A 104,037-nucleotide genomic window follows, 5' to 3' on the forward strand; every position below is an offset into this window, starting at 1 on the left:
CCGGATCCGGGTAACGGAACTAAATCCCTACCCATACCCGGATAAATTTAACGGATCCGGTCCTGGTCCGGGTCTAGACCCGGACCGTTGACAGCCCTAGAAATAGCATCTAATTCTAGCTAAATAGGGCTTTACTTGACTACTACTTCAAGTAACTAAATCCAATTAAGAAACTAGTTACTTCCCACACCAAATAAGAATCTTAACTAAAAGAAATTAAGCCAATTTCCTAACAAATCTCCACCTTGGCGAATATTTCTTTTAGCAAACACAGCAAACCAACCAAAAAAAAAAAACTCCATTTGCCTTTTCCCACCAAGTACCTTGATGCCTAACTACACACCCGAATCAAGACGGTCTTGTTTTCAACTGATTCAATCGGCAAATGAACGTGTGTAGCTAATCGAGTCCAACATCTAGTTGACTCGTGAGAGGGGTCTCAATTCACCATCTCCCATAGCAAGACTTTTTCTCTCACCACCATTTGTAATTTGAGAGCATTCCTGGATCCCCTTCCTCTCCCAATCCATTGAGGTATTCAAATGGTACAAATTACCATACTTCTTCCCCATCAACAAGACCGTCTCGTCATGTGTGATTTTCAAGACTCCACCTGCAGCGAAAAAATGGTAACCCTCGGAGTCTAATTGGTTCAAAGAAATTAGATTCCTTTGTAACTTTGGGACATAAGCCACACCACCCAAAGAACGAATCTCTCCATTCAACATTTTGATTTTTACCACTCCAACACCTTTGACTTGACAAGTAGATCCATCACCCAAGGACATAAAACCTACCTTCTTTCTTTGGAGAGTATCAAAATAGTATAATTTGGAGCAAACATGTGAAACACATCCAGAATCTAAAATCTAACCATCACGAGAAGAAGTATTATTACCTTTGGAGATTGTGAGAATATCTCCACCCGATGCATATCCAGCAACACCATCATAGTCATTCTCATCATTTTTCTTTTGATGAGGGCAATATCTTTTGATATGGCCAAACTCATGACAACCAAAGCATTGGATTTCACCCTTTTTCTTGGCCTTTGAACCACCTGCCTTAGATTCACCGCCAAATTATTTTCCTCTTTTATTCTCACTTCGAGCAAATAACGCAATTTCTTATGTCATATCCTGGTTTGCCTTCATTTGTTTTTCATGATCCAATAAAGAAGACTGCACATTCTCGAACTGTATAGTGTCCTTCCCATACAACAGGGTTGTCACGACACTTTCGTAAGAATCAGAGACTGAGGTAAGAAGTAAAAGGGCCTTATCTTCTTCCTCAATATCTACGCCAACCTTTTGGAGTTGATCCAAAATTCCGTTGAACGTATTCATGTGATCCATGAGCCTGCCACCCTCCACCATCTTTAGTGCATAAAGTTGCCGCTTTAGATGCAATTTATTGGATAAGCTTTTAGCCAGATAAAACTTTTCCAATTTTTTCCAGAGGTCTGCTACAGAATCTTTCTCATCTATCACATTATTTATGATGTTGTCCACCACATAGAGCCAAATCGTGCTCGCACACCTTGCGTCCAACTCCTCAAACTCATCATCCTTTATGCTCTCTAGCTTCTTGTTCTTTCCATTCAACGCTTTTGCCAAGTCTTGTTGAACTAGAACATCCTTCACTCTTCTTTGCCAAAGAGTGAACTTGTAGTTCCATTAAACGGTTGAATTGGAAACTGTATAGTTCCAAACCCCATGGTATACAACCACCCACTCAATTTCAAATAATTAACCAAAATCCCAACGGAGCTCTGATACCACTTGTTAGGGTATCAGGCCAATTATTTGAAAAAGAAAAGATCAACAATTTAATAGAAAATAATATCTAGCATGAACGATGAGTAACGCAGAAGAATTAATGTGATTCGGCTTAATCACCAAGCCTACGTCCACAGAGAGAAATACTTGTTCTTATTATGAGAGAAAAACACCACAAGATTACAACTTGATTCCCAAGCCCCAACTCTTGTATAACCCTCTCACCCACTAAGAACTCTCTCACTCCTTTCTTGTGTGTCTTTGTAGTATGCCAACCTACCTATTTATAGAGAACATTACTGCCAAAAAATTAAATAACAATTGGAAACTAATATTATTTCCTAAACTCATATAAAGTAGGAAATAGCATCTAATTCTAGCTAAATAGGGCTTTACTTGACTACTATTTCAAATAACTAAATCCAATTAGGAAACTAGTTACTTTCCACACCAAATAAGAATCTTAACTAAAAGAAATTAAGCCAATTTTCTAACACATTTGTATTGAGTTTCGTACATAATTAGAGCAATTCTATCATTTTTATATCTCCTTTTATTTTTTTTTGAATTTCAGGATTACATTTGCAAGTTTTTAATCTTCTTGCACAAACCAAAAAAAAAAGTTTTTGCTTTTCTTTTTAGTTTCAAAATTTTGCCATCCCATGATCATAAAGTAAGGAACTCTATTACTCTTTGTTGTGATTATATTAGTGTAATTTCAAATGCTATAATATTTAACTTCGCTCACACAAGAAAAAGATACATTCGCAAACCAATTATGATTAAATTGTCAAATCATCTAATGTATTTTTTTTTCATTTCAAAAGAGATAATATTCGTTACAATCTTCTTAAAAGTGTTTGTTTTCTCTTGTTTTATGCCTATTACTTAAAATCTGTTACCTTAATGAAGTTATGATCCCAATCCTTTATGGCAAGTATTTGCCATGGTCTTTTTTTTTTTAACAAACAATTATTTTTTAAATGTATAAATGAGAATTGGAATGATATAAATTTGAAACTCTACATTTACACTCTTTTCTTTTATACCACCAAACTCATTTCTCCTCCAATATTATCATAGTCTAAATTTTATTTTCACAATAATTTTGATTAAAAGATAAAACTATTCTTTTGGAGTCCATCTTGTATTTTGGCTTGAGAGGTGTAAGTTTGAACATTTAAATGCAAGAACGATCGTGAAAATGGAATTTGGACCATGACATTGGCTGCGGCCATCTTTTATTCTTACCCACATATGTACTAATCTTCATTTTGTTCTGGCCAAAAAAATAAAAAATAAAAAAACCTTTTGCTTTTGTATATGGGATAATTGCAGAAACCTCCCTTAAGGTTTCTAACACTAGCACTCATCTCCCCTAAATTTCTAAAATTGCACTAACCTCCCCAAGTTAATCTCGTTCTCCAATTTTTTTTTTGGCTTAAAATTTATTTACCTAGCCTATAGCTGCTTACAGACAAGATTCTAGTTTTTCAAAATTTCAAGACAAGATTTTCTTGATATTTATGGTGTGTTTAATAAAACTGAAGTTTGAAAATTAAAATCTAAAGTTTAAATTTATTAAATTATTGAATTGTTAAGTATTACATCTAATATATTTGAATATATATCACATTCAGTAATAAGTGAATAACTTATCACTTAGTTTTAAGAGCAAATTTTGCATGAGAAATTCAGTATCAATTAATTAATTAACATATTCAATTTTTTATTATCAAACGCATCTGAACACGTTAAGATCTGAATCCATTAAATTTAAATGTTGAATTACGTTATCAAACAAAACCTTAGGCTTATTATCAGTCACCGTACCATCATACCAAAAATCTTGTCATAATATATAATTTGCAGAGGGGGAACCCAAAAAAAAAGTGAGGATATTTGGCAAGTGCGTGTTGAGGCTCTCCTTTTTCTTTTCATTTCAAACCCAAAGCGTTTTCAACTCAAGCCAAGAAATTACTACGAGTCTATAACCCATTAATGGTTAAACAAAATCATGATCTTTACCTTTCCATCTACAAGGAAAAAGGGGCGAAGTAATGTGACTCAATCAGGGCATGGCCTAACGTGGTTGGACCCTTCAAAATACAAACTCTTCCTCACCAGCAGCTGCATTTCCATTTGGCAGTGCTCTATCCTTCATTGCTCATAAAGCTTCTGCTGTTGAATCACTTATGTTCAGTAGATACTGTAATCTGGATAACTTTTCTGGTGCTGGATCATTTTTCAGGTATATGACGTACATATCAGCCAATTCCTCTGGTACCTCCCATGTTAATGAGGTAGAAGGAACAGCCTTGTCACAAGCTAACAAGTCGTTCAGTGAGGATACCTAAAACAGTAGGAAGAAGCATTAAATCTAAGACATATCGAGTGCAAATACATTAGAAAACCAGTCAAAGAGATTCCAAGAATAAGCTTCCTTACCACCCAGCATGATTTCTCTGTCGAAGAAGTGCCACGACTTGAATAAGTGAATTTGACAATCTACTCTGTGCAAGATCGTGAACAACTCGTTTAGCTTTCTCCACATTGATGTTTAGATCTTTAGGGATTTCATACACTTCCTCTTCATCAAACTCTCCAGACTGGATGAGAAAATACTATTGACAGTTTTTTTGAAAAGATTCTTGTCGCGCTCCATTTTTCGCGATGAAAATAAGTATTTATAAAAGATGTGATTTTATCTTAAAATAAGCGAAAAAGAACCTCGAATGAAACTTTAAAGAATGCGACAGTTTGGGTCCAAAATTTAGTCTAAAAGGATTTTTAAGAAAAATTGGAGTCGTCACTTGGTATTGAGTTTGAGTGTACCAAGTTACCCAAAAATATTTTTGATAAAAATAAAATAAAATAAAACCCTTTTGGTCAACTGCAGGTCTTTGAAAAACAAGAGAAAATGAGTTCGAAAGTCACGGTTGAAGAAAATGAAGGCAAAGGTTTGATTAATTCGAACCTAAGACACCCTTTCAACCTAATCTAAGCTAGTTGCCTGGTTTAGTCAAAATTTCTCTAATCTAACTCTTAAATTTATCACGTTTGGATGTTTCCTATATGGATGCAAATCTAAATAAAATATCGAAAGGGACAAAATGCTCATTCAAGGGTTTAATTGATATAAATCGCATTAATTGCGAAGGCTAAAATAATTCCTTAAATGTGTCACGAATATGCAAATGATGAAATTAAAAAAAATAAATTATATACATAGGTATAAGTGATCAAAGAAAATGGAATGCAACATAATAGGTACGGGAGGCAAAAACTCGTGACATAATTTTCTTATATAAGAATCGATGGGGTATTTAAACTAAAGAGTTATAATAACCCATTTCTCATGTTCAAAGAATAATTTCCTAATATGAACAAGCAAATGAACTAATTTTTTTTTACAATTTCTTAAATGAGATACAATTCTAAATGATATGATTAACACATATGAAGGGTAGGGGGATAGAGAATAATATAATAAAAAATATCATGCAAATGACAAAAAATTCAAAAAATAAAAATATGCATGAAAATGTAATAAATATCACACAAAAGATGAATCTAATGTATGAACAATCTAAGAGTCTAGCGTTGGACTAGCCCATTTCTAAAAGTCCATACTAGCATTGGACTAGCAAATAAAAGGAGGGAAAAGCCACAACTAGCGTTAGACTAGTGTGGTGACGTCACGCATTAATAATACATAGTAAGACAAATAGGCATAAATTAAAACAAATAAATATATAAGAGCACGTAGCACATAACATAAACATAATATCTAAATACAAAAAATCTAAGAAAAACGGATAAAACACATAACACATAAGCCACATAAACACGCAATGACCTATCTATTTCAGGGGTATCTCCCTTTTGCAATGGTGACTAAATGGAAGTCAAATTGCCTATTTGTACTCAAAATGAGCAAAAGAATCATGACACCAATTCAATTGAAAATAATAATAATGATAAAAATACTAAATTCACATTAATATGTCAAATATAAAGAAACTTAAGAACATCTAAAAATTACAAGTTAAATATATTCAAAAGTAACATAATTAGCTATTAAAGAAAAGAAACAATCATAGTAAAAAGAGTCAAAATTCACAAGGGACTAAATTGCAAAATTAAAAAAACTTTTGAGGTAAAAACATAATTTTTCCAAAGTTTAGGGGTCAAAATTGAATGAAAGATAAAGTGCAGGGACCAAAGTAAAATTATTTTAAGGCCTAAGTGAAAGAAATTTAAATTTTTAGGGCCACAGTAAAACTACTCCAAAGATCAGGGGTTAAACTGCAAATTTTGATTTTTGATTTGGGCAAGAAAAAGGCTATCGGGCCTTTCTTGTATTTTTGTCGGGCCAAAGGCCATCTGACCCATCAAAAACACAGTGTTAAAAGATACGGGCCAACCCACTAAATTTACTAAGCTAAACCTGGTGAAAAGGGTTGGGTTTGAATCACAAGCCCAAATACAAGTCCAACACAAAAAAAAATTTCTTGGCCCAACCGAAAATAAAACATTAGCCCAACACTTTTTTTTTTCTTTTTTCTTCTTCTTTTTTTTCTTTCTTTTATGTTTTTTTTCTTCTCCTCTTCTTTCCCTCCACTTCCGTTTCTTCTGAAACTCCAACCACCGGCTGCCATGGCGGCCGCCGATGAATTTTTCGGTCGCCAAATTTTCTCAAAATATACCCCTCACTCGATTTTTCACGTAGATTCCATTTTTGAGCTTAGTTTTTACAAAACATGAACCAAAAGTGGCGAAATGGCCAAAACAAAACCCAATTTTTATTTTTTAAAAACTACTATAGTCACCACTAAAAATCATAAAATTCATACTACAACACTCATTGTGATTTTTACAACATAAATATGAACTGAAATCAATAGAAGCAACAACAAATATGACAAAATTAAATCAAAACAGTCCTAAAAATTTAAAAAAACTTTCAATACTTTTAAGACTCAAAACTCGAGAAAACTTGGATAACCGAATGTCCTTCAGGCCACACATTAGTTATAATCATCTATTTCACTACTTTAATTCTTTTTTTTTTTTCATTTCGGCATTTTATCAAACATTTAGCATGCATACACAAAAGTCATCTTTCTTTTCCTCAACCTAATCTTGGACTTGCCCAACAACACCACAACAATAAAACCAGCAAGAGAAAGGGACAAATCAGCAACTAAACATGCTTTAAATATAACTAAAAAAAGGAAAGAAAAAGAAAAGAAGAAAAAAAATTGGAAAAAGAAAGGAAAAAATACCTCAACTATAATTATGTTCCGTTGGCTAAAGTTTTTTTTTACCAAATTCCCAAACTCCAATTGTCCAACCGGTTGCTACCTCCCATTTTGTGTTTTGATTTTGTGGAAGAAAATGTGTAGAGGGAGCCGAGAGGTTCAAAAGAAGAAATGAATGGAGCTTTTGTCGTTGTGTGTGTTTGTCTAGTTGAGAGAAAACAGAGAGGCGAGAGTGACCTGGGAGGAGTATGTTGGTTTTTGTCTTCCTTATTGCGTCTGACTTCCAAGCAAAAAGAAGAGCAAGGCCGAGAGATGTATATTGGGAGCCAAAAAATGGAGTTTGTGTGTTAGTTTTGCCAAAATGATGATTTTCTCAGCTAATGAAAAGAAATGTGCATGGCAATTAAGTGTAAAATGGGTTAATAGTTGTTTTGGCAGGGAAAATGATGAAAATGTGTAAGTTTAGTTTGATTTTTGATTTTTGCTTTTGCTTTTGACTTTTCTCTTTTTTTTTCTTAAGATAAAACTACAAAAATGAGAAAAAAAACACATTAAAATACAAGACAATAAATAACTTATTAAATAAAAAAATTCAAAAAAATATTAAAATTTGACAAAAATTTGGCGTTTACAACTTGCCCCTCTTTGTCTAGAGTTTTGAAGAAACTGAAGACAAAGGCGTGGACACCAAATTACTTACCTATCTCTTTTAACTGCACCTGAGTTAAAATAACAAGCCAACATTTGGCTAAAATTATTGGACAAAAATGATACAATAACGTTGCAAAAGACGTGACCGAACTCGTGTAGAGTTGCCTACGTATCCCGCCATGAGAATCAGGTCAAACGTAGTTCGAATACAAGTGAGCCACAAGTGCATTGACCATCTGTGATCTTTGCAAAGTTGAAGAAGTCTGAGCTCTAAAAATCCTAAACATGAAATATAAAATGAATAAGAAAGCACAATTATTAATCAAAACAGTCAAAATAAGTAAATTGTCATAATTTAAGAAAAGATACACGGAGAGACGCGGTTACTCTCCAAGAAGGGGGATAAAAAAGTGCGCGACGAACGCTGAGATTCACCAACAGGAAATTAAATTTGATTGTCAATAAGGGAGGTAGAAGGGTGCGCGGTGGACGCTGAAACTCACCAACAGAAAATTAAATTTGATCTTTTGATCTGTCAAGAAGGGGGGTAGAAGGGTACGCGGTGGACGCTGAGACTCACCAATAGAAAATTAAATTATCAAGATGGAGGGGTGGACGCTGAAACTTACCAACAAAAAATTAAATTATCAAGAAGAGGGTAGAAGGGTGAACGGCGGACGCTGAGACTCACCAACAAGAAATTAAATTTGATCTTTTGATCTGTCAAGAAGGGAATAGAAGGGTGCACTGTAGACACTGAGACTCACCAACAGAAAATGAAATTATCAAGAAGGAGGATAGAAGGGTGCGCAGTGAACGTTAAGACTGACCAGCAAGAAATTAAATTTGATCTTTTTATCTGTCAAGAAGGGGGGGTAGAAGGGTGGCGGTAAACGTTGAGACTCACCAACAAAAAATTAAATTATCAAGAAGGGGGGTAGAAGTGTGCCTGGTGGACGTTGAGACTCACCAATAGAAAATTAAATTATCAAGAAGGGGGTAGCAGGGTGCGCGGTGGACGTTGAGACTCACCAATAAAAAATTAAATTTGATCTTTTGACTTGTCAAAAAGGGGGTAGAAAAGTACGCGGTGGACGCTGAGACTTACCCATAGAAAATTAAATTTGCATCTAGATTGTTCAATGGAGCTGAATCCAAACCCATATACCTATCAAGAGAATGAAAATATGATCGAAACCTAGATAATAGGTGGGATTAAACTCGAGCCCAAATAACTAGTGGAAGATATGGAAACACAATTGCTATCGAACTGAAAGATCATAATGCATGTTGCTTAAAAGGTAATAAACCAAGACAAACTTGGTGGACTTACAACTTTTCTTGATTTTCGAACTTTAAAAGAAAGAAAATAATGATTTTTCTATTCTTTCTTCAGAAATGTTCAGCGAAACCTGGAACTCAATCTTTCTACCATTTGTCCCAGTGTAAATCATGCTCAACTAAATCAGTATTGTGCCACATAATTTTTCCTGCAAAAAGGAAAAAAAAAGAAAGAAACAATTGTGATGAAAACACTGCAGCCACCATGTCATCCCTGTGCCTTGAGAACCATGTAAACATGAGTTTCAACATCAACAAATCACTCCTTTAGGTTCGGTCGATAACCCCTTCAGAATCTTTACAATTGTCAAATGTCAATTATCCATACTTTATTATCATAGGACCTTCAATTTCATGATTCCTTTGGGATAAATTATAGGGGATTGTCTTTTGAATGAGACCCAATAGATGAGCGATATAAACAATTGAATATGAATTATTTATTATGCAATAATGCTGATATGAAATAAACAATGATACCTAATAAATAAAATAGTAAATAGAATAGCAAAACAAAATTGTTGGATTTATGAACACGAGTCCAAGGGTCAAAAGTTGGACACATACTTAGAGGACAACCATTGATGAAGAAAAGTGCTTCATCTAACCCCTTTGACGTCATCCATTTTGAAATTCATTGTCGGCAAAAGAACAACAGTATGAAAGAGACCCAAATCAATATAGTCACCAGCTTTTAGACCTCAGCCTCTTGTTCTGCGTTCACGATCCTCTTGTATTCCAAAACCCTACCTTAGCGCCGTTTCGGGTTTTCACTAAGATTACCCCCACCCTTTTTCTTTTCTTCTTCCTTTTTTTTTTGTTTTTTTCATTTTTCATTTTGTTTTTCATTTTGTTTTTCTTTTTTTTTTTAGAAGATGCCCTTTCAAAGTTTCACCTTGAGACATAGACAAGATAATTTTAATCCCTACTGTATCAATCCAGTCATATTTTGGGAATTTGTGGCGTCAATGAGATAATTTTCTTTGACATATTTCAGAAAAGTTATATTTACATCATTTGCCAATTGATTAAGAAAAATTTTCCTCAAACTACTGCAAAACATGAAAGTCGGCAACTTTGGACTCTTGTAACTAGGATCGGATGAAATAGTGAAAGAAATAGTGAGGTTTGAAAGGGAATCATATGATGGGTTTGCAATCATTTGAGATAGCATTCTTTCGAAAAACTTGCTTTGGTCTAGGGTTGGAAAGAGATAAAATTAGCCGCTGTTTAATTCTAACCAATTTTCTCTAATTTTTCTTTTCTTTTCTCTTTTTCTCTTTTTTTTTTCTTTTTTTTAAACAAATTTGCCCCAGTATAGGATTAATCATCTTAAGGGACTACCAAGCGAAAAGGAGGTGGTTCTGAAAAGTCAAAAGAAAAAAATTAGGGATAGGATATCGAGATGGAAAAATGAGAAAGAGTCTGCCTTAAGTCCGTCCCTTGCAATAATTTTAAAGAAAAATTTTTATAATCAAATGAAAATTTTTTTACATATGTCTGCATTGATTGGTTGGAAAAAAACTTGATCGTCCATTTCCATAAAGATAAGCGCTCCTTGGGATAACACTTTCTTAACAATCAATGATTCTTGTCAATTGGGAGCAAACTTTCCATTAGCATCCTCTTGCATTGGAAGAATTTGTTTCAAGACCTTATCTCTGACTTCAAACAAACGAGGCTTAACTTTCTTGTTATAAGCACGAGCCATTCCTCGCTGATAACATTGTCCATGACAGACAGCATTCAACCTCTTTTCATCAATTAGATACAACTACTCATGACGTTCTCTGATCCATTCAACTTCTTCTATCTGAGATTCGATCAAAATGCGTAATGAAGGAATTTCAAATTCTGCAGGCAATACTGCTTCCATTCCATACATAAGAGAGTAAGGAGTTGCACCGGTAGAAGTCCTGATCGTAGTTCTGTACGCCATCAATTCATAAGGCAGTTTCTCATGCCAATCCCGCTGTACTTCAGTCATCTTACGAATGATCATTTTCAAATTCTTATTTGCAGTTTCAACGGCTCCATTCATCTGAGGCCTGTAAATGGCAGAATTTTGATGTCTAATCTTGAACTGTTCATATAATTCATCAACCATATCATTATTGAGGTTTTTGACATTATCAATGATCAATGTTTTCGGCATCCCAAAACGACAAATGATATTATTTCTCAAGAAATTTGACACTACTTTTTTAGTCACGTGCTTATAGAATGCGGCTACAACCCATTTGGTGAAATATTTAATCGCCACTAAAATTAATCGATACCCATTTGAAGCAGGAAGGTCAATAGTTCCGATCACATCCATTCCCCAGATTGAACATGGTCACGGAGCAGTCATACTGTGCAATTCTGTAGGAGGAGCACGTATAACATCACCATGCATTTGACACTTGACACACTTTCTAACAAAATCTACACAGTCATGCTCCATGGTAAGTCAAAAATACCCTATTCTCATGATCTTCTTAGCCAATAGATGCCCATTTCTGTGTGGCCCAAAAACCCCATTATGCAGTTCCTTCATCATATAATTGGCTTCCTCTTCATTGATACATCTCAGAAGGCCCAAATCAGATATTTTTTTGTATAGCACTTCTCCATTCAAGAAGAATCTTGATAACATTCTGCGTAAGAAATTTTTTACAACCAAATCAGCATCAGGAGGGTAGGATTCCGTTTTCATGAATTCCTTAATATCATTGTACTAGGGGCGAACATCAGAGTCCATTTCCATAACCAGAGAATACGCTGGCCTATCCTGAAGTTGAATGTGTATAGGTTCAATCACCAACCCATCTGGATGTTGGATCATCGAAGACAGAGTAGCTAAAGCATCGGCAAAGTCGTTACAAGTGTGGGGAATACGTCTAAGTTCTAAAATTCTGAATTTGCTGGCCAAACTAAACAAGTCACAATGATACATCATAAATTTTGAATCCTAAGTTACCCACTGCTTAAGCGTCTGGTGTACAAGTAAATCGAAATCACTAAATGCTATCAGGTCCTTGATATCCATGTCCAATATCATCTTCAATCCAAAAATACAAGCTTCACTCGGTCATGTTATTGGTACAAGGAAACAGTAATTTGACAGTAGCAGGATAGAGTTTCCCTTCAGACAACACTAAAACTGCTCCAATTCAAACTTCAAAAGAATTTGACGCACCGTCAAAAAATAACCTCCATTTAGGATACTGCTCACTCATGTTCTCAACTGTTCCAATGAACAGAATTTCTTCATCAGGAAAGTAGGTATGCAATGGCTGGTAATCATCATCTCTTGAATTTTCTGCCAAATAATCTGCTATGGCCTGTCCCTTGACTGCCACTTAGCTATACGTTCCGTGGACATCGACTTTTCCAATAAGTATTCTAGAGGATCATAATGAGAAATCAGGTAAATGGTATAACCGAGCAAATAATGTCTTAACTTCTGAACTGCCCATACTAAAGCACAATAACTTCTCTCAAGAAAAGAATAGTTGGGCTCATATACTGTAAATTTCTTACTCAGATAGTAGATGACTTATTCCTTTCTCTCAGATTCATCATGCTGTCCCAGAACGCATGCAACAGCCTCATCAAGAACAGACAAATACATAATCAGAGGTCTTCTTGATTGAGGTGGCACTAAAATCGGAGAATTTAACAAATAATTCTTGATCTTATCAAAAACTTGCTGACAGTTTTCATTCCAATTCATCGACGCATTCTTTTTCAATAATTTGAATAAAAGCTCACAGGTAAAGGTTAACTGTGCAATGAATCGGACAATGAAATTGATCTTTTCAAAAAAATTCTTCACATCTTTTTGAGTTTTGGAATGGGCATATCTCGAACTACTTTTATTTTCGTAGAATCTATCTTTATACTCTTTTTGCTGACAATAAAACCCAATAATTAGCCAGCTGGGGCTCCAAAAGCACATTTAGCAGGGTTCAACTTCAAATTATATCTTCTGAACCTTTCAAACAGATTCTTTAAATCAATCAAATGGTTCTCGACCTTCTTTGATTTAATTATGATGTCATACACATAAACCTCCATCTCTTTGTAGATCATGTCATGAAACAGGGTAGTCATGATCTTCTGATAAGTAACTCAGTATTCTTCAACCCGAAAAATATCATTCGATAACAAAAGATTCCCTATGAGGTGATAAAAGAAATTTTCTCTCTGTTTTCTTCTGCTATTAAGATTTGATGATATCCAACAAAATAATCACAAAAAGATTCAATTTCGTGTTCAACAGTATTGTCCAAAACAATATGAATATTTGGCAAAGAAAAATTATTTTTTGGATTGGCCTTATTCAGATCTTTGTAATCAACACATACTCGCACCTCCCCAAATTTCTTAAACACTGGCACAGAATTCGAAAGTCAGATGGGATAATGAGACACCACAATTATCTTGACATTGAGTTGTTTCACAATTTATTCCTTTATCTTATGGCTCATTTTCGATTTAAATTTTCGTGACTTCTGCTTTACAGGTGAAAAATTTGAATCAGTTGGCAACATGTGAACCACTATTTTCACAGAGACCCCTGGTATATCATCGTATGACCATGCAAACACATTTTGAAATAATTTTAAAAATTCAATCATTTCCTCCTTCTGTTTCTTATTCAAATGAATGCTGATTTTAACTTCTTTAACCTCGTTTTAGTGCCAATATTGATGATTTCTATTTCTTCTAAATTGGATTTGGGTTTCTCTTCATACTGTTTTAATTCGCTTGAAATGGACTCAAATTTTTCCTCAGCATCGCTCTCGTTTTGAATTTCAGATTACGTGATTTCAAATTCATGAGAGATATCGAGGTTGCAACCATCAAATTACAAAATGGTGACATCCAAAGGGTCAGAGGACTTTATTTGTGACCATCTGAAAATAGAATAGATCATACATAATAAATAAATAGAAAATATAGGAGAAGTCTTCTATTTCATTAAATTCAAAATGCATCGAGACTTCACAAAAAGATAAATATATAGACATGATTGCTATTTAAAGACATATCTAGCCTAAACCTTTATTTCCATTTCAGCAATTTTCTTGAACAAAACAAACTATATTAATTGAAATGAGAATAAAGGTTTAAAAAATGAAAATAATTTTTTTTAACAAAAGATCCAGACTACCATCCTATCTGGATATGATCTAGACAAAAGACAATTCCCTTAAATTTATCAAAATTTTTTTAAAGAGAGAAGATGATCAGCAGTCCAATTTTGGATAACTCCTTCGATAATTGAAAAAAATTATGAATTCTCTGATGGCTCCTCCCCACAAATAGCCTCGACAAATAATTGAGATAAGTCCACATCAACTTTTTCAACAAGAACCTTCTTCTGACAGAATCACTTCTGACGGGCGAGAAAAGGTGTGATATAGCGGTAGGACATTTAAGACAGTTTGTCTACCCTCCTTTTCAGCTTGTTTTCTAGTTTGCATTTCTCTTCTATCCTTTGCAGTTGAATGAAATTCCAGTCCAAATGTATCTTTTTGCATCGGGATCTCTATTGGCTTCAAAATTTCTTGCAATTCCCATTCTAGATCTTTTCTTAATTCATATCCGTCTCGAATCATCTTCCTAACTATCATAATACTGGCCTCTGGCAAATCTAATTTAGTCAGCGACTTATCTTTGGATATCCATCGCACAGAAACGATGTCAGCGACATGATGAGATGAGATTGGAGTCCTTTTTCTGCCTTCACCTTTGAATTTTGCATCAACAATCATGGTACAGTCATCCTTGGCAAACACAGTATGAGCTGATCATTCACAATAAATCTCAACATTTAATGCAGAGAAAATGGCACTGAATTGGAAGCATGTATCCAAGATCTTTCAAACAAAATATTGTAAACACTGGAGAAATTCATGACTTGACAAGTAACTTGAAATTGAGCAGAGTTTATCTCCAATACCAGATCTGTTTCACCCATAGATTCTCTTCTTGAACCATCGAATCCTCGAATCACAGTTACAGACGGGCGGAGTTTGATGTCAACAAATCCAAGTTTAGTGAGAGTGTTTCATGGACAGATATTCAACGCTGACCCATTATCCACTAAGACCCTCGGCAACAATTTTTCATTGCAACGGACTGATTATATAAGGCTCTGTTAAGCACAATCCCTTCTGTGGTCAGATCGTTATCAAAAAATGCGATATGATTAGCAGCAAGTACATTCCCCACACTATTAGAAAATTTATCCACCGAGATATCTTTAGGCACTTGAGCCTCATTCAAGATTTTGAGTAATGTTTCTCTATGTAATTCAGAGGTCAAGAGAAGATTCAGAAAAGAAATCTGAGCAGGCATCCCATCCAACTGTTCTACTATTTTATACTCACTTCTTTTCAACATCTTTAAAAAATCCATTACTTCATTTTCATATACAAGAGGCTTGGGCGTCGGTGATTTAACCTTGGCTCTAGACTGAACATTAATTTCGGAGTTTCCCACAATTCTCCCAGACATGGTAATAGTAGATACCTCTTCCTTTAAGCATTTTTTATCTCCAATCAACAGAATAGGTTCCTCATAGTTCCATGGCACCACTTGCAAGTTATTAATAGGCATTTGTTCTGAAAATTTGAGAATGACTGGCTCTGATATATCCCATTCAAAAGATGATAGATCCAAAATAAACGGAACTTTAGAATTGTCAACTTCGGAAGGCCCTCCTTCCACTATAAATGGCTCCTTTTTTTCACACACAAAAGATTTCAACTGTTCCTCAACATTATCATTAGTTGTGGACTCTTCAACAGACGACAGTTTTCTCATTTTCGCATGGTCAGCCTCCATTACCCCAAACACCTCAATTTCATCTACAATGTATTGATTGGGATCGATAAAATCTTCATGAGCGATGATAACCCCCATATTACTCCCATGCTCAGGTAAAGGATTATGACTGATATTCGGTCCATGTTCTCCCTTTCTTCTAAGAAGAATATCTCCAGAATCAATTATGTCATGAACCTTATATTTTAGAGTCCAACAATTACCAGTGGCATGACCTAGACTTCCAGAATGATAAGCACAGATTGCTTGAGAATCATAACCGGCAGGAGGACTTCTGGGATAGAGTTTGGGAGAAACGGTGCCAATTTTTCCAACTGCCTTTAGTTGCTCATACAATTGATCAATAGGTCGGTCCAAATTGGTGAAGGTTCGAAATTGCTTCTGAGTTTGAATTCCACTGGTTTGAAAAAGATTTTGAGAAGGGTTATTGTTTTGCAAGGTTGGTCTGGATTGGTAAACGGGATGAGAGTGATTTTGAATGATAGATTGTGGGGTTGGAGGTAATGGTGAGGTATTCAAGTGACTTGGTCAGAAATGATAAAATTGGATAGTAGTGTGGTAGACTGGTTGAGAGTTAGGGTAATGTGGGTAAGGAACAGAATAGGTGGGATGGTTTCAGATTCTGGATCTGAAAGACGGGCCTTGATCCCATATAAAAGCAGTTTCTCCTTTTTTCTTCTTGAATGGGGGTTTTTTCCCATTGTTGCTTTGATTCTGTAGAGCATCCAATTGTAACTTTAATGCCGATACATTAACAATCTTTCTGTTTTGACAAACTCATCGTATTCCTCCAACTTGTTAATAATAGCAGCAAACGAACTTCCAATCATGCGAAAGATCTCTTCAAAGTAGGATGGATCATAAGTCTTGATGAAAGTACGAACAATCTCCTCAGTCATAGGAGGCTCCACCTTAGCAGCTAACTTTCTCCATCGCTTTGCGTAGGTCTTGTGATCTTCCGACGGCTTTCTTTTCCTGCTCTCCAATGTTGTACGTATTGGTGCCAACTTACAGTTAAATTCATATTGCTTCACAAAAGCTGTTAAAAATCGACGCATAGGCAAACTTTCATCATCCACCGGCTTACCTAACTTGTTGGCAAACATCTTGAGATGCGTCTTAGAATTTTCAATTTCGTCATACTTGTTGAATTTAGGGATTTTAAATCCCAACGGTAGTTGAATATTTGGAAAAAGACATAATTCATTGTAGTCCAATCCATCATGCTTGCTCAATCCTTGATTTTTTTCATAAACTCATTGAATCGATCCAACCTTCTCAACAGGTCCTTGTCAATAGGTGCGGGTTGTTCTTCTATCGCTGCCTTCCATTGAGATGCAATATACAGTGCAAAAGACTCTGTAATATGGTGGTGGAGTCCCTGAGGGTTGGGGGGAATGTTCAAATTGGTTTGTGGATGAATTTGAAGGATTTAACTATTAGTTGGGTTCATCAATGTATAATTTGGATGCATATAGAAAAGATCTGAACTTAGTAGGGTAAAGTTATTTTCAAGAGGATTAACGAAAGGAGGAATGAAAGTTGTTTGGGTATTAGATGTGTGGGGTAGTTGATGGTCTTGTGCAGATGAGTGATTGTCGACAGATTCTTGGTCGTTCGGGACACCATCACCATTGTTGCTTGCAACCAACTGATCAATTACACGCCTTTGTGCGGCCATTTCAGCACTTTAACTCATTGAACTTGCCAAGTACTTCACTTAATTGAGCTCCCAATGCTGTGAAATCCGGTGACGTAACTATAGCAGATCTTTCCAAAGTTTCTGGCACTGAACTCATGTTACAGGCTGTCTCAAGGCTCTACTTCGGGACCTGGTGATGATGGGGTTTCTTTGAGTAGCTATTGTGAAAAATACCTGATAGTGGAGAAAAGAAACTGATTTAGGAATGAATTTTGTGTCAAATTGCTGTAATTTATTCAAGAAAAAGGAAAAAAAAATGAGTTAGTAGATATTTAAATAATTCGGATGCATGTCTTATGGGGAAGCACTTTTTATGTCAGGATCGACCTAACATGATGCAATACCTTCAGAGTAAAATCCTAATTTCAAACCTGCAAGTGAATGTAGAAATTAAAGTGGAAATCCTCATTAAATACTGACAAATTTAATCATTTTTTACAGCTTTATTGATGATTCGGCTGACCATTTTTACAAAATCCCATTTTTACAGCTTGTGTGTGTTTTTGTCTAGTTGAGAGAAAACAGAGAGTCGCGAGTGACCTGGGAGGAGTAAGTTGGTTCTCGTCTTCCTTGTTATGTCTTGACTTCCAAGCAAAAAGAAGAGCAAGGCCGAGAGATGTATATTGGGAGCCAAAAAATGGAGTTTGTGTGTTAGTTTAGCCAAAATGATGATTTTCTCAACTAATGAAAAGAAAGATGCATAGCAATTAAGTGCAAAATGGGTTAATAGTTATTTTGACAGAGAAAATGATGAAAATGTGTAAATTTAGTTTGATTTTTTATTTTTGCTTTTGATTTTGACTTTTTTCTTTTTTTTTTCTTAAGATAAAACTACAAAAATGAGAAAAAAAAAACACATTAAAATACAAGACAATAAATAACTCATTAAATAAAAAAAATTCAAGAAAACATTAAAATTTGACAAAAATTTGGCGTTTACAATTCTCCCTTAAGCTCTTGGAAATCATGGTATCCAATTCAAACACCAGCCTCTCTCAGTTCCCTAATTTCCTTTATGCTAAGCCTCCCCTGTGCAACAGCCGTTTCGAGAGCTGCTGCCATTTTAGTTGTTGTAATGCCCTTTATAATCTTTTGTGCATACTGAGGCGGCAGGCCAACATCCTTCTGCAACTCGTTGAGCTGCTCAATTCGGGCTTTTGTCAATTGTCCATCTGCTAAAATCACCTCTGCTTTTTGCCTAAAGGCCTGCTCCGCTAAGCTTCTATGTACTTCAACAATCTCCTTAGAAGTCAAGCCAAGTATGCCTCCCAGTTGGTTCAGCAATGCATATTCAGAATCACCCTTCTTTGTGGTGAATTGGGTACCCAGAGGGATATTCACTTTTCCAGTTATACAATAAAGCAGATATGTCTTATAAAGATCAGTTCTGTCCCTTTCTGGTAGGTCATCTTTAAGGTTTATCTCAGTCTGGCCTTTCTTTGCCAAACTTTCTTTACCAGGTCTTACTTTCCTAAGTGACTGCAACGACTCCCATTCCTCATCCTCGCCCTCATCAACCACTTTTTCTTCCTTTTCCACAGGGGGCTCTGCAGGTGGAGTATCAGATGACTCGCCTTTAATATCTGCCACTAATTCTGTCACAACCAAGCTGTTGAAAGCTATCATCTTTTTGAGCTCTTTTGCAGATTCCGTGCAGCTACCAGCTGCTCGTGCTCTTTGGATGTAACTAATAAAGATCTTACGGACCTGAACATACGCAGTGCAAATGGGAGGGCAATTATTACTGGTATTACCGTGATTGACACCAGAAGAACACGGGGCTTGTTCAATAAAACAAAAGGTTCTGAAGCAACAAGTAAAGTGAAATGTAGCCAGGATCTGATACTTACTGCCTTGCTAGCTATATTCATAGCAACCTCTCTAGTTAAGCGTAAACCAAATGCAGCCTTTCTCACAGCTTTCTTGATTTCAGCATCATATCCATCGACTCCAGCGGCAATTGCTTCCTTAACAACCTGGAAAAAGAATCAGGCCAGTATAACTGTAGACATTGCAACTATATAGAAAAAAATCTTCGATTCAAGACAATAGGGCCTATATCTGGAACATGAATACAATACACTAGAAGTTCTTAAAGCTACACATTCTGAAAATTTTAATACCATTTTGAGAAAGCCACAAGTAAGCATTTTGTTGGAAAACAAGCTGGCAGTGTTTCTCCCAATAAGCACACAAAGGGCATCACTACCTTAGTCATAACATGTTGGTACTTTATGACTCCATCATTCATCAGAAATCTCAGTGACTATCATCTCTAATCAAGGTTGTAAAGATTGAAAAACACTTTACCAGTTATGAACATCAATATGTATTTTAAACGCTTGCCAGATGCACACTATATCTTTTCTACCAATTTAGCAGCCAAGCCATGTACAATTAATGGAAGATCAGGTAGTTTAATCCCTGATGGAAATGGCCTTCCATCTGTTTTCCGTACTTCCAATCTGATCACAGAGAACGACACCAATGGAATTCAAACAGTGGTTACCTTCTCAAATAAGCTACCACAGATGTCTGCATGAGCTGCTTCAACTGTTTCCCTTGGAATGCAGAACATAATCTGTAACTTTTCCAACACTTTAACATCCTCGTCACTTAGTGCTCCATCAGCTACAACTTGCTGAAGCTTTTGCCGGTAGATTTCTGTAAATCAAAAACATGATCTTGACAAGTTGCTCAACTATTATATTAGGAAATATACATTTAAGAGAACTTTCTGCAAATTGTTAATTGCGACCTATACCATAGAGCATACAGTCACTAAAGTAAAAGCATGTCATGATAGAGTTTTAAAGGAAATAGTAGAATATTTATATTTAACCAGCCCGTGCAAGTTGCAAAGACAGGAGAGCTGCCACTTATTTGAACCACTATTACCTTCATGGATCTCAACAGCCTTCTCCGCATCAAACTGCAACTCTTCACAGAGGTTCTGAAGATAAGCTGCTTTACTATCAGCAGCAGCTAAATCACCACTAGATACAGCTTGAGCAAGTTGCCTGCGATACACTTTTGAGGTAACCTCCAGTTTAATGGATTCTGCTTCTCGCATACCTAAACCGAAAATATTCCTCAACTGGTTCAGTGCAGTGAGCTACAGTAGAAAAGAAAGTCAATGTCAATAGACACAAAAAAAAAAAAAAAACAATAACTTGTAATAGTGACAAACAACGTCCAGCAAAAGCTATCTTTCACTCTATCTTCCTTTCTTTTTTTCAATACTCTCCATTTGATGTTTCAACCCCAAGGGTTCTTGTCATTTCTGTGAAGATTTGACTTCCAAATGGAAGTATACCACTCAAATAAAGTACGTTTTGACTGATATTTTACATCTGACAATTGATGTGGCCACTGACTAAATAAAATCTTGTTTCCTGAGCACCAACAGTCTTACATCTCCAGAAATAAAGCCTTCCTTTGCACCCAATCTTTAAACTATTTATGTACACAAAATATCATTGAATGTGCTCTAGCTTTGGCCAGCATTTTTGCAACATCTTACACACAGTTATGAGCTTTAATGTGCAATCCACAATTTTGTCATACATGAGCTCTGATAGTCAGCAACAAGCTTGCCAATTACCAAATGTCATGAAAGAAATTCTGGATTGTCTCAGTTGTAAATTTAACAGGTCCCCATACGCGAACATACATTTTATACTCAAGAATCTTGAGCAGAAAAGTATTGCGCTACAAAGCAAAGGAAAGAAGATCAAAAAGAAAGAGGCAAGGATTGCAGGGGTCAGGTGGGAGACAAGCATGCAACTCATGTGTTTCATTAGCAGTCAAAAATTGTTCATGAAACAAACTCGTGCCAATGCAAGGCCACATGTGAGAAATCTGTTCCGGGCATGCATGATAATGATAGTCCTCACTCCATGAGGCAGGGCATAAAGCATCATTCCGTAAAACTCAGAACTCTTAACACTACCAAGAGTTATACAAACAAAAGAATGCAGGTATGAACCATTGCAGTTTGAGTATAACAATTTATAGGTTAATCTGCATATTTTGTCTCTGTACTTGCACACACACACACACACATATATACAGGTTGCATGTGTTTGCAAAGGAATGAGGTCACTTAAGCACCTTATCTTCTTCCATCCGACCGCTTGATAATGAGTCCCAGACATAGGCTCCGTATAGGAGCTTTAGGTCATCTATTTTTCTGTCAGAGTCATACTCCCCACCTAGGCAATAATGTCACATTAACTTCAGCTGAAAGTTTAAACAGTATACATTGAAAGAACCAAGGTCCAAAATTGCAATCGATTACAAAACAAAAATAACAACGAAAACAAGGAAAAAGAAGAAAGCCACATTATCATTTGCGCAGACAAGTGGAAAGCAGTTAGCATCCTCCTTACCTAACAAAGAAACTGGCCCAACTCCCCGAGCAAAACGGTTGGCTTCAGGATGGTTCTTCAGCGAAATAAGCAAGTTATTAAATTTCAGCACCTTATTCAGCTCTTCAACAATACGAGTTGCTTCCCTGCAGGTACCCAAATAGGTTTTCGTGAAAATGATTCTACAAGCTGACACAAGGAAAAGAAAAACAGTGAAAGATATCACCACTGATAACCATAGTTGGCCAAACCCACATTTTCTTACTGACTTGTTCCATAAAAGTTTGAAAACTCATCTTCACTAAAAACTAGGGATTCTTAAAATTGTGTTAAAAGGATGCCTATCAAGTCTAACTTTCTGCATAGATGCAAGTTTACCTCCTACAGACTATCTAGTTCTGACCATGCGCTTCTCATCCTTTCTATTACCAAGAATCAAGAAGGAAAAAAAATACATACGATGCTCTTGTCCTGGATTTTAATATGTTAAGAGCAGTTGATATATTCTCATCTACAAGCTTCCTTGTAAGCTCTTTAAACATATTCTCAGCAAGCTGCAAAAGAAGGGTAAGCGATGAGCCAAAAAAAGATATCAACATTCATGTGAAATACTACATGTCTTGTTTTTGTAACATGCCAGACAATTGCAGATAAGATCAAATATACAGATGGCAGTACCTCATCTGAAAGGCGATATGCAAGCTGTGCTTCTCGGAGGCGAACCAGCTGGTCAACATTAATATCTAACAAAAATTTCAACTCTTGTTAATACAGAAGAGCAGCAAGTGCAATTTGTCTAAATTACAGTATGGCAAGACAACTTGAAAAACCCAGCGGCTCATCCAATGACTCTAAAAACAAGCAGCAAAATGGAAATAACCAGACCCAAAAGCGGATAAGCAAAACTCTTAAGAAAGTAAAATTAGAGAATATATCTTGAAATAAGTCTGGATACTAGCAAACCGATCAGAGTTCAAAAAAGACCAGTCCATCATGAAAGCCAAGGACTTACAAATACAAAAGACGTGATCAAAACATTTGCATGTTTTCCAAGCCATTTCCATATGAATATGGAAGGAAATCAATCATTTTAGAATGAAACAAGAAAATACAAAGTAAATTAACCTTTTTGATCCTTCCAAGCTTAGATGGCAGCCTTTGATTTCATAAGGATCAAAAGCCAGACCTTGCATTTGAAGTTGAAACAGCTTCAATTATTAGAAATGCAAAGTTTAACACAAAATATTGCATTGAAGATTATGCTAAAGCATAAAATTTTGCTTTTCTGAGCTGATTATTCACTACAGTTTGTATAAACATGAAAATGAAAGGAATACACTAGTGAAGTTTACTGTATATTTCTGCTTGGGCAATGTTTGTTATACAAAGTGAAAAACATGTCGATTTGGGACATTCCCTGCCACAAATATATGTCAAATATTACAAAAGTAAAGGCACATCAAACAAGCAGGAGAAACTCAGCAGTTACCTTGACCAATTGATTTAACCTTGAAGCCATACAACCGCTGTGCATTGTCTCTAACAGCAAGTTCAACCTAATGAACAAGAACATTAAAGACATTAAAACATGGCAAATAAATTCAACCTTAGGCATGCCAGCTCTGTTCACAGTGCCTTCAGAAGACCAAATGATGCTTAATAGTAAAGCATATTACATGAGAAAAATAGCAAAGATCAAAACTTTGCAAGTTAACAGGAATAGAACTCCGCGGAAAAACATGAACAAACTAGATACCTGTGCATCAGTGACTTTGAAAACTCGTTTCCAAGGTAAAAGGAAAGAAGATGCCTCCCCAAACACAAGAGTTGAAACATATATCAACTTCTGAAATGCCTGCACTGGAAACACTGAGAACGGTCAAGTTCCAAACCTTGTTTTATAGACCTGACCACCTGCTAACTAACTGTCTTAGTAGATGTATCAAAGCAACAACATACCCGACGCTGCTCCAGATCAGCATCACGGTCTGCAGCTTCAAGCCTTTGTCTGAAAATTCGCCTACCAATCTGAGAAATTAACAGTTAAATTAGTTCCAAGCAAAAGGAAATATGACCTCTCCATTCAAACTTAGCAATGGAAAGATTCACATCCTTCATAATAAAATCAAAAGAACAATCATACTTACCTGCATGTGCATAGCTGCTGCATCTGGATCATCGATACCCAATGCATTCTTAAACTTGATGATTGTTTCAACTTCGTCACCTTTGAGATCTTCATTTCCCGGAGGAAGGATGGAAGATACATATCTGAAAAGTTTGAATTGCATAATGCAAATCCAAATATATACTTCCATTATTTTCATATCAAAGCGACAGGTTAAGATCAAAGAGAACCCGAAGAACATACAGACCATTACAATCACTAATAGTAGTAATACAGTTTTCTCTTTCCTAACAGAAATTAATCAAAACTGACAACAGGCAAGAATACTAATCATTAGGAGAAATGACTCGAAAAGATTAATTATCACAGCTACTTTTATAGAATGAATTTCTATACTCACCTGCAATATATATCACAAAGCTCTGTATTGAAGGCTTCATTTTGTTTGCTAATACCATATCTGAAAAGATGTACGAAATTAGAAATAAAACAAAGAACATACTATTGGGTGACTAACTAATACTAGTGACAGCACAATGTCAAAAACTGAAAAAGTGCAAAATATGCAACCAAGACAAGATAAAATTAACTAAAAAACGAAGATGAAAATAAAACACAGCTCATACATAGCACATCAGCACATGCTTTCTGCATTCCCTGAGCAAACATGACACCAGTTCGTTTCCGGCAAGGAAAGTGGATGCCAGACAGAAAGTCAAAGCGGCCTAATCTGGCCTATAAAATGCACAAGCAGCTAAGCTAATACACTCTAGCAGGGCAGCCAAAGTGCCAAACCAATGGGATAGAATACGGCTAAGCATAGCAAGGCGATGAGTACTTTCAAGCTGACCTAATTGCTGTATCTCGGCGAATTCTCTGATCTAAAATGACAGTGATTAGCAAAATGAAATCAAAAACCATTCTCAATTGCAAAACAAACTTGTGTTCTTCAGAAAAGCCTCCTTGGTTCAACTCAATCCTAACTAAAAGTAAGAAACTTTTAGAACAAATTCACCGTTCCCATTATCAGCTTTTGGTACCCCTGAAGTATTTCAATTCACAATATCTACCAGTGTACGAGTGTTCAATCACCAGATATTGTGAATTTATCATGATGTAGAACCTAAATAAACAAGTATTACTCCACAATACGAACAAAAGAAATATCAAAACTTGAGGCGACCCTTCCACAGACTGATACTTTGAATTTCTTTATACACAATTTTTGAAATAGAAATAGCTAAACCAAGGAAACAAGCAAACAAGACCATTCAAAACAAAATTTTGAACCGTCCCAACTTACCTATTTGCTATTGCTTCAATATCTTCCTTGTTCAAGACAGCAGGGTCATCAAAATCAGCCACATAATTATGCAAATTGACAGCAGCAACTTCAGGAACGCAAGAATTCAATGCGTAGGCCACTCCAGCACCAGCAGTGCCAAGAGCCACGGCCCCACCCATGGCCACGTTGCGGGACCCACCAAACTTGGACCCAAGTCCATATCCAGCAGCAATAGCACCAGCAAATATAAGGGCTGAGCTTGCAATTCTCACGGTCGGCGACATTGCATCCACCAGGGCTTGGAAGCCCGTGAGCTCTTTCTTTCCCCCAAATACATCCGGCTCAATGGCCTTGATGGGCTGGTCTGAAGATGATGACGCGGACAGTGAGTTGGGTATGCTGGCGGAGCGGATTGTGGATATACGGTAACGGCGGCGGCGACGGCTCTGGTGGTAAGCTAGTGTGGTGGAAAGGCGGAGCGGGTTTGGGGGAAGAAACGGGGAGAACAGTACTTTCGGTTGGGCAACGGATGGGCTAACTGTGAGGAAAATGGATGTGTCCATTTTTTGGTTAAAATAAAAATCCTCTTTCTGTCTCTTTTCCCTCTATTTCTCGGTGGTGGAGGGTGTACGCGATAAAATTTCAAGTCTACAGAAACAAGAAATATACACGACAAATATGTAATATATAAATTTAAGAAAAATATGTGAATACAATCTCTGGGATTTTCTCGAACTTGTGGAGAGTTTCCCTGGATTCTTCTCCTCGAACACCGATTCAAGGGTTTCGCAGCTTGTTCTTGGATCCGCCACCGATTCCTTCAAATCTTGATATGGAAGATTTGAAGGACTTGGAAATATTTGGAGGCTCAAGTCTTGATATATGGAAGACTTGAAGACCCAGACCTTCGTAGCTTGGAACTTCACCACTTGAGTGTATGAGATGCTTCCTGGTGTGTGTCTCTGTATGTGTGTGTCCCTGATTTGGTTGAGAGACCCCTATTTATAGCTGTGGCAAGAGGTAGAGGTTGAAAACCTGTGTATCACTATACTTGTCTTGCAAGACATGCAGTCATATTAGGACTGTGCTAGTCAAATATTATCCCTTCATTTTATATTTATTAACAAAGAGATAAGTAATTTCTCGATTGGCCAAACTCGTGGGAACACGTGACGTGGCGCCGTTTGACTGGCCAAGATATTGCAGTATATAAGAAATATACTTGGATTAAATAACTCTAAATATTATCCCTTTAATAAGAAATAAATATTTAGATATTTATCCAATAGACATGTGACATGATATGATTTGGTTGGTGGAGATATCCCTGCAATTTGAATTGATCTGCACACCTCGCCTTGACACGTGGCAAAATATAATTGGCCATTTAATAACCAATTTTTCCAAGTGTACATGCCATATGGCAATATCCGATTGAATAAAAATATTTTATAGACCAATGGTAATTTTTAGAATTTAATTAAAATTTCATTGTCTACAGAGGGTTTGGAAGAGAGAAAGGGAACTGAGTGTTGGAAGGCGGGGTTAGGCAAACTGGCGGCAGTGGGGTTTTATAGGGTTTAAAGATTGTTTTGTCCGAAAGCAGCCGGGAGAAGATAAGTGAGGGGTTGGAGTATGCCTAGCAATTGGGCGGGTTGGGCGGATTTTGAGTGGGTTACTATTGAATTTTCATTTAAATGGATTATCTCCAATCCGTCGAACTTTAGATTGGGTTAATTTTGGGTTGAATCATGTTGAATTCTCTCAAACACATGACCCAAAATATTAATTAATATATTTTAATACATAAACTTTTTCACATACATTTTAACATACAAAAATGATTTTTTTAACACATATAAACACATTTTCACATACATAAATGTATTTTCACACACATTCACTTCTTAAGTTCCTTGAAAACACATCATAAATAGAATAATATTTTATATTATTTGTATTGTGAATTTTAGATAATAAATTGTACATTTAAATAGATTAGCTAAAAAAATTGTCTACTTTATACTTTTTAATGCTACTAATTGATTGGAACTTATTAAATGACTGGAGACGTTACTGTATTTTGGTTTTTGGACTTGGTAATTAAGAGGAAAGAATAATTGTCTTGTCGATTCCAAACCTCTCATGAAGTTGAAGATTGGAGGTATTTGCTTGAAATGAAATCGTTGGACTAGCCATGCCCAAGTTGCCATAATTAATCAAAACAAAATAGAATCCGCAAGTCAACTATATTGATTCAAAGTTAATATCATGATCTATATACATATAATATATATTAGAAGGTATTTTTTTATTGATTTGATATAGTTAGATAATTCATCACCTGATTAATTAGAATCATCTAGGATCATACTTGATGCTATGGTCATATTAATCTTTTAGAATTACCACAGCTCTGATATAAAGTAGAAAATATTTATATGATTGTAAAACTGGTATTGGTCTCCAATAAATTGTTAAGGAAAATCCCAAACTTTTTAAGAAATAAATGAGAGGAGAATTCATGAACTATCCTGACATTTTTACCACATCGGGATCGCATTATTTTGAATTATTGAAAAATTAGGCTAATACAAAATAAGCTTTTGTTTGTAAATTTGAAGAATCCGAAATTATATAATCCTAACAGGTTAAAAAAGAAATTTGTACAATATTATACGTACACGAAATATTAACAAACAAAAGCAAGTAGCAACTTGAGAACAATAAAAAAAAGGGGGGGAGGAAAACAACATATTCTTAAAAGGCATAATAAATTATTATAAAAGTTGAGCAAGTTTAACTACTGTTATAAAAGTAAAATAAGCATGAGCTTTTATTTCAAGTTTCTTTTTTCTTTTAAACAAAAATAAAAAATTGATTAATATATATGAGAATTTTGAATACAAATTAATGAATGAATTATTAATACATGTCCAAATGCAAATAGTTGGACATATGTGTATTGAATTTTATATTTATTATTTTGAATTACTTTTAAACAAGTTAGATATTGGGTACTCAAATAAAAAATTCAACCCGCCCAACGAATAAATTGGATTGTTCTTATCCAACCTAACAAAACCCATAATCCAATTGACCCAACCCATCATTTAAAATTAATTGGCGGATTATTGGGTTTTGGACTTTTTTGCCAGCTCTAGTAACAGGACTGAATCTTTTGACTTTGTTTCAGCTCATCAATTTTTTATTATTATTATTTTTTTGCCTAAGGAACGTCGAAATTGTGAATTCATGCAAAAGCAACTTTTCTCCTCCACAACAGATTGTGGTTGTTGAATGCACTTCATTGTCTACAAGTAAGTCCTTAAACTCAATTTTATGAAATTTGCGAGATAAACATATCGCTTTAAACAAATAATAAAATCTGTTGTAATTTTCTTTCAGGAAAAAATCTAATAAAATCAAAAGTTTGTGAACTTCGAACTGTATGATTCCTAAGGGCAAATAAGGTTCTCTATTGAGGATTAATAGGAACACCTTTCGAAGGTTTCTAGGGTAGTCTGCCATGGCGGCCGCTTGGCCGCCGAACATTGGTACCGTGTCGGCAAAATCCTTTGCCGCAGTGGTAGGGAACCCATGCAGCGCGTTGACGAGCCCAGACTTAGGTGATTTGGGTGCATATCGCGGCGAGCCGGTGCTGCTCCTGTCCAGAAGCGAACTGTCGTTGCTGGCGGAGCCGCCGCCCATCCATGGAGGTGATTAGGAAGTTCTTTGTGACCCTTGGTCTGAAGGGGGAGTGCTCGGTGGGATTATTGGATGCGAACCACGTGCTGATTCAACCTTCAACAGAGGAGGACTACACACGGCTCTTTGTGCGGCGGACCTGGTTCATTCACAACGCTCCAATGACTGTTTCTAAATGGACGCTAGATTTCAAGTCCAACAAATACTCCTCTATAGCACCTGTATGGGTCTGCTTCCCGGGCCTTCTCTTACCACTCTTCACTATGAAGTACCTGATGAAACTGGGGTCGCTGTTGGGTCGCCCCTTGCAAGCAGATTTCGCGACTTCCTCCTTCAAGCGGCCGTCGGTGGCTCGGGTTTTGGTTGAAATAGATTTGGCGATGGAACCGGTCAAGCGTATATGGATTGGAGACGACACCTATGGGCACTAGCAGTAGGTCGACTACGAGAGCTGGCCTGCATTCTGTTCCTTTTGCCAGCGCGCCGGCCACGCGGAAGCGGAATGCTTTAGGAAGAACCCTGCGCTCAAACCAGCGAAGGGTGCCGGAACTCATGGGCTAAAACCCACTGCTACGAGCAACAAGGAGGGTACGACAGTAGCTATCGAGGAGACAAACGGCAGTGAGGAGTCGGACAAGATAACTATGGGAGATGCGGTGACTCCCACGGAGAGGCCTGGGGCTCCTACTCTGACTCCGGAGGTGCAGCAACCTGGGGGCAATGCCTTAGAGGAAGCTCTGGAAAGCGCGCAGGAAGAGGGCGAGTTGCGGGTTGAGCATACATCGGTAGGGACTGTCCCATCGCCTGGGGTGCAGCAGGTGATGGATGATGGATACTCTCCAGCAGCGCCCCCCTCGCCCCAACCCCAGCAGCCTGGGTTGTCTGTCGCTGCGTTAGTAGAGGAGACCATTGTTTCTATCGCAGGTGAAATCATTCATAAGTTGGATGATCAAGTGTTTCGGGAAATCGAAGAGATGCGTTCGGTAAAGCCCCAAGCTACGAACCAACTTGATGAGGGAGAATTCACTGATTCGGAGTCTGAGGATGGCCATTCACCAGCTAATGGAACATTCACAGAGGCTGCATCGAAAGAGAAGGCGATGGATACTAGCGACTCTTCGCAGCAACGTAAGCAAATTACGTCTAAAGTGGGAAACGATGCACTTGAGAAGGTAGACAAAAGTAATGATCCACATAATGTGGTATTAGTTGGAGACACACCCCTTGTGGGTACAAGTACAAGAACAGAAATGAAAAAGTCCCGGTTTGAAGATGTGCCACAGTTTAAAGATGTGTTCGAAAAGTTTCAATGGGAGAAATTACATGGTAAGATTCCTCTCGTTCATCTAAAACCTTTTCTTCATTCAAGTACAAAATGCAATGATAACAAAAATGAAGAGGGAAAGGATGATTCACAACGTGATAAAGACAAATATCACGACCAGAAACTAGTTTACGAGCAATTTACCCAAGTGATGTCAAAGAAAACGAGGAAGCAGCTCTCAAAAAAAGGCCAAATTTCCATGCTCGCTCACAATCCCACAAATGTGGGGCACCCTCATGTGGATGATTTCGTTCGATTGATCTGTTAATCATATATATATATATTTTTCATATGTTTGATCCATAATTGTCTTTCTTTTTTACTTCAACAGAGGTCAGGTTTGGCCCCCCTCTAATTCGCTGTATTTTTTTTTCGATATAAATAAATTAGGGGATGGCATCCCTACCCCAATTTGGGGCTTTGCCCAAAAAAAAGAAAAAAGAACTGTATGATTCCTTAGTAAAGGCTTTGTATACATGTATCGTCACATTGTTAAGTATTTCTTTATTTAAGGACTTTTCTTTTTGAGAAGTGAAATAAAATAACCTCATTAAAACGTAATGATCATATGTTTGCAGTGCATTCATCAAGTGGACAATAACTCTACAATTTTAGCATTTTGGTTCCTCGTTTTATAGCAACATTGCTGGTTCGATTGTTGTTATCCCCATCGTCCATCCGTTTGTTCTTCCCCCATTCCAAAATGATCATCAAAGGCAGAGGATTTAAGACTTAAATAAAGGATCCAAAAGTTGTTAATAATGTCTTTGCTGAATTGAATATCTGTTTCTTCATTCATCTTCTGGCTGAAGCCCACAAATGTACTCGCAAGTCTCGAGGGTTTTCGGCCCATAGCAGCTCAGCCGAAGATGGAGGGATTTGCTGAGGGGGCCCCACACCTTAACGGCTACGAATGGCCGGCCTAACCGCCTTTGAAAAATTTCATTCCCGTTTTACCATCAAAGCCCGTTCCAATTTACAAAATTTCGCCCATTTCTGGCGCGCCATCACAACCTCTTTAATCTTTTGTTTTCTTTCTTTTTTTTTTTTTTTTGTTTCTACATTTCTTTGCTACGACTCAATTGCATTGCATGAAGGCTTCCATGGAAACAACAGCAACGAAGCCAAACCTCGTGAGCAATATTCTGGTACGCCTGCTTTCCTTTGGCGTTCTGGTGCTCCTGGCGCGCTCCGCTTACATCATCACCGTCAAAGGCAGAGCTTGCGACTTCGCCGGTGACTTCTGTTTCTTCCCTGATACCCCAAAGCACACGACCCCTTCCTCTGCGGCGTCCGCCACCCGTCTCCGCAATTATTACTCCTCCGTCTTTCAAGATTTGATATCCGAAGGCTTCCTTTCCCCTGACTCCAAATCTCTCTGCATCGAAACCCTAACAGGTCAGGACGTTGTCGCATTGCAAGATATTGGAGTCATTAACTCCGTCGGAATTTCAAAGAAAGCATCTCCGCCGTTGGTTCGTTATGGTCCAGCTTTTCGTCAACCGTTCCCTGATAACACCTTTGATTTTGAGTTTTCCGGCGATTCCGTCCTGGACCGCACTGTTAAACCCGTCGAATTTGCTTCTGAAGTTTCAAGAACGCTCAAACCCGGGGGCTTCTTTGTCGTCCACACCTCGTCAAAAGATCAGTATAGTCTCAATTCCTTGCTTGAATTATTCAATTCTTGTAGATTAATTCGATCACGCGAAATTAACGCTGTAGATTCATCTTCCCCTTGGATTCGTGAAGTTGTCTTAAGGAAAGAGGATGGAGTAGTTGTTAATGGAAAGAAAGAACAATTCATTCGTGGATCATCTGTAAATAGGTGCAATGTGCCAGGGTATATACATGAATTAATCTCGAATGCTGAGCCCTTGCTTGTGGAAGAGCCGTTGAAACCTTGGCTAACATTGAAAAAGAATATGAAGAATGCAAAATATCTGTCCTCACTAGTCGATATTCGCTTCAAGAATAGGCATGTGTATGTAGACGTTGGAGCTAGGAACTATGGTTCAAGCATTGGCAGTTGGTTTAAGAAGCAGTATCCCAAGCAGAATAAGACGTTTGAAATCTACGCCATTGAGGCGGATAGGGCTTTTCATGAAGAGTACAGGTCAAAAAAAGGGGTGAAACTTTTGCCTTATGCAGCTTGGGTGAGGAATGAGACCCTGTTTTTTGAGATAAACCGGGAACCACGTAAGATGAACGTGGAGAGAGGAAGAGGGATGGGGAGGATTCAAGGTGTGCAATCCTCAAGTAATTTTCTAGGTGATTCTGATAAGATTCAGGGGTTTGATTTTGCTGGTTGGTTGAAGAGTACAGTATCAGAGAGGGACTATGTGGTGGTGAAAATGGATGTAGAAGGAACTGAATTTCATCTGATCCCTAGGTTATTTGAGACTGGAGCAATTTGTTTGATTGATGAGATGTTTCTTGAGTGCCATTATAGTAGATGGCAGAGGTGTTGCCCTGGAGTGAGGAGCTCTAAGTATCAGAAGACGTATTCTCAATGCCTGGACCTGTTTTATTCTCTGAGGAAGAGTGGAGTTCTGGTGCATCAATGGTGGTGACAGGCAGCGGCGCACCCTCCCCTCCGGCTGGCTACACCCCTCATATGTTCTTGTGTTTGTACATCCTTGCTACTGAAGAATTTTGTTTCTCTGCAGCTAGTCCACTAACCAGATAGCCTTGATATCAATTCTTTTATTTTACATTCATATCCATTCTTTCGAATGATTCTTTCCCTCAAATTGTTTCCTCGTCTAGTTGTTCTTCAGATGAAAGTTTTGAGTAGAGAATATTGTTCATTCTACTTGGACCTTGGTTTTGAGCTGAGAATATTTTCCTTTTAGCTCGACCTTGGTGTAACTGTGGATGAGGTATATAGATTCTAACAATGAAATACCGAGGCATTAATAGATGGGTAGCACAACATCTGATTGACTTATCTATAAAAGAACAATGACTGGACATGCTCTTCAGCGTGCAGCATCCTGATCAAGGTATCTCCAACGGAGAACAAGATGCTAATAATTCAATTGACCCATCATGAACGTTTATTATTGTGCATTGACATTCCGTATTGTCCTTTTTGCAGCTTTTAGATATTAATGGGAATTTCTTATAGCTTTTTATGAGTTCTTTGTTAATGAAGCTGAAATTTTAAGGAAAACATTAGGAAAGCAAGGTAGGTAGCGTGCTGCTGCTCAGTTCGACCTGGTGGATATGCTGTAAAAGTGAGACGATCAATTTAAAGAGCTGTAAATACTGAACTAGTAGCAAGTTTTCCATAGGTATTGCAGATTGCATCTTTTGAACATATTCCTTTCTGCAATCGCTTGAACTGGCAAGAGAGGATCTATTTCTTGTTGTTTAACGGCACATTTGGAGATGAAGGAAAAGTAGAAACAGCAAGGGAAGCTTATACCCCTGGGTACAAGGGTTTCTTGTTTAGGTGAGAACTTTCTGCTGTGAAGTTGCCGTGCAAGACTAATCACTTTACTCTCTTCTTAAATACTTGCCGGCCGGTTCAAGTAAACATGTTTATAACCATTTCATAAAACCCGGATCGGCCTGATAGTCAAACCGATCAACCTGGCAAACCGGTCATAGGATCGAGCTGGATTGCTAATTAAACTAGTTAAATAGACGATTCAACCAATGAATCGAAAAGAAAATATCGATTGAATTGCTAATTTAAAAATTTTATTATTTTTATAATTTAAAATAAAATTATAACTATTGTGCAATTTACATTAAATTGTTCAACTCAATGATTCGGTCACCTCTCCACATTAAACTCCGAATTTAATAACTATGATTCTCTCTAGCATCTACTCGTGTGATGGGAAAATTGCAAAGCGAACTTCATTCGGTATTGGAATCTAAACAACCACCGTAAGACAAAAAAAGAAGTGTCCCAAGTCTAAACTCAGAAGGAACTATGGAAATAAGAAAATTATTGCCTAATCAAGTTAAACGAGAAGGTTTCACAACTTGCGTTTGATCTCTACCATGATGTTACTGCATTAAAGTCTCGTTTACATTTGACCATACAGATACTAATCCTGACGAGAAATTAGCTTGAAGTCCCGTTTACATCAAAGGAAGGAATTACAAGTGCAAATTGCAAAGATAATTGTAGAAATTTTTCACAGTATATTAATCGGTGCATAGTTTCTCCATCGTGATAGAAATATCTCAGCGTGGTCTATGAGTTGTTATTAAATTTGTTTTTTTGGGAAAGAGAGTCTGGCTATATTCACCTAACAATAGGGAAAATAATGGCCATTGTAATTAGACGTTGTCAACATGATATGAGCAAATTACCTTTTCTAGGAAAAAGATTGTTTTGATTAAGAGAAGTAGTTGTTTGTATTCGAAAGGGCTGATATATATATATATATATATATATATATATATTTATTTATTTAGGGCCAAAAATCTCAATAGTTTTAATTGTCCGTTTCAGCTTTTGACCATCAAATAATTGTTTGAGGGTCAAAAAATTATTTCATCAATTAATTAGCCACCAAACTAATTAATCAACTCAATTGTGGTCATTTTGTCAATTATTGCTCTAAATCTACAAAATAATTGGAGCAAGTGTCAATATGCAAGGGTATATTTGTTTATCATGGTTTTTTTTTTTTTTTGTTAAAATATGATTTTGATTATTTAATAGATTAGGAGCAATGATCGATGAAATGGCGATGGGTATGCAATTACTTAACTTAGTGACTAATCTATGACAAAATTTTTTTTGATAATAAAAAATCGATACAAATAATAATTTAATAATCGCTAAAATTTTTTACCCTCTTAAAAAAAATCAAGAGGGACATCCAAATAACTTATGACAAAAGGTGAAATAGTTTGCCCTTATGAAAGTTGAAAAGTAAGTAGCACTAGTATTTTATTTAGCCTAGGAGCTGCCTGAGCTTCTGTCTCCTCACATGTTCATGTAATTCCAATTCTAGTGCTCGTCCATCCATCTCTGATCTCCCAAGTTCTCGCTCTAGCTGGCTCGGGGACAGGAAAAAAATGACGTATCTTTTTACCCAGATTTAACTTTTCAATCCCTTTTCTTTTCTCCTTTCGATGCTGCAAATTAGAGCTTCAACAATATTCCAGATACTCGCAACATTAGAATAATTATGATTGCAGACTCAAATGGTGGTGGTTCTGGAATCGATGATGACAATTTTGGAGGTTTCAAGACATCCTTCCTCTGCCATTTTGTGAATCAGATCAATTCCAGGGGTGTAATCCTGGGTGGTGATCCTCTTAGCTACTCAATTCCCTTGTTACTATTGCAGCTTTCCCTCATTTCCATCATCACTCGTGTTGTTCAGTTTCTTCTTAAGCCTTTTGGCCAACCCTTTATTGTTTCTCAGATTCTTGTAAGCCTCGTTCTATCCCTTCTCTGTCTTTGTTGCTTATTTTTCATTCACTTTTGTTTCTGCCGAATTTCATGCTATGAGATGGTACTAGTATTTTCCCCTGGTCAAAAAAGATATGTCGCTTTTGGTCAAACAGTCAGTTTCTTAAGAGCTTATTTTTACCATTTCTAGTATTCGAATTTCTATGCAGTACTTCTTGGTAAAAATTCAAACGGTATCATCTCAAAGTACTTCCCAGGACTAAAATGTTTTAGTGTTGAATTTTATGTACTAAGTAATCAAGTTCCTTAGACCAAGGGCACCATTTTTTATGCTACAGAAAGAGTAGATATGTTTTTCTGATACTAAGCATGAATCATACATATATAGCTGATATACTGTGGTTGGATTACTTATTTTGACCAGGGTGGTGTAATACTAGGTCCTTCAATTCTTGGGCAGAATGTTACATTCTTGGAGAGAGTGTTTCCAGCTAAAGGGAGAGTGGTTATTGATACATTATCAATTTTTGGTCTAATGCTCTTCATTTTCCTAATAGGAGTGAAAGTGGATCCAACCATGGTTCTAAGATCGGGTAAAAAAGCTATAGCAGTAGGAATTCTGGGATTCTTCATACCTTATGGACTGGCCAGTTTAGTTGCTTGTCTTCTTGATCAGTTTTTATCATTGGACACTGGAATAGCGAAGGCACTTCCTCATCTAGTAGTGATGCAATCAATGACAGCATTTCCTGTCATTACTTGCTTTCTTGACGAGCTCAACATCCTTAATTCAGAGATTGGAAGATTAGCTTCTTCTTCTTCAATTATCTGTGATGTTTGCCTCTGGTCCGTCATGTCTATACAGTTCGCTGTAAAGATATACAATACCAAACCCCTAAGAGTAACTATAGGGTTATTTCTATCAAGCATTTTTTTCTCTATCTTTATAGTGTTTGGAGTTCGTCCTGCAGCTAGTTGGGCTATTCGACGTACCCCAGAAGGAAAACCTATTAAGGAGATTTATGTTTTTATGGTCCTTGTAGTGCTGATGGCCTGTGGATTCGCAGGAGAAGTTATTGGCATTAATGCTCTTGTTGCATCTCTTGCTTTTGGCCTGGTGATACCGGATGGACCACCATTAGGAGCTGCTTTAGTGGAAAGACTTGATTGCTTTGTTTCTGCGTTGCTCATGCCTCTGTTTTTCACTATTTGTGGGTTACATATGGACATTTTCTGTGTTCAGAAGTTGAAAGATGTAGGTGTACTGCAGTTGATTGTTTTTGTCGCTTTCGTTGGCAAGATTATGGGGACTATGTTGCCCCTTCTATTCTGCAGAATGCCATTCCGGGATGCTCTTTCCTTTGCTCTCATCATGAACTCCAAAGGCATTGTTGAACTTGCCTTCTTAAACGATTTCCGCATATCTGCAGTAAGCCACAAAAGTTTATTCTTTCAGTTCTTGAACCAGCTCACTATATTATATTAGTTTGCACCTACTATGTTAATCAATTGGGAGGTCTCCTTTACTTCCTGTCCTTTTCCCTCAATGAAGCATTAGAAAGTTGGGCATATCTTGTTGCAAACAGAAACTTGGAATTTAATCTATAAACTAAGCTTAACAAGTGTAGCTTCTCAATGCAGGTTATTACTCGAGAATGCTATGCCATTTCAATCATCTCTGTGGTGGGCATAACTGGGGTAATAGCGCCTCTTGTGAAAGTCCTCTATGACCCTTCAAAAAGATATGTTGCTTACAAGAGGAGAACTTTACTCCATAGCAGAAATGATGAAGAACTCCGCATACTTGCTTGCGTGCATAGTCAAGAAAATGTTCCAGCAATCCTTGGTCTGCTTCAAGTCTCAAATCCCACAAAAGACAGTCCTATAAACTTGGTTGTCCTCCATCTGAATAAACTCATGGGCCGCGCTTCCTCCGTACTTGTTGCTCATCGGGAACGTGACAAACCCTTAAATCCCACCCAATCTGAACGGATCTTTAATGCATTTAAGAAATTTGAAGAGCAATATCAGGGCCTTGTATTGATGCAATGCTACAAAGCCATCTCACCTTATGCCACTATGCACGATGATGTTTGCTTACTTGCATTGGAGAAGAGAACCATTCTCATTATTATCCCATTCCATAAGCAGTGGATCCTTGGGCAAAGAGTTGAAACATCTTATGCATATAGGCATCTGAATAAGAATGTGCTGGAGAAAGCTCCTTGCTCTGTTGGCATACTCATCAACCGCGGAAACCAGAAGAAATCTCGATATGTAGCAACACAACCCTCCTTATTTCATGTGGCAGTGCTCTTTTTGGGAGGTGCAGATGATAGGGAGGCGCTGGCATATGCATGTCGAATGGCGGATAAGTCCAATGTAATGCTGACTGTAGTACGATTTAGGGGCTCAAATTCGACAGGCATAGTAGGAGGTACCGAAAGGAGCAAGATGCTTGATGCTGAAATTTTAGGTGGCATCAATCTTAAAATGCAGATCAAGAGGCAAATTTTGTCCCAAGAGTATGTGGCAACAAGTGGAGAGGATGTGCTGTCTATAACCAGAAGGGTGGGTAGTTCCTATGACCTGGTTATGGTCGGAAGGCGCCATGGGAACTCACCGATCATGTCTGAACTCAGAAAATGGAACCAATGTGGAGAGTTGGGGGCAATAGGAGAAATACTTGCTGCCCCAGATTTCAGGGGTGAAGCTTCTCTGCTGGTGGTGCAACAGCAGACCAAATTATGGGGTCTCAAGGATCCTGAGGAATCAACACATTTAAGAAGAATCAAGTTATAGGCCATGCCTCTGCTACCGCATTTGCAAGAGCAAGGACGATGCAGCATTAGAGATTGCGAATCTTTTATCTTTGGCTCGTGGGTTTTTGTCCTCCCAGAAAAGCCTTTCTGCCATGCCAGAGGAACATGCACTGTTGAACTGATGTAAAAAGAGTAGTTTTGGTAGAAAAGCAAAAAAGAGGGAAGGTCCTCACTTCCTTTTACCCTCCTCCTCTTGCCTTTCTAACGCCAAGTTGATCTGGGATGCTGTAAATTCAGCTAAAAAGCGAAAGCAAATGGATATGCAAGGGGCACCGGAGCAGCAAGAATCCCATATTTCACCTACAAGGCTACAACTGAAATGAGGAAATACTACTAGTCTATTACAAAAGCAAAACTTTTTGTATCACAGGTCCAAAAATGGACCAAAAAGCAACTTTATGCGTATCAATTATGTTCTGAACATTCCAAGAAATTGGTCTGCAATGTAAAACCCAACCTTAGTAAAAAGAATGGCTACTTGGATGAAAATTTTATGGATATCAAGCTTATTTAAATTACCATTTTACTGTCATCACAAACACGCTTTTTAATCACTTTTTTTTTTAATCTTTTAATCACCTTTTTAAAGCTTGCGGAATGGAGGCTCTTCCATGCTGGAGTCGAGTGCTACAAATTACTGAGAGGTACTAGTACTGCTGTACAATAGCCTTGAGCCAACAGAACAGTGATGGAAAAAAGAGGCCAAGAGGGAGGAAGATACTGGCGGGGTGCAGCACTTTTCGGAAAATTATCCATTTTGCATGGCTAACGCAATATATGTTGCCCATAAAATTTTAATTAAACATGTTAAGTTGTTGTTATTGTTGTTTTTGTTATTATAGTTGTGCTTAATATTTCATCTTAATTCCTGGTATTTGTGGTCAAACTATAACGTTCAATAGTAAACAATTTTCAGAAAGAATTAGTCTCGAAGTCCAAGCAAGTTTTCAACTGAAAAAAAAAATACTATATTATTGTGAATTTACATCTGAAATAATTATTTGATAATACAAAAAAGAAGAAGATATAAAAAGAGACTTACTACTGGGGATTACTAACAAACTTCCCCGTTCTTACGCTCCTCCAATATTTCCTTCATTTCCATCTTGCTCACCTTCCTCTCACTCTTTAACAAATTTCTTTCTTTCTTTTTCTCTCATTTTGATCCTCTTAATTCCTCGAATTCTCGTGTAGGAATTGTTCACTGGATTCATAGTTTAAAAAAAAAAAAAAATGGCACCAAGAATAGTGTCCTCCGTTTCAGGATCGGTCCCTGGAAGCTATCGTCAAGAACTGTTGGTTTGCCAGTTTACAGATATGATGAATTCTAAGGGGCTTGTGTGGTCTGGCGGTAATCCATTTTCGTTCACCTTACCGGTCCTTTTAGCCCAACTCTCTGTTGCATTCCTGCTTTCAAGAACAGTTTACATCCTCCTGGAACCATTTAAACAAAGTATGCTCAGTGCCCAACTTATTGTAAGCTCAAGCCTGATCTGTTCATTTCTGGCAGATGCACATTGTGTGTTTTAGCTTGATTCACGTAATTAGAATTAATGTTTCTTGACATGAAATTCTTTGCCCACCATGCGTTTGTTGGTCCAAGAGTTGAGTCTCATATATTGTCATTGTCAGCACTTGACAAATTTTTTGGCCACCCCAATAGGAGACACTCCTGAGCATTGATCCCGGTATAGGTGCTGTTGGGTGTTCCCAGATACAAAACAGGTGATGGAATATGAGCACACTGTTTTTTTTTTTTTTTTCAATGTACCTTGATATCTACCAGCCCATCCCATTTTATTTACCACACATGTGGTAACTCTGATAAAGATTACTACTAACATACTGCGTTGGCCTAAATGACTATCACCATTGGACAAAAAGTTTGACATGCATAGAATGGTCCTACGTAGATACATAGGAGGCAATTTACCCGATTAATTGTATTGTTCTGATCAATCTTTGTTTTCGATCAGTATTCGCATCTCTCTCTCTTTTTTTTTGAATGAATTTTGACTGTTTTGAATGAAATTCAGGTGCCAAGCTTTAATGTATATATATTTTTTGTTTGATTGAATGCCAACAGGCTGGAATTATACTGGGGCAGTCTTTTTTTGGACGGTCAAACCTCTCAAAGCAGCTTTTTCCTCCGGGTGGTAGATTACCTCTTGAGACTCTGGCAGATTTTGCGCTACTTTTTCATTTGTTTCTACTAGGAATACGCGTTGATCCGAGTATGGTGAAAAAGACAGGAAGAGATGCAGTAGCAATTGGGCTTACAGGTTTCGTATTGCCTTTCACATTAGGGATAATAGCGGCTTTTGTCGTTCCGCATATGATGGAGTTCGATGGATCAATTCAAGAGTCCATCTTGCGAATAGTAACCATCAATTCGCTGTCTTCTTTCCCGGTGATTACTAGCCTTCTTGCGGACCTCAACATTCTCAATTCAGATGTCGGAAGAACTGCAACCTTAGCATGTTCGGTCAACGAATGCTGCAACTATACTGTGTATGCGTTGCTTACCGTGATGAGCTCGATCATACGGCACAAACAATGGTATGCAATGTATTATGTTGCATGGGCCACGAGTCTTTTTGTGCTCTATCGATATATTGCTAGGCCATGGATGTTACATGTGGCTCGGCATATGCCGGATGGGCAACCATTGAAAGAGATCCAGTTCTTAAGTATCATGATAACAACCCTGATGTGTGGTTTTTTCACGGAGCTGATTGGTGTGCCTGCTGGGATTGGGGCTTTTATTTTCGGCATGGCGATACCCGACGGGCCACCTGTGGGATCATATTTGGTACAGAAGATTGACACAATCTGTACCGGCTTGTTACTTCCAGCAAAGTTTGCAGTTACTGGTTTGAATACGGACTTCTTCTCAATAGCAGCAAATAATTCAGCCCTCATTTACTCGGCAGTCATCATTCTGGGCTACTTGGGGAAGTTCACTGGTGTCCTACTTTCAGCTCTCTACTTTCAAACGCCCTTAAGGGATGCTGTGAGTCTTGCTTTGGTCATGTGTTGCAAAGGGATCATTGAGGTTGCCATATATATCATACTGAAGGAAGATCAGGTTTGCTTTCTCTTCACTGTTCACTGCACTTCTTTTCGGTTCCTTAGATGAAAGTTCTTTTCTAGTACCAAATGAAGAATGTCTGACCTGAATTATTGTCATCTTCAAAAAAAAAAAAAAAAATGATTGCTGTTGTTAGTATAAGAGTACTCCTGACTCAGTTAACTAATTTCAGCAACGAATGATACTTCTCCTACCGGTGACTGCAATGACAGGGAAAGTCGAAATTGCCCAATTAAGGAAACTAAAGGATCCCAAGCGTCGCTTGTCTCGCGGGGATTCATTGATGATCTTCTAATATTCCCTAATTAATCATCAATCCTGTCAACGTCTTACTCGCTTGAGATGTGGCGCGTCAATAGGTAGGGTAGGGTTTGGATTAGATAATTTTGATCCACATTTAAATTTAGTTAAACTCAAATTCAGATCTAAACTTTTATGAGTTTGAAAAAGTAAACTAGGTTCGGACCTTCATGTTTCTAGGTATCCAATGGGTATTGGTGGATTTTTTTGAACATACGGTAAAGAACTAAAGTAAAAATATTTTAAAATTATATAGAGTTCAAAAATAACATGTACCATCCAATTTTTATTTTCAAATAATAAAATTAACATTTAAGAAGTTGAATGTAATATTGTGAACTCAAAGAACAATTTTTATCAACTATTCCTAATTGTCATGAAGTTTTATTATATTCAATGCAATATCCATAGAATATTAGATTATTTTATAAATGTATTGTATATATGTGTGTGTAATTTTATACATGGATATGTATAGCAGTATAGGCTTTGGGGGATTGGGAATTTGGGTAGTTAAGTCCCTGGGAGGCTCCAAAAGATACCGGCTTTTAGAGTTCTCCTGGGATTAGGTTTATCTGTCAAATTTTCGTTTCTCGAAAAAAAAAATGTATAACAATATAGGGTATGGTTTAAATCTGAATTTGGATATGAGTCGTAGAAAATCAAACTCTACCCAAACGCATGATTCTCTTACAAAGCACGAGTCTAGACAGGGAATGAGTTCAAAAAATTAAACCCAAACCCTATCCAACTACAGTGAGTCAGTCTGAATGAGCTCTAGGTAAAATCCTACCGGTTGACCTATCTACTTAACGTGTTTAGAGTTTCCAGTATGCTGTCTCTCTAGACTTAGCTTATGGGTTGATCTGGTTGCTTATATTTTGGGACGGCATGTGCGCTACAGCCTAAGGTGCACAACTCGGAAGGCATATTTAATTAAAATTACAGTTATCATCTTGATTGTAGCTAACATTCCCAACATCACATAAGAGTTGCATTCTTTTCATCCACGAATGGTTATAACATATATTTTCCTTTTTGTGCAGATGATAGACCAGGAAGCATATGGACTTCTGTTGATTTCAATGATAGTTACAACAGGAATTGCTAGACCTTTGCTATCTTTCCTTTATGACCCATCAAGAAGGTACTCTTCATACCAGACAAACAGCGTTTTGTACTCAAATCCTAAAAATGATCTGCGGATACTCGTATGTGTCCACAGTCAAGACAACGTCCCAACGATAATAAGCCTTCTCGAATCCTCAAACCCATCGAGAAGCATGCCCATCTCCGTTTTCGTCCTAAACCTCATGGAGCTAAGTGGCAGGGCAGCAGCAGTTCTTGAGCGGAATGTGTACAGGGGCAGACTCACTTCCATGCGCAGTAGATCGGAACATATAGCTAAAGCCTTCAGCTATTTCGCGCAGAAAAATGAAGGTGTAATGAGTCTGCAGCATTTTACTTCCATTGCACCGTATGCAAGCATGCATATGGACATATGCACGATTGCCTCGGATGTAATGGCGAACATTTTGATCCTGCCTTTCCACCGGGTATGGGAAATTGATGGAACTATTGGGAGCAACTTACCTGCAATTAGGACAGTGAACCAGAACGTCATCACGAAAGCTCCTTGTTCAGTTGGCATCCTGGTCGATCGTGGCCACATAGCTGGGAATCTGAGCATCTTACCTGGGAATACCTTGTTTCGTATCACCGTGCTTTTCCTTGGTGGCGCAGATGATCGCGAGGCGCTTGCGTATGGTAGCCGTATGGTTGGACATCCGCAGATTGGGCTCACCTTGGTCTGGCTCAGATTGTGGGACCACAGGAAAGGCTTTGAGGAAGCACCGGTGAACAATGTTGAGAGCAGCATAGACAGTGACATGATTAGTCACTTCAGGGCTAATACCATTGGGTACGAAAGCGTGACGTACAAGGAAGAGATGGCAAAAGATGCCGTCGGAACAACAAGAGTACTCCGATCTCTGGAGGAAGCTTGTGATTTGTGCATAGTCGGCAGACAACATGCACCTGACTCTCCTCTCACGCTAGGGCTTACAGACTGGAGCGAATGCCCTGAACTCGGGGATATTGGAGATATGCTAGCCACTTCCGATTTCCAGTTTTCACTGCTGGTGGTCCGACAACGACCTCCCGCCGGGACTGGCTTTTCAAATCGGTACACCCTTCAGCCCCTTGCCAGTAGTCATGGTGTAGTTACTAATTGATTAGGGAGGTTCTTCTTTGGGATGGATAAGATATATAGTATTACGATTGTCTTGCTAGGAACCTGGAAATGGATGTACATGCAGAATTTTCGCTTAGTCTCGGGGATGAGAACAACAAGAAAAGATTCGCATATAAACATCACAACCCCCTGGTTACATGTATATACTTACAACTATTATTTTGTTCACCATCAAAGGGCTGGTTACTGCTGTTTCCTTTGCACCATTGTGGCCCCTAGTTCCTTAGAACAACAAACATCGAATCCTTGGGCATAAAGTCCAAGCCTATTTTAGTCTAGCCCAATTTCCTTCACCGGTTTATGGAGATCATGCTTGTCTTGGCTTAGCCCATAATTAAACCACGCGGGCGCCCACGCGTACACACAAAAGAAATAAATAAAAGGAAAGAGGTGGCCGTTGGTGTAAATATTTTGTGTCATTTTTTGAACTTTCAATTTTGCTCTTAAAAAAATTAATTTTTATCCTAACCACATAATCACATTTGTTAATATAATTTTCCATAACTCTCTTAAATATTGTAACTACCAAATTAACTATAACTGTATTAAAGAAAAAATTACTAATAAATTGAAATTTTTTTATGAAAAATTTCTATAAAATTTATTTTTATAAAAATAAAATTAGTATATTTATAAAAAATAATTATTATTGCTAAAATACACACGCATTGGGTGTGCCCTAAATACTAGTATATGTAAAGCGAGAATGAGGAGTTTGGTGTAAATAAGTTATATCATATAATGTATCACCTAATCTACTCTTATTCCTAAAGATAATTATATCATTTCAACTATTCACCCCTTACAAGTTACAATCACTTTTACATCCAATTGAATTAATTACCACTTCTCTAATAAAAAAACTACAACTTCACTAGAATACTAAAATAGTTCACCTCTTTTAAACTATTACTTTCTCACAAAAAATAATTTCAATATTTTTTAATAATTACACACACATTGGGTGTCTCCAAGTACTAGTGTATATAAAAGCAAAACCAACTCAATTGATGGGCTCAGGTAACTGCGAGTGATTCGACTCCGAGCTCCCTTCTTTTTCTCTTCCCTTCCGTATGTAAGATTTAGAAATTCATCTCCGAGATCTTCCCTTTCTTTCCTTCCCCTCCATATAAGATTTAAAGCCTCTCTTAAATCCTAATAATATATACGTATATATATATATATGATGGAGTGTTTGAATATAATTTTCTTACAATTCTCCAACAAATGACAAGAACTTGATAGTTTTGTTCTTCAAAACCTAGCATCAGCCAAAGATCCTACAAATACAAATCTGAATGACAATATTCAGGATGATACTGCGTTCTTAAACCAATTATCCAAGAAGACAACTAATAAAAGGTTATTTGATCCAAGTTCGGTTACTAATTAGTAATAATTATGTGTGTCTGTGTGTGTATATATAGACATATATATATATATGTATGTATGTATCTTATTATTCTCTTCAGAGTAAAGCCTAATTAGAATTTGCTTTCTATATCTATTTCCCTCCAAACAACTCCGAGTCCTATACTTTCTTGAAGGCCAAAGCCATATCACTAATACATCAATTCTATTTATTCGACAAGGAATCCAATATATTTTCTCCATGTAATGTAGCTAGTGAAGTTTTTTTCTACTATTGAAAAAAGAAGTGATGCATCAACTTAAAACATAATGTCATAAATCCCACTTAAAACGTAAAGCCTTTTTCCAATGTTGAATGATCATTTTGACATAATTTTGGCAGGGTCCGTAGTTTCAATTTCTTCGGCTGTAGAGTTGGTAGCTTTACCATCTGATTACAAGTTGATTGTTGATGCTAATTCTTCGACCTTACAAAAATATCTTCCTGTTCTTTCATCACGAATAGTTAATTGAATGCTTGCACTAGTAGTTTTTGTCAGACAACTATTGGTACAAAAAAAAAAAAGTGCACACACAACGGAAGTAGTTTTAACACATATAAAAATATGTAGGAAGAGGAGTAGAACAAACACACAATAAATACTCAATAATTTATTTAACTTAAAACTCAACAATAACAAATATCAAGTGATAGCCTTTTGTTCACGACAACTCACAAATCTCAACTAAGAAATTTTCTCTCAAAACCTATTTTTCAAGATTCAACTCAATTCTTTAAATAGTAATCTACTTGATTGGTAATATTTATAGACTCTAAAACTTTTTAAAATAAATACAATTGTAAATCAAAACTTACTTGAAAATTGACTTGAGATTTCCTAATATAATATGGAAACTAAACAAACAAGACACCAAAATGAATTAGGAAACTAAATACTAAAATATTTTTGTTTAATTTCCTTCATTGTCTCCCTTAAATCAAACTCTTCATTGTAGTCACCTCCAGTGCCATCTCGAGTTTGAATTTTCAATGAATAATTCAGTCGCTATATAAACAACGTAAAACACCAACTTGTAATGAATTTTTAATTTCATCTTCACGCGCGGTAGTGGACGATATTTGTACTTCTCAAATATTTTTGTTGCTTGACCACTCTTATCAAAATAGTCGAATATATTTGCCCATTCTTCTTCGCATACTACATAATTTAATTTATCCACATTACTAAGAAAATTTTCAAAAATCAGAAAATCATAATTTTTATCACCGAGGTTTTCAACATCACCATATTTTTTCTTTGATTTTTTAACACTAATAGTTGGATTAACTTTAACAGTATCACAACCTTCAACTAATTCATCTACTTCATAATTGATATCAATCAATTCTATTACTTGTTTTTTCTTTTAAAAAAAAATCATCAATTTCGACAAAAGTAACAATTTTTACATTGTTTCGATTTTTAATCACCTCTTAACTTTGACCAATGGTTTCACTTTCTTTCTCAACCACTTGTGAAATTTCTTCTTGAGTCACAAATTTTTCATCTTCAAGTGCATCCACAATTTCTGCAATTTCTTCTTTCTTTGGCTCATCAAAAACTTCTTTTTATTCTTCCTCGTCACAAATTTCTTCTCTACCTTGACTACAATAAGAATTCATTAAAATTTTTCAAGCCTTTTTTGACGTCTTTGCATGTATGAATTTATTTGCTACATGCTACTAAACTTAGGCACTGAGATAGTGGAATGCCTTGCAATCCAATTGTCTATTTTTCTCTAACTCTTTAATCGTGTGCATTCCGTGAACCCCTTCTCAACAATATCCCAAATTTCAATAATTCGAAAAAATCTTTTCATCATCCAAATCCAAATTTTAAAATCGTTTTTACCATCAAAGATAAAAACACCCCAACGTAGTAAATAATAAAAATCCATACTTTAATTTTACGAACAACACCCAAACCCCAATTTTGCAAACAAGCCCGAAGATCAAAACTTAGAGTTTCGATACCACTTGTTGGCACAAAAAAAATGCGCACACATAGTAAAAGCAGTTTTAACACATATAAAAATATGTGGGAAAAGGAGGAAAACAAACATACAAGAAATATTCAATAATTTATTTAACTCAAAACCCAACAATAACAAATATTAAGTCGTAACCTTTCGCTCATGACAACTCACAAATCTTAACTATAAGATTTTCTCTCAAATCTATTTTTCAAAATCCAACTCAACTTTTTGAATAATAATCTACTAGACTGATAGTATTTATAGACTCTAAAACTTCATAAAACAAATATAATTGTAAATCAAAACTTACTTAAAAACTGACTTGAGATTTCCTAATCTAATATAGAAACTAAACAAAGAAGACACAAAAAAGAATTAGGAAACTAAATACTAAAATAGCTTGCTTTAATTTTCTTCAACAACTATCATTTGCAAAATCCCTTCTTATTAATTTGTTCTAAATGATTGGTCCCGTAAAGTTTAAAATATCTCGTTTAGTCCCATTTATTCCTATTTTCATACAGTAAAGTACTAATTTTGCTAGTTGAGAAAACGGCGTGTTGCGAGAGGGACAAGATGGAATCCATGTGAGCTCTGTAGGATAGGAAATATGTTAAAGGGGAAATGCCAGCTTGCCCCATCATTTGTTTTTGTGTGTTGCGTGCATAGGTCGGTCTTTGAGTACTCTGGATCCAAGCCATAAAACCAGCCTCTTAATGCTACTATTAAACTAATAGTTTGAGCCCTTGTCGCCCTACCCCGGCCCCGGCCATTAGCTTCGTTTGTTTTATTATGGCTTATCAAACCTTTACTTATCCGTACTATACATATGGTTGCAAGTGAACAGGCAATTACAGCAGCGTAATATAAAAGATTATACAAGAAATATATGCCATTTAGGACAATTTTTTTTTTTTTTTTTTACGAACAGAAGAGATCTAGAGAGTGATAGTGTGATGCCAGGGTTGTTTTGCGAACTTTTTATATAAGCAAATAAATGGTTGTGGAAAAACTTTTACTATTTACTGATCCTGCAGGTTAATAAATAATGCACCAATTCATTTACTAGAGTTCATCAGCTTTTTTGTTTTTTTCGTGGATGAGTATGTTGCAAAATAAGTTCATGACTAACTTTCTTGGGCGAATAAAAGTCAAATGATTTCATAATTAAACAACTCTTCAACTCTCATGTTTTGAATGCAAGAACCATCTGTAGTGCTGTTAAGTTGCTTCAGTATTTACCACTGTAAAAAAAAATAAATAAATAAAGAGGTTCTAATCGAGGACAGTAACCATTTGATCCAGTGCATCCATATGATTGGACAAATAAAACCACGAAACTATTCACTAGATTGAGCAAGTTCTGGCCTAAATTACTAAATCCAACAGCTCAGATTCCTGAAAATGATCACTTAGAAGCCACATGCATTTGAAGGGGAAAGAACGTAGGTATGCTCATCATTTATGCAGCAGTCATGACGCTGGTTTAGAGAACTAAAACGTTAGCTAGCTGGCTGGCTTGTTGCATGAGAATTATAATAGAATATACTACTAATTGCAGCCCGGAGGCAGGAGCATTATATATTTTTCTTGTTCTTTTTGGGTAATCATAAACAATGGAGGAGCAGCACAGGTTAGCACAGCTGGTTATCACAGTGTGACTGCCATCGCATCGCATTTTCTTGCTTGTTAGATTGGTGAATTCTGCTTCCACGATTGCCCTATATAATACATATGCGTCTTGTAGAAAATTATTAGTAGTAACTAATTTCTGGAATAAAAATTGTTAATTAGCAGAATTCCAAGTCAAAACTCGAGCCTACACCCAAAACTAACAACCAACCCAATCATTAACATAAATGTTTTTTGCAAATAGAGATGACAACTAATATTGATACCCATAACTAAACTATTTGTGCGATTTTTGTGGTCAGAGAGAAACAACACTTTCTTCGTTATGAATGGATGTAGCAACCATATATATTTACCGTGTTCAAGACTAAACAATGAAATTAACTGTTGCTTAACCGATGAAAGGAGTACTGCTCAAACTGACTCGAAGAAAATAATAAAAGGAGATTAATTACGAGATCAATCTATACGTACGGTCGAGATTTTATTAACTATTCATTGATTATTGTTTCGAGGACACAGATCGCAAAACCATGCCGGTAATTATCCTCAATTAAGAACTTTACAAGAAGGTCATCAATTACAACTTGATCAGCTGACTGTAAAACAAAAAGGAATTTCTTTGTAAGGTCGACCAAATCTTGTAGTAGTATCCCTTGTGGCAAACAGACGACTATGCCATAAAAGTTTCCGGTTCTGCTATATTACATGCAGACGGGAATAGACTACTCCTTTCTTCTTTCCATAAAGAAAAAGAAAAAGAAAAAGAAAATTATGCACAAAATCAATCACTCCATCTAAAGGGAGGAAAAAGAGATGGGTTGAACCCAATTGGAGGGAAAAAAAAAAAAAGGACTTTAGTCCTCAGAAATGCTCTCGAGATGGGGCCTCCAGACTCCAACTCTACCTCTCCGGCGATCTCGGCGGGAGGACTTTTTATCGGACGAGACTTCCGTTAAATGTTGATGGCAATCCGCCGCAGTCATAGTGGCGGCGCTCTTGCTCTTCTTGGAAGGCTTCTTAGGCAAACTGCGGATTTTGTTTTTCTCTGGCAGCGAGGACGAGCGTATCAAGAAATATATGCTGCCTCTTTTGAGCTCTGACTCCGGTGAGAGGATTAGAATCCGGCGAACCATGCCTTGAGAGCAAGGTTTACTCAAGACATGATTCGGGTGATTCTTTAAGACTTCTCCGGCCGTCAGAGGGCCTGTTAATTCTTCTACGTACCCATTCAAGTGTACTATACGGATCAGGTCTAAGGCTCCACACGGAAGAACGCATGCCAAACAGCACCTTAGACTGTTTCCCATGTTCTTCAATCCAACCTCCCTTTCTTTCCCTTCTTTCTTCTTCTGCCTATGATGAATCTATGGTGTTTTCAATGGGATTTGAAATGGGGAAGACTTGGTTATATATACAGGAACAAGCTAGTCCGTACCATTTTGAAACAAATGCATTATACTAGTAATGTACTGTCATGCTTCGATCAAAATGACACAAAGACCCCGGGATTATTTTCAACTCTTTGTTTAACTACTATTAATATACCCTTCCTTGTGACTAGGTTTTGACTTAATTAATCCGAGTGCAGGAGTATCTTGTACAGTTGGACGTACTACTGGCTGGTATAATTAAAGCTTGGGCTTGGTAGCTTGGTGCCTTGTGCATGCCTTATGGAATGTTAAGCATTTCTTTTTCTTTTGAATGTTAATTTTTTCATTGTTTTCCACATTTCATTTAGAAAATATGCTATATTTTTTAGAATAGCATAGGAAAATTGAAACATGAGCATATTATCTTAGAAATTTTTGACGCGTGTCCAATAAATAGATACTCGTTAACATATCTAAATTATACTCAACTTACAATCTAAATACACACACATCGATATTCGATATTTATTATCTGCACTCCAATTATATGCTTTCTTAATTAACTATACTAATTTGAAACTTGAACACTTGAAGTAATTGCTCATTTGCTCTTATTTGGTGCTTGGGTTGCACCCAATTACTGCAAAAATAACTGTTGCTTCTTATATATATATATATATATATATATATGGATTTTTCTTTCTGGTGCTCTTAGAGCACTCTTTAATATACCTAATATTCACCTAATTTACAATATATATATATTAACAATTATTATCCTCTTTTACATTTATATGCCTTTCCTATTTAATCTTGTCTATCCACATTCTTATATTTATTTACTTTTCATAATTAATCTTATATTTTCAAAAATATAACACCTGAAATATATTTTAACGAAGGTCCATTGTATATACACACACATACATACATGTATATGTATGTATGCGGGTCCCGCAACATGTAGCATAAGGAGCGATCGAGAATACAGGCAAGACAGTAGCTATAGAGACGAAGCGAAGCTAATTAAATAATAGTTTAGACCCGTATTAGGAGATTAGGTACGGACCTCAAGTTCAGCCATTACCACCATCCATAATTAATGAAATGTCCACCGCCTAACGAAACTATCATCTATTCTCTCTTCTCTATGAAAGTATCATCTATCCTCTTTTCTCTAAACTCATCTCAGGGCTAGGCTGATTATAATGTATTGGACAGCTCATGCGTCATTTAGATTTCAAGTTTAGACTTTAGATGGCACCTACTTCTTCATATCTATAATAGTCATTTCCTTTTTCATTTTTTTGACAACACCATATAATCCACCATCAAATAGTAGAACTTCTTGACTTTCTTTAAGCTTCTCCTTTCTTGTAGGGATCATGAATTTCTAATTGCAAAACATGGCAATATTATTATTAAAATGCAATAGTACAATTCATTCAAGCTTTTTATAGGTCTGTGACAGAAGACAAGCAAACCTCGGGTGAGAAATAAGTTTCCAAAATCTTGATTGCTAAATTCCAAAGAGTCCAGCTGTCTTGATCTCGGGGTAAACGAGTATTAATAGATTGAGTGTTTCTTATGCTTAATTAACATTTTTTTTGCCGTGAAGCATTCCAAGGGGGATCGTGCCTAGATGCATGCGACGTACACTAGTAGTAATTATTGGTAAAATATTAATCTCTTCGTCCATCCATCCACTTTGATAGCACTTTTTCACGCAATTTAAGAAAAATTAGTTAATTTTGTTGAAAAATAAATCTAGTCACCTGTTTCTCTAAAATCTCTTTAGAGATAATATGAGGTGTATGACTAATCATTATCTATTTACATTAATTACAAAAGCAATACTATGAAAAGTTGTATCATTCAACGTATGAATGAAAGCAATTATTAAAGAAGATAGGTTATACTTACTGATAATAGAGTATATTAAATAACGATAATTTAGAAAAATTAAAAGTTAACTACACTCTTCAATTGAAAATTAAATTATAAATTGGGACGAATGAAAAGAAACATAAAATTATCAAAATGGAACAGAAGGATTACCATAGTTTAGAAATCATATGGTATTTTCTCCTATCCAATGACCACGAGAATCGCTATATATGCACGAAGAAGAAGATCATGCAACTAACTACTACTAATTAAGGATTCTTTGTTGGTCAGTGTCAGCAAACAAGTTCTTCAATTTACTTCTGCATAGTTTAGCGTTGTCTCTTTCATTTATGTCGTTGACTTTCTTATTAGTGTTTTCATTTCATTTCATTTTATTTTATCAAAATTTATGTTCGTTTACCCAAAACGTGAAATGGCAAAGTGTCTTGTGAGCCAAATTGCAGGCTTCGCTTCTGAGCTAAAAAAGGGTTAAACTCAGCCCGATCAAAAGGTCTAAACAGGCTAAAGTACGTATTACATCATCATGACTCCGCATAGATGAAACTTTTAAAAACAAAAAGAAAGTAAAACAAAAGACTTCTTCTTTACCCTTTTTTCTCCTTCTACACTCTATTCTAATATACTATGATTCTTTCCACTCGCAAGTAATTCCCAAGTGTTAAATATTTAGTAAAACAAGTGACTATGCATTTTCAAGGCAAAATCGACTATTGCTTACTTACTTTATAAGCACTTTTAAGCATTTGCTGACCGGGGTATAAGAATAGTTAATATCGTGTAAGAAATTTTTTTTTTTTCCAAACGGTAACATGGTGTAAGAAATTGATTGGGCAAAATACTAAAAGGTGGCTAAATAAACTACACTCATATATACATATATACATACATACATATACAAATATACGTAAATCGCATGCACTCATATATGTATGCATGTATGTGTATATATATATATATGTAAACCGCATGCACTTATCATAAATTTTTGTTTCCTTAAATTCCATTAACTGATCCCATTAATGATGAGTCTACTTTATAGCCATCTTTGCATATCTTGTTAATCTGCTCGTGTGGTTGAATGATTACAATCAATGAATGTCTAATAACTACAAGAAGACAAAAAGATGGAGGAAGCAAATGAAGCTTCGTTGCACGTATATTATATATAGGCTTTGTACTTCGAGCATTCAAAGACCTAAAAGGGTATTTGCCAAATTTAGGTCCCAATTAACTTAACTAAAATTGACACCATTAAAGTTAAACACTTAAGTTCTGTCCTAGGAACTCAACTCACGAGGTCGATCTGTTGCACGCACGTAAAAGATTCTTCATGTAAGATTGAAACTAAATAAACCATACACCAAATGATTGCAAAATATTCATTTATTTACCATCAGCTAACATGTTATGTTGCCAACCAACTTCCTTTGGTGGAGTTGGCCACTATATGTATTATAGGGTGGGAGGTAAATGGTTCAAATTTTGCCTTCCTTTAAAAGTTGTCACTTAATGTGATTTCGTTTAAGATTCATATGGGTGCTCTGCACTCGTATGATCCGATGGTGGTTCAATCTCCGTGACCCTGATGATCACCCTATAGTATAGATTATAGTAGGAGTAGGAGTAAGAGTAGACGTACTGCATTTCCCCTCCAACTCGAAAATCAACTTCACCAGTTCCATGATTAGACTTTTGTCGTCATCTTAGCGTTTATTTTGTCGTTAATGTTGGCACGATTATGAGGTTTGTGGTATTAAAACTCAATACGTCCAAAAGGCACTGGTTCAGTGAACGTGCCGGATCCAAATCGTTCATGTCCTTGATATTTGTACTAGTACTACGACTACGAATGTACATGCTATACTATCATGCTTAATTAGTATCCAGTACTTCACAGTTATTAAATCAGCATAAAATATGAATCAAAGTTATGAACTCGGTTTGATTTCCGAGCATAAAATTGGCTCTGTCGGATTTCAAGATGATGAATCAGTGAATTTATATAGCGAATGACAAAAGAAGTACTAGCACAAAAACGTAAATTAATGAAACCCACCTATTTTCATTCTCTTTTTGCAAATTCAGTGAACTCCTCAGCGAAAATCTTAATGGTTTCATACAGATTTGTATCTATAGTACTAAATGATATAACACGGTTGGTCGTGGTGGTGGAGGCCGAAAGGGGTCCAGCAATCGTCTTGACCCTTACCAAACAAAATTCCTATTGTTCTTGGAATTCCATATCCATCACACGTACTTATTGATATACCCCCAATAATTTCGTAGATGGGGCCGGTATAGTGGCAATTTCCAAACACCGTCCACGAACATCAATGTCTTATGGTATGGTCACCTTCCCAATTTTGCTTGGTTGCAGATGAATGAAACTTCAAATTCCTACCTCGACTTCCTTACTTTATTTTACATATGTGTCATGTATTCAATCGTAATAATACATATATTGTCAGCCAGCATATATAAGATTTATGCTTAAAGAAAATTGTTCAAATTTCTTCGTCACAAAGAATTAGGGTAAGCAAACATTCCACAAAAGGATCTCAGCCATGAAAAAATCGTTGGTAGGTGAGATTTGTAAATCTTGTAGTCAATGGTATTGCATGGTGGTAACCAAAAACATATATTTGTATAGGTTGAAGTTAGAACATGTATTTGTTTGAAACCCCCCCCCCCCCCCCACAGCCCAAAAAAAAAAAAAAAACCCAATACTGAACATGGTGCTTCATGTTTCTGGACATCAAAAAATAATTACTTCATGAAAAGAAATAATATAACCCAAGGTGTATCAGATTAATATTACATTCATCCATATACAGATACGATCGTATCTCTGAAAAATATGTCAAAAGATTTGAATCAAACTGCAGTAATTGTTAATGCTAGAATGAAAAATAGATGTGGTAGTATTATACAGCTTGTCTCACCAGGCAGTCACCATCAACCAAATCAATAATGCCTTTTTATGATGGACAGAACCAGAAGGTAACAGAAGACGCCAACTGGCTTGAAAAGAGCCTCTAGATGGAAATTTTCTTCCGCCTGCTCCTGTGATCCAGTGCACCATCATTGGGCTTTCTCGGGGAAATTGACATTACTATCGCCCAGCTCTAAAGAATTAAAAGCCACGTTTTCTACGGACAATTTCTTTGCTCATAGTACGTTGCTAGCTTTGGACTTCAGTGAGAGTGGGATATATGGGCTAGTCTGGTCTCCAAGGTCCAGACTTGCACCATGCCTGAAGTGTATTTGGACCTCTTAACATGGCCCGCAGGCCACGACAATCAACTAAACCTTAATCATGGGTTGTTTACTTTTTATTAGCCCTGTTTAACATGAATAGTAATACATATGTGCTTAAACTTTTATGTCGGTTTAGAGCAATTGTTCCCTGACCAATGAAAGAGTTTCACGTGAAGATAAGTTCCATGTGAACATATAAGGGTTCACTTGATTTCATTTAACATGTTAGATGAGGCATTTATATGTCTACATGAATTTTTTTTTATTGATTCTGAATTAACTACTAGGCATATTGCTCCTGACTGACATAAAATTTAGCATTCGTATTTTGATATAAAAAAATAAAAAATAAAAGCATTGCTAAATTTACTTCAAAAATAGCCTCTTTCTCCCGCAATAGCTTTTATTAAGAAAGAGAAAAAGATTGAGAGGCTCCTTCATCAATGTGTATCCTAGTATCTAATGCACTTAAAAGGGGGAGAGTTTTCGCATAAATATATATACTTCTTGTTGTATATGATCCTTTACTTCTCATTCTTATGTGTTCTGATGAAAAACGCATCAGAATACAATAAAACATCATTCAATGTGACTGCTTCCAAATTATCAAGAGTATTAACACATCCAAATTTATTCTTCTGAGACGAAACTCACATAAATTGAATGAAGATGTGTGTAGTGTAGTCTTACTTACTGAACTAGTAGAGACATATAATTCTCTCTCTCTTTTTCTCATCAAAGAACGTAAATCCCCATCTAAATGTCTCATTTAATCTGCCATCTTAATAGTCTCATGCAAGTTACTACTACACCGAGTTCAATTGAACTCTCATCTTGATTCCCCCCACGCAACTTATATATACGTGCATTCGTTCCATAAGTGGCTAAACCCGCGAAGAAAACAAGCTCACTCAAATATGGCACCATCCCCCCGCGTACTCTTCACAATATTGGTGCATCTTTGCACTGTTGCTAGCTGCCTCTGCCATAACCAGCCAAGATTCACCGCCATATACGCTTTCGGTGATTCTTTTGCGGATACGGGCAATAACAATTTCCTTGTCACGCTACTAAAAGCCAACCATGCCCCGTATGGACAATGCTTTCCCGGTCGAGTAGCAACAGGAAGGTTTTCTGATGGAAAACTCATTCCAGATATTTTGGCTTCAGCACTTGGGATCAAAGAGTTCGTTCCACCTTTTCTGGATCCAAGTTTGTCGCCTCAAGAACTCCGGACAGGCGTCTCCTTTGCCTCGGCGGGGTCCGGGTACGATGAGCTGACAACCGTCTTGACTAACGTAATCCCTGTTCCGAAACAGGCCGAACACTTCGAGCATTACATAGGGAGGCTGAACCAGGCTGTAGGAGAAGTTGCTGCTAGAAATATAGTTAGAGGCTCCCTGTTGGTGCTCCTGGCGGGAACCTCTGACTTTCTAATAAACTTTTATGACACCCCTACCAGACAGATTCATTACAACCTCACTGGATATCAAGATTTTCTGCAGCACAAAATTCAACAATTTATCAGGGTCAGTCAATATAGTACATCTCTCTATTACTCGTCAATTAATCATATGGCCACCTCTACCGCTCTACGCCTAAAGTTTAATGAGCTTTTTTTTTTCGGAAAAAACATGAAAGATGAAAAATGTTAAGAGGAGCGAAAGGAGGAGTATACAAGAATCTTGAATGCTGTGATAGATTTTGATGCTTTATTTTGTGAATATTGCAGACGCTATACGATCAGGGGGTTCGAAAATTTTTGATAGCCGGGCTGCCTCCAGTTGGTTGTTTCCCAATACAAATAACAACAAAATTGAAGTTTCAGTTGTCGTGCGCGGACGACGAGAACGGGGATGCCCAGTCTTATAATCAGAAGCTCATTTCCCTCTTAGCTAAAATCGAACCAACTCTACCAGGGGCTAAGCTTGTCTATGCCGACATATTCTCGCCGTTAATTGACTCGATCATCTACCCTGCAAAATATGGTACTAACTCAAACCCATTATATTTGACAGAAAAAAGAAAAGAAAAGAAAGAAAATCATTCCAAACCAAAATGGAGCTCAAAATTGAACTCAAACTTTTCATTGTCTTACGCTTCTCAAACTGTTTTTCCTTTTCCTATGGAATGGATAGACAAATGTTAGTCCGGAAACTTATAGCCTAGGTAATCAGAAGATGGTAGTAAAATTTTGTGTTTTTTTGTGGCACTAATTTAATATCGTGATTTTGGTTGGTGTCAGGATTGGCCATAACTAACAGAGGTTGCTGCGGGACCGGATTGCTGGAAGCAGCGTTTCTGTGTAAAGAATTCAGTCCAGTTTGCCCAAATCCAGCCCAATTCCTGTTCTGGGATTCAACTAATCCTTCAGAAGTGGCCTATAAGAACATAGCCCAATTCTTACTGCAGCATGCTCTGCCTCAACTCGCGTAAGCGATCAACAGGATGAAGCATTAATAACCATCTCCAGTCCGCCCTTTGATTCATATTTTCCGTCCATTCAACTTTAGAGCCTGCTTCTCCAAATATTGAGATTAGTGGCCTAGATATTGTTATAAATCTGATCTGTGTTGCCCTTTCAATTTTCACCGTAGTTGGTGAGCCGAAAAAAAAAAAAAAAACATTTTCGCAATATGGTCAGTTGAAACTTTGTGGATTTTATCTGACACTTCCCTTTTTCAGCATATAATGAACTGTTTGAGTTTGCCATTTTCTTTCTTTACCACATTAGGCTTTGCACCATGTAACTAAGACGTAACTAAGGCAGCAATTCTTGTCTGCAATCGAAAGCCCTTGCAAATGAAGGGATGATATGGCGCTTTCCGAGTTGGGTAGAAGTGAAGGTGGCCTTTGTATTTTTCTTTCTCAGCACTGCAAATTTCCGAGTTCCCAAGCATTCAGAGCCTAAGCTCAGAAGCATGCCACATGCTACCAATAATTAAGCCTAAGAATTGAATCAAAGTATTCACATTAATTACTTTCCGTTTAATTTTTTCTTCTTTACACATTAACACATCATCATAACCTCGCACCTAAGTCATTTATTTTTTGGGTATTTTTTGACCTCAATGTTTCTATTTCACGTAATACATAAGCCCCCAAGTCTGCATATAAGTGTTTGGCTTGTTAAACCGCAAAGACGTGATAAACTTCAATTGGCAATAAATAACTAGACATGAATAGCATCGTTTTCCTTTTCATCCTAGGCCTGGTACAATTTCTCAGCAGCACAACTGCTAGTAGTACTACAAGCGATGGCAAACCCTTTCCCCATAAATTCCCTGCCATTCTGATATTTGGAGATTCCACTGTCGATCCAGGGAATAACAACTACATATTGACAGCATTTAAAGGAAATCATCCACCATATGGGATTGACTTTCCAGGGCAGATTCCGACTGGGAGGTTTTCCAACGGGAAACTCGTCCCAGACTTGTTGGCCTCCATGCTAGGCCTCAAGGAATCCGTCCCTCCTTTCCTGCAGCCAAGTATATCAGACAGGGAATTGCTGACAGGGGTCAGCTTTGCTTCAGGAGGGTCAGGGTTTGACGAGCTAACAACTGCTGTTTCTGGGGTGATCTCAATGTCAAGGCAAATTGAATATCTTAAGGAATATATAGAGAGGCTGATCAAGATACTGGGAGAAATAGAGGCTCAAAAAATAGTTGGTGGAGCCTTAGTCATAGTAAGTGCAGGAACCAACGATTTTATCTTCAACTTCTATGACATACCCACCAGAAGGCTTGAATTCAGCGTCAGCGGCTATCAAGATTTCCTGCAAAATAAATTGCACGACTTTATTAAGGTTCTCATTACAACTAGCCCTCTCTTTACTTTTTGCTGTCTCATCTGAACTTCTCTAATCATTTCTGAACTTTTCGTCCAGTACCAAAAGCAAACATCAGAATAACATGTAGCTTAAGTTGCCGTATCATGGCATGTTTATGGACGTTTGTCGTGGTCTAGAGGATTAATTCACTAAAGCACTACCCTCCAGCGCCCTGTCTTTTATAAGCGTAATCCTTACAATTTAAATGAATCTCATTCATTCTGGATTTTGCCCTTAAACATGCCTACCGGGTGATATTCAATTTGGCAGGAACTATACGATCTTGGATGCCGGAAAATTATTGTTTCAGGGCTTCCCCCAATTGGATGTCTGCCGATTCAGTTGACGGCGAAGCATTCCATTTTGAGAAGATGTGTCGATAAGGAAAACTTGGACTCTCAAACTTATAATGACAAGCTCCAAAAGCTGCTCCCCAGAGTACAGGAAACTCTCCCAACAACCAAAATCCTTTATGCGGACGCGTACGCTCAACTAATGGACATGATAAAAAATCCTCAAGAATATGGTAACAATTCTGATTATCTTTTGAAATGTTTCTTGTTCAGCCCTTTCTTTTTTCCCACTTTTTGGTTAATAATAAGCAAGCTTGTGTGGTTCTGGTTTTCAGGATTTGTGGAAGCAACGAGGGGGTGCTGTGGCACTGGAATACTGGAAGCAGGACCTTTGTGCAATGTGGGCACTCCAATTTGTCCCAACCATTCTCAGCACATATTCTGGGACAGCATTCATCCTAGTGAATCAACTTACCGCTACATTTCAGAGCAATTGCTGAAGGAACTCCTTCCCAAGTTATCGCAAACAGAAGACAGCTGTTGAATTGTATCTGATTCTCATTTCTTTCAACTTTCCTGTTCCTTCTTTCTCTTTAGAGTAATGCTGATACTGTTGTGGCTGTTAGAACTTAAATAATCATCGAATTGGCTAATAACAACATCTACAGACCCGAAGCTGGATGGCAACTGCGACGACTTACCTGCAAAATGAGAATCAAGGGGCCATCGCTGGAATTAAAATTGTACACAAAGAATACAAATGTGTTTGCCTTTATTAATATACTACTGTTTATGTTGCTATAATGCAATGAGGAATAACAATTTCTTTTTCATTCAACTTGTTATTTTTTATTCCTGCCCCATTCCGTAGAAAATACGGTACCTGATCAAGCTCGCTATACTTCAATTTCTCCAACTAAGGGTCTGTTTGGTTGGAAGTAAAATGTTTTCCTTGGGAAAATATTTTCCGTGGAAGTAATTTTTCATGAAAATCATTTCCCTTTCATCATTTTCAGGTGTTTGGTTAGCTTATTAAAAATATTTTTTTACTTCATTTTTCTGGTGTTTGTTTAACTTTTGAAATATTTTCACTTTTATCTCTATCTTTACTTTCTACACATTATAACTACATACTTCTTCTCATGCAAAATAAGAAAATTTATCTCATTGTTTAACTTTAAAAAATCTTGGAGAAATGTATATATGAATAAAAAATATCTCCTTAAGCAATAAACAAATTGCTGGCTATTTAGTGTCAAATATCAATCACATGCAATGCTTATTGTGACATATATCTTGCACTTTCACTGCTGAAAGTTTCTCTAAAAAAGAATGTCCCTATTATACATAATTAATTACTAGCATAGAATGAGTAGGATGAGATTTTTTTTTATTTTGAATATACTAGGGGGAGGGTTGGGTTGGGCGGTACGAGGGAGGGAGTGTAAGGAAGAGGTCTTGGGTTCGAATCCTCCTGTTTGCACTAAAAAAAAAAAAGAACATACTACAAGATGTTTTCAGTAAGTTTGAAACATACTACAGGCGGGATGCATGCATTTCGGAAAACAACTTCAGTAAGTTTGGAAGGGAAGTTGTTTTTCATAAGATGAGTGAAAATATTTTACATAGAAAAATGTTTTCAGTAACTTTTGTGCAACCAAACACGGGAAATTAGGAAAATATTTTCCTGGAAAACATTTTCACCCGAAACAAACGGACCCTAAAATTTGTACAAACACAGCTTTGAGGACCTTGATCTCAAATTTTACTACGAAAGAGTAAATTTTGCTTGGAATTGAAATACTAGCTCATCTGGTTTATAATATAGGACACCTACCAAAGAATAAGATATGTACAATCAACACGAGAAACCTAACTCATAATGCGATGCGAGCAATTAACAGAAGATGCCTGCCCAATTCATAATGAGACGTACTATAATATATGCCCAATTAGGTGTACATGAGACTACCAATTACTCTGGAGTACAACTCTATTCGAATTCCAATTTTAACAGCTAGACATTAATTGTTGTTTATAAGTTGGGTTTATCCGTGTAACAAGGAAAATAAGAAATAAAATATATATGTCTCAATCCAGTCCTTTAATTTCTTTTTCACAAAAGTCCTTCACAGGAGAATTCCCTTTCCATCCTATAGACTACTACCGCATTATAATGGCAATTGAACGATTCATGGTTTGCTGGATACATTGATTGAATATACATTTCACGGTTCAGTTCTGCTGCATAGCAAGAAATGAAACGTTTGTATTGTATACAAGAATGTCAACATTTGAACATCATAACTAATTTCACAGCCAAAATTTTTTTTCTTAATCGTCAATTCTTGGCACCTCTGAGACTCTTTTGGATGCTTTTAGTACTATTCTGCACCACATTATCTTGAACACAAGTTCAGGCCAAACTTTCAGGGAGCCAAATTCTCTACACAGATGCCTACAATCCTTTAATGGACATGATAAAAAATCCCAATAGATATGGTAATAACAACATTGATGCTACCGCTACATAACTGATGCATCCCAGAATGCCACAACCAAGTCTCTCAGTCTATACGACAATAGTGTGTTCTCCAAAGTGCAATAGATGCAGCAAGAGAGATTAGACGTCGTGAGATTATCTAACATAGCGAACCATTCAAAACTAATCACTCCAGGGAAATGTCCAGACGCAGATTACGGCTCTAGTCAAAACCACAGTATTAACTTCACTACAGTCATAGAGCGCATACAAAATAAACTCTTTTAAGTTATCATAATGTCTGCAACTCTCATTGATCTCTGCTAAAACGCCAATATATTGTCTGTATACAAACAGATGACAGCAGAATAATCACTACAAATAACCAATTTTACATGCACATACAACGTATAGTTTTGTTGACTACACTTGCATACATACATTTCACCAGTTACAACAAAGCAAACTACTACTTGCTTACTATGGCATGCTCTCATTTCCTGCCACCGCCTGATCCACCATTTCCATTAAACAAATCATTAATCCGAGCCTCCATGTCTTCATCGCTGTACTTAATGTGTCTATCTGCATGCTTTCCAAACTCCAGGCTACTCCGCAACCTTCCAAGGAAGCTGCGGTAAGCTGGCAACAGATTCCCTGCAACAGATTCCCTTAGTTCGTCTCTCAACTGATCATCAAAAATCACCCAACTGGATTGAACCCTACAAGTCTCCTCAAAGTACGTATTGAACAACTTGAGCTTTTCCTTCAAGCTCTTTGATGCTCCATTCGGAGACGACGCACTGTTATCAATCTTCAAAACTCCCAAAACCTTGTTCCATGAACTCCTCTGGTAATTCCCATGACACTGCCTAACTTTTGTACTGTGTTTGCGAATCCAATCATCCCCTAAAAGCGATCCTAACTCACTATCTTTCACCTTCTGAACAATGTATCTCCCATTATTCATCATAAAAACAGAACACAAAGCAGAGTCCCTATAAATCTTCGACTTGGCCTCCAAATTACTCTCTAACAACTCCATAATCCACGCCATCTGTACTGCCAGCGACGAAGACGCAGATAACCCTCTCTCATCCCCTTTCATATAATCCCCACTAGCCCCCAGGGGAGCAAGACTGTCCTCAAAAACTTGCTCCAAAGTAATCCGGGATCGACACGCTGCACGGAGATAATTCATCACATACCGCGTGATTGGATGAAGTCCGCCACCAGGGACGGCAGCCTTTGCCGGATCACGACGAATCAAATTCTCCAATTCCATAAATATGCCTCTTATAGCCTCACCAAGCCTCTTCCAGATAGTAACCGCCTCATTTCTCAACAACGCGCAATACTGATCTGAAAATATCAATTCGAATTCAGGCATTAAGTCCCTAATAGTTTCATAAACATCAAGAACCTTGAACAATCTCTCTGGGGCACGGCTCCCAATAGCAACCGCATCCGCGAAATTCAACAGCTGAATAGCGGATCCTCTGCAGACCTCCATATATGAGAGGTCAGCAGCAGAGGATAATCCAAAGAATACGCGGTCACAGAGGCGGCGTTCACTCGGGAAAAGTATCCTTAGCGCTACATTGATGGCCTTAATCCATTTATCAATCTCATCTTCGATCTCACTCCACTGCATTTTATGAATCTCATCGATGCTAAACTTCTGCAACTGCAATCTCGAGAAGCTCTCCTCCAAGAATTCTCTCCGGCACGTGCTGTAAACGTGGGAGCACTCTTTTCCGTACCCGGCAGCCACCATCCGTTTAACGATCTCGTGTAGGTCGTCGATTGTTCCGCCCGGGAGCGCGTCGATGACGATATCGTAGTCGGAGACCGGATGGGCAACTGGGATTTCACTCCCTTCGCCGTCAAATTCTTCTTCGTCGGTGTCAGATGCGTAGTTGGGGTTTGCTGACTCACCGTCCCGGAGCCGAGTCACGTCAAACGACTCAGTCCCCAGTTCCATTAGGGTTTTAAACTCATCCTCAAGCCGATACATAGCTTGCTGGAGCAAGTCATCAGCCCGGTCGAGGAAGGAGGAGACGGACTTATCGTGACCCATGGGAGACCATTCACGAGTTAGGGCGGTTAATTCGTCAACAGCGCCAAGGAAAGAAGCAGCGTCGCTGGAGTCAGCCCAAATGGGGTGGTCGGCAGCCACGTAACTGGAGATCTGACGGTGGAGGGGCTTGAGGATGTGCTCAAATTTAGCAGAAGCGGTGGGGTCCTCGCCAGGGAGGTTATCAGTTAATTTCTCGCGCAACCTTCCGTCGAAGTTGGAGAAGATTTTGAGGATATCATCGTCAGTCATATTATCAGTATGACCACCCAGAGTCTTAGCTATGTGGCGCGCCACCGCTATCAACTTCTCTTCCCCGTTGTCCGCCATAGAAAACCAAAACTTTTTTTTTTCACTCAGCTGGAGCAGAGTAGGCTTCGCTTCTTTTTTTTTGTTTGGTCTTTTTGTTTTTACCCCTTTAAGGGGCTTTTTTCTTTCGTGGGTTTATATGTATATTTAGCAAGAGCCTTACATTTAAGATTCTGGGGGGAGGGTTAGATTGAAGTGAGGAGGAGGAGGAGGAGGAGTGGATAGATTTGTCGGGTCTAAACGATTGCAGAAGCTTTTTTCCAAGCCAGTGAATGACTTTTGTTAATTTACAAACGATTGCAGAAGCTGAGAAAGGGAAAAAAAGGAAAGGAAGGAAAGTGGGGTCCAGAAGAAAGGTCTTGGAAAACGCGGTTTATGTGACTATGGGTGAGAATTGAGATTTTTGGTGAGGATAATAAATAAATTAGTAGAAGAAAGAGAAAGGGGAAGACGAGGATAAAGCAGGAGGAACGCGGTAGGAAGGAACGAAGAAGACAACCGGATTTGTATACTTGGACTAATGGTACTTCACTAATAGAGGGGAGGACAACAAGTGAAAAGGCACTGCATAGCGGTTTGTAAACTCTAGACCGTGCAGAGTACGTGAAATTTCTGTTTTGTGATTCTGTGTATTTTTTGGACCCACGGTACCCCTTTATTTTATAATTCTTATTCTAGGAAAATTCTTAATTTAATCTAACTTTTAGTCTAAACTAAGAGGAAGGAATAGACTTAAAGGAGAGATTAAATCACCGCCGGACCGATGAGTGCCTGAACATCTGCTAAAGAAAATTTTCAGAAAATCTTGGAGACAAATGCAAATTAAGAGATTTAATTTCTTGACCTGCATCCAGAGAATTTTAAATCTGGTGGTGGATTTGGTTTTTACCTATGGTCTTAGTAATATGGAAAGCAAAAACTTTAATAGATCTGATTCATTAAATCTAACTATCCAAATTTTGTCATATTTTTATTAGAGTATATCTTATATACACTGATACTAACAATGTATATACCATCACCGTTTGATTCATGACATGTGTGCAAATATTGAATTTCAAATTCAAATTTTACATTATTATCATTCATCCAATGTTGATAATGTATATACTGACGTCAGTGTAGTGTAGGAAAAATTAATCCTTTTTATTATGCATTTAATGATTGAATTGGTAAGATGGTGTAATAAACTTTAAGCCACTCCATCTACGAACGAGACCCGTAAATGGAGATTATTTGCGTTTGGACGGGAGATTATTTGCTCAAATATATTTGTTTACATCACCATTACAATTTTCAATATACCTTTTTACCTTCCCAATTACCTTTTTATCTCACATACATCACATCACAAAAAATGCTACAGTAAAAATATCTCAAATAATTTACAATCCAAACAGAGTTTTTGTGTCGAAAAAAAAAAAAAGAAGAAGAAGGAAGGATCTCGGTGAGCAAGCGTGTGGGGAATTTAAGCATGATTTGTCCCTTTTGTGGTAGGAGACAGTGAAGAGTTGACTGTAGAGGTTGTTAGATAGATCAAGCATCCTTCCATTTGGATTAAAGATTTTGGTCGCTTAGATCAAGAAGGTTTTGTTGGTGAAGCATATTCATTCCCAGCAGTGGTTTCGAAATACTTATTAATTGACCTGGTTTATTAAATTGTTTCTTTAGTGTTAAATTGATAAATTTCATAGTATTTTTTGTCCAAATCAAAGAAACAATAATAATAATAGCTTGCAAAGATTTAAACGAACACTGGTGACTGCGTGATCTATAGTGTTCAAAAATCACCAAAGCAAAACAGGGACCGCCCTCGGGATTAAAGATCAGTTTCTTGATTCTAGCTTTTACTTTTAATACTCAAACAAGTTGCAGGTGTGAAAAGTGACGACGCTGTATTGAACCACTCATCCACTTGTGTGTTGTCAGTTGTGAAGCCTCCTCCTCCTCCCTTTGGATTGGATTCTCTCTTCTTTTTGTTTTATTATTACTGCACTGCACTGCATTATACTCCCTCCGTCCCAGAAAGTGTGTCGCACTTCGAAACTTGTAATTTTTATCAACAGTGCAAGACTTTTAAATGATTTGTGTTTAAGTTCCAGCAATACCCCTTGACTTTCAATGTTTCCATACGTGATTGAATGATAAAAGGGCCATAAGTTGTGATAAGACATGTGGGACCCAAAAGAATAAAAAGTTTCCATACTACTTTAGAGGAAAGTGTCATACACGGTTGTTGTTTGCATTTCATGTGAGAATCACGGACTATCAAGTGCAGTGTTGGTACTTGGGAAGTGCATAATTGGGCCCACTAAAAAATAAGAAAAGGCTGTCACATTGAAGGGTATGGAGCGGAAATGTGTGAGAGTTTTCATTGCCAATTGTAGTAAGTGACAATCATTTTGGGACGGATAAAAAAGGAAAGTATGACACTATCAATGGGACGGAGGGAGTAGTTCTCCCCCTCTATTTTGCGTAATCCCTCAAATTTCAATCAGACGCTACCATCTGAAAGCATCTCTTGATTATGGTGTATAATAATATCGCTGATTCTAATTTTTTTTTTTTATATAAAAAAAAGAGGGTAAGATCGTGGCGGCTAGTTCAAAGCAGCACATGACTAGGGAACGTGGCCACCCTAACCCAATAATTAAACAAAAAGTTGCTTTTTAGAATGCATGCAGTCGTCATACGGGTTGCTCAATTTCTTGCAAAAGATTCAATAATAATCATCTTGCTTTCCAACCAGAGAGCAAACGCGAGAAAGTCCGAGCAAACACGAGAAGATGTTGATTAAAAAAAAACACGAGAAGATGTTGATTAATGATCAATGAATGAATACTAAGCACTACCCTAATTCTTTTTTGTCAAATTATAAACCTAATCCCAGCACTACCCTAATTCAAACGAAAGAAATTAACCACAACACAACTGGAAAAGTTGCTCACATCACATCCTGGTGGGCCCATATCCTCCCGGGTGTAGGCCCCTACATATAAAACCATCGCAAGGCACTGGGCAGCCAGCTTTGCTTCCTCCCACTGTTACAACAAATTACTACTTCACTGTTTTTTTGTTTTTGTCAAAGGTCAAACAAATTACTACTGCTTAACTTAACAGAGAGTACTGTCTCATTCTAACTGGGCAGTGGGCGCCTACCCGGGGAACTGACAAAACAAGCCGACTCTCACATGCTTTCACGCAAACCAATCAGCACCGTCAATTCCCACCATCAGCGGCTATGAAACTCCTAATCTTCCCCGCGCCGCGAAATGCAGCGTACATATCAGTGGAGATAAAAAGTTCCAGTTCTCTCCAGTCTCAGTCAAAGGAATAAAATTCCCCATTGACCTGACCCATTCAAACTAAGGAAAACTCGCGTTTCAATGTCCTCTTCCCACCCTCTCCCCATCTCCAACCCTAAGGCCCAGACCAATGCCTTAACGGGCCCATCCTTCCTCACGCGCCTCTCCGACTCTCTCCGCCGCTTGAGCTCCCGCCGCCGTCCCTGGCTCGAGCTAGTCGACCGCTCCGCCTTCTCACGCCCGACCGCACTCTCCGATGCCACCACCCGCATCCGCAAGAACATCTCCTACTTCCGGGTGAATTACCTCACGGTTTTCGGATCCGTTCTCGCCTTCTCGCTCCTATCGCACCCTTTCTCTCTTCTCACCCTACTATCGCTCCTCGCCGCCTGGCTATTTCTCTACCTCCTCCGCCCATCCGACCAGCCGCTCGTGGCGCTGAACCGGACGTTCTCGAAGGGCGAAACCCTAAGCATTCTCATTGTAGTCTCGCTGTTCGTGATCTTTCTCACGAATGTTGGGTCGTTGCTGATGTCAGCAAGCCTGATAGGGGCGGGGATTGTGTGCGTTCATGGAGCATTTAGAGATCCGGAGGATTTGTTCCTCGACGATCACGAATTGCCTGGTTCTGGATTGTTCTCGTTGATCAGTGGCGCTGCGTCCTCCGCTCCCGTCTCAGCCGCCGCGGCAAGCATTGTTGTTTCCCACGTATGATTCCTTCCTTCCTGCATCATGATGGATGTAGGTAGAGACCCTTTTTTTCTTTTTCTTTTTTTGGAGGAAAGAAGCAATTGGAAATTCGCGCACGCCGGGATGGCATTATGGGCGGTTGAGTTGTATTCTTTAATTAATATTCGTTGGCATTAGTAATTCTGTTGTTTCAGGAAACTCAGAGCACAAGTTTTATATGCAAATACGCTCTTTTCTATGCTCGAGTATTCTTCGTCCATCTGGGTTGTTTATGTGGAACTCAATTTTAAATGTCAATGCCAACTTAAGCACAAATTGACCCAGACGAAGGTTAACAATTTTGTTGCAAACAACCTTCATGCTCATGCTCATGCTTTGAGTTCATCTTATGAAAAAGCTAAGTGCTGTAGGTAAAAAAGTTGCATGCAAAATCATCAATCGTCTGCATGTTGTGTGTCATAAAACGCAGGCAAAGTTTCGGCATCACTTCTTGCAGCAACAAATGTTGGGGCAAAATGAAGTTTTGTCCGTGAAAAATGTTCCGAATTCGTCCATCAACTTAGGCAATAATGCAGTTAACTGAGTCATTGTTAGACTTGAGCCAAGTTGACCATGAGGGCATTCATGATGTTTAAGCTTAGACATTTAACACCCAGAAGAAATTTATCTTGGACCCTTTCCAATTTACGTGTTGAAACTCCGACTTCAGATATACTGACACCCGGCCCCGAAATAAAAACATATCGTCACAAATCTGCTTCGAAATGATAGTACTAGTTATAAAAAGAAACTCCAATAATATCAAAGGTTTTATGATGTTGAGGGAGAATAATTTCTTCATTTCGCATAGCTATTCGTCAGTAGAACCAACACCAGCCACTACATGGTTTTCCTGTTTAAGTAATGGTTTCTCCCATGTCCCAATTATCATTTTTAAGCTAACTAGTCTACTTGGGTTTGATATTGTAACAAAGCTCTTTTAACAAATCCTTGTTTTTGCTTGGTTTGCTATTACTATCAAAATGAGTCTGTATTTCCTCCTTGACATCATTTAGCGTTCTTGATGGCTTTTGGTGTTTTATTTACTTGTTTTATTTGTCCGTATGTCCATTTTATATTGGGTTTTGAAATGCATAATTGTTGTGACTCCCATCTTTTTCTGCTTTTGTGTTAAGGCCTCTCCAATAAACAATCACTTTCCCTGGCGAGACATTTTATAGAGACTGCCCACTCCTGGCTGATTATGGTGGAGATTACAGGAATCCCAGAATTTATGGCGCCTATGGATCACACAACCCGAAAATGATGGACCAAACACTGTGCAGCCTGAGAAATCGTTTCATGGATCTGTCCATGGGTCGACAGGCCTAGTTGGCAATCCTAAATTCTGTGGCCTGGAGGACAGTTTGACCCGAGACAGGAGGGACTTTGGATACCTTTGGAGAGACTGGTCCGTGGGGATGAAGTGGGGAATCCGTCTGATCAACCTTTCTAGTTTCTACTCTATCAGGAAAGCATATGGACTTGGAGGCCAAGACGAGAAAAATACCTTCAAGTTGAGCCTTCGCCCTCTGGGAGCTTTTGGATGAAAAAGATTAATCAGGTCAATGGGGGTTCAATGTTTTGATGAGATAACGCTGGTTCATCCATTTTGTCATGTTACATGAGGATGGTTTGCAAGTGTTTGACCCTTTTTTACTGCTAGACATTGAGCAAAATACCAAAAGGAGAACCCGTTTCACAAAGAATACACTCTGTCATATACATGTCTGGTTACTTTGCTTTGAAAATCAACAATCAACCTGCATGGAGTTGTACTTTTCAGTTCTTCCATCGTTATGATAATAGAGAACCTGGAAATTGATAAGTCCAGGAGCTAAACTTGTATCTCTGCAGCGTATTAGCCTTTCGTGCAACTAGCATTTTCTTGGCCCGTCATGGGGACATAAGCATATGTTTCTATCATAAACTCTGAGGTGGCTTGTAACCATTACTTATCGACCTCAATCCTCCGCAAACCTGAATGCAATTATCACAGGCAAGAAAAATACTCCCGCTGGTATTATTGCATATGTAATTTTAACGAATGGACTAGTTAGTTGCAGTATCTTCTTTGTGTACTCTTTTTAACTCTTTCCGACTAGGGAACTTGACCGTTAACATTGTGCTAAAAGAGGACAAAAATGCCAAAAGAAAACATAATAGTAAGCTGGACCCAATTCATGCAGTCTCCTTTGCGTATCTATTGGTCTCCTCTGCAACTTTTGTCCACTCGATTCCAATTTTCTCCATATAAGTAACCTGTCATGTTCGTAGCACACCATCCATCAGGGACTAATAAGCACTCTACACTAACTACAATATACTAGGCCTTCAGCATGTCCAAGATTGAGTGCATCTTAAAGAAACTAGTAAAAAGCAGACTAGCAATGGCATGACGAGAAGACGATGATGACTCGCAAAAAGTAATGAAAAATGTAAAGAAAGAAAAGCAAAAATGGCAACGAAATTTAAGTTTCATTAGGTCATACCCCAAAGGTAAAACATTTCCAACTTTAACCAGATCTAATCATATTTGTGAAGAAACACTCCACTTATTGTGTCAAAATTCAGCTCCTGCCAAGATACCATCATCTATGGGGCAAAAGAAAGGCCGCTTTTCGCTTCTGGGAAGGTGACAGAAATGAGTTGGACCACTTTCACAAAATTTTGCAAAATGACTAGTTGTGGGAACAAAATGCGATGACTACTTCTTCGTCTCTCTCTCTCTCTCTCTTTTGTGGAAAGGGCGCCCCGGGGGGGGGGGGGGGGACAACAAAATTAACAAGCAAATGTAGCAGTTGAGTTGTGTCAATCCCGACCAGCTACTTCAGCTCTCAGTGGTAAATTCGCAATGCTCAAACTCACCAAGTTCAATGTAACAACTCGAACTTCATGTAAGCCACGACATAGTTTTTGGTTGCGTATGATCTCCAATCAAGTTGAAGCACTAACCAAGGGATTTTGGGATCCATTATCAAGTTTGATATTCAAAGAAATACCATGAGATCGTGTACGTCCACAATTAGGTGCTTCCAATTTTGACAGTGAGCACCATATAATCATCATTCAACCAATCAAAAAATTAATTCACAAAATCCAGAACAAAATTTCACAAAACCTTAGTGAGAAAATACAAGTTATTCATGCCACACAAATTATTTTCAGAATATGTAAGTGGACAAAACAAAGAAGAAATAGCACAGAGATCTCTTTTTTTTTTTTTTTTGGGAAGGGGGGGGGGGGTGCATGATCTGTATTTTGAACAGAGAGAACAGAATACCTGATTGGTCACGAATCCTTTCAACATATTTACAAAGTCGGTCCTCCTTTCACTGTCTAGCCTTTCAATTTCGCATCTGTTATTTTCCTGCAGGGACAATTACGAAGTAATGTTGTAAGCGAAAGCTTCAAGCATGTTCAAGAGCAACTCAGCATTTAAAACCATATCCATCCATCTTTCAAGAAGTTGATGCTACAAAAATGTGCAAACAGGGAAACAGATCAAAAACTAATTTTCAGGGATATCCCTCAGCACCAGTTGGCGCTTCCACAACAGGTAGCACTAGAAGAAAGATAACATATTTGCACAACTAATAAAACACCTCCTAGCTGACCATCAACCTTTCAGCAATAAAAGCTTCCATGAAGTCTAAATATGAAACTTTGTCAGAGTAGGAAAGACAGATAGATAACATCATACATACACTACTGGATGCCTGGGGAGTCAAAGGCAGCAGCAATCAGCTTATTCTCAATATTTTGAAAGATTCCTCTTACCACTTAAAAGCTTGTTCTTAGAGAGATCCTCAAAAAAAATTGTGTCTGAATAAGTTATGGTCCACCATTTAAGTTGAATCCAATAATGACCATCCATTACATGAGAAAAAGACTATACCTTCGTCCCGGCCCTAAGGTAAAGAAATAAACCTCCAAAAATAAGATTCCCCTTCTGTTCAAGGACGAAGCGGGAGAATGGGAAGACTAACATTTTCTAGCTATCTCAAACTCTTATTTCTAAGGGAGAAGAAAGCAACAATCAATCACTGAAGCTGTCACTTCGAGCAACTCTAGAGATGCCGAGAACACAAAAAATAAATAAATAAATAAATAAATTGATGTTTACTAATGGTAGAAGACCAATTCCAAAGCACAACTACCATGAGAGTATGTATACTAAATCACATCACAATCATAACCACTTAATTTATATTCTGAAAAATATCTCCACCACATACCAGGTAGCCACTACATGGATAACTTTGTCATCTAACAATTCCACATCATTCAAGTTAATTTGAACCATGTCTTCATATTTTATGATCACATATTAACTGATTTATGGGGAGAAAAACATTCTGCAGCAACACTAAAACAATGTGGTTCTGTACTACATACATCTAAAAAATATGGAGTAAGATGAATTGAGCATAATGCAAATTGGCAAAGCTCCAACATGTACAAACTTTTGTAAAGAAAAAAAAAAAATAGCACCTTAGCTTGTGGTACCAAAATCACCATCTTGACAGTGTAAAAACTTTAAAACAACAAGAAAGCCCAAAAGGATCATTTTCTAATCACCTGACACTCAACCCCAAAAGGATCATTTTCTAATCACCTGACACTCAACATTAGTTAACACAACAAGAAACAAGAATGAGAAGACAGCCTGCCATTCTCAGGATCTTTCTAGCCACCAATAAAATAACCTAAGTGCAAAGAAACAAAAACTGTAGCCACCTTTGATTTTCTGAGTAGTCAATGCCAAATATGTTTGTAACTGCCCATTCATCTATGAAGCAAACACTAAACTTGATAGCAGATGGAGGCAAATTTATAAGAAAGAAATTATACAGAAGAGAAGGTAAGAGGATAGTGCTGCAGCATATCATGAAAAAACCAATAATATGAATGTGCTATAATTGGTTCCATTTGCTCAGGGAGTAGTCTGGATACCTTGATGCGCTCGTATTCTCTGATTGCACAGCCTTTAGCATCCTCAGTGACTCTAATAGTGTCCTTCAACTCTGTTTTGCGGATTCTTAACTTGTCACCACCAAATATTTTGGATGATGCAGTTTCAAGTTTTTCCGCTCTCGAGTGCAAAGAAGATAATTCTGAAAGAAGGGTTTGCACCGTCAATAAAGCACTTGAACGATCAGAGAATGCATTGTGCACAGCTAACATTAGCACCAGATATTCATGAAGAGTATCCTGCAAAAACAGAGAGACATAGGTCATCGTAACCTGATTACATGAAATCATCACGTAACTGCAAGCCAAGAACTTTGCATTTACCAAGTGCTTCACAGTCTGTGCATTTAATCCTCGATGATATCTACTCGCTCTAACAGCTGTAGTTGCTAGACTTTTCATATCAGCAGCACGAACTCTTTGAGTATTCAATACAGCCTCCTCATTCTCAAACTTTGTCAACTTAATAAATGCTAGCCCTAATTCACCCATTGTGTCAGATAAACCTTGTTGTGCTTTAACAAGTGCTTCAGCCTAAAAGAAAAATGGAGAAATTAAACAAATAAAATACAGTCTCAAAAAAAATCAACTAAAACAATGGCACCAGTCGAAAGCTCTATGCAGATGCAAAGTCAATAAAGAAAAAATAGATAAAAGGGGAAAATAAAGGTCAAATAACAAAACCAACATAGTCAAAATCTCCACGCAATCACAAAGGATTTGCAGATATGACACTCAGTATCAACATATAAGGCTCTGTAACAGGTGGGTTCACCTAGATGCAGGCTCTACATTTGTAGTTACTAAAATGAGTCTTACCATTTTTATAAGCTTGGGATTGTGGAGGATGCATAAAAGGTACGGGTCTTAAATCCCCGTCCTCTGCGCCCCAAAAAAAAAAAAAAAAGCCCCGTCCTCTATGCTATAAGTATGTCTAACCGTTGTAAACAATATTTTCGCAGCTAATAGCTCATCAGCTTGAAACTACATTAAGAAAAAACAATAGTGCCAAAAAAAAGAATTGCCTCTAAATATCTTTTTTATGATGCCCAACGCTAAAAAATTTCAAGCATACAAGCAAGTGCAGAATACCACTTGATATTTCCACGAAAACAAAAAAGATTAAGCATATAACAGAAGAAATTTCAAAAACATTATCGCATAAGACCTGTTTCGAGGCATTAGTGAGATGCTGCTCAAGATCATGCAACCATTGTTTCTTATCTAAAAATTCCTTATCCTCCTCCTCAGCAGGAGGCCTCGAAGCACCCCAATCATTTGCCACAGACTGCTTCAACTCCTTAAACAATCTCAACAAATCTCTCCCACCTTTAGCAGGCTGCACCACATCCTGGGGACCCATCACACTCCTCGAATCGCCAAACAACTGCTTTGGCAGCTTCCCCGCGCCATCCAGCATCCTTGACGCAACATCTACACTTGTGGGCAACGGAAGCCTCCCTTGCACCTGCAGAAACACCCTCAATTCATCACTCTTCTTGATAACAGGATGCGCGGCGAGTCTCCTCAAGTATTTCTGCAATGCCACTCTCCTCTGCTCCACAAATTCCTGCTTCTGCATCACTTGGCTCTCAACTACGCTCTTCTCCGGCCTCGGAGGAATAATAAATCCTCTATAAGCTTCACTCAACCGATCGGATAAAGTGACCACATCCCTAAATCTTCTTCTAACGCTAAACTGGGATCCCCCGTAGTCGGAAATATTCGTTTTTGTGGTAATTAAATAGGTAACGTAAGCATTATTGCCGGGGACGATCGAATTCTTTGACGATTCCGCCTCCTTTTGTGGATTGGAAACCACAATTTCCAAGTAATCAGAGCTGGAAAAGGGAGATCTCGAGAAAGATGAAGCCGAGTTTTCCGAGTGTTGGCTGGGACTTTCGGAGCCGCCGTTGGCCTCAATGTTATCGTCGAGGGGGCTGGAAACGACATCTGCGTAGGAGGGAGGATCGAGGTGGTGGGGGTCGTCGGTGGCGGTAGTCCTGGGTTTAGGGGAATTGGGGGATTTGAGGAGTGGTGGCTGAGGAGAAGGAGGGGAAAGAAGAGGATCAGAGTCGGCGGGGGTAGGGAAGGAGAGAGGATGGTGAGAGGCGGCGAAGGAGGAGGAGAGGGTGGTCATGGCACTCCTGTAATTAGCGTAGGATTGGGAGGTTATACTGTTACCAATGTGGTCACGGCCGTCGTCGCCGTCGAGGACTAGGCTTTCCATCTCTTCTCTGGACGCTTGGAGATGGGCTTCTCCTCCTTCTTGATTCTCCGAGCCCATCATCTTTATGCCGAAAATTTACTCCTCCTGCAATCAATTTTATCCCAAAGAAGCAAAAAAATTTATGCTTTTTCTTCTTTCTTGAAGAAAACTCAAGTACGAATGTCAATATGATGCCGAATAGGAGGGGAAAAGAGAAGGTAGTTCCTGCAGTTAAGGCTGCCGTAAGAGTGGGTGGCAGTCAGTGCTGGTTGGATGAGGATAGAATGATTAATTACTCCTGATATGGTACCAGTGCTGAATGGTACTAATTACAAAAACACCAAAAAGATGAATTATTGGGAAGGAATCGTGATTCATGAGGGATTTTATGAAGGTGGGGCACTCTGATGTTTTTGTTTGCTCTGTGGGACGAGGCTTCTGGGGAGGGCATAGAAAATTGGATGCTGCGGAGACTTTGAGTTTATAAAAGTCAGCAAGGTAAAAAGCTGAGAAGGATTGTTGATATTGGTGGTTGGTCGGTAGTTATAGCCGTAATATGCAATTTGCTGCAAGCGGAAATCTTTCTGGGTTTTTACTTATTAGTGTATGGCCTCGCTTACTTGTTAGCCCAAGAGCATGGAAACAGGCTTGTCGTGTCTTGGGCTGGTCAACAATTCGAGATTTGAACCAAATTTAACTCAACAAATTTCTTCTTTTAATGATCTACCTTATATAAATTTCTATTAATTGTACATTCTTTATTTTTTTTTTGTCAATCAATTCATATCTTTTCTTTTCTAATCATCTTCAATCACATTCTTTATTTCTAATATTGGTTTAATTATTTATTGCTCTATATATATATATATATATGTATGTATGTATATATATATACATACATACATACATATATGTATATATTTTATGACTTCGCTATTGTTGTTCGCTTTCCATTATGATAAGTTGTTGAATTAGTTGTATTTTTTACCATTACTAAAATTTGGAAACACTTTCATTTTGTTCGACACTTACTTATTTATAGTAAATTACATTGATTATTTATTGCCATTACTAAAATATGAACAAACTTTTGTTTCATTTTATCATTCTATACTTATTTATTTGTAGCAAATTTCAATCTATTAATTCCCTACTTTATACATGTTTACATTGATTATATCTTTCATGATTTTTTTTATCAATCAATGTACATTTTCTCTTTTTCTAATTTTCTTTAATTACATCCAAACTATCTTTATTATTGCAATTGATTATTTCTTTGTAATTTGTTTTGACAAATTTCATTTTTTAATGAATACTTATTACACAATTTTAGCGCATTACTCATATAAGTCCATTTTAATTAAAAAAAAGTCCATTTAAATTGTGTAAATAGTCATTCTTTCCTAGAATATTCTATTAATTTTTATACTCTTTCCATTTAAATTTGATCTACACTTAAGTAGTATTCATATAAACACGGAAATCATAAAAGTTCTCCCAAATTATTTTTCTTAATTTTTAACCCTTCTGAAATTTTATAATTTGAGCAAATAATAAGTTCATTTTCTATTAGTTTGATTTTAATTTTTTTTATTTGTGAAAGAATCAAATATTTAATTACACTTATTCCTAATATGTCTCCTTCACTATATGTTGACTTGCCAGAATAAACATAATTGAATCATGGAATAAGATTCAATTAAAACTAATTATTAATATCAACCATTTTTAGCATGTTTAATTTTAATATATGTCTTATAAATTAGTATATTAAATTGTATAAGATAGCATTTTAAGTTCTTTTATAACAATTTGTGTTAAAAAAAATAAAATTTATATAATATAAGTTGCACGGGAAAGAAACTAGTGTATATATATATATTATATATGTTACCATTAGGTATTTAAGCGTTATTAGCAATGGCTTTATTATTTTTTTTAAAATCAATTTTCAAGGTACACTAGCGTAGGACTGTAGGTAGGGCTTCACAATTCAGGTGCACCCCTAAAGACAAAAGAATTGAGCCACATTGGCACGGAGAGACGGAGCCCTCCGGCCCGGACACAAAAACCCTTTGTTGAAAACCCAATCCCACCGTTTCGCTTCCTCCCGTCTTCTCAGTTCTCACCTCAGTCCTCTCCCCGCCTTCACCCACTTCATTGACATCTCAACCACCATCCCTCACCTCTGCCGCTCTCTTCATCAATGCTACAAAACTCTAAAGGTTTACCCCGCAGCCCCGTCACAGCCACCGCAAATCCTCGTAACATCACCATTTTTTGAGAGTAACACGACGTAGTGCTTGTAAGTTTAGAGGCGGAAAACTAATACTCCGGAGTAAGATTTCTTTCTTTCTTTCTTTCTTTTTTTGGCTAAGTTTTAAGTTGCATAACTATTGAATGGCCTCGAAATTCGGGTTGGCGGGTGGTATACCGGAGCGTCGAGTTCGACCCATATGGGATGCCATCGACTCTCGCCAGTTCAAGAATGCCCTCAAGCATTGCACTGCTCTGCTCTCCAAGTACCCCAATTCTCCCTACGCTCTTGTAAGTCTCTTTTTGCTTTATCGTTAGTCATCCCAGTTCAAATTTATCCGACTATCTATTTTATATCCACAAAAATGTTTAAAACGTTGCCAATTGATTTTTTGATTGAATTATGCTGTCCCTAGTCAAAATTTGAATCTTGCTGTTTTAGAAGTGTGATTGAGCTACGTTTCTTGGAGTGCTTTTTAGTTTGTGCAGCATTGGAATAGAGATTTGCGAAGGTTTTGGTTTCCTCAAGTATGAAATTAGAGTGACTGGAGGGTGGTGTACTTGTAATTTTGGTGCAGGCACTCAAGGCTCTGATTTTGGAAAGGATGGGTAAAGCTGAGGAAGCACTTTCAGTTTGTCTGAATGCCAAAGACCAACTATATACCAATGACTCTGTTTTGATTGACGATCTTACGCTGAGCACCTTGCAAATTGTTTTCCAGCGTCTTGATCATTGTAAGTCTCAAAAGGCTTATTCTCTCATTTGTTTGGCACTTGATATTTAATTGCGCCAACCTGATGAAGGTTTTATCTTTTATTTTTGTCTTCTTTGGATGGGTAACAGTGGATATGGCAACTAGTTGCTATGAATATGCATGTGGTAAATTTCCCAACAGCTTGGAACTCATGATGGGCCTTTTCAATTGCTATGTACGTGAATACTCGTTTGTCAAGCAGCAACAGGTTGGTACTTTATTTACTGTTTTCTTTGCCTTTATTGGTATTCTTCAAAAGTTTGTCGGGTTGTATCTTGCCATTTCTGCTTTTGTTCTTCACAGATAGCTATTAAGATGTACAAGGTTGTTGGTGAAGAAAGGTTTTTGCTTTGGGCTGTTTGCAGCATCCAGTTGCAGGTTCTTTCAGTTTACTATTCTTTTTGTTTATTGGTTTTGTTCCGACGTGGTCTCTTCCTTGTTTCTATAAATAGTTTCCTATGCTTAGATCTCTTGGGAGTATTTGTTCACTAGGAATCATATATAAATGGAAGGAAAACACTTAAGTTATGGTCTCTAACTCTGACTAGAGTTACGGACGTATCTCATCCTTACAATTATCAACTAATTTCGAAAGTAAATGAGTTACCGGCTTGTCCAGTTATTAGTGTTTTCTAATTCTCATCTGTCATCTCCCTAGCTTAACCCAAAACTTCTTCTCCCTTCCTTTTCCACTAGCCCCACCACTCTCCACCTCCTCCACCCCCAAGCCCTCACCCATTACTCCAATATTCCTTCTCTTCTCCGCCATGGCCAAATCACTCTGCACCTCTTTCCCTTCATCTCCTGCAAATGCTCCCCATCTAGTTTTTATGCCAAACTCGGTAGTATCATAACAAATTTCCCTCTTGTATTAATTTTCATGTACCCAAATCTTCCTTCTCCACATAAAATTTTCCACTGGAACTTTGTTCTCCTAAGATGGAACTTTCAGGTGCTTATTATATAAAACTTGGTCTATTGATTAGATTACTAGGCTTGAAAATGTAACATAGCTAAATTGGAAGATGTCTAACCTGTTTTTCATCTTTCGTTGGAGTAATTGAAAGTGCAAACAGGTGTGAAAAAGATCTGGTAAAGATAGCTTGAGGTGAGAAAAAGATCTATAACATATTGGTGCTGATTTAATTGTTGGGTGTGATTATGCAGCCACTTATGTGGTGGTTTGCCATCGACGACTTGAGTTTCCGATGAATTTTAAGCTAAAGGTAGAATCTGTGTTGCAGGGGAGGAATTTTAAAAAAGGAGACTTTTTCATGATTTTGTCAGAGGCGACCGGAGTGTAGAGTTTTTCTGGTTGGACGCAGGAGTGTAATTTTTTTTGGTTGGACAGTAATGAGCTGTTGCATAAATTTTGATATTTTGAGGATTACTTTCCAATAGAAAAGTTTCAGTAGCAACCGGTTGTATTGATGTCTGTAAGTTTGAGACTTACAATGTCTGTCACCTAAATATTGTCCTAAATGGAATTGCTGAGCAGAACCTACTAAATAAGTACTGTACATTCACATAGAAGCTGACCATTTTTCACAGAGAATACTCTGAACAGTGTAAATAATAAAATTGGCTCGTTATCTCTCTGCTTTTGATTTCAAAAGGTTTTTTGTGGCAATGGGGGAGAAAAGCTGCTACTTTTAGCTGAAGGTTTGCTCAAGAAGCACATTGCATCACACAGTTTGCATGAGCCTGAAGGTGACTTCTGTTCCTTTTGAACCAGAGTTTCTTCCTTTTTTTTTTCTCCTTTTCTGCTGAAGAACCTTTTAATTGTTTCAGCCCTCAGTGTGTACATCTCTTTATTGGAACGACAATCTAAGTTTGGGGATGCATTAGAAATTCTCGCCGGAAAGTTAGGGTCTCTTATAATGATTCAAGTTGATAGACTACGCTTACAGGTATAGCCTGAACTTTACTCATGTCTTTTGCCATTGTCTTTAATAATTGGGATAATATATCAAGTGTATATTGTCTTTAATAATTAGGGGCAATTGACTTTCCTTCTTTTCAACTGTATATTGTCTTTGCTTATGTTAAAGGGGAATATAAAGTAGAAAAATTGTATAAGCATGCCTATAGGTCGTTGAGAATCTGTTTTCTGGCCTTCTCAAATTAAGTTGCTGCATGCTCTCTCCCTCCCTGAATATGATGCATACCTTCATGCCTTTTCTTTTTAAATATTCTTGTAACAAATTATTTGTACCTTCCTGTATTATGTCTTGACTATGAAATTTAGTGAAGAGACACTAGTCTCTTCAGGCTTTGCAAGATCATGATTAACGCTCTTCTCTATGACAGTGTTCTTGCCGAGCCTTAAACTCGATACTTCAGCTCTTTGTATATTTTTTTTATATGCTGATTTGCATACACCGTTGTTCGTAAAGTTGTACTCTGTAACTTCAAGTTGACAGGGGAGGCTTCTTGCTAGGGCAGGTGATTATTCTGCAGCAGCTGATATTCTCCAAAAAGTTCTAGAGCTATGGTATGTTTTGAAGTTTTGAATTGAATGAATTCATTTTCTTTTGTTTGAATTGACTAGAGGTTGGCTTATTTTGTTTGTAATTTTTCATCTAATTTTCCATTATTCACTTATAAGGAACTGCGTGCATCTTTGAATATCATAAGTATCACATGAAAACAGCTTATCAGTACCCCAGAAAAAAAATCTATAGAACATTTAAAAAATAATACCACATTGGTTTTCATGTGAAAATAGTTAACTCATTTTAGAAAAGTTGCACGTGTATAAGGTGGCCTGCATATCCTTTTTCGTTGGTGTTAATTGTCTTTCCAAAGACAACATTAATATCTCTTCCTCTCTCTCTCTCTCTCTCTCACACACACACAGAGCAAGTTACTCTATCTCTGCAGTTTTTAGAACAGGTTATTATATCGCTTGATTTGAGTAATTCGCACGTGTCTCTGCAGTTTCTTCCTTTGTTGTGTCCTAAATAGTTTTCTGTCTTTTTTCCTGCTGGTATTTGCTATTTGCCCTCTGTATCCTCTACAATTTATTTTATTTTGTTCTTGTTTTTGGACAGCCCTGATGATTGGGAATATTTCTTGCATTATCTTGGCTGTCTGTTAGATGATGGAAGTAGCTTCTTCTTGGGTAATGGCGGTAATTCAATATATCCTCCAAAGCATGTGGGCTGCAAGAACTTGGATTTGCCTGATGAAGTGGTGTGTGCATATGGCTCTTACATACAGTCGATTCTTGTTGTCATTAGTTTAAAAAGTGCTGCACTATTTGTGCTTTGTTCATAGATTACCTTGTGGATCACTTGACTCATACGTTGTTGCATTGGCAGTTTGATACTCGCATATCCAGGGCATCAGTTTTTGTAGAGAAGTTAATGGCTGAATGCGATAATGCTTCGATAAGGTCTCCACACTTGGCAAATCTTGAAATTCAAAAGAGGAAACTTATATATGGAAAGGGAGATCCTGGCAAGTTAGTTGAAGAACTAATGCAATATTTTTCTAGGTTTGTTGCCATCTCGGTATTAGCTTGTTAATTTTAGATGATATCTCTAACGTTGACCTTATCCTTTCTGACTGTCGTCATCATTTGCTCTGTGCTATTGAATAGACTGAGAAAAGGGGAGAACAATGTGCTTCTTACATGTGTGCCAAGAATAGCAGTTACTTATATACTTAAATTCAGCATTTAGTGAAAAGTGTTTCTCTAACATGTTTTTTCATGCTACAGTTGGTCCCTTGATTGAGTCATCCATGCTAGGCAGTTGGATCTCATTGCAGAAATTTTGTGATTGTGCTGTTTATATCTGCTTCTTAAACTTGATAGAAATTTCTGTCACTTTCATTTTGTGAAACAGGTTTGGTCATTTGGCTTGTTTTACATCCGATGTTGAAGCTTTTCTGTTATTCTTGGATGATCCTAACAAGAGTGAGGTTTTGGAGAAGTTGAAAGGATGTGAATTGACCAGCAGTTCACAAACAAAGGCTCTTGGTCAAGCCATTACCATCTTCAAAGTTGAAAATTTAATCGGCAACATGTTTTCCCTTCCTGTTTGTGGTATGGCTCTTATATATGAATCTTGGTTATGGTAGATACTAGTTTACACTATCTGGTTGTAGCATGCTTAAATCTCTACAGCATTTAGTAGATCATGGTAATCAACCTCTCCCCTTGAACAAAAAAATGAGGAAAATGAAGATCGACAGAAATCTTGATGCTTATGCTTATATGCTAACGACTAACTTATTTCCAACTAATAAATTGCTAGGATGGTTGTTATAAGATTTGAATTGACATGTTCCCTTTTATGGTATTTGAAGATGACCTGCTGGGGAAGGGTGTTAATCATGGATAGGATTTTATTTCAGCTTAAAATATGCAATAAACCCAAGCTTGATGCCTTTAGCTTCATCTGTCATAAATTTTTAGGTGAGAATTGAAATTTAGATCATTTCAAGAGCGATGGATGTGTGGGATAAAGGCATATGTTACTTGGAATATAATGACAAAAAAGCTATGTTCCTTGGGCACCATACTTTTCTTCCCTTGTGTGACTGTGTGAGGGATCTGAAGAGTGATGATACTTATACTTGGAACATCCATTTGACCTTTCAAATGAGACAACCATATAGGGAAAGTTACTATTTTTGGGATTTATGAAGAACGAATGTAAAACATTCATTATAGGATTAAATATTGTGTTACTACTATTGTTGCAGATATGCAGTCTGCAGCTTGTTTATGCTACGTATACAAATAGTGACCCCTTAAGACTGTATGCCTTACTCTATGCCTTACTCTTTGACAAAATAATTGAGGATTTATGTAGTGTGTTTATTTATTAATATGTAACCTTCTGTTGCTTAAGATTTACTTATGTCTTAATGTATTACATGGAAAAAATCCAATGTGGAATTGCTATTGCTGGAGAAGTTTGTTTTTTGAGTCTGATGATATTAACCCAAAAGAGAGAAGGGTTGTCTCAAGCATCTCTGTTGACTGCTTTGTTGCTGCCAGTGGGTTGCTTGACAATGGACAAGTGTGTTTAGGGTAGTGGGTTTGTTGTCATGCTGTTTCTCAGTGCATTCTTCAAATCACTGGGACAAAGTCATACCTTTTCTCTGTTTCTACTTATTTTAATTATTCGATAAACCAGCTATTTACATATGCATAAAACAGTTTCTGCCTTCACTTCTCTAGTTTGATAAGTTGCACTCAGCTGTTGTAATGCCTTTGAATTGGATATTTACATTGATCTAATTTTTCCAGAACTTGAAGGTTTAGCAGTGCGAATGGCAGATATGTATTGTAAAAATCTTCCCCTATCAAAAGATTTGGACTTGCAGGAAAATATGCATGGGGAAGAGCTTCTATCTATGGCTTGCAACGTGTTGGTTCAGGTATGATGCTTCCCATGTTTTTTGTTTTTTACCTCCTTTCAGGAGGTCTTATGTTTTGGTGTTTAATCACTGTACTGTTGTAGGTGCTTTGATTTCTTTTTGTTTACAATTTTAAATTGTGTTTTTTCTGTTCGGTAACAAAAGATGATTGTTTACATTTTTTCTGTCTATAGCTTTTCTGGCGGACAAGGAATGTTGGTTATTTGCTGGAGTCCATTATGATTCTGGAGTTTGGATTAACTATTCGGAGGTTAGGAAGCCAACTCTTACTGCTTATATTGTCTTTCTTTTTCAGGTATTAAATGGCTACTTATAAAAAGGAATAACATTGCACTGTACTTATCACGAGCCATGCATTTGGTTTGGCACTAATTTTTTGCTAGATGCTAAATTCTCTGTTAATGGGGTCTCAATTAGTTGATATTAATAATGACTAGTATTTGCAGTCACAAGCTCATCTGTTATCTTTTACCTTGATGTAAGTTGTCGAACATGCGTTTATGTAGTTTGACTCTAAACTAGATTGACCGGATGTTTGTGTTTGTTCATTTTGTTATTGTTTAAGCTTGAGCTCAGCTTTTTTTTGGTAGCATAACCAAGCTTGAGTCACTTTATAACCTACGAACTACAAAGTCAATTTTTTTGGCTCTTTGAATGGATGAACAGGTCTATACATTGTGGTCTATTGTTGATTTAGCTTGCGCTTCTACTCATCTAATAAACTTTGTGACCTGTTAATTATTTTGACTAATATTACTGTATTTGTAAGAAGACATTAAGTGTGGCCTGTCAATGGATCAGTTCGTCATTTAGAAGTTCTGCTACAAATGAGCAAGCTTTTGAGATCATGTTATGTTTGCTGACTTAATAAATGATAAGGGGCAAGAGATGACAACTTGCACTTGAGCTGTTCACAAATGGCTGGAAACTTTGAAACTTAACAGAGGTTAACATTTGATTGGTTGTTTTTTCAACTTCTTAATGTGTCTAGTAGCTGGATAAGTTGCATATGGTGTTTGAGATTTTCTGTAGTATAAGCAGTTTCTAATATGGTATAATTATTATTTTCCATGGTGCGTTCATTATGAATGCTCCAATTTTCCTTTCCTTTTTTGTTTTTTATTTCTTCATTTTATTCTGGAAACATTTTAATTGACTATGTGGAAGTTCTTAATCTTCTGTAGTAACACGTGTCTGTATTTTATGTCTGGCAGATACACATGGCAGTATAAGATTTTGTTGCTTCACCTGTATTCTTACTGGAATTGTCTTCCTGTTGCCTATGACTGGTAAGTGTTAATTACAGCTTAATATTCTTAAGCTTAAGAAGTTGTAGTATGTATTTTAATATTCACTAACTGATTTTAGCATGGATTGCTGATTTATTAACAGTTTTCATTTTCTGAAGACCATGTGGCATATTTTTCTGTTGTCTGGGCATTGTCACAATCCTTCTTTCCTGTATAGGTACAAATCTTTGGATGTGAAAAATATTTTGCTGGAAACTGTATCACATCACATCTTACCGCAGATGTTGGCATCTCCGCTTTGGTCAGATTTGAATGATCTTTTGAGGGATTATCTAAAATTCATGGACGATCACTTTAGGGAATCTGCAGATCTTACATTTCTTGCTTATCGCCACAGGAATTATTCAAAGGTACTTGACACATTTTGTCTGATTAGATATGTTGACTGAGACTTGATGATGATGTTGAAAACCTTTTCCAACTCGTGTATTGTTCTCATACCAAATACTGTGTGTTAGATATGGTGATAGAACAGCGGATGTTCTTACTTTCTTGTGTTTAAGTCAATGGGCACTGACCTTATGATTTTTTTTCAATTACCTGGAGACCAGCACTTTTAAAAAATTTCTCTGCAAGTCTTTTTTGTAGTGACTGATTTCTTGAAAGTAAATAGTTTTTATGTGCTCAAGCTAAGTGGGCTGCAAAGAGTATTAAATTTGCTTTTCCCATATTGCCTGTAACTGATAAAAAAAAGTCTGATGAACATTCAACTCTGGTCTCTGGGGTATTGATGCTTAACTGGTAAAGATGCAATGAAGCAGGATAAGATGTGGATGTAAGTTTAAATTTAAAAATTCAGTCTAAACAGGGGGAAAAATGTTGTAGTGAAACTCATTTGGTTGAGGTTGATTCTGTATTTCAGTGATTTAAAAGGACTTTTTTGGGATATTTTCAATATCTCTGCAAGGCATGGCTCTCATTGTACTTCCTTCTTAGGTAGAGGGAATTAAATATCTTCTGTCTGGTGAAGTATTAATAATAACTAAAAATACATTTTGGATTGTGGTCTTTCCTTTTACTTATTTCTAAGTTTGTTTCTAGCCTATCTTTTTTTCTTTTTCCACTCAATCTTCTATTTGCATCAATAGTATAACAGGAATCTTCACCCTCTTTAGTTTATCTCCAGGTCATTGAATTTGTACAATTTAAGGAACGCCTGCAGCGATCAAGCCAGTATTTGGTTGCAAAGATTGAAGCACCTATCTTACAGCTAAAGCAGAATGCAAATAGCATCCAAGAAGAGGAGGTACTTGGGTTCTTTTTATTATTTATTTTTTTATATTTTATGTAGCTTGAGATGCCTTTTTTTTAAAAAAAAATTTATATAGCTTGAACTAAATCTTTGTTTTTTCTAGTGTATTTTGGAAAGCTTGAAAAATGGAAACCATTTCGTAGAGCTATCTAATGAGATCGGGAATAAATTGTTGACCTTCAATGAAGACTTGCAGCTACGACCTTGGTGGACACCAACATTTGATAAGAATTATCTTTTAGGTCAGTCTAAAAGAGTTTTCTTAATCGAAAACAGAACTAAGAAATGATAAAGGTTCTCTTTGCATTGTTTTGGATCTTCCTAGATTGTTTGTCAAGCACGTAAGAGTTGAATAGTAGGTTGCTCTTTCTAGTTTGATTATTTAACTTGGTCTCATTTACTAACAGGACCATTTGAAGGAGTATCCTACTACCCTAGGGAGAACCTGGTATGAAATCTCTAGAACTATCTTGATATCTTCACTGTGAAGTTTGGACATATAATGGAAGCATAACACTGTACATTTTGCCATATTTGGGCACGATATGGTATCATAAACTTGTCCAAGGAAAAATGATATTTTCATAAATGTATATCTTCAACGGTGTAGTGAACTGAACTTTCTTTGAAATTAGCCATTGTATTCAAGGATCAAATTTTTATTTGTGGTCACTTCTACAGAAAAATTAATCACCCAGTATAATATCTTTGGTTGCATATTCAGATCAAACAAACAGAAGAAAATGTACTTAAAAACATTGAGAAGAGATCTCTACTTCCACGGATGATCTATCTGTCCATCCATTGTGCTTCTTCGTCATTGAAGGAACATACTGAAGCCAATGGTTCAGCATTTGATCCTAAATTGTCATTGGAGCTTAAAGTTCTGCTCGAGCGCTATGCCAGGATCTTAGGCTTTCCCTTTCAGGATGCAATAGAACTGGTTTTGGGGGTTTCAAGTGGGCAAAAGCCTTCAGAGGTATGTGCTCATATAATTTGACGTCATAATTGGTTGCTTTATAAGCTAATATTCACATAATTTTTCTTCGTCCATAGTTTCTGTTGCAAATGTGTTTCTGCATGAGGTTTTGGGTGCTAGAAATTTCTTCGACATATTTTAATGCCGTAGTTTACTGAATTGTTTGATAATCTACGGGAAAACTTAGTTGTCCAGGTTTCTACCCATACATGCTACATCAAAAATCTTCTTTGAACTTTCTAAAGTATAATTGAGAAAATACTGGACATTATATGAAGTTTGCTGTTCAAAAGTAGTATATGACTAGGAACAATTTCACTGTTGACTGACTGCTTTATTTAGTTATTAATTTTGTCCGTTCAGATCTCCTTGGAGAAAGAAGGATCTAATAGTATAAACACGTTTAGTAACAAAAGAACTGCAATAAGATTTAAGCATGGATGACAACATCCAACAAATAACATAAATGCATCTATAGGTGACTGACTAATTCTGGCTACAGTTGTGCGAACCTACACAATTGCTATCTGGATATAAATGTATTTAGTGCTGGATTCAAGAGGCAATAAACGTGATTGGCTATTGTGGGTAAATGATGGCAAATTCTCTGAACTGTCAGTGCATCTTGGTTTGAGTTGGCTATAGCTAGATTTACTTCTTGATATATGTTTTAAAATGCAGGCATTGAGCTCAGACCTGATTGGCTGGATTAATTTTGTTGTGTTCCTAAATGCTTGGAATCTGAACTCTCGAGAGATAGGGTTTTCAAATAATGACAAGCCAAGGCCTAGTACTTGGCATCTAGTGAATTCTTTGCTGAAGAAGTATATTATTGAGAAGATGAGATCCACAGGACCCCTATTGTCTTCTCCTGGTGGTGATCTTCCTATGTTGGTGCAGTTGGTAACTGAACCCTTATCTTGGCATAGTCTGATAATCCAGTCCTCTGTCCGGTCTTCTCTTCCTTCTGGGAAAAAGAAGAAGAAAGGTGGGGTTACAGAGCAGGCAAACTCTCACCACTCTCATGAAATACAAGACTCTATCCAGAGTTTATGTGATGCAATAAAGGAGGTCACAGAATGGTTGAGTGCACAAATAAACAATTTAGACGATGTAAAGTTTGAAACCATATTTTCCCTGCTCCAAGTAAATGGGGAAGGTCAAGGGCCTGGGAGAATTCTCCATATGTTTGAAAATCTGATTTCATCTGTGGATAATACGGCGCTGGGTGATCGGATCTCCCAAGCTTTGCAGTCGTGGGATGCTGTTGAAGTTGCAAGGAAAGTTGGGGCTGGGCAGAGCAGTGTACTGTCTCAGTTTCTTAGGATTTGTGAATCAAAAATTAAATCGCTGCAAGCATTGAGGACGCATTTGTAGCACACCCTGGGCTGCAGCGGCCTTCGATATTGCCGAGCTGGAAATTTTGTAATTGTTACTGATTTTTTGACCACTAGATTATTCTCATTGATGTACAAGAATAAAAGTTTTCTGAGTTGAGATTTTACACGCTTGTAACGGTAATTCTTTAAGATGAGCTTTGGAATGTAAATTTTGATGGTGATCTTTTTCTAAGTTAATACCTTTGACCTCCACGCAAAAGGCTAAGAATGGAGCATTATTGTCTAGCTCCCGAGTCTGAAATCTAATGCAGCGATGGTATCTCAAATCAAAGTGCCGTTTTCTGCAGAGAGTCCGAAATCTGATGCTCCTACTCATCAAAACTTCTTGGATTTGCTTTGGCTGCAACTTTTAGTAAAAATGTTTATGCTTGTACATTTTTATGGTGTGATGTATGCAAGATTAAAATGTGATTGAAAAAATAAAAATGGAGGATTGCGGTCTTGTCCAGCGTTCTGTTGGCAGGTTGCCTAACTCTCTCCATCCTATTTGTGGGTTTTTGTTTTTTGGGGTGCGATGGGTGTTGAGCTTGTTGGACAGCATTTCAACAAGAAGATATGAAGGGGAGAAGTAAAAGGAAGAAACACTCTGGAGAAATTAAAGAATCTTGCATCAAAGTTCTTGCATGACCCTCAGGGTACCACTAATTTGTGTCATGATTGAAGCTAATCCATACAATAATATTCCCTCCAAGGGTTGCAAGTGTGGAACAGTTCTGATCCTTTTATTTCTTGCAGTCAAACTTGTGATATTTCCTTTCTTTTTCCCTGTCTGTTAATCTCTTTCTTTTGCATCCTCTTTGTTTCCTTGCATGATTAAAAAATGTAGACGAGGAACTCTCAGAAAATGAGAAGTCCGAGTACTATTGCTGAGAAGCCGAGGTCAAATAAAGCTAATAAAGTTGCAGCTTACAAAACATTTTCTTGACTCACCAAATCTCCTGGGAAATTCAACCTCACCGATCAAAGTTTCCAGCACTCCCTGAATTTTTAAGTGCTCTGCATTAAATAAACTTGGCCTAGCTAGAAACAAGAAGTCCGTTCTGTCACTTTTTCCTCCTCTGTTGACTTTTTGACATAAAACTCTCAAGATCAGTTGCAAAATTTGATGCATTGCATTAGATGCTCGATCAGGATTGGTTTTGCACTTTGGTACTGATTGTTTGGCTAACGAACTGCTCCACTCTTAACTCAGACAAACTGCATTATGTGTCCCTTAATGAAAGCTATGTCATCAACTAACTCTAGTAAATTAGTCGAAACCAGTGGCTCACAAGTCCTTCCCCCAACTAATCGTGGCGGATATTCAACCCTGTTTGACCTTTTCCTTTTTTCTCTTTTCTTTTTTTCATTTTTTTTTATTTTCTTGCTCTTCAGTGATATGACAATCTACTGGCTCACAGTAGAGACGGGTTCGTTCCCATTGTTGCTTTGAAACTGTTAGCATAACGTGTCAGTAGGAGTAAAATTGTTCAGACAAACTCCTCCTAGTTTTGGAAGTACGATTGCGTCCTTGATTTACTCAAGAAAACAATAATATATTATACTTACTAGCATCATTTGTTAATTCCCAGATTCCATTATTCTAGCAGCAATTCATAATCTGAAAGGACTAAGGAAACTGGTTACGTTCTTCTGAGTCTTGATTTAACCAGCAAGGAATTATTAAGTTCTTGAAGGCTTGGGCTGAGGGTTCATGCAGCACTTTTGTGTTCAAGCATCTCTCGGTGAATTGCTAAAAAATAATAATAATATTCAAGTTCCTTGCCTTCCACTGGAATCATCAGGCCACCAGAAATAGGAAGGAATCTGTTGATTATATGTGGAAGGGGGAGTTGATCTACTGGTTCATTCCAATGCGAGGGCGAGCTTAGTTTAGCAATTGATAGAACAAGTGGGTGCACCAAATCCTTCATGCGGCTGCTGGACCACGTTGCCAAATTAGATTTTCAGTCCTCGGCTAACTAATCTGCCCAATAGCCATAGGCCCTTTTTTCCTTTTTTATAAACAAAATTGTGATTTTCCCTCCTCAATGCACTATTATAAATACCTGTATGCAATTATACATCCTACAAATTTCCGTCGAGCAAAAGCTTATTAGGAATGGAGGCTCTTAGCCCCCTCAGTACTACTAAGCCATGGTCGAGTGGTTTTCTCCTGGCCTTTTTAGCCATTCTTGCTACCGTAGCTTCTCATCCGAACGGAGACATTCACTACCATGAATTTGTTGTACGTCTTTCTTGTTGCCTCCTATTTTTGTTATATTTCCCTCTTTTTTTTTTTAAGATGACTTTGGTGGTGTCTTCACAACACACTATGTAATCTTCTGCATGTCATTGGGTTGGAAACAGGTACAAGCTAAGTCGGTGACCAGGCTGTGCAGTACTCACAGCATAATTACAGTTAACGGGCAGTTTCCAGGGCCAACTCTAGCTGTACGAAATGGCGATACACTGGTTATAAGGGTCCTAAACAGGGCTCGTTACAATGTCACCCTCCACTGGTAACTAATGACAAAGTTTATAGAGTATATATATTTGAAGTTTCGAACCATAATGACAAAAAAGTTAACCGAGTACACATTATCTCCTCCAGGCATGGAGTTCGTCAAATGAGAACCCCCTGGGCAGATGGTCCTGAATATGTTACTCAATGCCCGATCCAACCTGGAGGAACTTACACTTACCGCTTCACCGTTGAAAATCAGGAGGGTACTCTATGGTGGCACGCTCACAGCAGATGGCTCAGAGCTACCGTCTACGGAGCACTTGTCATCTTCCCTAAGCAAGGATTCGCATATCCCTTTGCGAAACCCAAGCTAGATGTCCCCATTATTCTTGGTAAACTTGCCCACGCCTCACTTCCACTGACCTAATTTTACTCGCAGTTGAAATCTGAATAAAATTTACAATTGTGTAAAAAAAAAAAAATGAGCAGGAGAATGGTGGAAGAGGGACATCATCAGTGTCATGAGACAGGCTCTCTTTACCGGGGCAGCCCCAAATGTTTCTGATGCCTATACAATCAATGGTCAACCTGGTGACCTCTACAGATGCTCCAACCGAGGTTACAGTTGCCACTTCTCTGGATGAGTCAATAATAATAATAAAGTACTGAACAAATATTTTCTTCCTGATTTGGATTACAACAGGTACTTTCAAGGTCTATGTGAACTCAGGGGATACAGTTCTCCTGAGAGTCATCAACGCTGCACTCAATCAACAACTCTTCTTCACCATCGCCAACCATCAACTCACTGTTGTTGGTGCTGATGCCTCCTACCACAAACCCTTTTCAACCAGAGTCATCATGCTCGGACCTGGACAGACCACCGATGTCCTCCTGAATGCTAATCAGCGAGCGGGGCGGTACTATATGGCTGCACGCGCCTACGCCACCGCTAGAGGTGCCCCGTTTGATAACACCACCACTACAGCCATCCTTGAATACAGAAATTCCAGAACCGGGTCATTCTCGAGACCTATTTTGCCTCAGCTTCCAGCCTTCAATGATACAGCCACCACGACCGCATTCACCAGCCAGTTGAGGAGCATTCCTTCCAATTATAAAGTTCCCACTCAGATTGATGACAGCTTGTTCTTTACTGTAGGATTAGGCTTTGTCAACTGCAACCCTGGGCCTACATGCCAAGGGCCTAACAATACACGCTTTGCGGCTAGCATGAACAATGTCTCCTTTGTGCTCCCCAGGAGAACCTCCCTCCTGCAAGCCTATTACCAAAACATACCCGGAATTTACACCTTAGATTTCCCACCAGTTCCGCCTGTCCAATTCAACTATACAGGAACTGTACCGCGATCCCAGTGGCAGCCTGTTTTTGGGACTAAGCTATATAAGCTGAAATTTGGTGCAAATGTACAGATCGTGTTGCAAGACACGGGAATCTTCTCAACAGAGGACCACCCTATTCATCTTCACGGCTACCATTTCTTCGTTGTGGGACAAGGTTTTGGCAACTTCAATCCTCAGACAGATACTGGAAATTTCAACCTTGTTGATCCGCCATCGCGCAATACAATTGATGTACCCGTTGGTGGATGGGCAGTCATCCGCTTCGTGGCCGACAATCCAGGTTTGGAAATATCAAATTTTTTCATTCCGTCTGAATGAGAACTACCTTGAAAAAATCTCATTAATCTGAATTTGTTGACCTGATTGAAAGCAGGGGTTTGGCTATTCCACTGTCACATTGATTCCCATCTGGCTTGGGGCCTGGCTATGTCATTCATCGTTGAGAATGGAAGAGGAGAATTACAGACCGTAGAGCCACCACCAGCTGATCTGCCACGATGCTGAGATGATTATGCATAGATCAGATACATGCTAATATTGAATCTTTTTTCCTGTTTGCAATAATTCATCAGAAGTCTAGTCGTCCGGCATTCATTGTCCTTGGCTTCGTCCATTACGCTCAATCATTGCAATACCAAGTCCGAATTGTTTTAGCTAAGCAGAAAAGTCTACGAGTCTTAGTTTGAGTCATTTCTTTGGACCCTTGATCGAGGGAAGAGTTCTGCGTCAACACTCAGTCCATGTATCCTTCTCGTGGAACTTTGCATTCCATTAATTGAAGTTGAATATTTTGAACGAAATTCTCTCATATGAATATAGATTGCTTCGGAAATTAACCCTCTCATTTGTTTTTCTTATTACAAAAACACCGTACGACTTATTGAAAAATGCAAGACTATCGATTTGCTAGAAAGTGTACACCTAAAATAGCATTAAAAAAGAAAAAAAAAAAAACCAAGATCTCCCAAAAATGCATGTCGACAGGCATCCTGAGTTGACTAAAACTAAAATCACCACGACAGAGGAGAGGGTTACCATGACTCAAAAAGTTAAAGCTCTGTTTCTCTAAAAGCTTGGCAGCAGTGCCAGTGGTTTACCAAATAATGCTTTGCGGTTAGACGAATACGTTTTCTACCATTTTGGTTTCCCTCTCAAGACAACCTACTCGATCGAAAGTCCCATATTCCCATAACATCTTTCTCCCTTTTCCCTTATTTGGCGTCTTTCATTTCCTGTTTACCAAATCAAGCTTTCTGCTCTGTCTTTTACTATAAGATACAAATAAAACGGCAATGCATCATCGAAGCTCTCTTTACCCACAACTCGTTCGTGCGGAAAGTAACAAACTTGCACGAATTGTCCATCCAGTGATATGATACCACGATCCACAACTGCCATACTAAGTCTCTCTGTCACCTTCATCTTTGCAGCATGGCTTGCAAACTCGGAGACTCATTATCTCGAGTTCGTGGTATGTCCAACGTATTCTCTGATACTGCTACTTATACGTTAGAATCCTCAATCCTATGCTTGTCTTTGATGATAAGAAACACGTAATTCATTGACAGGTTCAATCGACACCGATAAAGAGGCTTTGTACAAGTCGCAGCATACTAACGGTGAACGGCCAATTCCCGGGGCCAACCATTGAAGTCAGAGACGGAGATTCCCTGGTTATCAAAGTCATCAACAGGGCTCTCTACAACGTCACAATCCATTGGTAACTCAAAAGCTACCTAAGACGCTCTTCCTTCCTTCCTTCCTTCCTTGCTCAATAATTTGCTCGTTAATTAATGAGTAGTGTTTGCGATCCATTAGCTTACCTGCTACAATATGAATTAAAGAAACATGCATAGAGATGATCGCGACAGCTGCATGTATTTTAGTTTCTCATCAGGATTAAAGAAAGCTGGAAAATAGTTTGCAGCACTGAGTTTGACATTTGTTGACTCTGACGAATACTTTAAAATGCTGTCTTTTGCACCCACTGTTGGTAACTGCTATGCTACAGCTGAATTTTTTGCATTTGACTTTCCAACTTTATTTGTCCCAAATGTGGCATCCAAAAATTAGCTAACCGACTGAGTTGGGCTAGTGATCGAAGGTGGAGTCGCTGTTAACCCTTCGATTGTAGATCTGCAGCCTAAATAACTTGAGCTGAGCAACTGATGGCCCAATATTTGTTTACCCAAACACCAAGGTAGATTGGGCCAATAAACTAGGCGGGAGACTGCAATCATCGTTCAAACTCTCAAAATGTCGTAGTGATGGGTGACCGAGACTGATGAAGTTGACATGATGTATTGTTTATGGTCCAGGCATGGAATCCGACAGAGAGGAACGCAGTGGGCAGATGGGCCGGAATATGTGACCCAATGTCCAATTCAACCGGGGGCTGCCTACACCTACCGCTTCACCATTCAGGATCAGGACGGCACCCTCTGGTGGCATGCTCATAGCCGATGGATCAGGGCTACTGTCTACGGGGCACTCGTCATCTATCCCAAATTGGGTGTCCCCTACCCTTTTCAAAACCACCCCGATAAAGACTTCCCTGTAATCCTGGGTGAGTGCGTATTCATCATTCATCACTACCAAACCTACCTTCGTGTAGCAGCATCTAATGAAATGATGATGTTGATCAGCTTTATAAAAATGAACGTTTTCAGCTTATCTTTGAATAACAACAGGAGAATGGTGGGACACCGACATTCTTAGCATCATGCGACAGGCTTTGTTTAGCGGTGCTGCTCCAAATGTGTCTGATGCATGTACCATCAATGGCCAACCTGGTGATTTCTACAGATGCTCTAGCCTAGGTCTGCTCCAAATGTGCTCCTTTTACGATTGTCAATTACTGCTTGTTTAGACGTGTTTGCATCTACAAACAATTCGATCCTGACCACTAGAAGTGGCAAAATGGACTCGTATCCACCAATCCATCATCCATATAAACCAACCTTACGTGCTAACCTTAAATAGATTTGGTTGGATGATCCATACGTATGTATTCAATGATTTTAAATGGATAATCATCTAAATCCAATTATGATGATAGATTTAAATGGATTATCTATGTCATTCATATATATATCTATTTAACTTGAAAAAAGAGAAAACACAATAATATTGTGATTGCAAATATTTATTAGAAAAAGCGGGATGGAATTTTGTGAGACCGCCTTCATAATTTGCTCATGTGACAAGTTGTCAATAGCATTAATTGCATTTTATTCTCTTCTAGTTCCTAGATTTCTTCCATTCTTTTTAAAATTATATTTTAGTCTCTACTTTTTTTAAAAAATTAAACTCTCATATAGCAATGACTGCAAACTTGCACATTCTTAAGGAAAGAAAAAGCGAGAATGCATCACACACTGTCAAAGTAATTTTTTATTCTTTTATTCATTTATTTATAAAAAAAAAAATTTCTAACGAGCGTCCCGCGGCCTGTAACACCGGCTAAGATACATAAATGATACCTTCTTCTTTTTTTTTTTTTAATAAATGGACGTTTTTGAATCCAAAATCTCCTACTTATAATCCATGTTCCCTTATCACCTAACCCAACCCTAAAAAAAAAAAGACACATAATTTATTAAGTAGATATAAGGTAGCTTGTATATTCATGGTATAATAAGGAGTTTCATACATTTCTAGGTACTATGTGCTCATGTGATGAAAGTATTTTACTTGTCAAATAACATAAGAATTCTTATTGGAACTCCATTTTCTTTCAAGACATCCCTCTTGAACAGGAGTGCAAAAAATTGGAAAAGTAAACTTCTTTCCACCATAAAACTGTATTTAATTCATCCAAAAGTTATAATAATGTAGCTAAACTCTTAATTCTTTGTTACTTGACAAGATGATACTTAAAGCAATGATGAAGAATTGAAATAGAGTAATAGCGCGAGCATTTGTTAGTACAAAAAGGTTTTTTAAGTGATTTAAGGATAGAACTTTGGGGATCTATATTTTTTTGGAAAAAACCATTTGAATCTTAAATTTAGCACTTGGGTGAGTAAATGGATAAATGAATGGATCACGATTTTACACTATCCATTTAAATGGCATCCATTTATTAAATGATTTTAATTATATTGGATCAATTTGATCCATTATCCATTTAACTAAAATCATTTATCAACCATATATCCAATTTGCCTCTTCTGCTGGCAACGAATATCTGTCACATCACACCAGAAGAAATCCCACATGTTAATGATCCTAGAATATGAAGTACTGCTACTTAACAATTGTTTTTCATTTTATTAACTTAGCAAAACACCAAACCACAATGCAGATACGGCAACATTTTACGTGGAGGCGGGCGACACAGTTCTGTTGAGAGTCATCAATGCTGCACTGAATCAGCAACTTTTCTTTACCGTGGCTAACCACATGCTCACTGTTGTTGGAGCTGACGCTGCTTATAACAAGCCTTTCACCACCAGAGTGATCATGGTTGGACCAGGTCAGACAACTAATGTACTCCTTACTGCTGATCAGCCTCCGGCCCGTTATTACATGGCGACGAGGGCCTACGCTACTGCCCAAGGTGCACCATTTGACAACACAACCGCCACGGCAATCTTAGAGTACAACTCTGTTCCGTGTCATTCCAGAAAGGGCTCCTTATATACACCAGTCTTGCCACGTTTACCACCTTACAATGGCACAGCAACAGTTGCTTCCTTCACTAGCCAATTCAGGAGCCTTTCTTCCTCCAATGCCCAAATTCCCACTGATATTGATGAGAACCTGTTCATTACAGTGGGATTAGGATTCTACAACTGCCTTCCTAGCCCTACTTGTCAGGGACCTAATGCTACTCGTTTTGCTTCAAGCATGAATAATGTCTCATTTGTTCTGCCCAGACGGGCATCTTTATTGCAAGCCTACTACCAAAGCATTCCAGGCGTCTATACCACAGACTTTCCTCCTGTTCCTCCTATTCAGTTTGACTATACCGGAAATGTGCCTCGTGCATTGTGGCAGCCCGTTAGAGGGACTAAGCTGTACAAGCTGAAGTATGGTTCTAAGGTCCAAATTGTGTTCCAAGATACGGGAATATTCTCAACTGAGGATCATCCGATCCATCTTCACGGGCACCAGTTTTATGTAGTTGGACAGGGTTTTGGAAACTTCAATCCAAGTAGAGATTCTACCAATTTCAACCTAATTGATCCGCCAGAAAGGAATACCATCGGTGTGCCGGTTGGTGGGTGGGCAGCTATCCGTTTTGTGGCTGACAATCCAGGTGAATCCAGTATCATTCGATTCGAGGGTCCGTCATTTGTGAAATAAGCAGGCCATATATTTAATTAATTTGCTTTTTCTGCAGGAGTTTGGTTGATGCATTGTCACATAGATGCCCATCTCACCTGGGGCTTGGCTATGGCTTTCTTGGTTGATAATGGCCCTGGATTGCTGCAGTCAGTGGATAGACCTCCATTAGACCTGCCTCAATGCTAACACAATCGCTAGATGGAGACTATTGAATAGATTCTTTCATCCTGTGGAACTAATTTCTCCAACCTCGACTCAAAGTCTTTGTTTCTTCTATATATATATATATATATATATATACACACACACTCTTGCTTCTTGTATATGTCGCAGTCCACTTTCTGGAAGTTAGTCATAGATTTTGTCTTTGCTGTTCGATTTTAAGTGCCCCCAGACTAGAAAGATAATCTCTTGTAACTTAGGAAAAACATTTTATGTCCTTGCTATTTAATTTCTCTTGACAGTTTAACTGGTAATACATATATCCAATGCTTTTAGAATTTCTCCATTTCAGTAAATTAGGACTGACTGCTATTTCTAAGACTTATTTAAGTTACTAGCAATACATTGCTCAGATGAAGGCAGCTAAGAAAAAATACTTTAGCATTTGCTAAGTTTAATACAATGTTTTAAAAACCGGACCGTTAATTGAACCGGTGAAGTGAAAGGGTCGAGGTTTAACCGGTCAGATCGGTTCAACCTTGGTTCAATGAATTTTTTAAAAAATAATTTATATAAATATATATGCACAAAATAAGACATGTAATGGACTAATTTAATACTTTACATAATGAAAAATTTACTATGTTTGAATAACTTGGATTTTTAAAAATAAATTATTTATTTTTGAATTATAAGTTAAAACAAATAAATTTCATCTCAATTTCAATTATATCTACCAAAAAATCTTAAATCCAACCCAAAAATATCACAATATTTTGAAATTATACAAAATTCACGTCTATGAGAATTTAGACATTGTGAACTTAAATTTTAATTTACGTTTTGGATTTAGAGATTGCAATTTAAAAAAGAAAGTTTGGAGTTCGAAAGAAGTCAAGAGAATCGAAAATAGAAATGCAAACTTGATAAGAAACAAAAAATGAGATAAAAGTAAGTGGTTGTGGCATTAAATAATTTGGGTTAAAAAAATAATTCTTTTTTAACTTTTTTAATTTCATGGACAAAAATAAAATTAAAAGATGTAAGAAAACATCAATAAATTAAAAATAAAGATGTTTGATTAAAAAGGGAGTGACAAAAGAAGAGAGAGAGAGAGAGAGAGTTGAAGATTAAAAAGAAAGAGTCATGAGAAAATGAAATTTTGTAAGAAAAATGGAAAAAAAAAATATGAGTGTTTGTTTTATATAAATAAATTATAAAAAAATTAATAAGATGTGATAGTGCAACGGTTATTATATTGATTTTCTATTACAAAGGTCATGAGTTCGAATCTTGAAAGTTACATTTTGCAAAACGTTATAAAAAAATAAAAAAAAAAAAGAGGAAAACTCGAAAACCGATTCAATCCGGTTTCGACGGTTTCACAGTTGGACCGATTTTTGATCGATTTTCTAGCGTGGTCAACCCTAACATAGAACCGGACCGATATCATAGCCGATTTGCTATTCAACCGATCGAACCTGCCGGTCCGGTCCGATTTTCAAAACATTGGTTTAATATTATTGTTAGACATAAAGCTATAGCTACGAAAGAACTTTTAGGTTTAGGTTGCACTAGTAAACCAGAAAAATAAACGTAAAGCACACGGCATTGCTGCTTATGATGAATTAACTTGACTTAGATAACTTTTTTTGCATTAAAGACAGTCGGTGATAGGACCTGCTTCCTGAAATCAAGGAGTAATTTGGGTCTTCTCAAAGTCTTTTGGACGGAAACTAATTGATCTTTTCTTTGGTTAGTTTGGAAGATCGGATTTGACAAGAAAAGAAAGGAAAGGAGAACAAAGGACTTTCTTTATGTCGTTTGGAACTTTTTGAGAGATAGAAAAGAAAGGAAATCCAAGGATTTGGATGGCCGGTATGTTGCTGCTGTGGTTGTTGTGCTTTTCTGCCCAAATGTGAAAGGAAAGTTGAGAAAGCCTAACAAAATTTTTTAAAGTATCTATTTCATCCTCAAATGTGTATTGAACAAATTTTTATTGATATATATATATATATATATCCCAAATCATCCAATTTCTTACCTACATTCCCAAATAACATTAAAATCTCTTTTCTTCTTTTCTTTCATAACTTAACATTTCTCTTCTTTTTCTTCCTATTCTAAACTCCCAAACTAGCTATAAAGAACGGGAATTTTATTTTATTATCATTATTATTATTTCTACACGTGAGTTTCTGAGTTCTTCCGACTAAATTGGTTCAATCATGGAATATGTGCTTTTTGTTCCGATATTGTGCGATAGACTTGTTTACATAAATGGAAAATTAGCTTGCATAATTTTTATTAATGAATAACCGCTGATTGCATTTCTTTTAGAAAATTGCTTTGCTTTTTGGATTTATTACTTTGGTGCCCCTGAAGTCAGAAGGATACATTTCATTGCAACCAACTTTCACTTCGTTGTTTTATGATATTCGGGTAGAAAAATTTCCGTAATGGAATACTCTGAAGATCTTCAGTTTAATTTCTGGTGTTATAAAATCGATTTTTTGGGGTCTTATAAACTGTTAGAACACCATAGCATCATTAGGCTTCAAAATCTGCAGACTAGTTGGTGGATGGATATGACTGCTTTTCTAATATTGCTACTATAGTATCATATGTACAGAGAAAAACTTTGCTGAATTGGCACGAGAGAGCCCTTTCCTACCCTCTCAAAATCTGTTGTTGCACCACTAAGATAGAAGCTCTGCTACCTAAATCCGAACAGAAAAGATAATCTCCTATTAATCCTAGTTCAGTGTGCTTACTCCAGTCTGCTAAACCTTGTATTATTACTGGATTTATCCCATGCATCCTCCCCACAATCCAGAGATCGTAATTATTGTTGCTCATTCCCCTAATTGCAGCAAGAGTTTCTTCACCATTTCTAACTACTACCTCCCGGTAAATAACATGATTATTCCCCTCATGCTTCACCCAAAACCATGTTACAAGTCCATCGTCAAGTTTCTTTTCCATCCTATTATCCCCCAGGCTATCATTTGAGAGAAATCGAATAACGGTAACTAACACATTAAGATTCCCAGCCATCCTATCGGCATAAACAAGTGCTTCCCTAGCATCTGCTCCACCCAAGAACAGAACAGCGAAGTGGTATACAGAAGTTATCGAGGGAGTACCGAGAAGATGCGTATTGGAAGAGCCCCTATGCACAAAAATCCCTACCGAGCAAGGAGCGTGCGCTAATACATCGCAGTTGATTGATGGAACCCCTTCTGTTTCGAGGTTGTTATCCAATTGCTCTCCGTGATAAGGCAAGATAATAAGAGAAGCTTTCTTCTCAAGAGCAAGTCCACAAATGTCCTGGTACATGCTTCTCTTGGCGGTAATTGATGTATAGCAATGTAACTTTATCTGTTCCCTTTTGGCTTCCTCAAAATGTTTTAGGGCCTTGTGAACTGAACTTAGGTTGGTGTGCTCGGAGTCCAGCCCCTCTTTCTCGTGGTCTATAAAAATAGGAACAGCACGGGCAATGAGCTCGACAAGGTGCACAGCAAAGACTGAGAAGGGGCTGTTACAAGTTGGATTTGATACTTCTAGCAGATTTATGATCCCAGCAACATTTTCTTCACTGTGAATGAGAGCTACAATTCGCAGTTCCGTGTTTGGAGGGTTATGTTGAATGTTTCTTCGCTTGTTAACCATATAAGGCCTTGTGGGATCATATAGTATGCTGAATAGGGGAATTGCCACAGCCGTCACTGCAGTCGTAAACAGCACCAGCATTGTAAAATACGGGATTGTTATCATCTGCAGCAGTACTTGAAAAAAAAGAGTTAAAGAGGTTGATATCGGACAAGAAGAATACTAACTAATACTTGCATTCGAATGTGGAAAATTTTCAACATAAAGTAGCACCTTAAAATCCATCCAGTGGATGAACAACAATAGTTCCACCTGACCTCTTGCATTCAGCAGTAGGCTAAATGCGAGGCTCTCCTTAAGTGACATACCACAGAAGCGAGAGGCCAGCCAAGTTGAAATGACTTTGGCTATGCACCCTATAAAAGCCACGAGAAAAATTGGCTGCAGAATCGACCAGTTACCGCTCATTGAAGACACATCGGTGAGCAAGCCAACAAATGTGTACGAAAATGGGAGGAGAAGGTCCATGACAATCGTCTCGCTCTTATCCACGAGGACTGCTCCCAATGGAGGGCCATCTGGGACAGCCAATCCCAGCCATAGCGGTCCATTAGCGATGGCTATGCCAAACATATCTGTAAGAAAACCCGCAACCACGACACCGAGCAATATGGCAATGACATAGATTTGGTCCACTTGTTTCCCCTCGGGTGTGGTCTTGACAATCCAAAGCATAGCTTGGCGAAGGCCACCAAATATTGAAATCATAAAAACAATCAAGGAAATAAAATACCACAAGCCAGCCATACTATTTCCTTCTTCTTGTTTGGCTGCCTCAAATGCAATGACGCAATTAATTCCTATTATGTCACTGATCACTGCTATTAACAAGGCCAAGCGTCCAATTTCAGAGCTCAAAAGGTTTAACTCTTTGATTATAAGCTGAAGAACAGGAAACGTTGACAGAGCAAATAAGGTGGAAGTTCCCAAAATGGATGAAGGTTTAGCAAGTTCTTTCTCCATGGACTTCCGAAGGGGAATTGCCACTGCTAGCGTACATATCATTGGAACCAAGGTACTAATTAGCGCTATGCACCAATGTTTCCTTCCTGCCTTTTTTACCACCGTGAGATCCGTTTTCACTCCAGATATAAAAAGGAAATACATGAAACCCAGGATTCCAATATTTTTCAACACAAAGTCGGCGGTATCCGGGAAGAAATATGAACGGAACTTCTTACTTCTGCTTAAAACAGACGGCCCCATTATTATACCGCCCTTTCCAAGAAGCAGAAGAAAAAAGAAACAAATCAATAAATAAATCAGAGATCATACTCTGCTATTGACACAAAATCAAATTCAACTCAGCACCTATTAAACCACAAACTGAATCTATATAAAAAAAAAAAGATACAGATTTTGTTCATTAAACAGGAAAAGTTTTTTTAAAAAAAAAAAAAAGAAAAAAAGAAGAAAGAATGTAGATACAAGAATGGGAAGGAGAACTTACAAGGATCTCAGAGACGACTCTAGGTTGTCGAAGCGGCTTGAGGATAAATCGTAAAATTCGAGTAATCACCATCAACATAGAAACCTCTAGTAACATGATAGGGACAGAGTATTGCAAGGGATTCTCTCCATAGAAAACCCCAAAGGAATGGCTCCCGCGTATATGGCGACATATTGGTTGGGCTTCTTTGGGCAGCGGCATAGGGGTCTCGAGAACGCTTTTCACCATTTCTCAAATATTTCCCAAATTAAAGCACATTTGTTGCAATAAGAGGCTCTGTGATCAGAGCTTG

At 37.5% G+C, this 104,037-nt stretch overlaps 14 protein-coding genes across 14 annotated transcripts; 9 read left to right on the plus strand and 5 right to left on the minus strand.

Annotated features, from left to right (window-relative positions):
- Positions 1-18,466: 18,466 nt before the first annotated feature.
- LOC113774302 (protein TIC110, chloroplastic-like) lies at positions 18,467-25,922 on the minus strand. The gene is given in 15 exon segments (XM_027318856.1): positions 18,467-18,556; positions 18,558-19,283; positions 19,427-19,552; positions 20,086-20,240; positions 20,475-20,691; positions 21,690-21,790; positions 21,968-22,092; positions 22,406-22,500; positions 22,625-22,689; positions 23,436-23,502; positions 23,703-23,801; positions 23,906-23,974; positions 24,094-24,217; positions 24,475-24,534; positions 25,378-25,922. Coding segments are annotated over 15 exon segments (2,643 nt in total). The 3' UTR covers positions 18,467-18,487.
- Positions 25,923-31,494: 5,572 nt separating this feature from the next.
- Positions 31,495-32,961, plus strand: LOC113758247. Its single transcript, XM_027301210.1, has one exon. The coding sequence runs from the start codon at positions 31,495-31,497 to the stop codon at positions 32,959-32,961; it is 1,467 nt and encodes a 488-aa protein (XP_027157011.1).
- A 2,430-nt stretch (positions 32,962-35,391) lies between these two features.
- On the plus strand, positions 35,392-39,114 carry LOC113781076 (cation/H(+) antiporter 15-like). The gene is made up of 3 exons (XM_027326920.1): positions 35,392-35,793; positions 36,199-37,203; positions 37,416-39,114. The coding sequence occupies exons 1-3, from the start codon at positions 35,548-35,550 to the stop codon at positions 38,574-38,576; spliced, it is 2,412 nt and encodes an 803-aa protein (XP_027182721.1). The 5' UTR covers positions 35,392-35,547; the 3' UTR covers positions 38,577-39,114.
- Positions 39,115-39,829: 715 nt separating this feature from the next.
- On the plus strand, positions 39,830-44,221 carry LOC113774311 (cation/H(+) antiporter 14). The gene is made up of 3 exons (XM_027318863.1): positions 39,830-40,072; positions 40,683-41,684; positions 43,034-44,221. Exons 1-3 carry the CDS (start codon positions 39,830-39,832, stop codon positions 44,219-44,221), a joined length of 2,433 nt encoding a protein of 810 aa, XP_027174664.1.
- A 5,639-nt stretch (positions 44,222-49,860) lies between these two features.
- Positions 49,861-50,834, minus strand: LOC113778751. The gene has a single exon (XM_027324248.1). It carries the CDS (start codon positions 50,568-50,570, stop codon positions 50,118-50,120), a length of 453 nt encoding a protein of 150 aa, XP_027180049.1. The 5' UTR covers positions 50,571-50,834; the 3' UTR covers positions 49,861-50,117.
- A 5,882-nt stretch (positions 50,835-56,716) lies between these two features.
- LOC113774316 (GDSL esterase/lipase At2g30220-like) lies at positions 56,717-58,235 on the plus strand. The gene is made up of 3 exons (XM_027318869.1): positions 56,717-57,328; positions 57,532-57,787; positions 58,045-58,235. Exons 1-3 carry the CDS (start codon positions 56,717-56,719, stop codon positions 58,233-58,235), a joined length of 1,059 nt encoding a protein of 352 aa, XP_027174670.1.
- A 742-nt stretch (positions 58,236-58,977) lies between these two features.
- On the plus strand, positions 58,978-60,619 carry LOC113774325 (GDSL esterase/lipase At2g30310-like). The gene is made up of 3 exons (XM_027318875.1): positions 58,978-59,607; positions 59,902-60,157; positions 60,260-60,619. The coding sequence occupies exons 1-3, from the start codon at positions 58,978-58,980 to the stop codon at positions 60,466-60,468; spliced, it is 1,095 nt and encodes a 364-aa protein (XP_027174676.1). The 3' UTR covers positions 60,469-60,619.
- A 2,076-nt stretch (positions 60,620-62,695) lies between these two features.
- On the minus strand, positions 62,696-65,141 carry LOC113760892 (exocyst complex component EXO70B1-like). The gene has a single exon (XM_027303644.1). It carries the CDS (start codon positions 64,811-64,813, stop codon positions 62,900-62,902), a length of 1,914 nt encoding a protein of 637 aa, XP_027159445.1. The 5' UTR covers positions 64,814-65,141; the 3' UTR covers positions 62,696-62,899.
- Positions 65,142-68,138: 2,997 nt separating this feature from the next.
- LOC113760901 (PRA1 family protein B3-like) lies at positions 68,139-69,025 on the plus strand. The gene has a single exon (XM_027303655.1). The coding sequence runs from the start codon at positions 68,179-68,181 to the stop codon at positions 68,809-68,811; it is 633 nt and encodes a 210-aa protein (XP_027159456.1). The 5' UTR covers positions 68,139-68,178; the 3' UTR covers positions 68,812-69,025.
- Positions 69,026-70,505: 1,480 nt separating this feature from the next.
- Positions 70,506-76,436, minus strand: LOC113776005 (sorting nexin 2B-like). Its single transcript, XM_027321074.1, has 5 exons — positions 74,969-76,436; positions 74,125-74,334; positions 73,783-74,040; positions 72,110-72,196; positions 70,506-71,088 (listed from the first exon to the last, which is right to left on the minus strand). Exons 1-5 carry the CDS (start codon positions 76,088-76,090, stop codon positions 71,008-71,010), a joined length of 1,758 nt encoding a protein of 585 aa, XP_027176875.1. The 5' UTR covers positions 76,091-76,436; the 3' UTR covers positions 70,506-71,007.
- A 1,633-nt stretch (positions 76,437-78,069) lies between these two features.
- LOC113783468 (N-terminal acetyltransferase B complex auxiliary subunit NAA25) lies at positions 78,070-89,535 on the plus strand. Its single transcript, XM_027329612.1, has 19 exons — positions 78,070-78,559; positions 78,847-79,003; positions 79,113-79,231; positions 79,327-79,401; positions 80,640-80,733; positions 80,815-80,933; positions 81,447-81,517; positions 82,077-82,218; positions 82,347-82,522; positions 82,875-83,074; positions 84,287-84,417; positions 84,591-84,667; positions 85,632-85,706; positions 85,885-86,077; positions 86,854-86,973; positions 87,083-87,221; positions 87,387-87,427; positions 87,704-87,958; positions 88,640-89,535. The coding sequence occupies exons 1-19, from the start codon at positions 78,413-78,415 to the stop codon at positions 89,333-89,335; spliced, it is 3,027 nt and encodes a 1,008-aa protein (XP_027185413.1). The 5' UTR covers positions 78,070-78,412; the 3' UTR covers positions 89,336-89,535.
- Positions 89,536-91,952: 2,417 nt separating this feature from the next.
- LOC113783661 (laccase-3-like) lies at positions 91,953-93,673 on the plus strand. The gene is made up of 4 exons (XM_027329863.1): positions 91,953-92,196; positions 92,294-92,422; positions 92,508-93,449; positions 93,543-93,673. The coding sequence occupies exons 1-4, from the start codon at positions 91,968-91,970 to the stop codon at positions 93,671-93,673; spliced, it is 1,431 nt and encodes a 476-aa protein (XP_027185664.1). The 5' UTR covers positions 91,953-91,967.
- An 868-nt stretch (positions 93,674-94,541) lies between these two features.
- Positions 94,542-98,647, plus strand: LOC113774334 (laccase-3-like). Its single transcript, XM_027318882.1, has 6 exons — positions 94,542-94,640; positions 94,738-94,889; positions 95,488-95,735; positions 95,860-95,988; positions 97,476-98,432; positions 98,517-98,647. The coding sequence occupies exons 1-6, from the start codon at positions 94,542-94,544 to the stop codon at positions 98,645-98,647; spliced, it is 1,716 nt and encodes a 571-aa protein (XP_027174683.1).
- A 2,597-nt stretch (positions 98,648-101,244) lies between these two features.
- On the minus strand, positions 101,245-103,501 carry LOC113774340 (cation/H(+) antiporter 24-like). Its single transcript, XM_027318889.1, has 2 exons — positions 102,509-103,501; positions 101,245-102,400 (listed from the first exon to the last, which is right to left on the minus strand). Exons 1-2 carry the CDS (start codon positions 103,499-103,501, stop codon positions 101,294-101,296), a joined length of 2,100 nt encoding a protein of 699 aa, XP_027174690.1. The 3' UTR covers positions 101,245-101,293.
- Between the last annotated feature and the right edge of the window lie 536 nt (positions 103,502-104,037).

This window comes from Coffea eugenioides, chromosome 1, assembly GCF_003713205.1.
Source record: "Coffea eugenioides isolate CCC68of chromosome 1, Ceug_1.0, whole genome shotgun sequence".
Taxonomy (NCBI): domain Eukaryota; kingdom Viridiplantae; phylum Streptophyta; class Magnoliopsida; order Gentianales; family Rubiaceae; genus Coffea; species Coffea eugenioides.

Bases quoted from the DNA above. Each gene is read 5' to 3' on its own strand.
- LOC113758247 (XM_027301210.1), top strand. From the start codon at position 31,495: ATGGAAACAACAGCAACGAAGCCAAACCTCGTGAGCAATATTCTGGTA.
- LOC113781076 (XM_027326920.1), top strand. From the start codon at position 35,548: ATGATTGCAGACTCAAATGGTGGTGGTTCTGGAATCGATGATGACAAT. The intron at 35,794-36,198 runs GTAAGCCTCGTT...TATTTTGACCAG, and splicing joins TTATTGTTTCTCAGATTCTT to GGTGGTGTAATACTAGGTCC. The intron at 37,204-37,415 runs GTAAGCCACAAA...TTCTCAATGCAG, and splicing joins ACGATTTCCGCATATCTGCA to GTTATTACTCGAGAATGCTA.
- LOC113774311 (XM_027318863.1), top strand. From the start codon at position 39,830: ATGGCACCAAGAATAGTGTCCTCCGTTTCAGGATCGGTCCCTGGAAGC. The intron at 40,073-40,682 runs GTAAGCTCAAGC...GAATGCCAACAG, and splicing joins TGCTCAGTGCCCAACTTATT to GCTGGAATTATACTGGGGCA. The intron at 41,685-43,033 runs GTTTGCTTTCTC...CTTTTTGTGCAG, and splicing joins TCATACTGAAGGAAGATCAG to ATGATAGACCAGGAAGCATA.
- LOC113778751 (XM_027324248.1), bottom strand. From the start codon at position 50,570: ATGGGAAACAGTCTAAGGTGCTGTTTGGCATGCGTTCTTCCGTGTGGA.
- LOC113774316 (XM_027318869.1), top strand. From the start codon at position 56,717: ATGGCACCATCCCCCCGCGTACTCTTCACAATATTGGTGCATCTTTGC. The intron at 57,329-57,531 runs GTCAGTCAATAT...TGAATATTGCAG, and splicing joins AAATTCAACAATTTATCAGG to ACGCTATACGATCAGGGGGT. The intron at 57,788-58,044 runs GTACTAACTCAA...GGTTGGTGTCAG, and splicing joins CATCTACCCTGCAAAATATG to GATTGGCCATAACTAACAGA.
- LOC113774325 (XM_027318875.1), top strand. From the start codon at position 58,978: ATGAATAGCATCGTTTTCCTTTTCATCCTAGGCCTGGTACAATTTCTC. The intron at 59,608-59,901 runs GTTCTCATTACA...TCAATTTGGCAG, and splicing joins AATTGCACGACTTTATTAAG to GAACTATACGATCTTGGATG. The intron at 60,158-60,259 runs GTAACAATTCTG...TCTGGTTTTCAG, and splicing joins AAAAAATCCTCAAGAATATG to GATTTGTGGAAGCAACGAGG.
- LOC113760892 (XM_027303644.1), bottom strand. From the start codon at position 64,813: ATGGCGGACAACGGGGAAGAGAAGTTGATAGCGGTGGCGCGCCACATA.
- LOC113760901 (XM_027303655.1), top strand. From the start codon at position 68,179: ATGTCCTCTTCCCACCCTCTCCCCATCTCCAACCCTAAGGCCCAGACC.
- LOC113776005 (XM_027321074.1), bottom strand. From the start codon at position 76,090: ATGATGGGCTCGGAGAATCAAGAAGGAGGAGAAGCCCATCTCCAAGCG. The intron at 74,335-74,968 runs GTCTTATGCGAT...TTTTTCTTTTAG, and splicing joins TCACTAATGCCTCGAAACAG to GCTGAAGCACTTGTTAAAGC. The intron at 74,041-74,124 runs GTAAATGCAAAG...CTGTTTTTGCAG, and splicing joins CACAGACTGTGAAGCACTTG to GATACTCTTCATGAATATCT.
- LOC113783468 (XM_027329612.1), top strand. From the start codon at position 78,413: ATGGCCTCGAAATTCGGGTTGGCGGGTGGTATACCGGAGCGTCGAGTT. The intron at 80,934-81,446 runs GTATAGCCTGAA...TCAAGTTGACAG, and splicing joins TTGATAGACTACGCTTACAG to GGGAGGCTTCTTGCTAGGGC. The intron at 87,222-87,386 runs GTCAGTCTAAAA...ATTTACTAACAG, and splicing joins TGATAAGAATTATCTTTTAG to GACCATTTGAAGGAGTATCC.
- LOC113783661 (XM_027329863.1), top strand. From the start codon at position 91,968: ATGAGAACCCCCTGGGCAGATGGTCCTGAATATGTTACTCAATGCCCG. The intron at 92,197-92,293 runs GTAAACTTGCCC...AAAAATGAGCAG, and splicing joins AGATGTCCCCATTATTCTTG to GAGAATGGTGGAAGAGGGAC. The intron at 92,423-92,507 runs GTTACAGTTGCC...GGATTACAACAG, and splicing joins CTACAGATGCTCCAACCGAG to GTACTTTCAAGGTCTATGTG.
- LOC113774334 (XM_027318882.1), top strand. From the start codon at position 94,542: ATGATACCACGATCCACAACTGCCATACTAAGTCTCTCTGTCACCTTC. The intron at 94,890-95,487 runs GTAACTCAAAAG...TTTATGGTCCAG, and splicing joins TACAACGTCACAATCCATTG to GCATGGAATCCGACAGAGAG. The intron at 95,989-97,475 runs GTCTGCTCCAAA...ACCACAATGCAG, and splicing joins CTACAGATGCTCTAGCCTAG to ATACGGCAACATTTTACGTG.
- LOC113774340 (XM_027318889.1), bottom strand. From the start codon at position 103,501: ATGGGGCCGTCTGTTTTAAGCAGAAGTAAGAAGTTCCGTTCATATTTC. The intron at 102,401-102,508 runs GTGCTACTTTAT...GTACTGCTGCAG, and splicing joins TCCACTGGATGGATTTTAAG to ATGATAACAATCCCGTATTT.